The 144,179-nt window shown below is 40.2% G+C and overlaps 1 long non-coding RNA gene across 3 annotated transcripts; it reads left to right on the top strand.

Annotated features, from left to right (window-relative positions):
• The first annotated feature begins 29,815 nt into the window (after window positions 1–29,815).
• On the top strand, window positions 29,816–85,028 carry LOC140647121 (uncharacterized). 3 transcript variants are annotated; one of them, XR_012040675.1, is made up of 6 exons: window positions 29,816–29,971; window positions 30,054–30,248; window positions 35,978–36,153; window positions 58,023–58,111; window positions 83,298–83,570; window positions 84,618–85,028. It is a non-coding gene; the product is annotated as an uncharacterized lncRNA (long non-coding RNA). The 3 variants fall into 3 exon arrangements; XR_012040674.1 differs by lacking the exon at window positions 83,298–83,570; XR_012040676.1 differs by lacking the exon at window positions 83,298–83,570 and having other exon boundaries at window positions 29,816–30,167.
• Window positions 85,029–144,179: the final 59,151 nt, after the last annotated feature.

The following is a 144,179-nucleotide window of genomic DNA, read 5'->3' as shown; positions in this document are numbered from 1 at the left end:
AAGTTAAAAGTTGCAATGATTAGTGTTTGCAGATCAGACCTACACAAAATCACCTACCTAAATCACTTCTGGCTTTTTCCTTATGGATTCACTTAAGCCTCTGCACAGGGGGTGCAGAATCCAGCTGTTTGAATCTGCAATATTTTATCCTCCCTTTGCGTTCATTTTAGCTGCGCGTACATCATGCAAACTTGCAGAGCTCACTCATGGCGAGTGAAGTTCTCTCATCAGTGTCAGCAGAGCTATTCCTATGCAGTTACAGTTGTAGGATTGGACATACACAGAGGACAGAAACATGGACAGGTCTTTCCTTAGTTTCTTTAATATATAATTTCAAATCTCTCATTTGCTAAGTACATTTTCTTAGCAGTGGTGATGTGTAAAAGTAAATCAAATGCAGGGTTTTCTCTGTCTTCTAGAAAAGCCAGTGCTTGTAAAATTTCCAGGCTGTTTCTAAACCATCAGAAAAATAAAAACTGGAGAAGCCTCTAGTCTCAGTTGGAAATGCTGAATCTTTTGATGTTTGCTCACCCCATCTAGATAACCCTGAGATTATGCTGAGGGTTACTAAGGGCATAGCTTGCCTGGGCATAGTATCTTCTTGCATAGAAGAACATTTTTTCTTAAAGGTAGAACTAACTCAGGCATCCTGTATTAATGATGGCTTTAGTCTGACCTAAATAACTTCTGGCTTTTTCCTTATGGATTCACTTAAGCCTCTGCACAGGGGGTGTAGAATCCAGCTGTTTGAATCTGCAATATTTTATCCTCCATTTGCATTCGTTTTAGCCGCGTGTACATGCCTGCACAAAGCAGCTCTTGCACATCCTTACCAGGGAGCGTTGATCTGCTTAGAAGACTAGACATGCTCTTCACTCTTACTTTGCCCAGCCAATTTTATAGAGAGCACAAACCTTATGTAGTCCAAAAAAAAAAAAAAAAAGGCACTTTTTTTTTTCTTCTCCTTCCTTCCTTTCAAATAGCTACTCCCACTTTCAGTGGGATGGCCATAATTATCTATTTTGTGTTGGAAAATCCTTACTCACTTCAAGCACTTTGGGTCAAGTTTAGAGTACCCTTCTGCTCAACCTGATTTCCTTTTCTTATTTACCTCCCTAAGGAAAATTTACCATGTCTATAATGCCCTCCCAGGAGCAGTGTGTGGGTGTTCAGTATAATACAGGCACAACAGTCAGGATTCATTTAGAGGTCTAATATTAGACCTCTAAAAATTAGTCATTCTTGTCCGATTTAGGCATCTCTAGATCTTTTTACAGTTCATGGAAATAAATGTGTTTGTCTAGGGTATGATTCATCTTAGTTCAGGAGTGGTACCTAAGGTAGGTCAGATAAATCACCCTGTGGTGTGGCTTGTTTCTCCCTCTGCTCTACAGAAAGCATAAGCAGATTAACTCAAATATAGATACCTGTCTTTCATACCAACTGTCTATATCCTAAATGATAGCCCCAAATCTGTGCCAGCTACTCTGCTGGAAAATGCAGGTGTCTGCCATTTGAAATCTGTGTCAATCTACAGCAGCTGAGAGGCTCTTGCAGTGCTTTTCCTTACCAAAAGCCACCCCAGTGCTTCTGGGTGCTGGTCAATGACCACATTGTTCGTAGAAGGAAAATATAAAGACTGGTATATTAGATAAAATATATTAAGAAAAAAGCGAAGTGAAAGCTTTTATTTAGAGTGAACACTACATTTCACAGTCCAGATACTCACACTAGAGAAATCAGTAAACCAAATTACTTCCTCTTACAGTGTTTTATGGCTCAGTCAAACTACTTGTATATGCAAAGGTAGCTTTTTCATTGAATTCAGTGGGAGCGAGATAAGGCTGTAGAATTGTGCAACAAAACTGCCATCTATAAAAGCTTTTAGATAGTAAACTTTTATGTTTCTTTTTTGAAAATGTAAGTAAATCCCCCACCTACTCGTTGGTACTGTAATTGAGTCTAGCAACACTGGTGCCTGCTTCTGCATATGTTGGGAGTTGCAGTCACTCTCCTGTGACTATAGAAAGGCTACCAGCAGTCAGGCTGAAATTGTTAAGAGGATGAAAGAGATTTGTTAAAAAATAGTTTGCTAGCTGGTATTTAGGGGTGACCTGAGCAGAGAAACAAGATGTGAGTAAGGAGCTCTGTAAGCAGAGGAAATTATGAACTGATGTGGTGTCTCCAGGTTTCCTTCTGTCTAGCAAAGTATGAGTAACTAATAGTCTTTCTGATGAGAAAGCCCTAACTTAAGAGGGGTATGAAAAGGGGTCTCCCTTGTCCCTGCGTGGTGAAAATTGTAATAATTTAATACTTTTTTTAAGTATCTATTGTGGTCAAACTTTTTGTTGGTTAAGGATTCAAAAGCCACTACAGCCAATGCGCTGAAATTACATAGAACTTAACTTCTTTAGGAAGCCAAACTGAAATGCTGGGAGGTGTTGTAGAAGAAGGAAGAGACCTAGAATGTAGAGATCTTAGGGTATGGTGCTATGAGCTTTAGTGTTTAGTGAATGACTAAACTGAGCATATTGTGCACTTCTGTAGTCTTGGGGAAAAGTGTGAGACTTTGTTTTGTTGAGGTATTGTTTGATCTTAGAAGAAAGCTAGTGTGAAGACTTAGTGAGAGATCTGCATCCTCTATATCAGCATATCATCATGTGAAAGCACCGTGAGGGTGTACCTCCTGAAGGCTTGTTCTCTCTAATGTGAGATCAGGTGCTATGACGTCCTATCAGTTATCTCTAGTAAGAAAATAACTGTACATAGACTCCAAAGCAGATATAATCTGTTTCTGTAAACATCCTGTTCACTCTGTGTATTCTGTGGATTAAACCAGGGCTGTGAAGACATCTAAGCTGGAACTGAGAGTGCTGCTGAAAAGCTGCATTGTGCCTGTTAGCTTGCTTTCTCTCTTCCACCACAGATGTATGTAGAAAGCATTTACGTATTGCTTCTTGGGCCTGTGGTAGTGAATTAATAATGCATAACACAGTGCAACCACTTAGTGCTGAATTTGCTGGGATTCAGAGAGTTTTCAGTCCTGAAGAAGAGGAGAGTGGTGCAGGAGTATGAACCTGCAAGGGACTAGAGAACCAACAAGGCTACATCTGGATGTTTGGGACAGAATGGTTAGAATTCCTATGTGCCTGGGATGGGAACCTGGCAAGCATTCATCTCCTTTTTAACATGTGTAGTAATGTTGTTTGTTTGGGCCATTGATTTTTTTTTTTTTTGAGCCTGCTGTCATTATTATTACACACTGACATGTAGAGATGTATGAACAAAGACTTAAAACAAACAAACAAAAAAATCCCAAAATACACCCTGCAATAAAATACAACAATGTTTGGAAGCTATTAAAAAAACCAAAAAAGCTATTGAACATGGTTGTAAACACTAGTTGGTAGGTGACAAGTTAAACTTAATTATAGAAATTTTTCTCATAGCTGTTTATTTTGCCATCATAACTGCCTTCTAAGAAGTGAACTTCAGTAAAGAAGTGACTCCAGGTTTTGTTTGGTAATAGTAATACTTCCCAGGGTGTTGTGTGTGTGTGTTTTGGTGTTTGAGTTTCTCTTTTTTTTTTTTGATGCAAAGTGAACTACACTGGTACTGCTTCTATCAAGCTGTTAAGTTCAGTGGCCTTCAGCAGTAAAGCCCCTAGGATGCCCTCTGGAACAGGGCTGGTGAACTAAGCAGCAAACATGAGAGAGCTGCTTTTATTCAGCATGCTGAGCTGATATAGGTACTAGGTTCCTCTTGTTGCAAATCCAGGGTTCGTGTGCTAGCAGCTGAGAACCCCCCTTTCAACAAGCTCTAGCAGCTCTCGGCTCACTTGTGCTCTGGTAGTCTGCCTTACCCAGCTCAGTGGTGGGAATCCCCAAAACAGTGTGTTTTCTATGCCCTAAAAAGCTCTTACAGTGCCAATAGCAGTTCAATGCGAATGGGGATCTATTTTGTGTATTTCTCCCCCCTATACCCTGGACTCCTGTCCCTGCAGAGGTGGTGTTGGACTCTAGCTGCTAATGTTTCCCCCTGCATCCTGTACTGTGATTCTGAAAAGCTTGCTTTAAATCCTGATGCGGATCAAATAATCATGTATCCAAGCAGACTGATGAATTTTCTCCCTCTTTCTCACCTTTAAAAGAGCTCAAAGAGAACACTGAGGGTATTGCAATAACCTTGCTATTCTTCCATAAGGAATGTAAAAACAGGATAAGATCTCTTGAGAAATTTTTTGATAGGGAGACTAATGACTAATTTGTTGTTACTGTGTTTGAAGGGCCCTTGGCTGCATTTCTTTGGTCAGTTGTCAGTGGCGTCTAGAGCTAGAAACTGTCAGCGCTGGTGTCTCTGGGCCTGCAGAGCAATGCCATGCACATCGCCCTCCTCTGCATGACCAGCCAGAGGCTTCGTCTGACCTCTGCGGGCTCGGAAATGTGCTGCACTGCTCATAAAAATCTCTCCTGGGGAAAGCGATTAAAGTGACTTTGACGTAGGCTATTGCATAATGATGAGAGTTGAACAGTGTAATGTTTCTGTCTGTCTGAAGGACCGGTGCTGGGGTGGTTATCACTGCCAGTGGTAGGTGCCGATGCCTATTTTTCTGTGCAGCGTGGTGCTCTGTTGCAGTTTGTGCTGGTTTGGTGAAATGATCTATCTTTTGCTGAAGTGGGCATGGAAAAAGCAGTGAATGTCTCTTACGTCTTCTGTTTGGATACTTTCAGTGGTGACTCTCGGGCTGCTAGGTGTTTGGAGAGGCTCTTGGTTACAAACGGGCATGCTCTCCTCCAGGGAAAAGGAGCACAAAGCAGGGGGGGCAGGGACCCTCGGGAAGCCCCTGCCTCTGGGTGACTGGACTGGAGGTGCAGCCCTGTCCCAGGGTGCATCCCAGCGACGCCAGCGTCGGCAGGCTCTCCTGCCTTCCTCCTCTCCTTAGCAAGGCTTCGGGTCTCCTGGCAGTCCCGTGCCAGCGTACTGGCGTGCAGCCTTGGTATGCAGTCACATGCAGCGGCAGCTTGAGGAGACGGCCCTGCGGTTCAAAGTCCTCTGCTGCTGTGGAGCAGTCATGCCTCGGGAGGGGTGGGAGAGGCCAGCCTGTGGACTCAGCCCTTGGCAGCCTTGAGAGCCTGACCACTGTGAGGGCTGCCACAAGCTGGGGACAGGGTGGATGTTGTGTGTAATGCTTCTGCACAGCCTTGGCAGGCACAGCTGGAGACCAGCTCTGGGCAGGTCTTACTCTGGGGGTGTTTGCAAACTAGAATAAATTGTTCTCGCTTTGGGAAGTGTTCAGATGGAGACATCAGGCAGGGCCCAGCCTTTTTTTTCTTCTTCTTTTTTCTTCTTCTGATAATCACTAGGGAGTAAACCACTTCCTTTGGTGGAAATGCAGGGATGGGCCAAGCCTGAGCCTTGTCATGAACAGTGGGTCCCGTTGCAGCTCTTGGCCGCAGAACACTTCCACAGTGAGCCCCATGGGGGGGTGGGGGGCTGCTGCCTCCTCTTCTGCAAGCCCTGGACACCATAGCTCATGTGATGTTGCTTCAGAATCCTCTGGAAGAGAGGGGCAGATGGGTCTGCTGTTCCCCACTGCCCGCCCAAGACGGGGAGTGGGGGGTGTCTGGTCCAGGCAGAACACACCCAACACCTTCTCCTAGTGCTTTAACAAAACACCGTGCTATTTCTGTGGCTTGTAGTGTGTGCCTGGTCTTGTTATAGCAAGCTGCTTCAGCGTCTCCTCTTAGAAACTTTTATGTGGCTTCCCGGTATTAACAACTTCAAAATTTCTTCACTGTGATTAAGTAAAAGGGATATAATCTGGTGGAGTGATGCTTCTCACAGGGGAATGTTGTCTGGATAAAAGCTTTCCTGTAGCCAAAGTTTGCAGTCTTTCAAGAATGTTATTGCCAGTATTAGCATTTTCTTATCAGTTTTTTTAGTGATCCTTAAAAGTGTCTTGGGGTTTTTATTAAACTTTTTGGATTATGGTCTATCTATTTATTTATCAAGCTCTCTTCCAATATTAAGGCTGGATTTTTTTAAAAAGTGGAATCTCTGACTCTTGTATATCTCTGACTCTTATATTCATAAGATGACGCAAAAGATTTATAAAAAAAATTAAACTGCTAGATTCTTTGGCTATATCTTTACGGTATGAAGTGTTCAGTAAAAACGTTGCCTTGCATCCTGTAGTTGCGCTGGCATAGTTGCCTGAGCAGCTGTATTATGGCCCTTACAGTGAGCTGATCTGGCTTCAGTAAAACATCTGGGTTATCTTCCAGTTTATCAGTTCAGACTGCAGTTGGCTGGACTTGCATGCCAGCACAACTGGAGGGGGCTGTGCAGAGTTTCAAAAGCTGGGGCTGAATGGTGGCAATACCTTAAACTAGTGCTGTTGCTGCTGGAGAATTCTGGATCGTGAAATCGGAGCCTTGATGTTTGCTAAGTAATAACAACATGCACAAAACATAATTCAATAAAATGGTACTTTTTTGTTTGTTTTGAAAAGCTGAAAAAAACCATTACAGACTCCAAAGGATTCCTAGATAGCTGTCATTGGTCTCACTGGCTGCCATCCCCAAAATAAAGAGCTGAAATTGCTTTATGCAAAAGTAAAAGGTGCACCTCAGTTCTTAACAGTGTCTGCCTTAATCTACAGAGGTTTCTTATGATTGCTATTTTGAGATTTTTCTAACACACACTCACATCTGTTACATGACTGTACAGTGTACTGATGGCATTTTTTTCAGTCTCAAAGCAAGGATACTAAGTTTCTGAACATTTTGTAAGTATGCAATTGCTATACCTCTTTATGGTCCCTGTCACTCCCTGATTCATTGATCAAAATACGAGCTTGTTTCTGCAGAACAGGGAAATTTTGGAGGCTATGTTATAAGCCTGCTTTAAGCTTCCAAACAAATATCTGGGAAGCAAAAAGTGAAATTGGGAGGGTGAAAACCCTTATTATGTTTGATAATTTCTGGGGTACTAGGAAGTGTGTGAGGTCAATTACAAGACGTGATGACTGTCAAAGAGTTGGAAAAAGTTTTTTGTGATGTTTTTTGGTTTTGTGTGGGTTTTTTTGTGTGGGGGTGGCTTCCCCCCCCTCCCCCCAAACTTGCAAGGACAGAAGGATGAGAACTTCATCCTTCTCTGAAGGCTGGCAAATAAAGCCAGGAGATCTCATGGTGGCTGAGGACAAGGAACTGTCTGTTCTGAGGGTCATACTACAGTGCCTTGGCCCGCTTCACTGTTTCTTGATGTGGTGCATAAGAAAGGCAGGCCTTGATCTTAATGGTACCTATGCTTCTTCCTTTCCCTCTTGTTCCTCCCACCAATGTTGTAGGGAAAAAATATGATACCTTAGAAATGTCATGCTTGCTTAAGTAATTCCTAGGTACCCTTATCTTTAACCTTTGTTTCCTCAGTTAGTGTGGGGTTGTTAAACATATGCAATACCTGACTTGAGTATTAAGCAATATTGCATCTTAAATTCTGATGTGAAATTCTTTTGTCTTCAAATTTCATATTCAGCTTTTCAAGTGATACTGTCTGCTGACAGTTTCTCAAATCATCTTGGTCAACTCAGTTCTCGGCTAGAGAATGTTAGACATGTATGAAAACTTGTGATGATAATGAAGCAAATGTCACTTTTACTTCCAATTTCATTATGTTTTTGAATTGAATGTTTGAAGTGAAACATTATTTGGTTGGCTCAGATGGTGTTTATTTTCCTTTCAGAAAGAGGTGAGCTATAGCTTCTTTTGAGATAGATATAAATAACTCTTTAAAAGATGCAGTAATGGCAGAGTCAGTCTGTCAAATTCTTAGATTAGCAATTAGATTACCTAATAACACTGGGGAGGAGGATGCAATTGATCTCCCCTGGCACAACAACCTTGCCATTCCCTCCTTTCCCTGCCGGCCGGGCAGCCCTCAAGGCAAGGGGCTGGGAAATACCTGTGTACTGGAAGGCTACTGCATCTTGGCTTCTGGACAGGCCAAACAGTTGCCTGTAAGACGCCACTTTCTGCAAGGTGCCTTGAATGGTTTGGGTGCCCTCCCTGTGCCGTGAGGAGGTGCTCTGGCTGAGAGCAGCTGTCTGTCTTGCTGGTCATCTCTGACCCATGGGAACCGATGACTCGCTGCTGAGGCATCTCCAACTCTGGTGACTACATAAACTGGAACTTACGCAGATGAGCTCCCTCTTTCATGGTAAACCATCCTCTCGCTTCCTGTGTGCGGATTTATTAGGGTTTAAAGGGGTGTGTGTGTACTTAAGGAAGTTTCAGCCTTTTCTTCACTCCTTTCTAAATTAACACTTTGTTACGACAGCACTAGGAGCTTGGGCTGTCCCTGTCAGATGCCGTAGGTTCCCCAGCCTCCCTGGCAGTGCTGCCAGCCAGGGGAACTGCCTGCAGCCCACAGCATCCCTCTTTCCTGTGCCCAGCTAGACCCCAACTTGGGGCTCACCCCCTTGCCTCCTGTGGTGCTGCTTGCATCAGGCTGGAAACTGGACTTATATGTGGAAAATAGTAATAATGTATTCATTGTTTAATAAATACACACAATCACAACTCTTATTTAGTCCTTTATAGCCTTTTGTCCAGTCTTGCTTTTTGTATATTTATTTAGAAAAAAATAGACAGAGTGTGACGTTCTGCTGCATTTGCATGCAGCATTATGTATGTGCTGGTTTTGTCTGGGATAGAGTTAATTTTTTCCACAGTAGCTAGTATGGGACTATTTTTGGGATTTGTGCTGGAAACAGTGTTGATAACACAGGGATGTTTTCGTTACTGCTGAGCAGTGCTCACACAGAGTCAAGGCCTTTTCTGCCTCTCACCCCACCCCACCAGCGAGTAGGCTGGGGGTGCACAAGGAGTTGGGAGGGGACACGGCTGGGACAGCTGACCCCAACTGGCCAAAGGGCTATTCCATACCATATGGCATCATCCTGATCATATAAAGCTGGGGGAAGAAGGAGGAAGGGGGGGGCGTTCAGAGTGATGGTGTTTGTCTTCCCAAGTAACCGTTACGCGTGATGGAGCCCTGCTTTCCTGGAGATGCTGAACACCTGCCTGCCCATGGGAAGGAGTGAATGAATTCCTTGCTTTGCTTTGCTTGCATGCGCGGCTTTTGCTTTACCTATGAAACTGTCTTTATCTCAACCCACAAGTTTGCTCACTTTCGCTCTTCCGATTCTCTCCCCCATCCCACCGGGGGGGAGTGAGCAAGCGGCTGTGTGGGGCTTAGTTGCTGGCTGGGGTTAAACCATGACAATTATCTAAAGTGAAAACAGTCTTAGCCGAGGGATGTGACTTGCCTTTAAACCTGGCCAACTTCATTGTGATTTCTGTGTCTCTTTGGATAATGAAATGACAAAAGATCTTGAAATGACTGAAAACAAGCCTGCTGAGGCTTAAAATATAATAATAAAAACTGGTATGATTCTCTTTATTAACCTAATTGCCTGTCTTGTGATGTACAGGCAAATATCTTACAGTTCTGTTGAGCTATGTTCCGCTTAGTCTGCTATTGTATTAGGTAATTGTTTTTTCTGTCACACTTTATAAATTGGGAATTTATCCTCAATAGGATTGATTAATAGATGCCATAATCTTGTTACACATGTGAGTAGCACTTCTTAAGCACATCAATAGAAGGGTTCACCATCTTTATGTACATCACTATAAAGAATTGAACTTATGATAGTATAACACCATCTGTTAATTGTTTGGTAACTCCTTAGTATAAAGAGATGTTCATATATACTTTGTGAAGCATGACCATTTCTTCATAGCACTCAACTTCCTAAAGCAAAATTTATTAATAGTAAAACATATATAAACAGAATTTCTAGGAATGTTCCAGTTGCCAACAATTATATTCAGGTTTATCATGATTAGGTACTCTCTTGGTGCCTACTCAGACCACGCTTGGACATTAGAAAGATGCAGTACCCGCTTTAGGGTTTACAGACTACTTTGCTAGGCTTGAAATTAGTGGGAGGGCATTGAGGAAAAACAGGGATAGCTGGAAGAAAGAACAAAGGCTATGCTTGCATGGTTGTGTGGCTTACGTCACTTTAAGTAAACAGGGTGGTTCTCCTAAGCCTTCTGACTTTGTAGTTGTAAGGATACGTGCTTCTTGTACCATGCCAAACCATCCCACTGATAGAGAAGTTAACTTGTTCTCCATCTACCTGTCATCTTGCCAAAAAACGACGTGTAGATTGTGATGAGGGGATAAGATCAAATGTAAGGGATCAGTACTGCCTTTGGGAATATTTCCCTCACTCCTTCTCGTGGGAGACTTCTCTGCTTGCTGTCCCCAGCCGTTAGTCTTACAGTTGCACTATTAGTATTTCATACACCTTTTTGTAATCTTTTCTGCAGCAATCATTCTTTGGTGACGGTAGGGGGTATTAAAAAGGCAGATCCAACAAGGATGTAGCTGCATCTCTGTATTTATTGTTTTTTTTTCTCTTATGTGCTGGGCTTTGTGCTTCCATCTCTGAAACTTTGCCTGGCAAAGTATTTATGCAGGATGATACCTTGGCAATTTTTTTACACGTACGGGTGTTGTAGACTTGATCGCAACAGAATAAGTGCTTGTGCTAGTATAATTATGCTGGTGAGGTAAGTGAAGTTAAAGCATTATACCACAACAAATGCTTTTGCTCATAACGTGACATTGCAGATAAGGAAGGACCTCCCAGTTTTAGTAGTCTGTCGTGGGTATGTCTGTGATCTTAGTGGGTCTTTCTCATTCTACCTAATCTGAATCTGATCATATAAACTAATGGTGATAAACAGTTAGAAAAGATTAATTTCAAAGGAAAGATTGCCACTTCTGCTTGAAACAAAATGCTTATCTGGAATTCTCTTTCCTTCTACAGTTTGTGAAGGCATGTGGGACCAATTCTGGTGCATCTGTTAGCACGGCTATAGCCACTTGCATGTATGGAGAAGTCTTTGTCACTGCCTAAGAAGTTAGCTCTTTCCTTTCCAACATCCTTAATCTGTCATCTGCCATGGTGACTGTAAAAAGATTTGGTCCCTTGAGCTGTTACTGTCTTGATTTTACCACTCTACTGTGACCGCTTGCCTCCCTGGCTGGGTATAGTGGACTTGGGGCTTGTCTCCAAGTCTCATTTGTTAACTAACTCTATTATCACCCACTGGAATGCTCTCGGGGTGCCGCTGGCACACCCGGGAGGAAAGGGTGGCCACTTCCTCCCATACCATATACTTTATGGCACATGCCAGGGCATGGTGCAGGCAAAGTCCTTTCAGCAATATCACAGGACTGGCTCAGGCAGCTGTAATAGCCCAGGTCTTCTCTAGAAAGGCCAAGCACTGTGTGTTTCAAAGGCAAGTGGGGCCAGTAAGGAGCCTTGAAAGAAACTAGGCAATGCAGCTGGATTTTAGGAAAACTGGGGGCTTCGCACTCTTCCTTGGTCAGTGCACTTAAAATGGTTAATTTTGGTTACTGTTTCCTTCAGACAGACAGGTAAAAGTATATTGGCTCTTTGCTGCTGATTGCTTCAGAAATCAGTTTTCTTTTCTGTACATCTCCAAGTGCAATAGGCTCTGGACTGATGCCTTGGACTCCTACTTGCTCTGCCAGATGCAGATGACTACTAATGGTGTCCAGCACTGTGTGCACAGGCAGTTTTAAGCTGAGGAAATGATTCTGCAGCAGCTTAGCTGGCTAAACCTGACAGCTGGATATATGAATCAGCATTCCTTGCTTAATGAAAACCGAAGTGAGTTACTGAAATATCAGTCATGCTGCCTGATGCCACCTCAGCTGATGTGACCACTTCTTTTTGGATGTGATCCGAGAACTTTGCTTCAGCACTTGCCTGACAGTCGACCTCTTCTTATTTTCTCTTAGCTGTGATGAGGTGCAAGTATGTACTACTGTTACTACAGTAACACTGTAATTGAATATTCTGGTAAGAATGTGTTTATCTGAAAAACTATATTTATCTTCTTGTGAACAGTCTTAATTTAGCTAAGACCCTTTAAAAGTGCAAGTTTAAATTTATTGCACTGGAAGACGCTTTCTTGCAGCGAACTTGGAAATATATTATGAACAAATTGTGTGCGTGTGTAGCGGAGGTGGTGTTTGAAGAATGTTTTGTCATTGTTTTTATTTTTTTAAATGAGCTAGGTGTCTGAAATATCTGCATACAGCCAAGCAATAAAAGCTATTAAACTGATTGTCATCTTTTGCTCTGGTTCGGAAAACAAAATTAACTAAACTGAAGAAGCCAAAACTTAAGTTCTGGTCTGATTCAATGTATGCAGCCAAAAGTAAAACATGTCTCTTACTTATTTGCATGTGCTTGGATCAAGCCTTGAATCTGAAAGGGGGAGGGGGGGAAAAAGTGGGTAGAAAAGGATGGGAGACTTTTCACTGATTTCAGTGGGTGTTGACTCAGATTCTTGTTCTGTTCCCTCTTAGCAGAAAGACTCTCTCATGTAAGCAAAGGAAGACCAGATCCTATCTCCTTCCTTTCCATCAGTACAAAGTGTCTGGGGCCTGCTACAGCATGAGCAGAAATAAGCAATCCCACTGAAGCCTGTGGGCTCTCTCCTTGTTAAGTAAATGCTGCCTATCACAGATGGAGCTTTAGGCTATTAACCAAACTTGTCGAGCACTGGGAATACTAATGAGCAGCCATGGTTGACACTGATGGAGACAGTTAAACAGAAGGACTCTCAGGTTAGTGAAGGCTAAGACTAGCTTTCCTTGGAAGGGATTTCTGACTCTGAAATTCCTTGTCCTTGCTTGGCCACTGACTGAATTGCTTAATTTTTCCAAGCCAGCCTGTTTACTTTTTTTTTCCAGAGAGAGGAGGGAATATTATTTTACTGCAAATTCATAATATATTGTTGGTAACTTCTTTCTTAGAATTAGGACAGCAGTTGGACTACTCTTGCTATACAATAAATTAGAATCACTGAAGAAAGTATGTTAGAACTTTTGGAATGGGAGCAGTGCACTCCCAGTTACGTCTACTAACAGGTCTAATTTGTATGAACATTGTGCTTAGGACCCACTTATGGACCTGCACATCATTGTGCAAAGGGCTATGCAAACACAGACCAAAATGTCAATACTCAGCCTTGTAATTTAAATGAGATGAATAGGAAGGAGATGAATACAGGATGATAGAAAGTATGATGAGCCTAAGAGTATAGTGACGAGATGCTGGTGTGCTATGTGGCCTCATGTAAGACCAGCATCCTTCAGAACCAGGATGCAACCACAGCTTACTGGTAATAAAACAAAATATGCGGTCACCTCTGGCTTCTGAGGCTTCCTAGTGCTGTCATCTAAATTAGACCCATTCCAATGGGCATACAGTGTTTTGAATATTATAGTGAATATTTTCAAACTGTAAACTTAAAATGCCTTAGAAAACCATGCTGAAGCCTCTCTATTCATAGTTTTTCTCCCCTGGAGACTGGAATGGGTAAGACAGTTCCAGAGGACGTACTGGAAGAAAGTGGGGGATTATTCTCACTTCTGTTAGCTGTATGCTAATGCTGCTGACTTTGGAAAGAGGTGTTAGTAGTCTGTGAGAATTCATGCAGGTGCAATGGCTCCCCTCTCTCCGCTGGGAAATGATTTATCAGCAGCTCAAAGCAATAACTAACTAAAACAGCCACCTGCCTTATGCCACAGCAGTTGGTAATAATGTTACTGTGTGAAGATTGCTATAGGTGAAGAGAGGCCATGGTGTCTTTCTGTCCTAAGCAGGAAAGAACAGTTCTGAAAGCAGAAAGTCTCTTCCCTGCTCCTTGAAACACTTTTTTTAAGTTCAGGATTTGTTTGACCGACTGGCTTACACATAAATGGTTCTGAGACCATCTTGAGGTGATCTTATTGAAATTATAGGGTAGGAGGGCTCTTGCCTCTCCTGCTGTTATTTTTTGCTTAGGTGCGTAGGTATTTCCTGTGAAGCTGGCTCAACAGAGCAACTAGAGCCTGACTATGCAGACATCTGTAATGCAGGAAAGCTAAAAGTTCAAGCTGTTCTGCAGTTTGCATAGTTTACTCTTTTAAACTTGACAGTTTATAATCTCTTATGCCTGTTTGTGGATTCAGCTCAGAATCTCCAAGAGACTGGAATTTTCCATCTTAAAAATAAATGGAAAGTAGGGGGAACTGAGTGCCTCTGAAAATCCTGCTGCAAGTTATTTCTTACCTCCTTTAGGTGAAAGAAACATCATGTGAGGTTGTACTTGAGTGTCTTGTTCCGTGGACAAGAACAGCGTGGGTCTTGGCACTCAAGATCATTGAATCAAACTCTTACAGGACGCCTGGTCCAACTCCCTGCTCAAAGCAGAGCCAGCTCTGAAGTTGGGTACAGTTGCTCAGAGCCTTGCTCAGTCAAGTTGTGAATATCTCAAAGGACTGAGATTCTACAGCCTCCATGGGCAGCCTGGTCTAGTGTTTGGCCATTCTTATTTTGATTCCCCCTCTTCCACTCCCAAGAGAGCCAAGGGCTTTTGATGGCTGACCCTTTCAGCCTAATGGTCCACACAGTTCTCCACTTCCCTTATATGCCACCCATCCAGTCCATATGTCTGACTTGGCTAATCTGAATACTGAGGGAGACTGTTGAAAGCTTTGCTAGAGTCAAGGTAAATGATATCTGTTGCTCTTCCTTTGTTCAAAGTCACACTCTTCTCTTTGTAGAAGGAGATCAGCTCAGTTGAGCAGTATTTCCTTTTGGTAACTCCCTGTTGCCAGTTCCCCATGACCTTCTCATCCTTAGTGTGCTTAGAAATGGCTTTGAAGACTTGCTCCGCAGTCTTTTGAGGGGCCGTGATTAAGTTTGTGGTTTCCCAAGATCATCCTTCTTGAAGAGGAATGTGACATTTTTGCCTTTTTATAGTTATTGGGGCCCTCCCAAAATTGCCATGACTTTTTAAAGGTGCTTGACAGTGGCCTCTCAATGGTGCTGGCCAGCAATCTCACTGCCCTCACTTGTCACATGAGCCCATAGGACCAGACAGAGTCTGTTCTCCTGGACTCTTCCATTAGGCAGAGGAATAAAAAAGACCTGAGAGCAAACCTTACCAGTAAAGGCCTTTTCTGCTTCTGTTACCACCAAGTCCCCCAGCCCATTCAGCAAAAGAACCAATTTTTTTTTTTTTTTTTAAAAGTGCTGTTGCTGACTCTGTACCAGGAGAAGCCCTTGTTGTTGCCTTTTGCATCTTTTACTAATTTTGGCTCCAAGGGAGCTTCAGCCTCCTTAGGACCATCCCTATATACCCAGGCAATGTTCCTGTTTCCCTTCATCCTTCTACTTTCTGCATGCTTCTGTGATATCTCATCAACTTATTCAGGACTGTTGTATGATCTGTGGGGCTTTTTTTGTTTGTTTAAGTAACAAAGTAAAATACCTGCCTTGGGATTTTGCTTGGGTAAAGGCAATATTTTTAAGACCAAAAAAAAGTACCCTACTAGCATATATGAATAACCATGGTTGAGATAACTTGCAGAGCTTGAGATTGAAGTCTTGTGTGGGCTGAAAAAGTATTTGCAGATATGAAAAGGGACTGCTAAAGGTGATCTTAGTTTTAATGAGAACTTATGAATATTCACTCACTTCCTTCCCAATTTTAGTAGCTTCTTCCTAGTGCAGCCTGTTGTGTATTGAATTGTTGGGGACATATTCTACTCCCACTCTTCAGGTGTTGCCAACTCTCACAAGCAGTCTCATTCTGATTAAAGGAATTGCCTGGCTATGTTACCTGAATTCTTTTGGCCTTATTCATATTAGCCTGAAGCGGCAGGGGGCGGGGGGGGGAAGAAAAAGCATGTAAACTGTAAGTGCTCCAAGTCAAAAGCCACAGCACAGGCAGCTCATAACCGGTGTGGTACAGGACAGCATCAGGGTAGGTGTTATAGCCAAGCTTCTGATGACTAGTTATGAGTCCAGTCACTAACTGCACTGCTGGTGCTTCCCCCAGCACTCATAAGGAGGGGGTTAGCCTGTGCACTCCTTAACCCACTAACTTAATTTTGGTCTTTGTACAGCTTGCTGAAACACTTCTGGGCGCAGAATCTCCTGCGAGTAGAACATGACAGAAATGTAAAGTTTCTCTGAGCCAGAATGAACATCAAACTAAGCTGCGTGTTACTTGACAGATAGCTCTGTTGGAGTTGCATGGCTGAATGAGAGTCTGGAGCTGCAATGCGGCTCTTAATGTCTGGACGTGTTTCACTGGCATTGACTTATTTTGCTTTATTTAGCTTGGGAAAACAGACTACTCTGTGATGTCCATTTTAAAAATCATAGTTTTAGTAATAGCTTTATTTTTCAGCTGCTGCTGCTGCCTTCAAGGCTGCTAGAAATCTACAGGATGAAGCCAGAAAGAACATAATCTTTTGAACTGTGGTGCTGAAGCAGATTTGCAAACATCAAAAGTGAGGAAAATATTCTGCTTATAAAACATAAATCATTTCAATCTCTGAAATAACCTACTATGATAAAATGGCAATGAATTTTTCATGAAGTACAGCAATAGCACCAGATGGCTACTGGGCCTGTGGGAGAATCTTCCCATTTCACATTAATTCTGAAAAACAGTAAACTATAAATGGCATGCAGTAACTAACAGGTCACCTGCAATGCAGTGACCACTGTTAGTTTGGACCTAAAATAAATGCATGGAGTCTGACTTGTTCTCAACTGGCATATTTTCCTGGACTTCAGTCTGAGATCTGGCTCCATGAGTTCTTGTGTATACAGAGCTCTCCAACACATAGGTGGGTGGTGTTTGGCTTAAATCGCTTTGTGCTCACACAGTTGTCTTCTGTCCTTTTTTTATCTTGTTGCATCCTGCCATAATTAACCTGTCTTCAAAGTGAATTACTCCAATATGGAATGGATGAGACCGCTGTAAAAATTCATGTGTTTATCCATGTCGCATGAGCTAGAGTGCTTTAGGTAGTCTCTGCAGTGTGTGGCTTTGCTTGTCATTAGGAAGTCGTGTTAGTTTAGCTTTGTACTTTCCACTGTTGAAGCAACACCTTTGTTAAATGTTGGCATGTGCCCAGCTGCATTTGTCTGTTACAGTCCTGGCTGGAACTTGCCATAAATTGAAGTAATTGTATCTAGCATCCTCTCCTGCTTTTAGTCACGGGTGGTGACCTGGTTTGTCATTCCTAGTAGGGCACTAGAAGCCCTAGAGTAGGAGTACAAATTTATGTTGGTGCAATAAATAGAGAAGGAGTAATTCAAGGCTCAACCCTGTGACCTGTCAAAACCTAAGAGGAATGCTTGGTTAAAGATTCCTCAAATAGAAAATTAATTTCCCAGAACTTTTTTTTTTTTTGCAAACCTAGATCACATTTTGGCCTTAGATGCCACCAACCTTGGTTTTTGCTTATTCTTTTTTCTAACTTTTTATTTTCATAGTGGCATCTAAGCTAGTTTAACAAAGCCAAAACACAGTCTTATCTATCATTGTACTTCTGACCAGTGTAATTCTGAATGGTGGGAAATGGATTTGAATAAGGGGTGGTGGGGGTGGTGGTATGTGTGTATGTACAAACAAGGACCCTGCCTTAAGACATTGCAGATTGAGATTTAATGCACACTAATCCATCTGAGTCCATATGAGGTCAAAGATATATTTTTTTTCTTAATAGTGTGATTTTATTTTATTTCACTTATCTTATTAAGTACCCTCTACAATTTTTAACCCTAGTGGAAATGCTTCACGGATTCTGAAGCCTTTTTGTAGAGAATTTAACCACCTGCATGTACTTTGCTCTCAACAATCTGCAAACAGGAATTCTGTGCAGACATATGGGTGTATCCACTCTTTGGAGTGAAGTTCAGAGTCCTTATTTGGCTTTGAGGTGGCTGATACATCCACATGGCACAGTACAAGCCACATTAGCTTCAGTGACAAACACCATAGCTGCGTTAGCCTGATGCTACTCCTCGACTTGCCTCCCTGCAAAGCTAACCAGGCTGACCACGGTGAAGTTGGCTGACATAGCTCTCTAACTAGAGGTGCTCTAGCTAATCAGGATATATATTCCTGAATATATATTTCAAGAACTATACGCACCCATGAGTACACACATACTAAGGCAAGGTATAGCTTATGCTCCTGTGTTTAACAGGGACACCATCTTGGAAAATAGTAATTGCATGTATGTATTTTTGTTATCCCCTCTTCTATTTAGGTCTCTTCTTTGTCTTGGTGGAACCCCTCTGGGTAATGTGGTCTGGTATAAGATGGCTTGAAGGCATTGAGTCTAAATATTAGTTTATAATTTTGGGGCTAATCTAAAGCAGCATTATGTTAGTCAGGTGACGCTACTCTGCTGGAGCAGGAAATCAGCATGTGTGGGTGGAAGTGAAGGGGACAGAGGGCACCTGATCTCTGAGACTGGATCCATAGCACATGCCTAGGGTTGGGCTGGGAGGCAGGAGGCTTGCACAGCCCCACGGATTTAGCTAATCCCCTGTGGGGCATGCAGGCACTGCACCAGAGAGCAGATGCTGTCTCGCAACACCAGCAGTTGGGGGGATTATTGCACTGTATTTTATTATGGGCTGTTTGTGGCCACAGACTTTTTGTTTGTTTGCTCTCTGTGTGTGTGGAGGGGGGTGGTGGTGTTTTTCATGCCTTCTCTAGTGTATTGTACTGCAATATTATGGCAACCATTCTTTATAGGCCCTTATACATGCCGCACGCTGCAGAGCTAGTGAGGCTGAATCTCAAAGGTGAGACTATGGTGAGATGTTGCTGGAGTTGCAGCGAGAGTACTGCGTGTCCCCTTCCTTTCAGGAAGGTGACATAGTTGACATAGTTGACGTGGTGACGCGTACTGTTAGCTGAGCTGTAACTCATTGTTGCTGACTTCATGAAGTAAGTCTTACCTGAAAACAACTGACCTGCAACTCCTGGGTTTTCTTTTGTTTAAATTAAACCCCCTCAAATATGAACCTGAAACAAAGCGAACAGGAAGATTTAGGAGTGGTCTTGACAAAGCCTATTCCAAATTTAAAAAAAAAAAAGAATGGGGAGGAGAATTGAAACTGTGCCAAGCAGTTGTGGACGGGTGAATGGATGAAAACAAGAGAGCGGTTTGGAGGAGGAGAGGAAGCTGGGCGTTACGCAGAAGCAGACTTCCGAAGTAGGTAACGTTACTGTAGTGCAACTATGTGCAACGTGCCGCTCCAACCCGGCTCTGCAAGATTCTTGTATGAACACAAGGTTCAGAGTACTACCGTACAGTGGTGTGCCCCAGCAAAAACAAATAATAAAAAAAGCCCTTTTCTGTTACACTCACTATGACCCTTTCTACATATTTATGCTGAAGACTGCATATACAAGCCCTATTTCAGATGTCTTTAAGTCTGTGTTGTAACTGTCTTGAAAAGTACACTTAAGATTTTATTGTTGTATTTAACTGTATCAAAATGAGTACTGTTCTATGCCAAAGTCATTCCACCTTAAACAAAACAAACCATTATCTTCCTCTGTCTACATTCTCTGGGTGTAAACACAAGGCTGCTTTTGCTGGCCAGAGAACCTCTCTGGCTATTCATAGCATTACAAAAATCTTTCCAGATTCTCTAGGTACCTATTAACAGGCCTTTCTTTTTGATATGGGACAAAAAAGATCACAAATATCTAGAATGAGACAGATAGGGAATGGCTAGAGGCTCCTGAGAGATGCAGCATTTCTATTGTCCTTTCTGCTTTTCAACAATCACTCTCAAGTCACGCTGCTGATCTACAAGATACTGGTGAACAATCCTCTTGTCTTGTGAAAATACCCACTGAAAAGCTTCATGATTCAGAGAAGGGGAAGATAAACACCTCGAGGGCTCTCGCTGCTCCCTGATATCTTCTTTTACTGATGAATACTAATTAGCTGGACCTGAGAAGTGGTGTTCTGCTGAGCAAAACAAATGCAGGCAGAAGGAAATGCGTGTCTATGTTGCTCTCTTATTTAATGATCCTGTTTTTTAATCATCCCCTGCGAAGTCATGCCTCTGTGTCTGCTTGTGTAACAGATATCAAATACTGTAGTTTAGTGTAGGGAAAACACAGCTGAACATCATCTGCCTGGCAGCCACTGAAAATGTGTCTAAAAGTGAAATGAGACTTTCTGGAATAACATAGGAGAAGGTGGAATTATTTTGACCTTCATATTCCTGAACTCTGGCAGCTATTTAAAACATGCTGCAGGAATGAGCCCATGGTGTGGGTGGCTCAGAGCTCTTCGGAAGCAACTTTCTAATACAAATACACACGTGTATTTGGTGGCGGGTTTTTTGTGTGTGTGTATTATGTGGCTGTTCCCCCCCTTGAACCCCGTGTCCTACAGCTGCTGAGGGCAGTGAGGCAGAGCGGTTCCCAGTGCCAGCAGTGGTTCCCAGTGCCGAGGTCCCTGCTGGGGGAAGGAAGGTGTGTGGCTCCATCCACTCCTCCTGAATTATAAGACGAGCGTCAGCGTGAGGTCAAAGAAAGAGTCAAGTACATTGATGCCATACAGTGTTTTTTCTTCCAAGTGACTTTTTTTTTTCTTCCTATGACAGCATCAAGGAGGGAGAGCGTGGCTTTGGCGGAGTTTAGAAATCCAAGAGTGCGTTTCCTTTCCCACTGCTTTCCGCTGAGTCAGAGCAGCGCAGGGGTGTTCCTGACAGCTGCCTTCGTGGCTGGGCTCTTACGGCATGCCTGGACCGCACCCGCTTGCCAGATAAACAGAACACTCTGTCTGCTTATGAATTCTGTACTTTGGCCAGTTTGAGGCATTTTTTTCAAAGCCATGCTATTGTCGCTTTTCTTTGATGTGCAAAGCTGAGCGGGAGTATGAGCCGCCTGTTTCTACAGCCGAGAGCTTGGGAGATAACAATGTTATCGGAGCATGAGATGAATATCCATGTAATGTTGTTAATATTCAGATAGCGCTGACTTTCAAGAGATAATGGAAGACTTTCAGCCAGGCACTTCTGCTTGTAACACGTAGGCTGGGCTAACCCACTGAGAAAAAGGGGTGTATATGAAATTTCTGACCTTTATTTAAGCTGGTTGTTAGGAAAAAAAAAACCAAACACCCCCGCCAACCCAAACCCAGCTGTACTCCTTTATGTAATTAGGCAGGTGAAAGAAGAGGAGGTTCCACATCAAACAGACTTGTATCACTGCCTACAACTAAGCAAAGCACATGCAAGCAGCAGGAATTTAGCTAGTGCTCTTCTGAGAAGGTTCCTTCCTCATGAACAGAGAAGCTGAGGAAAATGTGATGGACTAAAAAAGCCTTGGGAGAGTAAACAGCAATGCTGTTGTTTTTATTACAGAGGGGCACAGGGTATTTGTAAGTGTGTGGGGTTTTTTGTTTGTTTGGTTGTTTCTTTTTCCACCAGTAGGATTGGGGTGGGATGTGTGGGCACAACCCCAGGCAGGAATAGGACCAGCTCACTAAATTTTTAGAATAAACTACACAGCCTTGTGTTCCTTGGGTGGACATAGCCCTTGAGAAGGACATGCTTTAAGCCAATGGGAGGTAGATGGAAAAATCAGATGACATGTTCAGAGCTTTTTCTTGGTACCAAGAATGTGAAGCTCTACAGCTGAATGTCATCTCTGATCCTGGAAACTACCCACTGCTCTGGAGGGAGTTTTCAGACAGATTTTTTTTTTTGTTTTTGTACCTAGCTAAGGTGTGCCTGATGACACTGAAGGCAGCCCTTAGTGTAGTGTCCTTTAGAGTCTATTAGCTTTACTCTTCAGTTCTGTGTACAATTTGAGAGCTAGGCAAACATTTTCTTCTAGATGGAGAATAGGTATGTTGCCTAGATTTTTCACTACACCTGTCAAGAGCAACTTACGTTGACTGCGGGGCTAACTGAAACGAAAAACTTACATGCAAGATCTATATTGGTTGATATATAAGGCTACTGGTGCCTTTGTAGTTCTCATGTCCTTTGGTTCATAGAGCAAGGGAGTGAACTCGGGACCCAAACTACGCTTTCCTGTGCAGACACTAGCTAATGCTGAGACACTTGAGTCTCTTGCAAGTCTTCTGTGATCCTGAAAAACCTGATCTAGACCTGCAGGATATTATTGTGTTAAGTGCACACAATAGTCTTGGTTAGATTTCTGAGAGGGAAAGGAGGTGTTAGGACTATGCAGTCAGTCTGTAACAGCCATTATCATTAATAATGTATTAAAAAGAAGGTTTATAGCCCTGAGGCTATCATCTCAATGATGCATAATCTCAGAAATGTCAAGGTGACTCAGGGTGACATGATGGACCATGGCATCTCTGAATTGCTCTGAAATGTGCCGTTCTGAATAGCACACATCCTAAAATGCACACGGTACTCAGACACAAAGGCTTTGTCTCCCTCTGAATCATAAACATTCTCCTTGGCAAGGATACAGAGCAGCGTAGTGCGTATTGTCTTTGCCTCCTAAAAACGTGGGCTTGTTTTTACGATCTGTAGCTAATTTGGGGTATGAAAGATTCTGTAGGTATATAATAGTCTAATTCCCCCCCTTTATTGGGATAGAAATACTTTTTGCTCATGTTCGTAGTGGGGGAAGCTAAGTATGGCTCAAACATATTGTGGATCCAGTAGGGATGTATTTGTCACGTTGCTGCAGTTTAGCTGAAAGTTCTTGCAATTAACAATGTCTGTTTGTTTGTGTGTGTTAGTTTTGTGCCGTGTCACCATACTTCTCTCTTAGATAACATAATTCTTTTTATGAGCTCAGCCTCTTTTCACACAATGGGTTAACCAGCACCGTATTCTTGTCTGTAATTGCATTAGAGGAGCTTTGAGCTCTTCCCTGGGGTCAGTACAAATCAAAGTCAAGCAACGATGCCAAAACCTTATGCACAGCTACTCTTTGACCCGTTGTTGTTTTTTTTTTTTAGTTGGATATTTTAGTGTCCAATGCAACAACAAAAATACGTTGATGATGTGAAAGGAGGTGTAGAAAGAAATTAATTTGAATTCTTCAGACTGTGTCAGAATGTCATCAGATAAAGGGCAGTTCATCTGAATGTCTTCTTCCGTTGGAGTAGGTAGTTGCAAATTCTTAGGAAATAGCATTCCTAATAGGGACCAGGTGGTGTAGCCACTCCTCCCACCCCATGACCTGATGTTTTCATTTTATTTTTATACAGTGCCTTTCAACAATAGGCTTTTATTATGTTTGGTGGACTGTGTTTTTTATAATGGGCTGGGCTTCCTGACCAGCAGAACATCTACCTCTCTTGAAAATTACCCAAGAGTTTCCCTCAGAAAGCTCTTCTCTTAGAGTACGTTATGTTTACTCAATAAACTTGCTCTGCATCTGGCATTCTGCGTGGGTTTTCCCATTTTAGCACCAGTTGGCTTTCTAAATTAAAATAGCCTTGCTGGTATGACAGTGCAGGTGTAAATTCGTTGGGTCTTGGACAAAGCTGAGATAGGCCCTTGCCACTTCCAATTTTTTGTGTTAGAGGACTGACACCTAAGTTATTCTGGGACTCTGGTGTGGTCTAGGCTGTGCACTGGCAAATTTGTCTCTGCCCATTGCAAGTTATACCACAAAGTGACTTTGGGTAGTGCCAATGCACGTCAGAGCTCTGTGGTAAACACCTGGCTTTAGTCAAGTTAGTAGCCAAGCTCTCATTAATTTCTATAGAGTCAGGCTTGTAAAACTCAGGGGGTTTTTTGTCCAATCTCTGACACAGAGGCAGATATGAACACATATCTACCTATACATTTTGATTTAAAACCATGTGACCATGTTAGCTGAGGTAGTGCCATGCCTGCGGCTACCAAGTCATGGTGAAAGGCTTTCTCTGCTAAGCTGGGCTTGGTGCTGTCCTAACATGCTCACACAGACACTTCTTTTTTCCAGCATGGCACATGAACTGAAAAAACTTTCATTTGCTTGGCAGAAGCCTGCAGTATGCAGTGCAAACAGATCCCTATCTGACATGCAAGTGAGTTATACCAAGTGTGCATTCCTCAGTCCTTCTCTGTAAAATAAGGGTAATTCTTTCTTCCTTTTGTAAGATGCTTTGGATGAAAGGTGTTTAATTGATGTAAAGTGTTACTGTTAGGAATGTACCTCGTCGCTTCCAGCTGCTTATGCTGCTGACATCCAACCCAATTCTTTTCCTCTCAGGCATTACTCCAGTGAGCAAGAACAAGTTCTGACTGGTCTTCTGCAGTGATATCCCTGAGTTCATGGCATTGCTGCCGTTTTACCACCCTAACGATCAGCCTTGATTGTACTAATGCTTTTCCTAATCCTGACAAGAAAAATAACTTTTGCTTCTGTCCGGCAACTTTAAACATGTTTGATTAACTTCCAGTAAAACTGAGACTTTGCCTTTAGGAGGTTTTCTTAGCAAGGAGCAGAGCTGTTTGTATCTGAAACATTGTCGGGTTTCTCTGTGTGGTAGCTTTGTCTCATTGAGACACTGCTCACTAAGGTTGGGGATGGCATCTTGCTCTAGAGGCCATCAGTAGTCTCTCCTTGTCTCCAGCTGTAACCAAAGAGCCTCTTCTGCCTTTTTTTTTGTTTTTTTTGAGCCAGGAAAGCTTTCAGCCAAAAAAAAAAAAATTCTTGAGGGAGGTTAGAGGCTTCAAATGCAATAAGTAAAATCGTATCAGACAGTATGTTTAGAGGGTATGTACCACAGTTCTAAGTGTCTATCAGGTTTAATTAACTGATTTTAGTCTATGGCACAGATAGCTCCAGGACTCTCTATTTCCTATGCATTCCTTTCTCATAAAGGCGTTGATGGCAGAGTCAGAGGTCTCGGGAGTGGTAAGGAGTGAGGGATGTTACCTTCTACTGAAATAAATAAAAAGTCATAAACAATCCTTTCTAGTTCTTTTTTCCTTTCTCCCCTGGCCCTGTGGCTGCATTGTGCTGTTGTGAGAGACCTGTTAGGACTGCAAAGTAGCAGTTTGCTCTTGGCAGGTCCTAGAAGAGCCTGATGAGAGGAGTCATTATCTAGTATCTGCCAGCAGCTTCGGGAAGAAAGAAATGGAATTTGGGTCTCCCTGAAGGTATCTGAATTAAGAGAAATTCAGCCTTCAGGTGCTTATTATGTATAATCATATAACCAAGGGTTAATTAGGAAAGCCCCTGTGGTATTTCAAATGTTTGAGGGATCTCTTAAAGCTGAGCAAACCAGGCTTTGGGATGGAGACTGAAGTCTTAACAAGTAGTCCTGCGGGACTTTTGCAACCCTACGTGACTCTCACTTTCACTGGCTTGGCTTGCTATTTTATAAGCTATGACGCAGATGTTAAAGCAAGAATAAGGAAGTATTAATGCCTGATAAGCACTGCAGCAATTTGCAGAGACGCCAAGTAATTCAATTGGAAGTAGATTAGCGTATTCGTGGTCCAAATGCTAGCACGTACATACTAGCACATACACAATCTTGTATAAATAGTCACGACAGTAGCTGATTTGTTACATATTTGGCATAGGGTGTATATTGTTTCCTCACCAATGCCAAACTGCAAGCTAGCTCTAACAGTATAGGATGTGTTTAAAAAAAATAAATGGCTGAGGCTACGAAAGTCAGAGAAGTAAAACCTTTAGGTACCAATAGTTCACCCTGAGGAGTCTGTACGTAACTATACTGTATCCTCTACATCTGGTACACATCAATTTTTTGAGCTATGGCTTGATAAACTTAGAAATCCTGATTGCATCCTTGAAAGCAACTGTGAAAGAATAAAATCTGTATAAAAAGAAACAGTCCATTTTGTAGGAATATACTTCAGCCAGTTGTGGAACTATTAGGGAAAGAAACTGCAAGGCTCTGTTGCAGAGAAGTTGTTTGTTTGGGGGTTTTTTTGTGTGTGGGTGGGGTTTTTTTGCTTTTGTTTGTGTGTTTTTGTTTTGTTGTTGTTTTTTTTTTTTTCTCTTCAGATGATCTTGCCAGAAAGTCCTCAGTTCATTTGCTTAATAACATAGGATAATTCAAACAGCACCAGGCACTTTGGGTATTCCTGCCTTGCCTCTAGCTGCTGTTCCAGGAAGGGACAGATCCCATAATGTCTGATTAAATATGCAGCCTTAGGCAGCTGTCTTGGATACCCCAATGAACTGAGTCCAAAGACTTCCAACAAAGCATCTGGGAATCGATTTCCTGCACTAATACAGTACTGCGGAAAATTAAAGAGTAAAAACTATATTTTCAGTTTCCTAAAACACAAGTTTCTCTAACCTCTTACTTGCTTGAGCAGCTAAAAATTCTCTTCACTAATAGTATAATGGCTCCGAAGTTGGAAAATCCTTTATTTGTGCTTTTTTTGTTCAATGCCGGATACTTTTCAGCATCTCTAAACATAAATTTCTAACTGTCTAGGATCTGATATTAAAAAATAACCCCCCCCCAAACCTAATAACTTAGTTTTGATCTCATAATTTGTTTCCTAAGTTCTAATCAGTAAGAAAACCAATTAATTTTGTTTCACTCTATTCTCATTTGAGATCTGTGCATTAACAAAAATCTACACCAAGTTGCAGCACTGGCTCCCTTCCAGAAGTATATTATGCAAGGTAGCAGCAGTAAGCCATGCTCTAGAAAGCCTGTCTGAGAGCACGTAGTTGGAAGCATGGAGTTGTGCTTTCTTCTGCGTTGCACTGCTGTACAGATCATAGCAGGACTCCAGCAGCATGGAACTGCAAATCTGGGCAGATGTTCTTTAACAACTGGTTTGATGTATAGTGTTTATGACAAGAAAACTCATTTAAACTTGTGTTCAAGGTCAGTTGAACTTAGATCATACATTTAAACCCTCACTGTACTCTGGTTAGTCTCCTTACTGACTTCATAGTATAAACTATTTCTAAAATGACTGATGTGAGCAAGGGACTTTCCCCTGACTACAAGAGAGGCTGGACAAGACATTTACCATTAATTTTTATGATTTTTTTTAAACTGCTTTAGCTTGAGAGCATTAGTGGAGAGTCAAGATTATCTTCAGAACTGCATCAATTATGACCAACTAGGAATCTTACTGTTATCTCTTAATGTTGAATAGCATAAAGATACACCCAGCTTGCCACAATAGCAAAATGTATCTGCAAGAGGTTTAGGCACAGAAAAATTAAGTATAAATCCCTGTTTTGGCTCTGTGGTCACAAATATACTGGGCTCTTGAACCTAGCCCTTCCAGCATTAATATGCAGGAGAGTTGTGCAGACATATTCAAACCTGCTGGGTGGAGGTGGGGAGGAAAGACTCTGGAGGTCGAACTTAGCAAAATCTTGCATCTTTGAAAAGTGAATTAGTAGACATTGACAGCTGCTAATCTGTAGAGTAAATGTTTCATCAAAAACAAAGTCAAGGGACAGCTATTTACACTCAGTTGTCTACAAGCAAGTTTTAATTTGAGAAGGATGATTCCTAGTCAGTGTAACTCAGCTTTCTAACAGCTGTTACGATGTTATAGCTGGGTTACTTATCCTCACAAATTTGAAACTACAGCCAATTATACTGTCATAAATTCAACATGAGCTTCTTGTTGCTTGGTGCACTATAAACAGTACAGTATACAACAGGAGTGTGATATCTTTTTTTTTTTTAAAAAAAAGATTCATTCCAAAGAATGAAATAATAAGTGGGTAAGAAAGGTAAGTCAAAACTCTGTACCTGTCAGTTATGACAATGTACTCTGCTCTAGCAATGGTCTATAGGTGTCCAGTGGTGGGAAATCTGCCCAAAATGGAGGTTACAGCATTGCAAAAGAGGTTTTCTATAGAGGATATAATAAAAACTATCTCAGTTTCATTGGAGGTAAGGATAGAGGCCAAAAAATGGTGATCTAGCTCAGTAAAGTGGACAATGGGTATTTATGAGGAAAGTGGTGTGTGCTCTCCTCCCAAAGACTGTGCCGTATGGCCCAGTGCCACAGGTTGAGGGTGATGATCAAGCAAAGCATTTCCAAATGCAGGCTGCTGCCATTAAACCTTTTTGTTTTGTTAACTGCTTGCAAGCAGGGAGAGGGCTCCAGACGTCTCCATCAGTGCACAAATACCTGGTCAGATCTCATGTCTACTGGCTTGGGGCAGCACTCGTCACTCCTGGGGAGAGCTCATGGTCCCCTGGATGCCTTCAGAAACTACTGGCTGCTGTTTAGTGCTGTTGAATAATGTTCAGGTATTTTCTTCTTTCTTCCTATTTTCTCTCTTCCTTCTCCTCAAGTTGTCTCCTCTGAAAAACCTGTGACCCTCAGCCTTTCCACCCCACATGCCATCTGTTGTTCTCTGTGTTTGATCCCTGCTCCCAAGGTGTCTCTCTGTTTTGGGTTAGGACTTGTTATTAGGATATGTCTGCTTCCTTTTCTCCTATGTATTTTCAGATGGACAGAAGCCAATGGCAGATAACTAGGGGAAAACATAAAGACTATGTTAATACTCCCTGCAGCTCTGGAGGAAAAATCATTGCTCTTAATGTAAACCTCTGCTCATCGGTTCCTTTTTCACTTTCCCCTGTTGCCCAGTTTGCTTTCCTAAGGGCACTGCCTCCCACTTGATGCAGGTGTGAAGCAGGTGTTCCTTATGACTGAAGATGGTCTATCTGGGCTAAGCATGTGTCAGCCAAAGTCCCCACCTGCTTGCAGAGTGTGTTCTTCAATGTCAAATTCAAAGGATGGCTTGAAGGTCAAACGGGGTTTTGTGGGGTTTTTTTGGTTACATGTCTGCCTCCTTGATATAGTAACTAGAAAAGTAAAATTAGGGGAAGTACAGATAGCTGAATTCTTGGTAGTTGGTATAATTTGAATGTTGACTACGTTTGTGTGTTTATATATGTGTAGGGGGAGGCAGTTTAATGAAAAATGCAAGAATGAGTCTATGAGGTGAGATATGTAGAGATTGTCCTTGAGACCCAGTTGTCTTAGTTAATATTGGATAGCTGGACCTGGTGATTTCACATTCTTTTATACTGGAAACCTTTTACTCAACAGGACTGGATTTTCCTAAAAAATGGTTAGGGGGAAGTGGGGTTTTTGGTTGTTTTTGTGTTTGTTTGGTTTTTTTGGGGGTGGGTTATTTTCCCTTAATTTTTTTTTTTTTTTTTTGTGAATGTCAATGACAGTGCTTGTAGCCTCTGAAAGGTCAATTTTGGGGATATTTCAATGAGCAAAATGAACAAACAAACCAGTTCAGTGAGTATATAAAATTGTATTCTAGCGAACTTTTTATCCTTCATTCTAAGTCTGTCTCAAACTGACTGCAACACAGAAACATAGAGATCTTCCTGTCCATTTCCAAACTCATTGGTTCCTATTTTTTGCAGGATCTCAGCATGCATTATTTCACATATGCATACATGCTACCAAGTGTATGAATACATAGTACCTTTTGGTTAATTTTCTATGGAAAGTCAAGGTCTCTGAAGACAATTTATTAATAGAGCTGAATGGAATTAGAAGCTGAAACATAGCAGTGCTACAACAAGGATAAATTTATAGCAAGGGCAGCTCCAAAATGATTTGCATAGCTTCAGTAGTTTTCCGCTACCTGGAAACCTCAAGAGGCTGAATAATATTCTTACCTACTTGCAATTTATAAGGGCTATGGGTATCTAATCCACAGCTTTCTCTTCATAGAGCTATGTTTTCTATTTTTGAGTTTGGCTTCCTGCAATATTTGTGGAGGTAAGTATGGGGTTTTTTTCTGCAATGTCTTTGGGCGTGTCTGAAAAATGTTTTCTTTTGATAAAGAATTTGGGTGTTTGTTTTTTTTTTCCAGAGCAGGCCTCACCATAGAAACTTGTTTTCAATTTAGTACTGATAGGAAGCTGTTTATTTTTTTAAAAAGTTACAAATAAGTAATACTTTTTTTTTTTTTTAAATAGCAAACCACAATCTTGATGTAGCTAACTTGCCCGAGTAGAACCATAGGGTTAGGGTGACAGTACTGAAAGTTTGGAGGTCAGCGTGCTCTCTTCGTGTGGCCCCTGCTGATAGTGCCACTCCAGCAAGGTTTTGCTGAAAGCCTTTCCCTGTGTTTCAGGCAGACAACCTACTGATGAATTGGCGGCGGTGAGAAATGCCGGTGTGAGTGAAGTGCTCTGTGGATGGCACTTTTTGGACAGCGTGGTTGTGCGAGCTTCCTGATGTGGCCCCGGTATCTCATCCCCTTTCTGTCTGCCCGGGGCTGGAGCTGCCCGACAACGTGCTACCTCTTGTAATGATCCCCGCAGAGAGAGTGAGCTTGCTCGCCTAATCCTGTCCATTTCTTACACAACGAAAGAGAGAGGGGGTGGAAAGGGATATACGGATGGAAATCCTGGCTGGAGGGCCTGAGCAGGGCTGTGCTGCAGCACTTCATTTCCACTTCTATCTATCTCACATCTCTCACACCTGGTCCTTAAAAATGCTCCTGTGGGTGGGCTGGCCCCAGACAACAGTACCCATTGCCTCCAAGAGTCCCATTGGTGTTACTGGTTTTGATCTCCTCCGGGCTGCAAGCCTCAAAGTATGGGACTCCTTCTTTGAGATAGCTCCCTGAGCAGCTTTCCAGAAAAGATCATCTATTCTCAAAGGTATTTTCTCTGACTTTATAGAAAAGGCCTTGGTCTGCTGCTGCTTCACTAGGAATGAGCTGGAAGCCTTTGATATTTGAAAGCTGAGCTGTTATGATCAGATACATAAATCACACGGGTAGCTGGTCAAAAGTGTTCAGTGTTAGGCAGATAATATTGCTGAAAAATGCTTCACTTTCTCTCGTTGTCCTTTTTAGCAGGGCTGTTCACATAGTCTGTGACTTCAGTTTTGGGTTAGGTAACTATAAGAAATCCTATACATATTAGGTTTACTGCATCAAAATTTGCTTCTTATGAATGATCTTCAATGTTTGCTTTTAATTTACTCTGAATGTCCACACTGGCAAACTTACTCTGCCAACTATTTATAAAATATGAATGCAAACAAACAAACCCCTGAGGTTTAAACAGAAAAGTTTTTGCAGACTTCATTGAATTGTGTTTACTTTCTATTTGCTTTATATTGGTTTATTCCCTTTTATTAAGGTGCTGGAGTGGTAGCTTGGAGCATTGTTTTTTTCCCCCCCTCCTTTCTGCTCTGCAGCTCAGGAACACAGGGGAGAGTATAGAGGAACTGTGACCGAAGAAATAAATTTCCTCTTCCATGTGTCCAAAGAAACTGAGTTATGGATTTCATGAAAACGTGCAGTCTGAGCTGCCCTGTGCTTTCTCCTGTTCCAAGCATTGATATGGGATCTATGGACTTTGTACCTGTTCATGCTTTCCAGATTGCTGTCATGAGATACTTGAGTAAGAATTAATGAATTAAGACCTCAGGATCTTTGTTTTATGAAAAGAAAATCAAGACAGGTGTAATGAGAAGTCAGTTGCAAACAAATAACCTTACTCCTTAGTCTCGAAGGTTGAATAATTCTGTATGTGTTAGCAAAATAAATTACAAAGCAAATGTGCTCAGGCACTGCATCCAGAGGGACTCCATTTTGCAGCTAATTTATTAATTGTTTTCATGTTAGTTGGCCTGTCAGAAGAGCTACTTATCTCCTGCCTGAGGTGTTATCATTCTTGCTAGATGCTGTTCTCTGCTAACAGAAATAATGTTTTCCAAGTCTAAGAATGCGATACTGTAAAGCCTATAGAAATGAATAGCCTAGCACTGGGCAAGCACCATTTGCCTAGCAAACAAATGCACCTTTTCATTTTTATGTCAGTGGCTTAGGTTAAGCTTTCCCCTGATGGCTCCTGACCAGAACATTTTGGCATTTAATGTGAAGGGACAGGGACAATCAAAGAGCAGGGTTCTAACGAAGGCCAGCTCTCGTGCTGGGCAGTGCAGCCCTGTGCAGGAGGCAGATGCTTGTACCACTGAGTCAAGAGCTGTTTGGGTTTTGTCCTTAAAGCTCCAGCTTCCTGAGTCAGGTGAACGTATAATTAGTGCAAGGCTTGGCTTTTGTCTTGTAATTGTACTGTTGGAAACCCGAGAGCTTTGCATTGTTTCAGTGCACCTCCCTGACTTGAATGCTGGGCAGTAAATGCTGAAATATAGTGTCAGAGGGTTGGTGGGTTTTTTCCCCACCATGTGTAGCAGCTGGGGCTTAAAGGAAAATACTGTACATTCCTCAACTTGCTGCAAAATCATCAGAGCTGGCATGCTGGGTGTAACCAGCCCCGCACAAAGTGCAGCAGGGTGTGCTGGGGGCCGGCTGCCTCGTGCACCCAGCCTCACGGCAGCACCATGGCTGAGACCAAAAGCAGACTGCAGCTTGTTGTTGTACGCCGTGTCAGAAATGCAACAGAGCTTTATTTCAGAAACAGGGTTTAAGCCTTGCCCTTGGCAGCTCTGTTCAAAAGGCACTTTCTTTTACATGATCAGGAGCAGTATTTTGGCCATACTAGCTCGTTCAGGCATCTGGATTGCTGCTAGAAGTGTCAAGCGTGAGGGGCCATGGAGCTGAGGTCTCACATAAGACCTACATGTGAAATTGAGTGTAGCTTGCATAGTGACTAGGTGAAGCTCTGCCAATTAATTCAAAATGTAGTAACTGGCAACAGTTCAGACTCAGAAGACCATCCAACTGTTATTCTGGGTTGTGGGGGTTTTTTTGTCTTTACTGTGCCAGCAATGATTACAAATAAAGGAATGTGGATTCTTTCTTTTATTTTTGCTGTGTAGCCTTGCAAGCCTCTCTGCATAAAGAGGGTCTGCCGATTTCAAGTGAAGCAGCGTTCACTGAAGTGGTAATTTATTTGCTTCCAGAGAGGTGTAGATGTAAATAAATTAATCCTGAATTGCCAGCTTGCTGTTGTATACTTTTTGGGTTTTACACACTTGTTGGCAACCCTCTGTTCGAGTTCAGGCACGCTGCTTGCAGTCATGCTTGTGTGCCAAGGAGTTCCTGGCTAATACCTGTCAACAGAAACCCTTGCTCAGTGTAGGCATCATGAGTTACCAGTTCCTAGACTGGCTCAGATGAAGGGATAGTCTTTCACCTCTCTTTTTCCCTATTAATTACAGGGCCAAGTACTGAATGATCCAGGGGCCTGTTAGGAGAGGTGGCCACTCCCTTAGGAATGGAATGCTGTTTGCCCATCACTCTGAAAGCATCCCTCACCACCTGAGGCTTACAGTTAAAAATAAACCTTATACATCCCGAGTACTGACAACAGAGATGGGCTAGAGAGGTGTGCAGAAATAAAATAATTCTTTCTCTATTTCTGCATGGAAAATTTTTAATTCCCCCCCACTCTCTCTATTACTTTGTAGCTCAATTTTTGAGGATACTTGTCAGAATTATGCATGCTTCATCCTAAAACTTGCCTTTCTTAAAGAGGGCTCTTGTTTAAAAGAGGGCATGTCCTCCTTTGCATGGAAACTGGATATTTTGAATGTATATTCAACATTCTTCATTCCCCTGCTGTAAATTTCTTGATCAATTAATTATTCATGACACTTGTTTTAGAAATCTTCCTACCAGGTCATTGATGTCTCCACTTTAAGGCTAGAACAGCTGATGCCACTTGGGTCAGAGTAGAGCTGTCCCTGTCAGAGTGGCTTCCCTGGTGCTTCCCTGGCTTCCCTGGTGCTGACTGAACTGAAAACAAATCCCAGAGTATCTTCTGCCTAGCAGGGCCATGTTTACATCAGTGAGAAGCCTATTTTGTTTGGCACAGAAGCTGTTTTACCATAGAAACCTATAAAACAAATGTTTTAGCATTATAGTAAGTTTAGGTGATTTAACTTAGCTATGAAAAATCTTCAATGTTAATACATTTCTTAAAACACCAAGATTGGAAGTTAGGAATCTTGGGGCTGGGTGTCTTTTGGATTGGTGGTTTTTGAGTGTGGGGTTTTTTTGTTTGTTTTTTTTTTTTAAAACCCTCTTTCATTGCAGAGGGGATCCTAAAAAATATTACTCTAGGACTTCTTAAATGACTAGAAACCAAGGAAAACAAGTTACATTATAGAAGTTTGCATATGTAATATAAGTAAAGTGCATATTTAATATAAAAGCATAGGCACAAGCAGATTGTTGTTATTTTTGGACTTGCACAGGTTTGGCATGCTTTGTGCCGATGGTGGGAAAGGCGTGGGGTTGGACTAAAGTTGTAGTAGGATGTGGAAGGTGAGACACCTTTTTGGAAGGGCTGACTTTTAATCTGGGCAAAGGAGGTGGACCTGAGCTGAAATTACAAAAGAAATGCACATCAGCTGTGAGTGGCAGGGCAGGAGGTCAAGGCAGCAGGAAAAGGCACAAAACCAACAAGTAACACTGGACTTGTTATTCAGCAAAGCGCTGGGAACTCCTCTCACAACAACAACAACAACGAGAAAAGGCAAAGCAAATGTTCTTGGTGATCCTGATATAAACAACAGGGAATGTGAAAGTTTTGCTGAATAACTTTAGGCATGTGTGATCAAGGATAACTTGAAAGGTCTGGTTTGGGTGAGACAAAAAATGGCTTTTGGGAATGGAGTACTGATTGGAAATGCTATGCAAGTAGTAACAGAGGTCCACAGGATACTTCTCTACATAGGCCAAAGGTTGTGTGTAACTTCAAAATGAAGTGTGTAAAAGGGAGAGAAAGGGACTGACTTTGATACCTTTTTCTGCTTCCAAATAATGACCTCAGTATAAAGCCTGTTTATCTTCACTATAGGCCTGAACACTTCCCTCCCAAATGCAGTTGGTTAGGGTAATATGAACTGTTTCTGTTTCTCCTTCCTTGCTGTTTGCAGGAGAAATAGTTTTGTTGATTTTTTAAAATTATTTTTAAATAGATTGTAGGTATGTGATTAATTTCATGAAAGAAAGCTAAAATTACTTTAATTTTGTGTGTGTGTGTGTGTGTGTGGTAGCCCCCAGTTTAGCTCTCATCTTTATTTCCTCAAAGGACAAGCTCTAGTCCTGGGGCAGCTGCAGTTTCTCTTGGGCCAACCCTACTATACAATGGAGCAAGACTGAAATTCACTGATTTTTTTTTTTTTTTTTTCCAGAGCTTCTAAATGAGATAGACCTTACTTAAGACAAACTACCTGATGCCTTCCCAAGGTTTCTCTGCAATGTTTGTGAAAAAGAATTGAAGTTTACAGTATGAGTGTACACTGAAGCTCTTTTTTTGATTAATGAGTAGGAGTGTCTGGTTGAGCATATGACTTCAAATCATAGCAGAAATTTCCATTCCCTTCTTCAGCAACAATGTTGGAAATAGTTGTAGTTTGGTGACGGCTTTAAAAGCTATCTTGATTGCAGAGATGGGCATATTGTGTTGCCTTGAAGAAAAAGGAAGAACAGAAACTTGCTTTGTTCTTCAGATAAGACAGTTTCTATTCTCTGTCCTTATACAAAGTCTGGAGCTGTGGGCTGGGAGGAATCCCAGGGACCAGTTAATCTGTGCCTGTGCGCTGATGTGAGGTCAAGTGTACTCAGCCCTGCCTAACGCGTGTTCTGCTTGCGTCTGCTCTTGAAGACCTTCAGGGATTATTTTTCTAGTCTCCCTAGCTGGTTTAACTTTGTGTTTCATCTCTTTCTCAGTGCCTTCAGAATTTCCTACAGTATTTAAGCTGAGTGTTAGTTATTGCAAATTAAGCTGAAGTTCTTGTTTTCTTGTTCCTAGCAGCCATGAAAAATAATTGCTTGCTGTCTTCTTTTAGTTTGAAAACTGATATTATGTCTGCCTCTGGCATTTTTTTTTTTCCTAATCAAGTATGGCAGTTGTTTTTTTTCGTTTCCCACCACTTCTGTTGTTGTCTTCTAAATTTCCTATATGAAACTTTGTTGCAGTAGAAATGGGGTCTAACAGATCATACAGAGTTTTGATGCAGTTTTATTAGAGCTGTAAAATTGAGATATACACTTAAAGTGTAATTATAATATACTTACAGCTTCCGTTCTGGATATCCAAATGCCATTTAATTTCACTCTCTCTTTTCCAGAGCCCTCTTGCATACTTCTCACTTGGTTTTCCTGCACCCCTCCCAAGGCTGAATTTTACCATAGTGTCCCTCTGGTTTAACATGAACAGCTGCTCAATCAAGAAGGCAGAGGGAGAGGCTGCAAAATGCTAAAGGAAAATGAAATTCCTCAGCAGCTTTTTGACTCCTGCATAAAGGTAAACAAACAAAAGTACACTAGACTTTCCTATGGGATGCAGGAGGGGCTCAGAGGTGTGAACACCAGTCAGACCATTGTGACCATATAGAAAATGTCACCTTGTGTTTCCTACAGCCATCTTGGTTCTCCTGGCTGAGATAGGGCAGGAATGTTTTACTTAACACTAGATGTCTCTTTCTAAAGAGACATCAATTCATCATCTCTTTCTAAAGAGACATCAATTCAAATGATTGATAATCTCATGTTACCTATGTAGATTATTTGATCAAGTACTGCTGTGGAAAAAAGTGTAAATGATCCAATGCGCTGTGCTCCTTATGGGCATTTGGCAGCAAACATGCTTGCTTTTTCCCCACCACAGGTATGTATTAAATTAGCCAAAAGACCAGGAAATCCCCCACCATATCTGTGGTCAAGGTTTATGATAAAAGTTTTAACATTGTTAACGATACACCTCAACAGATTCCAAGGGATGTTTGTTGTAAGTAAAGAAAATTGACTGAAATGATGTTCTTTAAGTGGCTGCCTCTTCAAAACAGCATCTCTTGCTTGTTCATCCCTGTGTCACTGTAGCTGTGAACAGCAGCTGTAGTGAGAGCAGAATAACTTAAGAATTTCAGTAGCACTCCTAAGCGTTAAACTGAAGAAAATATTTCGTTTATGCTGTGTGAGTGGAACAGCCAGTTTTTCTCCCAAGGAGAATAAGCACAAAGCTGAACTGAAATTACTCATTGTTTGTTGCATTTGCATTCAGCAGGAGAGCCTGTGCGTAAAGGGCCAGCGTTGCTGAATCACTGATTGTGGTTTGCTTTGCTACAATAGTGAGAGGTGATGGGTATGAATAATGCTGAGGTCTAAATGTGTATAATTCTTATGCTGTCTTTATTCTCATGGATATGTGGGACTTAGCCATGTCAACAGCAATTCCTCCCGCCCCCCTTCATCCCCATCAGTCATTTCTAAAGCTATTTGCATGTGAATCCCTACAGGCACCCCTTGCAACACTGGGGCTGACCTGCTAAAAGTAGGTCTCCTAGGCTTTCAATCATCTTGCCACACATAATAGCTAAATAATCCTGCCTGCCTGCAAGAAAATGACCTGCACACTGAAGGAAAGGGCAGATGAAGGTTCTTACACTGAGTAAACTGCTCAGATAGGCACGCTGGTGTGGAGCGACAGATCACAGAAAAGCTATGAAACTGCCCCCAGCTTCCTGATGTGCAGATACCCCCAGTAAAGTGCTCATGGTATTGACTGCACTCATTGTGTTAGGAAAGGGTCCATAGTGTCTACTCCCCTGGAGACTCCTCTGCATTACCCTGCTTCCTAACATGTATCTCTGCTGGCAATCACAACCGGTTAATGAAGTTAATTCTTCACATTAAGTTAGAAGGTGTCATAAGGTGTTGGATGTTAGATAACAGCACCTGACAACTACGCTAAAGTATGGCTGCAGAAACCTTGTCTGAAGGCTCAGTTGGTAGCACAGCATACCGTAGTGTGGAAGGTGCAGGTTTCAGATGGGTAACATCAGACAGTGTCATGCTAAATACTGTCAGGGATTTGGAGTTCTTATTTCTGCAGAAAGTGGAGTTTCACCCACAGTCTATCATAACTATTCTACCACAGATAGCAATGACAAAGCAGCATTGCAGCATTTATAAAGCTGTTTTTGCTTAAAGGATGGTGCTGTGAGTGTAGCTGTTGCTGGCAACTAGAATGGCTTGGCATTACATTAGGCAAAATGGCATTCACATAAGGAGTAGGGGAAAAAAACCCCCATGAAAAGCAGTTGTAGGAAATACTGTTTGGAAAAGTGTATTCAGATTCATTAACTACAACATAATACTCTCCTTGTGCTGAAACATTTACTTGTGGTTATGTAATAAATATAGGTTTACTTGGACAATACATAGTGCTATCTCAGCAGGATGATAACTCATAACATGGAGCAAAGTAGCTAAGGATGAGCTGACAGTTTTATATACTGCCCTAGCAAACTTCCTAGGCATTGCACAGAGCAACCCAGTAAATAGCATTAGAAGTTAGGAGCAGTAGTATTGTATTTTTTCACTTTCCTTTTAATTACAGGGTTAATGAGTTCTTGGAAGTTTTAGTCAGTGCAATGTGCTCCTGGTCATCATCCACTTGAGCAGTGAAAGTCAACAAAGCTTATTTTTCAAAGTGTGCACATAAATATAGCCTTGGTATTGTTTGAAATATTGTGACAGGATGCTCCAGAACATCATTGTCTGGGTGCAAATGATCATATGATGCATAGATGAAGAGAAGGGGAAAAATAACCCATTTTACTCTTTCTAGACACATTTAGTCTTTATCTTCTCATGAAGGAGCCTGTACAATTACAGAACTGTGGGAGGAAAAAGGCAAGAACCTAAACTTTGAGGTTACTAAGCCTGCTGTCACTACACCTTCTGAAATTAAGTTTTACCAGGTCCTGAATGTTGACCCTTTCCTTCGGACACCCTCTTTTCTGCTGGGACTTTCAGAGATTTTTTTCATGATACAATTTTGGCCAGACCTATTTACTGAAATAATTGGGGTAGATTTTTTCCTCTTGTTCTCCAAGTTCACCTATCCATCTTAAAATATTTTTAGAGAATTTTAACCTTATTAGGAACCAAATTGATTTTTCTTAAGAGTCTTTTTGCTGGTTGTAGAGAGCATTTTGCTTCTGTGACTTGAGTTGCTTGATAAATTGCTTATTCATGTCAGCTTGGGCTCTGGAAGTGTTCCTATAAGAGTTTAACTGATGTCTTTGGCTTCAGCAATAAAAACCTTGTAATTTTCTTGTAAATGAATATTCTCTCCTGAAACAATTACCTCAGTAGTTTTGAGTGGGTTTTTGGTGAGTTTTTTGCCATCATCACTGGGGCATGAGGCCAGCTGTTCTGCTCTTCTGAAAGTAAGAATTCTGAAAAATAAAGTAAAATAATTGGAAATTATTAAATTAGTAATGAAGTTGTTGATTTTTTTTTTTCTCTCTCCTCTTCTGCTAAAACAAATTACAACACGTTCATGTAAGTAAATGGTAACAGTTTTGGTTGTGTGTGGTGGTTTGGTTTTTTTTTTTTTTAACGCTTTAAATAATTTGGACTGCTGATTTTCTGTTTTTCCTGCTCTGAGCATGGCTTGGGAGAATAGAGATTATTGACTTAAGGATACAAACTTTTACATGCAAATATTCTCATTGACTTCAAAGAAAGTAACAACCTGTGAAAGTTATAGTTCTGTTTAAGTCTTCACAGAAGCATGGTTATTGTTTGTATTCTTTGAAACCTTGGAGGATACAAATTCCACATCCTTCCTGAGCAAACTATTCTAAAGCTGTACTGTACCTGCAGGTAGATGTCAAAGCTTATGTTTTTTGCAGTGATGTTAGTCCCTCATTTTTCTATTCACATCAGAAATAGCAAACAGATTGCAGTAACCAATGTATTTCAAGACCGTTACAATTTTTCAAGTTCTCCGTTCCCCTCCTTGTTTCCTGCTGCTCAGTCCCATGGTCTTTTTTTAAATTAAAGAATTAGGTGCCTGCCAGGTCTCATGTGCTTTATCCTACTTAGGACAGGAACACATACTGGGTGTTAGCTTGTGTCTATTAGCATCCCTTTCACTGTGGTCAGAACAGTAAACTTCATGTCTCAAATTCAGGTGTGGGGTTTGTTTGTATGTTTAGAAGCTATTTTTAGCCAACGGGGAACAGAGAAGTGTATAATTGTTAATTATTTCTAGAAGTAGCTGATAAAAATTAGAATGAACTAACAACACATTCCAACAACCAAGACTTAGTCCTTGGAGTATCCTTATTGAAATTCTTCTGAGGACTTAAATCTATGGAGAAAAATAATGGGAGAGTAGATGTATTATTTATAATTTTGTAAACAAGAAAACAGTTCCTAAATTGTAATTTTTTGTGGTAAAAGGGGAAAAAAATCAGTTCAGGAGATAAAGAGTAAGTAATGAATGGCAAAACCTGACATTCTTTAACAGCCAGCAAATAATTTTCCTTCTGGTCTTCTTTAAAGAAAATGATATTGTTCTAAAAATACTGGAAATGTACCCTACTATTGTTTGTCCTGTTAAATGAGGATATTGAGAAAGAATAAGTAAAAGAACAATTTTTCAGTTTCATGGATATTCTACTACTTAACATATAATGTCAATCTATAAGACAATGTCTAGACAGTATGAAAAGACAATTGGAAAGCATGAAGGATCTTTATGTTCTTCTGCTTTGAGAATCTTCTTTTTCTAACTTCAACAAAATAGGGTAAAAATTAATGGATTTTTGTTTACTTCCTGGTGGAAAAAAAGCATTTATAACATGAAAGATTACAGGAAAAAAAATCTACTGTTCCAGTAATATGGTGTTTGTGGCCCAAAGGAACTAATTCTGAGTGCCGAGTATTTGTGGGCTGTGATTTTTATTTTTTTTCGTTGTAGGTGGTACCTGGAGTTTTTTCTACAGAGGTTTTTTCATTCTTCAGGTTGTATGGTAGAAGTGGTGCATCCATTCTACAGTCCAAGACCAGATGTACATTTTTGCAAATATGGTATAAGTATGTAGATGCTTTTCATTACCTAAGTTGTCAAAACCTACCCAAATTGCTGAATAAAATGAATCCCAGTCAGAACTTTTCAGGCTTTGGATTTCTCTGGAAAATAACCCATTTCCTTTCACTGGAAAGACCTGATGTGTGCAAAGATCCTCCTAGGACTCTGTGCTTTCTCTCAGAAGAGATGGGTCTGACTGAGAGAGACTCAGGAGACAGTGCAATACAGGATCTGCTCTGGGAGAAAGCATGATCTTCCTTTGTGATTGAAGGAAGTGGTTCCTGTTTCTTTCATGATTTTATGTGCTGTGATAAGATTGCAGAGCTTAATAATCATAGGAGATAATAATAATCTTAAGGTTTCTTGGGTTGTGGTTGCATAGTGAAAGCTTGAGTTCTGCAGATGCAATTTGTCTCTAGTAGAGAAGGAACGGTGATCTTTAAAGAAACCAGCATGCGGTAACTTAATCTAGCATGGGACTAAAATAGCGAAGGGTTGACATGGCCGGTCTGACATTGCTGAGTAACAACAGGCAGCTCATGCTTTCACTGCTCATACCTTTTGATGATGAAATAAAGGAATTTGAAACTGTGATACGAATAAAAAACATGTAAGTGATATTTCTAAAATTAGCTCATTCACCAAATGAGAAATATGGAAAACTGATTTCCAGAGCAGTCTCTCTGAGAGTAGACAACAACTTAGGAAATGCATAGAAGCTTGCATTGCTGCTATCCATGTTGAAGTTGTCCTACAGTTAAATAAAATGCTCTGCTTTTGCCAGAACAAAAATTGAATGAATTGCAAAAATAAAAATACCAACATAGCTTTAATTTTCACATAGACGTAATCTGTTGCTATTGCTGTTTTTCTAAAGGACTTCAGTTCGTTCAGTGCGTACATATCTTATCTCCTCCATTGACAAGTTATTACTTTTTTTTTGCCTTTCAGAAGCACAATTAGATCTGACATGCAGTAAATGAAATGCAGAAAAATTATTAAATTAGGCTAAGTGATTTGAAAGAAAATGCTAATGAGGCATTATACTTAGCATTGAAAACATCTATCCAGAGCTTTTGGATGCAGATGTTAATGTATATGGAGACTTACACACCTAAAGACTCCTGTTGAAACCTGTTCTCAGTCTTATACTTGTAGAAGGCTTTATTTTTGATAAATGTATTAATTTGGTGTACTTTAAACTAGACTAAAGAGAGAGAATACTGTTAACAACCAGGCTGTGTTCTCTGAAAGTCCAATAAAAAAACTTCTAAACCTTTTAAAAATATATATATATTTTTTTTTTTTAAAGACTGTGCATGAGAACTCTTGGGATGCTTTTGTTCTTCTGGAAAATCTACCTTTGCCAGTAAATGTTATTATTTATCAAATTATATTTATTATCAAATATTAATTTGTAAGCAAATATAAATAAATGTTATTTATCAAATATTATTTATCAAATGTTATAATGTTATTTGTTAAGAATGATCTCACTGTTTCCCTCTTTCTCCAGAGAACTAGTTGGTGTTTGTCATCTTCTAGAAGAGTCTCTTAAGTTCTCTTTTATTTTTACTAAATTTTCTGTCCTTTAAAGTGACAGTAAGTTACATAAATGTTTAAAGCATTATTCTCTTTATCAATGAAATGTCATTGATGCAGACCCTCCTCAAAAACGTGTCCTAAAATAATGTGTTCTTTTTCTGTTTACCTCTGAGCACGCTTTGATACTTTCAAACTTCTCTTCACAACCGTAAAGTAATAAAGCTAGAAGTAATTCTTTTTAAATCAAAGCTGAATGAAGGCTGAAATGTTCTTGTAGATATTCTGAAAATAAATTTTCACTCCCCAACAAACTCCAGATACCACAGGATTCACAATAAAATGTTAGCAAGAAGACATTTAAGGATGAATTCAAGGTCTGATCACAAGCTGGCATACAAGCTAGAAGTTACCCTAGAGCACTCCTCCAATAAATTCCTATAATAAATATATTGGAATACAGTGAATAACCCTAACTTATTTTAAGATAACAGTTGTTCTATCTATATGGTGTGTCTGTCTCTGATAATGAGAGACAGGACTCAACGACCTAGTCCTACTCTTTTAAATTAGGGGTAGCAAGGTTTGCATTTCGTGGGGTGGTTTGTGTTTTGGTTGTTTTTTTTTTTTTTTTAATATTGCTAGCAATAGTCTTTCAGCACCCCTTGTATGGTTGCTTTGCAAATCCCTGGTGCCTTGTGTAGGTGTATAGCACAATAGCAGATTGTGGCCATGTCCTGAAGGACTGTTTCCTCTTGGTAATGCTTTGGAACTGTGGTGAAGACAGACTCTTTTGAAGAGCAACACCTGAAAGGAAATGCATAGCATATATCCTATAGGTAGCATATATTCCCTATGATGAATAGTCTAAGAAGGTGGTAAACTGTAGGTAAAAGCTTGATGCCAGAGGACCATGCTTATAGGTAGCAGTAAGGGATCAGATCTTAGAAGGAGAACAAGTAGAAGGATCTGCTATTGCTGTTGAGAACTTTAAAAAAAAACCAACAACAAAACGCGCGAGCTTTTCCTTGAATTATTAGAACTGTAGAGAAAACAGCTGCTGCTTGTCTTGAATATCAGTGTTTTGCATCTAAAGTCTGACTTCAGCTTTGCATGCCCTTTCCCAAGCATGCTGGAGGAGAAGGATGTTTGTTTTGAAATACAACAAGAATCTTGCCCCCACTTTAAAAATAGTTTTCATTCAACTTCAGCTACTGAGGTTATGTGCCATTTTTATCCACTTACTATAATGTCATCTCATCAGTCTCTTGATGCAGAAAAATCAAAGGTCAGGCTAGGTTTCTCTCTTACTTGGTGTTCAATCATCTAGTGGATATGGATTCATTATTAAATTGTTTTATGCAAGAAAAGTGGAAAGCAAACAAATACAATACAATGAAATCTATTACCCCAAAGACATAGTGTGTGTGCATTTTCCCCTCTCCCCTTGTAGTGCAATGTGAAAGTATGTTTGGAAACTGCAGTGATGGGATACAACAAAAAAAAACAACTCGGGGTAATAGAAACCGGTTTTCTTATGCTAAACTAACAAAAGCTGGGGTAAGTCTGCTAAAGCAAACATCTTGGACTGTGGCAGCAGAACTTGCAGACTGTCATTAGGTAGGTCCAGTCTTTCAAGTCCTTGCTGAATGAATTTGTACAAAGCGCTAATGAAGACAAACAATCTATTTAGGCATCGCTGGAAAGCTCCTATTCAGCTAGCAGCTGGCATGAATGTTGTCAGAAGACATAAGCAAATGACAAATAACTGAATATGTGGAAAAAATGAGATGTCAATGAGCTGATTTCTCATTAGCACTTCTTTTCTTCTTCTTTAGATATTGTAAACACATTATTCAGGGTTGGTTGTACGGGCCTCGTAAATGCCAATAAGTCACCACTGAAGCAGTGTGCAGATGGGAAGCTGCTGCCCGGGTGGGAGGACAGTCCCCCTCCATGGGAGCCAGGCACTTTGCATCCCAAGGTATTCACAGCTCTGTGCTCCTAAAGTAACTTCTGTGAGGCACAAGAAAAGCAAATCCTGTGTGAACTGGGTTGCTGTGAAGTGCTAACAGACTTTTCTTGCTCTGATTACAAAGAAAGCCATTTTTATGAAAACTAGAGGAAGGATTACTGTCAACAGTAGGGCTGACAGAATACTTTAAAGTGCATTATCAAAGTAGAATAGCCTATTTTTTTTCTCAGTCTTCGCAGATTTTGTGTGCTTTTTCTGTGGGTAATGGAAATGATTAAATAACTGTAAATTAAAAGCAATGAAAAATGTTACAGAATTGCCTGGGGAGGCCTTTGGCTGTAGACCAGGTCTCTCAGTAGTGTATAAATGGCCCTAGACTGCAGTGCTTTGGGTTCAGCTTCACATCCAGTGTGAAAAACAGGACCATTTGGTACAGCAGTTAATTTTGCATTCTAGAAACTGGAATCCAATATAAATGGGACTTTTGCAGCCAAACTATGATGCCTTCAAGTGGCTGAAAGCTGTCTGAGATTTTGTGTTTGGTTCCGGTGTCTTACCTCCCTTCCTTCCCCTGACCTCCCATCTCTGTCAGACTTGCCATGCACAATCACACTTCCTTTTCAGTTTGGTCGCTGATATAAATTCAGGTAGTACAAAATGGACAAGTTCCACACGGGCATTGTGTTGAGCTGCTTGTGTGTTTCCTAGCTTCTTCACTTAAAGCAAGAGATTGGATTGGGCTACACTTGCCCATGATATCCATATCTGATGTTTGACTCTAATGAGAGATTAAATCCTAAAGCAGAATGTGGGAGTTTCCGCTTTCTAAACTCAGGTGGTCAGTCCAGCTGAATATGACCATTTTTCAGTTTTTAGAAATGAAATGTTTGTGTTGTGTGTGGGTTGTTTGGTTGGTTTTTTGTTCCTCTTCCACCCCCCACATCACTGGACGACTGGTCTCAGAGTGTTTTTCATGTTATATTGTAGGTTGTCCAATTTAATAGGACTGAAAGGTGTGTGTGTGTGTCTGTTTATATGTATAGATAGATACTTATAAGGTCAAAATGTCACTTCTGCTCCCCTGAGGAGAGGATTACAATAGTCAACTGGTAGATCCATTTTTTCCATGTGCTTCAAATCCACCACAACCAATTCAAATTACTAGTCATCCAGGATTTATAGTGCTATTTTGTCTCCTTGCTTCCCCTTTCCGCATAATCATCAGTAGTCTTAAGTACCTACAGGCATTTGAAAGTCCCGCTTGGTGCTTATTTACTTTTTTGAAATCATGTTGAAAATATAGCCGTTAGCCTGTTTACATCTGTGAAGGATGATAATACTTTCTTACCTTTTAATGGAGGAATTTTGCACAGTTGGGGGAACCTGGGCTACCCCAGTAATACCCAGCATCAGGTTAAAACCCAATCAAATGAAAGATCTATTTACTGGGGCTCCTTTTAGTGCACTCAGCTGTGCTTGGGGGATGAGTCTCTTCCCCCATGTGATGGGAGGCACCTGCTTTTGCTGCCCAGTCATGCTGTGGAGGTGTTTATATTTCTCTAACTCTAAGGAGAAGTTCAAATTTTACAATACAGCAGAGATGATGTAACTTCAGGCTGCTGCCAAAAGGCTCCTTTTCTGTGTCTCCTTCCTCCTCTTCGTGCGGGTTTTTTGTCTGAGCATTGAGCCAGCTGTACTTCAGCTGCAGCTTGGGGCCCTCTGCTCCAAAGGGGTGCCTTTCTTCTGCTGCTTGTCATAGTTCCACCTACCTGCACAGAGGCTACCCACAGGAGAGAGGAACTCGGGCATACCTGTTTGCACTGCCTCATTGGCAGGGTCCTCTGCCAGGCTCCTCTTGCATTGGGATGGGTGCTGGTGCTGCCAGGCATGGTCATTGCAACTTCCCATCCTCCTTTGCAAGTTCATTTTTCGACACATTGTGGCCTTATGGAGACCCTGAATGGTCAGTGATAAATAAAGCAAGAATCATAAATAAAAAAACCAACACCCCAAACCCCAAAAAACATCTTCAGAGATTATGTATTTTCCTGCTAAGAAGCCCAATGTTCCTGAGAGATGCTAACTGGGGCTCTATTATCTGCTGTAGTATGTGGGGATTTGGATCTCTGCGTATTTTAGCAGTGTATGTATCCATGAATGCACATTGAATCAGCCCCTTTCTCCTCTGAGTCAAAATACATAGTGACAGTTCATGAAAATAACATCTGCCAACAAGAAGTATGCTAGGCAGTAAAAGAAGAGCTATACTTCAAGCACTGAACTGGGTCTGGTTCAGCCTTTGGTGCTTTCCAGTATGCCATTGAATCATACAGGTTTGGTTTGTTGTTTTTTTTTTTTTGCACAGTGAATGCATAACATACCTTCATAATAAGTAATGGCAGTTCAGTGTTACCTTTTTTAAGGGTTCTCAGGTTGGTTGTGTGTAATTTGTAATAAAGAAACTGCATATCCTCACAACCTTTGCTGTTAACACACCTCACTTTGTCTTCACAGCTTTTTGTTGATCATAAAAACTGTTTAATATTTTAGTACCTTGAAATCTGTACTGGCACTGTAAAAAAAAAAAAAAGAAAAAAGCTTGAAGTAATATCCTCTACTCAGATAACTTGTACCCCATTCTGCAAAGACTGAAGACCACTTTGCTTCTATTTAAGCAATCAGCTTCCCATTGATTTTAGAGTATTACACTCTGAATAGGAATTAGATGGATAGATAAATAAATATATTGGAATGAGTCTTTCAATATTAATCAAGAAAATAAACAAATGAAAGAAATAATGAGCAAAGGGATGAAGATTGAGAAGGATGCATATGGGGTTAAATTCCTGCCTAAGATCATCTATCTTTGCTTCCTGGCCCTGCCACAGATTGCCTGTGTGTCCACCTTTTTAGCAAAATAAGTGGATAATGTAGTTTTTTTGTTTTGTTCTCTATTTTAAGGTTTTTCTTTTTTCTAATTTAGATTGCAAAGTTCTTCAGCTGCAGCATCTTACTATTAGCATGTATGCCGGGTAATACACCCTGGGGTCCTAATTTTGTTAAAGACTCAAAATAGTACTGTAATAGTGTTTAATGATGATCACGATGGGAAGATACAAGTTTAGCACTATGCATCTCAGATAAATTTTGAGAATGCTGCTTCTTTCGTGGTGTGGGTGATGTTGATGGATTCTGTCATTCTGGCTGGCCATAGCCACTTCTGTCGTTTTGTTTTGAGGCACACTTTTTACATTCAGTCTTCACCAAAGGAAAAATGGTTGTGCAAATGTTCTTGGAGAATTACACTAAGGGGAAATCGTCTGAGGCTGGTCTCATCTGAAACATGCTACAGCATCTTGAATTCTGTAGACTGTGCCAATGTGTGGTTGAGACTGCTGGGAACTTCTCAGGTTAGGCTTGTAATTTGCAAGCAGTTTGGGTGATGATCCAGAAGATTCAAATATCTCTAGGGTACAAGCACTGGAATAGTATAAAATTATTGCTGTAAGTGTGAGGACAAAAAGCATATATGAAAGGAAAAAAAAGAATCTATAAAGGGGGCTGATTTTGGTGGTAGAAGAATAGATAAAGTTAGGCACATAAGCCTTTTATTGGAAATAAAACAAGCAGCAAACTTGAGGTTTCAAGGTATAAACTCATATAGGCTGTCAACAGGAATAGTGCTGTAAAGAATTAAAAAAAATAAATCTCTTCTATTGCAAGAACCCTAACTGTCTTTCTGTAGTGCATGTTATGGGATAAAAGATTTTCTTTTCCCTGTGTGGTCCCATTTGATTACAATGCTAGGAGTGCCTGGCCGCATTCCATATGTAATTAATTGCAGCTTTGGTTTCAGATTGCAGCGGGGCCAGGCTGCCTCTACCCCTTGCACTTGTTCGCATCTTTAGATAGCTTTCCACCATGCCAGCTGGTGAGTGAATGGAGCCTTTCACAGCAAGCCTAATAGGCATGAATGGTTGAGTCATTGTCCTTGTTGGCTCTCTAGTTAATCTAGTGACAAACAAGGTTGGAGCTGCTGCAGTTGACATTCTCTTTATTGCCTGTGTTTTCAGTGTAAACACTGTGTGTAAAGGGATTTCATCTTTTTGCCAGCTCCTTTCTGTTTCTTGCTGGTTTTGGAAGGAAAGTATTCTTTATGAAGAGGTACCAGTAAAAGGTGCTATGTGTTATGTTCATTTGTTTACTTTTAGTTTCCAGCAAAGCAGACAATTGAATACCTCAGGTTGTGTGTTCAGGTTCCAAGTTTTACAGTTTTTTTTAATTCCTTCTGAGGTTCAATTCTCTCTACTCGCATAAATGATTTCCGCATTGCATGTGAAGTTAAGTTACAGCAAGCTATTGCTTCAGTTCTTGCCTGCTTATAAGGATGTGTTTCGGAACTGTTATTTATTTATTTATTTATGCAGTACACAAGCTTAAATAAAACTAAAAAAAAAAGGAGGTCTATTTTTCTTACAGGGAAATGTTATAGATGTGAAAAAAAATATTTATTTTTAATACCCTTTTTGATAGATGCAAAAAGTAGCAGGAAACGTATTCTAACCAGGAAATTCTATAACAATAGAAAATGTTCTTTCTATGAGTAATTTTCAATTCCATAGGCATAACACAATTTTTTTCTAAAATACTTCTGCTATTCCTCTTATTAAATACTAAAAGGTAAACTAACTTTAGATAGCATGTAGTAATAAAAAGTCATCAGAAATGCAAATAAATTCAATGTAGTGTTTGAAAACCATGCATGTTTTCATAAATGCTTTTGCTTGATCATGATACCTAAAAAGTTTGGGTTTTCTTTTTTAAGCCTTTTCTGAGCTCAAGAAGGAGAGAGGAACATGTCCCAACTTTTCATTTCCCTATTTTCTAGTTCTTTCAAAATCAAAGAAGGAAGAGTGAGTCAAAAGGGCAGAAGCAACATCCAGCAAAACTGCTCATTGACAATCTTGTCATTTATTCAGTCTTGTCATTAATGTCATTAATGTCATTTATGTATGTCATTCTTCTATAATGAATTGTGTGTAGTACAAAAAAATACAACTCAGTGACCACTTCCCAGTCTTCCTACAGCAGAAAACTGTTTTACAATGAGAAATGTGGGCATTGTAGTAATCTCCGTCCACGTAACGCTGGCGTAACATAGGCATGCTGTGCTGAGCCCTTGGCTCTGATGGAGAGCTTTAATGTCCCTGAGCTAATCAGTACCACTACCAGCATTGCTGGGAGTAATTTCATGCTTTGCCCTCGTTTAGCCTGGAGGAGCTGCGGAGGGAGGGGAGTACCCTGGGTAGCAGCATGGTCATGTCTGGTCTGCCAGAGAGGCAGGATGCCTTCCTGAGCCCCTCGGGTAGAAGACCCATGCTATTTGTATGTCTGTCCTTTATTCTGGGCTGTCCTGCCCATTTGGCAGTGGTGAGGTTTTGCAGAGGAAGATACCCTCTTTAACACTGAAAAATGTTCTTTCATACAGCAAAGAAAACGAGACTATCATCTTCCATAACAGCTCTTGTACACCTTCTGCTTCCTTGTTTTCCCAATAAAACATCTTTCAGGAATCTCCCTGGGCCTCTGCCCATGTCCACAGTTATAAATGAGCAATGTGCATGTTTCACAGTGCTTAACAGCCCCAATCTAAACTTGCATAATGAGGTGCTGGAAGTTGTAGCGGTTAGCTAGGGCAGGGGCTGTCGTAACTAATGCAGAGGAACTGGGAGCAAAACTCTCATTAATGCTAAAGGAGAAGTTTGCCTAATTCCCTGCTAACTGCACTGAAAATCTTCCCCAAGAGACACAGTTAAATAGTCATAATTTAATTTGATTTGTGTTAGCCCTCTTTGCCTAATTAAAAATATATACAAAGAAGCAGAAGACAGAGAAAAGAACTGTTAAGCTCTTCAGTATTTGAGGCACACTGTGATATTTCACCAGTGCAGTAAGAGCAGGAAGAAAACAGCCCATCCTTTTGTAATTCTGCCATGTCTTGGGACACTTATCTGGCTACACTAGTGATTGACGGACAGTCAATGTTGACTTTCCTGTCTATTAATCTGAAAAATATGCTACCTGTCTGCAAGGGTAGTAAGAGAAGAAATCTAACTACAGCACATGTATGAGCCTTCCTTTAATTAGACTAAAAGCATTTTTTAAAAAATCTTACTTCTATATTTTGTTTATGGTTGCCTTTTAAATTGACATATTTTCTTACCACGATAACCCACAATGAAAACTTCTCTGTCTCTCTCTCCTTTTTTCCCCTTCTGGTATACAATTTTGTTCTGTAGTCTTACTTATCTGAATAATCCCATGGACTTGGTTTATTAAACTGTGCAAACACAGCTACATTTGACCAATTCTTGATGGCCTTTAGACCTTTCCAGTTTTTTTGCATTGCTCTCTCGGAATTGAGAACAAGTTAAAATATTGTGTCTGATAATGCTTTATGTGTTTGGCTTTTTTCAAGGATTTGTTTGAAGTTTGGTGTTCCAGAGTAAAAAAAAAGCAGGGGAAAGAAAATATTACTTCCTTGCTTCCTTCTGTGTGTGGGAGCTTCCTCAAGAGCCGCACTTGTGATGTAGTGCTTCAATCTTGTTGTGCAATGTTGACATTATGCTATCTATTCCAGGAGCCTCAGTGGCTGAAGGTCACAGGTTAAATGTTATTTCATTTTGTATTGGGAAAGTACAATTTGGAAGCTGACTAAAAGCAAAATCTGAAATCCAAAGTTGAATGATACTTATAAAGATTGCACAAAGGATAAAAATCTCATTGTACAAAAGAAGCAAAAAAAATTTTTTTTTTAATTCTGCCTTTTCTGCAATAGTTACTTGAGTAGGCGTTGCGTTCTGCACAAGAGTTTCCTGCAGAGGGTTCGCTGCAGATTTGATAGCATTAAGGAATACCTTGGAAGGATTAGGGTAAGACTCTTAGCAGATTAAGTCTCTAGAGAACATTCCTGATAACATGTGACTGGCTCTGGCTTTTGACCTTCCTTTTATAGTGTTGACATCAGAATAATTATCACAGGGCACTATAGAAAATCAAATGTTTAAATGATTGCCTCTAATTAAGAGGGTTTTTTTAATGTGCAAATGAAATGTTACATATGTAGAAGTCCCTATTGGTGGTGGTTCTTCATGGTAATGACATAAAAATAGTGCTTTTCAAGCCTGCTGAACTGTATCTTGATCCAAAGAATTGTTTTAACTGCATTGAAAGATTATTAATCAAAAAAGAATGACATGAAAACAAAAATGAACAGATTTCTGGATCTGACTGCTCTCAGTCCTCTTCTGATTTCCCTATCTTGCCCATTACCCTTTGATTCACACAAACGGGGGTCTAAAACATCGTTGCCTTGCCTTCCTGCTGCAAGATGTCCTTTTTCTTTCACTGTCAGTACCAATGTATCTCCACTAGTGCTAGCATAGTCCACTCTGAGCACTTTGGGTCATCTCCACTAAGATGATGGTAAAAAGGTTTACATGAGGTTTGGGGCTAAAGTCTAGCAGGCACCTGACATTCTCCCACTTCTTTCACTCCTCGAGCTGTTCCTGAGGTAGCAGCAGCTGGGATCATTTTAGGAGAAAGAAAATGCTGCTCACACCACAACTGCCCTTATAAATAGACCTTCAGAAGTGAATACAGAGCAATTCTACATTTAGTATTCCCACTGCTGTTTTAAAAAGAACTAGTAAGTTTTTGCTGGACTTTGATCTTTTTCTCTTTTCCCACTGAAAACCATCACAGTTGTTCTGCCTAGAGAGAAGATTTTTGTTAAATCCCCTTGCAAATGGTCCCTGATCTCTGTTTATTTTTCTGAATCTTTCTTCCTTCCCAGCCCTGGCTGTATCAGTTTGAGGGAGGAGCAAAATCACTATGGCAGCAGGCTGCTTCCCAGACGTGTCAAAGAAACCTGCCAAGTTTCGTAGGTTTATTGTGTGTGGTGCTCAGATTCTCCTTTGTGTTTGTCACGTAATCAGTTGAAAATAGCAGTATTTGCACTAGGATTTTACACTCCCCTATTCTGTCCCTGGCAAGGCCACTGTGTGTTTCCTCGTCCATGTCGGTCTCATGCTTGTTCCTGAGAGGATGGAAAGGAAACGGTGGGGTAAAAGCCTTCTTAATTTGCTTCTGAAGACAAAGGTTTCTTCATGCCTATTGTACTGGAGCACGGGTACAAATCGAAACAGCAGCCCCCTGAGAGTGTTCACATGTGGTCTCCTGGGACTGTGTCACATTTGTTTTCTCGTTGGAAGGTCAGAAGGGCTCAGTAAAGTCAGTAACAGCAGATCACTCTCATCTACGCTGCAGGACTGAGCCATTTTTTTAATCGCGTCAAGGGGCAGTATCCCCAGCAGGGCAGCTATCACTGTTCAGCCAGCCAGTCCTACTAGGGGCATGGAAACTCTCAGTGATAGATGCTTCTCTTGTAGGATGTGTTATAGCCATTGGGAAAATGCTTCCACAGCTTCGGCATGTGCTTACTTTAATCTGCCAAACTAATTTCCTAGCTCTGGTTTGGACTCATTCTTTCAAATAGCATCTGGGGTGCCATAACTGGTTGTGGGTTATGTACTCTTCCATGCCGAGTGCTGTGAGAGTGTGGTCATGGTGTTGAAACATCTCCCCCTCTGCACTGCACATCTATAAGGAGCACCCTGGGATCTGATCTTTGTGGCATCCCCACAGGTATTCCATTCTGCAGTGCAGACAACTCCTGAGCCTCCAGCTGTGTCAGCTGCTTCCTGTGGTAATGACATCAAGTCAAAAGGATGAGCTAGCACCTTTTCTCATAAGTGTGTTGTGCTTCATTTTTGGGACCTCCACTGGAGAATATAGGTGGTGCTCCGTGCTCATACACTGGTTTTTGATGTATGCCTGTGGTTTGATTACTTAATGTAAGTTACAGACTACTCTATTGATTCCCTATCAACTGGCCAAGTTTAATTTCACTTGTGTTTGGGGCCAAAGGTGCCTCAGTTAAACACTTAGAATTGTTCTTCAGAGGCACATGTTTCTTTCTACTGACCATAGGGGAAACATAAATTCCTAGCTTAAGTTCTTTGAGTCACCCTGTTGGTTTGTGTACCTTTGCAGTGCTGAAATGAGTCCTCTGAATCCAGCCCATGCTCTTTGAAGTGCCTGATTTAGAGCCTTTTGTTGGGTTGCTCTTTTGTTACTTGCTGGTTTTCTCCCTTTTGCATCAACAGCAACAAAGAAACCCTTATTTCAGTGCAATTCCATCAGTCATGTATAGAAATAGAGCAAATACCTAGGAAATCAGAATGGATCCCAGAAGGGCCTTGTGGTAATTTCTGTTCCAGCTTCAAAAGGTACTATTTACATAATGCAACATCTTCACTGGAATGAATAAACCATGATTTAATGCAAGACCTTTTGTCTTTTATATCTTACATTTAAATAATAGATGCATAAAAATTAAAATAAAAATACCTGAAAGAGTGATCTTTGGTTAATGAAGCTGTGAAATTGAAGCTTGTTCTGATGCACAGCATCAAAAGGAGTTTTCACTCTTATTTTAGCAAGCAGTAAGAGGCAGGTTCATATTAGCTGATCTAATCCAGTCCAACGTGGTATGATCTTAATCTCAGCTGCTCCCCATGCTCAATTTCAAATTATTTATTACTGGGGTCCCCCTGGTCTCCTGTCCTGCTTCCCTATGGCTGTTTAAGATTGTAGACAGCTCAGATAGAGTCACTCTCTTCTAAGACAAGCATGGACATGAAAGGTAAGTGTCTGTTCATCCTTTTCTTGGCTTAGACCCATACTCCTGCCTTGTAAGGACCTCTCTAACATCTCTAGCTCTTATAAGAAAAAAGTACTTTATTGCCATCAAAAAGTGCTTTCCATACTGTTTTGGGTTTTTTTACCACAATTGGATAATTCCATGGAAGCGTGGAGGGTCTCCCTCTGCTCTAACCAAAGACTTTAACCACACTGCAGACGCTTCTCTATATAGAATTTCTACAGCCTGCAAACTCATGTAGGCTTCTCTGCTTATATAGGTTTCCCATCCAGTTATTCTTGCTTTTATTCATGGCTGTGGGGTTGTTGGTTTTTTCTCTCTGAAGCTTCTGGGACAACTTCTTGCATTAGCTTCCACCCCTGGCTCCCCCATCCTCAGTTCCCTCTTAAGCCTTCCTCAGTGGCAGAGTGGTTTCTTTATAAGCTATGAGCAGCCCAGAAAGGCACCCTTGCAGCTTTCACTCACTACAACCGTCGCACATATCTCCATGAACAGCTATCTTAAAGGAAACCAATTTCCAAAACTTTAAACGTTAGCGAAGCTCACCCAGCACATGCTTGATATACCATCTGTTACAAACAGGAATGAGGCTGCAGTGAAGAAGGAACACACTGAGAATGAGAATGAAACCTATTTCTTACTCTGTGCCACTCTGTGCTCGGCATATCCTGCCATATCATCATTTTTCTAACTACTTCAGGTTTCCTTTGCAGATTTGACTTTCAGCCTTTTCCTGACACATGCAAACAGACTTCACAGCTGCTTCTATACTACACCTCAGGCACTGGTCATCTATACTACCCTTCTAACTGGAAGTATGGTGCTGGCAAGTCCCAGCTGCTCTTAGAACAGATGACGTTAAGACTCTTGTAGGAAGAAGCATAAGTCTCTTCTACCTTTCCAAGGCTTAGCTCATTGTACCCTGGCCTTCAGGTTTATCTTTCTAATTCTGAACTGGTCCCCTAGTTATTTCCTTTTGGTCCTATTTTTTTAATTAGATGATGGAGGACAGCCAAGGCTCACCACTAATTCTCTTTACCATGCCTTATATGCCCCAATTACAATAAATCTTAGGCTACGTTGTTCTTTGGCATCCAAGCATATTGTGTTGATGCTATGAAGAAGGCCAAAAAACCTGTAATGAGTCTAAGCCTGTTCCTTGCAGGAAATTTCTTCTTTGGCCCTTGCAGTTGCTGTCAAGCAGGTAGCTGTAGCCTCACCCCCTATTTTCAGTCTCTCTCTCTCTCCCCCCCCCCCCCCTTTTAAAGTTGGACATGGTGTAGAACAGTGGATACCACAAGATTCTCTAGGACTACTGATTTTTTTATTCACCTACCCCGTAAGTGTCGAGATGAGGATTTTCAACGGGCTCCTCTGTGTTACAGACTATATTTTCTGTCCTCTAAGGTACTTGCTACAGAGTAAGCACTTCACAAGAAATGCCCTTTCAATCAAGGACTTTTCCACCTCCCTGTGCCCCCTGCTCTCTAAGCATGAGGAATGGTGACTAAAAGAATGGAGTTCTGTAAAATGGAAAGTGTGAAACCATGTGCAACTGCGTTGCGTGTTTTTGACTATTGTGAGGACCAATGCTTAAAACCACAAAAAGACTTGCTGCCCAGTGCATGGCCTCACTGAATCTGATAGTACAGGCCCCCTTCACACAGAGAGCGTCCTCTCTATGTTAGCAGTAACTCAAGAACCTCTGTTAACGGCTTTCAGAGAGGCTAGACAAACTTTTTAAAGTTGTAAATCTGGAATCAAATTTTTGGTTTGAGGGTGTGTATTTTTGGGTTTTGTTGTTGTTTTTTTTCTTTTTTTATTGTTTTGGGTTTGTGTGTGTTGTGTTTTGTTTTGTTTTGGTTTTTGGTTTGTTTTTTTTTGTTCAGGACAGCTACTTAGGATGTATGCTGGAAACCAAGAGGCTACTGGAGCATGATAGCAGTGTTTATGACTGCGTCAGACCCTGACAATAGCCAGCTTTCAGACTGATTCAACTGTCAGGAATACCATGTATATGAATTGAATATAAGTATTTGTGAATAGAACACAACTATTGTATATGAATTGAATATAAGTATTTGTGAATAGAACACAACTATTTGCTGTTTCTATATTTATATAAAAAGAGATTTATAATCATTCTTGATAGTGAATCTGCCTTTCTTTGGATTCAGAATTATACTTTGATGTAGTTTGAGGGGCCTGCAGGCATGCTGTCACAAAAATATTACCCTAGTTATACCCTAGTCAGTGAATAAGTGAGATGTAAATGAGATCAGAATTCAGGTCGTGGTATATACTGCACTTTACTGTGTACATAAGGGAAATTATTCTGCTTTCCTATCAGGTACTAGTACATCATGAAGAGTTTTGCCAGGGAAATCTGTATGTCTGGCACTTTTAAGAGATCAGAGCTACATTAGAAACTCTTCAGTTACTAAAATGCTGTTGAACCTTATTGATGCAGATACAGGGAGAAAAGATTTTGGTAGCACAACCGAATGCTCTTCTGAAGGTTAGAAATGTGCAGCACTGCAGTTCAACACACCTGCAGAATCCCTGGAGTCTTTAACCCTTCAGAGGTTTCTGTAAGAAATAAATTACAGAGCAGCTCCCAGTAAGGGAGAACTGGAAGAATCTTGTTTCCTTTGTTTAGAATAGTGTCACAGCAGACTGTAAAAGGGAAGAATAGTTCATACTTCCTCTTCTGAATTTACAGCTCTCTTGTTTCTTTCTAGTATGTAATATAATCTGAAGGATTAATTTGTTTTTAAGTGGTTTATTATTTTTGAAAGTCTCTTTTGAAAGTGGATTGTCTATCCTCGAAGGGATTACTGCAGAACTGGAGAATAAGTCCCAGAGGATGAGAATTCAGCAAGGAAAAAGGATATTCAATCTAAAATATTAGATTGAATTAATTGCTCATTTACACGGCAGGCAAAAGGCTCGGAGAATGTGTGAGGTGCTGGGTCAGCAAAGGGAAAAAAGAATGATGGGAAGGAGAAGAGAAGGAGAACTTCATCAATTTGACTCTTTTCTGTATGATTGCTGCTCCCAAGCGGATTAGAGGAGTCCTGCTAGAGGAGGGTAGGGAGGAGGGAATTGCCAACTAGAGAGATCCCCAATCTTGTTTGTAGACAAGATTGATAACAAAGCCATTCTGAATTGTGATAAATGCCAAAGTGGTTTTTGTCCAGCCTGCTCATCTCCTTAGCTGCTCTTCATATACTCAAATAATTCACTTCAATAGGTAGAATAAAGCTTATTTCATAATTTCCTTGAACCATCAAACTGCTACTGGGAAGGACTGGTGAAAAGAAATTGCATTTGCACCTCTCAGGGATCACACGTGGCAGCCGAACAGTACTGTCACTGTTTCAATATTAAAAGACTACCAAGGTCTTGTCCCTGGCTTTGGAGGTTCAGATGTGATGTGGCTGGTGCTGTGATAATAAAGAATAATGAAAAACATGAAGAAGGTGACACATTTCCAAACAGCACTTGAAACTGGTGTAGGGAGCAATTATTGCTTGTTGTGTTAATATTTGATTTTGATAAAAATGACAGCCATATCTAGACAGATGTGTTGAGTGAGTCACAGAATGGCAGGTTCTGATATAACACTTCTGACAGTGAGTGCTTCCCAAATGCCTAAGGCGAATGTGAACGGTGTTTCTACTTTTACAAGAAGTTAAGCAGCACACCAATATCCATTCCCTCCTAGAGCTGGAAAATCCTTTCTATTGTTAGGAAAAACCCCAACTATTTTTAAGCAAATTAGTTCCATGGGACGAAGGATCTAGGTTAAGGTTTATGTCACTTGATGGATTTTCTGACATCTAAAGTGGTTTGAGTTTTGAGGGAATCTTTTTCTGTCTTTGAGATGTTTGTCTTTCTCCTATAAGGATTTCTGGGTTGTATTCTTGCAGTCCCCTTCAGTTAGGGGCTAATCAGTTTTTCCTTTCTTTTCCTTTGTTTCTCTAGGAACTAAACACCTTTCTCCCCTTCTGGCACATTTGGTTGAAACTGGCCAACATGTCCTGGGAAGTGAACACACATGGAAAACCAGACAGGTTGGAAATACATAAACCTTCCAGGCTAGTGACACGAACAGGAACATTTGGTTTACATTTCATTTTGCCAGGCTTGCAAAAAACACTGTCAAGATTGGCTGGTAGCTTTAGTACTCACTGAGGCAGCTGAGCCTCTGTGTCTGAACCAATTACTATGGTTTTAGTGGGATTGGGCAAAAAGGCAGTTCAATTCAAACTACTTTATTGGCATGACTAGCGTTGCAAGCTTTGCCAAAAGGCAGGGTGCCACTGGGAATTTGAGAGATTCAACATGTCAAAATTATTTTGGTCTTAAACAAATGCCACTTGATACTTTATTCTGCAATGATTAGAACTGGAGAAGGTTTTGATGTCTGTTCCTAATCTTAGAAGTTTGGATCAATGGTCTTGGTGTGGCAGAGTAACACTGTGTCAGCTATGCAGCTGAGGAATAAGGGGAAGCTCGGACTTTTCATCTAAAAGTGGACAAGGGCTGAACAATAAGACTCTTTCCAGTGTCTAGAGAGAGCCTAGAAAATAGAATTTGGCTTTAGGACACAAGGCAGAAATCCCCCAACAGGGTCTTTACTAAAACTGAAAGAGAGACGAAATCCTTGCAAACGGTCTGTTAATTTGCAGGTAATTGCTGTAATAGAAAAGTGCTCAGTTAGCCGAGATCTTTGGTCACTATTTAGAATGACAATGCAAAGAGTCAAATCCCATTTTCTTTCAATCCAATATTAAAACAACATCAAACAATGCCCCAGAAAATGTATGTAAATTATAAACAGGCTGGTTTGTACTTCTCAGTCTAGTGTTGTGTACTGGAAAATGTTAAGCTGATAAAGAGTAAAGGGCTGCACTATTTTAAGCTCTCTTATCCAGTTAGCTGACGAAAACTGTTTTATAGCTAGAACAGAGCATCTGGGCTGGTACACATAGCATTCATCAGTGACTCTAAATCTGTGAAAAAGAGCAGGGAAACAACAAGCTTGGAATAGATGCTGTCAAGCCCACGACATCTGAAAAATTTGTAGTTAGAAAACCCCACTGATGCTCAGAAATCACAAGTATCTGCCAGTCCTTCAAGATTTTTCTCTGTGAGCATGTGCTGTTTTTCTGAAGTTCCTATGTGCCTTCTAAAAAAAAAAAGTGGAAGATGGAACATACTGTACTGAGCAGCGAAGTAACGAAGCCAGCATTGAAAGGAGAAAAACAATTCAGACTGGGACACTTCTGCTATCTCCCAACTTATCAGAGTTTGCATATAGAAAGGATGTTAAATTCGGTTGTTTTCTTTGTTCCTCTTGCAGTTTTAATGTCAATTCCAGGTGACTGATTAGTGTCCTGTTGCTCCCATCTACAACCTCCGAAGAGGTCATGGAGTTCATAAAGGATTGTCTGTCCCGGGGCAGGTTATCTACTAACAGATGTAGCTCTTAATCTTTTCCGTGGCTTTTAACCTGAGCTATGTCTTCCAGTCACTGTAAGAGGCTCAGTAGTGCAGTAACGTGTGCCTCTGTTTCCAGATTCTTAATTAAGAAAGTAAAAATCCAGAAATTTACCACTTCAATATCCTTTCCTGCAAAGAGCCCCTATGTAGCACTTAAATTGCTGCTTTTGGTCTTAACAGAGGATTTTTGACTACATAGATGTTTACTGGAATGAACTGAGGAATCCTGAAACCAGATCTGCATTTGCAGAGTAGGGAGCTGAGTTAAAACAGACCTAATATTAACTAAAAATACTTTTTGTTTTTTAACCCCACAACTACAACAAAATAAAATCCTTTTTCCTTTTCAACATCAAAATGTATTATGAAATGCTCAGTTATATTCATTAGAAAAGTGAAGAAAAATGCAAAGAAAGCCATACTAATCTCTATTTTGGGGTGGCTGTGTAACTTTTGGATCCTTACTTGTATGGGTTTTATTTTCAAATTCCAAGTACTTTTACAACTGAACTTGAATAGAATACAGCACTCTTGAGGCAGTAAAGTATAGATTTTCAGAGAAAGGCTATCCAGTGGAGGATGTTGAAATAAAAAGGTGCTGTAAGTGATAATGCTGTGGGCTGATAGCACTGAGAAATTTCTGCTTTTGGTCTTGAAAGCAACAGGACTTAAGTGGAGAGGTGAAACATGGTGTTGGATAGAAAGTGTGAAAGCCACCTTTGGGGGCTCTTTTAAATTTATCTCCTTTGTAGATGCTTCACTGCAGACATTTGTTCAGGCCTCTGCTTTCTGGACACTTCAGTGTATGAAACTTTTGGTAAAACCCTTGCTTTAAGGAAATACCAGTGCTCCACTCCTCAGGCCTCTTCCCACTCCTTTGCTGCAGAGGTGGGATGGGGAGAGGCTGCAGAGCTTTGGTTTTGAATAACTCCGAGCTCATGGGCAGCCTTAGTGGCCTCGACCAGGCGGTATCTAGGAACTGGAACTAGTGCATCTCCAGAACCTGCTGTAGCTTGTGGCTGGGGCTGACCCAGCTTCTCAGAGCAGCCTGGGGTCTGCGAGGTGGATCTAACCCTGTCTCCAGGGAGCACAGCTGAGGACTGCGGCTTTGGGGACTGGCCACCACCTTCTCTGTCTGAGCCTGGGCAGAGCTGGTCTCCGAGTGGTTCCTCGTGTGCGTGTGAATATCGACATGCTAGATTGCCTCCCACTCACCTGCCTGGCATGTGCCGTGTAGGTCGGACAGCAAACTGTCCGAGTAGGTCGGACGGCAAACTGGGAGAGGGTGACTGTTTCATTCCAAATATATGCCATGTAGCACTGTAAGTTCGCAGCAGTTTCCAGGGGTACTTTTCATTAGTAAGACCACCACCAACAGTGAGATCAGGCTGTGGAAGGTTGCCTTCCTCTCTGCAGGGAAGGGTAGAGAAAGTCCATCACTCTGGATGCTCAGCCTGCCAGGGATGGTATAATGGTGGTAGTAAATGTTTTCTTGGACATGGCAGTGGTGGTTCTGCCTCAGCTTAATGAGCTGCTGGAGCCCCCTGGGACAGGTCCTGGCTGTATCTGGGGGTACTTCCAAGTTTGCTGCTTTCTGCTGGGACAATTCAGCTCTGACACTTTTCCTGGTGTGGCCTGGCACCAAGTAATCCATCCAGGCTCTGCTTCTCCTCCTTTTCCAATGTGGAGGCACTCCCACCCGTACCAGCTGTGGCAGGGGGTGCACCTGGGCCTGCATCTTGCAAGTGAGAGTACCGGAGCGGTCTCGGAGATGAATGCTTCCCTGAGCAGCGCACAGCCCGTGCGGGACGGTGGCTCTGAGCCATCAGGCTGTTAGTGAGCCTGGCTTGGCTTTCCAGCTCGGTGCGGGAGGGGGAAGGTATTGCAACAACATTTCTCTGAAGCCTGAGAGCTCAGCCCTAGCACAGGGATTTCCCCTCTCCTGTTGTCTGTATGTGTGCTCTGGGTCTGGAGACATAATTAATCCTTTTTGGGCAATTTTCTTCTCATCGAAGTGCTGTGATAAGGAGTTACAGGCAGTGCCCTTCATACAAATGTGGCTGGCGCAGCAACGCACCACTAAGCAACGTGTTTTAGCCGGGTGTAGCTGGCAGGTGTCCATCAGCGCTGTCAGCACCGCACCACCGGGGTGGGAGGGACGAGGTAGTCACGGCAGTGCGGGTAAATGGAGACGGGCAGAAGGAGCAGGCTGTCCTGGGATCAAAATCAAGGGGCTATGCAAAATTGAGAGAGGCTCCTTGTCTGCATGTTTACCCTAGGGGGTTTGCTTACGAAGTTGGTGTACTGTGAGCGATTAAATTTTCCCCACCTTATCATAGCAGTCGCTGCCAACCTCATTAGACAAGTGTCTCCTGTCTTTGGTCTGCTGTGGGGTGGGAGGACCGACTCCCACTGTGTCCGATCTGGTTAGTTACTAATCCTGGCTGCTTGCCTGATCCTTGCTCATTACACAAATAACATGGGCTTGGAGACCTTTTGTCAAAACTGCTTTTTATTCTTTCTGAATGCAGGACTAAGTGTTGCAAGTGAAGCAACTGCAGGTGCATGGGAGAGATTGAGGATGGAGTTTTATTAGGGGAAAGGGAAACTATTTATGGAGTTAAGTTACATATAAACCAGTTTGCTCTTACAGCTGAAACAGAGGTGGGTGACCCCATCCCCATTCTCTGAGGGACCTGTTTCTGCCAACCAGGGAGTTTGCTGTTCATGTATAATCCCATTCAGATGTCATACTTGCTCTGTCACAGACCTGTAAAAGGCTGTTCTTTGCTCAGCTTCTACAGATTCACAGACTTGTTCAACGTTGGACATGGGAAGAATTTCTACTTTCTGTATCTCTCCAGGAGAGAGCTTTTCCTAAAGAACGATCCTCAACCGCAGATTGTTGTCTGAGGCAGGATGGAAAGCCTGGAGGGGGAATTGGAAGCATGGTTGAATTTGGGAACCGTGGGTTGAATGTAAATTGCAAGCTGGGCAGGGGAGGCTTGGAGGATCTCTCTTCCGTTAAGGTTTCAGGCTGAGGCCATTGTATGGGCCTTATCATGAATATCAGATGCAAAACATGCTACTTTTGTTTTTTCTTGTGTTTGTGCATGTTGAATAGAAGTAAGACAGAGAAAGCAATGATAAGACTGAACTAATAGTTACTTGGTCAAGGGACATACTTAGGTTTTTGTTGTTGTTGTTGTTGTTGCTTTCTGGTCTACCGCAACATGCATTGCAGCACTGCTGTCCAGAATAACACACTGCAGGAAGAAATTAACTTGGCTATATGGAAATTGGGATGTGATTTCTATTGTGTTTGTAGGAAGGGGAATGAAGCTGCTTGTGACACAGCTATTAAATTTGCTTTTTGCTACTTGTGCCCTTTTGTTATGGATTAATTGCACCTGGCATCAACACAGCTTGGTAAGGTTTATGGAAAGCTGAAATTTTATAATTGGAAGTATCCAAACCTATTTTATTAAAGCAAGTCTTGCCAGCCAAACTCCATGTGAACATGGCTTTGTCTAGTTTTTCTCTTAAATAGTAGAGACCTTGGAGTCAATGTAATTCATTGTGCTCTATGTAAATGAGGTTGTACTAAATGACTAACACATGTTATCCGCGTAGATCTGAGATTAGGTGTCTGGGGAAAAATGATAGTATCTGACTGCTAACAGCTACCCACCAAGGAAGTCGCTGGCCTTCATTTCTATAAAGATATGAGCACAAATATATTACACTACTAAAAAGCCAGAGGAAGGAATTCTTCTCCCTGCCCTTTTTTTGGGGGCACTCAGGTCTTTATCCTTCCAGCCAAGAGCAATTTTTGCAACAATCTGTCTTCTTGAGGGATTAAGTTAGTGTCAAAGACAGGGGAGGCAGAACTGTTAATTGCAGGCAAATCAGTTGGGGTAAAAATGCAATTAGAAGAGACATTGCCTGGGATTTGCCAATTCCCACACAGTTTATACCAAGATTTTCTATACTTTGATTCATGTGTTCAAACCTGCCAAGCTACCCACTTGGTAAAGCCTGTAACAAAAAGGGAATTTATCAGCAATTTATGGTGAAGATATGGAAAACCTCTTGGGCATCTCATGTCAAATTGCACATTTTTCACCTATTAGTGCACTTGTTTGAGGCTGTGTAGACCTACCTATGCATGGATTATTTTTAAAGGTACACACCTTCAAGCAGTTGACAAGAACTGCTGTATGAAAAAGACTATATAAAAACAAACTTTCAGCTAAGAATACTTCAGGGTTGAAACATAGATGACTGAACTGGATTAATCACTTGTTCACCTAAAAGAAAATATGATGCCTGAAAGGGTAGGGTCCGTTATTAGAATAGATGTTTTGTAAGTAGTATTCCCGTAGGAAGAACTTGATTCAGAAAGGTTACTGTGTAACTCCATTCAAATCAGGTTTCGTGCAGTTACAGAGTTTCCACTCAGATCTGGAAGTGTGCTTCTTATCACCACAGCCATCCTTTAGAAATCACCTAATGCAAAATTAAAAAAAAAAAAATTAAAACTCATAGAGAACTCAGAAATAAAATGTATATGAAGAAAGATCTCTTAGAATACACAAAAATTAACCCATATAGCTGAAGTAGTGAAGTTCCCATGTCTCTTAGACCCTTCTCCTCCCTTTGCAGTATTCACAAATGTATTAACTTTTTTTTTTTTTTTTTTTTACCTTGATGTGGAGGCTGAATACAGGATATCTGTTATGGAGAAACTGATGAAAGAAAATTTGCCTGTAAAAAGACTCCTTTCCAAGCTGTTGGCACTCTGGCTCTCTCAAATTCAAATACCTTAGAAATCAAGCTGTGATGTACAAAGTTTTGATGTAGAGTTCAGTATCTATGCGACTAGAGCTCTAGATCTGGTCTGAAGAGATATTAAAGTGTTAACAAGCTGTTCATACCTTACTAATGCTTCCTCTGATAGAAAAGGTAAATGCCATGACATTTGCAATCCATCTACCACCTCCAGGCATACTGTTTAGGATTGTAAAAAACCCCCAACAAACCTGGGGAGGGGGGAGTAGTTGAGAGTTAGTCTCTGACTGAAGATGAAAAATGTAATTTGGCTAGAACTTAATTAACATCATGTTATGTGGAACAGATTCACCAAACAGGAGTGTCAGTTCTGATCTCCATTCCCTGCCTGATTCTTGGTAAAGCCTGAACAGGACATTAACATGATATGTTTATCTCCTTTTGTAGGAAATGGCAGAATATAATGAAGAGATTTGTGAATAATCTGTAATACTAAATTAAAACAAACAAAAAACAACCTTTGGGAATGAAAATTCCTTCTAAACAGTACCTGCCCTGAATTCTGCAAGAGGGGTTGTTTTTTCTAGTGTGTGGGGTTTTTGTTTTTGTTTTTTGGTTTTTTTTGTTTTTTTGTTTCTTTGCTTTTAAATATTGTTGCAGGTGACATAGTATCTCTAACCTGGGTTTGTGGTATTTGAACTCCATCTAGTTCACCGTGCCTTTTCTCGCACTTCCACAACCTATACTGTAGTCAGAAGAGTGGCTGCAGCTTGTTCAGGTACACCTGAGCTAGTCTGGAAGTAGCCAAGTTAGCTTAAGAAATAGAGATGTGGCAACATAAAACATCTTTAGCTTCCAGAAAGTTTTTGATCTAGGTTTCCACCTGAATGCTGCAGTAGTCGAAGCATTGCTGGTGCTTGTTGGTGTGATTTCATGCCTGGCTAACACTGATGGAAGTCAGTACTCCTGTGTATCAGAGGTCCATTCTCCCACCAAGAAAACTTTGTTAAGCCAGTCCTATCCTTTTTCTTGAGCCAGTAGTAGTGATTGTACAGATGACTGCTGGGTTGAATCTGCTTGCTGATACAGATGAAGGCTAGTTATGAGTTTGGATTGGCAGCAGGGAGGGTGCCTTGCCTCTTCTTACAGCAGTGTGGTCTTAAAGCATCAGTGCAACAGTGCCCTGAGCCGGTTTCAGCCTACACAGGGTGTAGTTACAACTTGGGTTTCTGTGTGTGCAAACTCAAAATGTTAGGGGTGGTATGGCATGGCATGGCAAGAATAAAATTCCAACTCAGGTAGTATTAATGATGCTGGATTCTGGACTGTGCTGTTCCCACAATCAACTTGACTTGGGTTAAAAAGAAGCAATAAGTTTCTTTGCTGCTATAGTAACTGAGTTTTAGATGTGTCTTCTCTTGAATGTGATCCAGAGCATTACTTATCATATGCCTAGGATTGATATATAGGAGACAAAGGGTGCTGCAGATGATTTTGAAGAATCTGCTATGGCAGTTCAAGAAGTGACTACCTGCAGGTGTCTGTTCTGCCCTTCTATAGGAGTTTCTAGTCTCCATGTTAGAGCTGGCAAAGGCAATATGTAACCACACTAAAGCTACCTTGGATCATAACCTCGCATTGTAGCTTAGACTCATAATGGCTCTGACACATGTTTGGAGGAAGATTTAGCTGCTGCTGGTAAACAGGGTCTGCCCTATCTCCATACAAAAGTTGGCAGAGAGCTGAACAGGACTCTTAGTTGCTTCTGAACTGTCCCACTTTACACTGATAACATCTGGCAGCTGAGGTGTGGATACACATCCTCTGCAGCTGCGCCTGTTAGAAGGCAACAGCTGTAGTAGAGGGAAGTGTTGGGCAATGGGAGATATTGCTGTTAGCTGGCCCAGCTAAATCTGCCTAAGAAAAGGAGTTGGAGCCATGCTGTGTCAGACCATACAGCATTGTGGCTACGGTGCAGGCGCACATTCCTGTCTGCCAGTGTTGCTTTGGGAAGGCAAAATTTTGGCAGAGATGTAGAATAAATAGGGTGTGCAAGAAGGAAGGCAAGAGGCAAATTATTTAACTGTGACAGCAAGGTTCAGCAAGGGTTTGTTTGTGGCATCTCTAGATGTCTCAGAAGGCCGCAAGTAGCTCGTGTGTGGAGCAGGCAGTTGTCTAAAGTCACCAGTGTTGAACTACTTAAAACTCATCAACATGTAATGCTGAGGAAGAGGAAATTCTGAATGCAGCCAGTCACATGTCCACTCAGGCTAAGAGGTTTCAAGGTGACAATCTGGGATCCCTACATTCTAAATTCTGCTGGAGTTCTTCAATTTGGAGTTGTTTTTCTCTTTCAAGGCCTCAGGGAAACAGTACCTGCTTGAGTAATCCACTGGGCTGCTCATGAATAACATGATTAGACTCTTAGAGTCACACCAGAGCAGCATGGGTTGGTGCTATCTGGCAAAATACAGGTGGAAAACTTGATACTTCTCTAGTCTCATTTTCACAGTACTTAAAGCTCTACTAACATTTTGAATTGGTTCACACTGTTTATGTTGGGATATGTGGTGTATAGACTTTTAATTAACCAGCAACAGAAAAATCTTTAGTTTGCATGTATTAGACTGAAAGGGTTTCTGTGGTCAAGATTAAGAAAACTAGTGGTAGTGTTTCTGTACCTCTCTTTTAATAGTATGGTTCTTTTGATTAGTATTTAATTTTGCATCAAAACCTGACTAAATTGATTTCATGATAAAAAAGGAGCAATCAAAATTTTATACTTAGAAAACCCCACTGAACTGAAGGTCTGGGAAATGGCTTAGGCTGAATTCTTAACCTGTGGTCTTATATCTGCCAGTGAAAATAAGGCCCAAGAGCAGGTTTTGCAGTAAAAAGAAAGTATTCGATCTAGTTTGTTTTAGAAGTAACTATAAAGACCACGCTGCTTTTCTGAAGGGAGACCATTTTGACAGAAAATAACATCTACTTTTCCCAACATTCATAAATATTTAAGTTTTCTAGCATGAAATATTAACAATGGGAGGAAAAAAGATACTATCTCAGTTTTGGTTTTCTTTGCCGTAAATAAGAAGCGAAAAAGAGAGTTTAATTCAAGTAATTCTATTTAAAAAATTGCAACTGTGTATTCATGCCTAATAAGTATTTTGTGTATCCTTATGTATCATATGTAGGGGTAAGAACTGTAAGCTGAGCAGGTTTCATTCTACCTTGTTGGAAACATTTATGATCAAGGATTGCTGAACGTTTACGATCAAGGATTGCAAGGGTCAGCGTATGACTGATTGCTGGATCTAGGAGTCCTTAGAGATATGTTATGTAGTGTTTCACATTGTAACTTCTTTCCATTAAGCTTCCTTATACAAGAGTTGGATGATGATGACTATGTCATGTGGCTCAGAAGTGCCCAGGAGCTGAAGGGGGCTGCAGTCCCCTTGCCCTTCCTTCTCTGGCAATCCAAGAGAGGAATGCACTTCTGGCTAATCTTGACCTGAAAATTAGGAAATGAGTTTTTCAGGGATGGCTCAGTCATTTTATTCAATGACTGTGAAAACCATATAAAATGCATATACTGTTCTAGGAATAAAAGTTGGCCAGGAGCCTCCCTTCTTCTGGATGAGTGTCTGATGACAACTTAGAGAATTAGTCTACTCTTCTTGCTCCTGTGGACCTTGCATTTATTTTTTTTTTCTAAATGAGAGGATAGCTTCACCAGGTCTGTTAGAAAATGGTCTTTGTTAGAAAACCACTCTCCTGAGAAACAGGTACATAGCTGTTAGCTCCTCTGATTATCTTTCAGTTGGCATGCAATTCCCTGACTTAATGTGTTAAATACAAGAACCTCAAAGTTCCCTAAATCACCTACAACTTTTTTTCTTTTTTTTGAGGGAAACCTGAATCTGTCAAAAAGAGATAAATGTTCTCTGAGATTACCTACCAGGCCAGGTGCTTTGGGAGTTTATGTGGAGGAGTTGTAGACCCCTGTGCAGGCTGGGTGGGAGCCTGGTACTTGGCAGCTCAGCCCAGAGTGGTCCGGCACCTGGTGAGGTCAGGCAGTGACCGGGTTGGGTTATGGTCTGGTTTACAGCTTCGGATTTTAGGTGCTTCTTTTCTACCTAGACACTTTATTTGATTTAGCCCAATAGCTCTAAAGGCCTTTTTAGAAGGATTTTTCAGATTAAGGTGACAGCTATGTATCTAGCTTAATTTAAACAAATATAGTTATAAATTTGGTATGCTACAAGTCATTCTCACACTTTTCAGTTCAAAATTCAGACTGGTGATTTTTAAATCTTTACCCTTATTCTGTTAATATGTTTTACCTGACCCTTCTAAACCACTGAAATTCCAGTTTTCCTAGTTCCCTTGATTAATACAAGTAGAATTGTACTTTTTCCAAATTTCCTCTAGAAATGCTGCACTTCCACAGGCAGACTAACTTTAAAGGCTCTCCAAGATAAGTGGGGTTTTTTTGTTATAATATTCTTGTTATTAAACTACATTTATTTTCTGCCTCAGGTAGTTCGATACTGCTATTCCCTAACTGCTAGAGGCTACAGCTAGCTGGAGGGAAATCAGGTACAGTTTAAAATCACTTCATGAATTATTTTGTCACATCAGTGACAAGAATAACCTGATAAGTAGTGGCAGTTTGTTTGTCAAATGAAATCCAGAATGAGGCTTTCTAGATAAACACAATGAACACTTAAAGACTGAACAGTTGACTATAAAGATCCTCTATTTTTACAATATACAGGTCTAATAGTAATCCCCAAGCTTCAAGACTCTGTGTGCTGAGTAGCATCTTTTTAATTAAGGAAATCCAGGTTCACCTTTTTCCAGGCTCCTCACCTGGCATCTGTCAGATGTTTGGTTATCAAGTGCTAGTTGCCTTCCCGCACTGTTAAGATGTTGAAGAAAGCAATAACCAACCTCTAACGGTGGAAGAACTATTAAGCCCTATCTTTAAAACTTTAAATAATGCAGACAGTTGTTTTCCTCATTACAAGGAGGAAGAAGCAAGGATTGTGTTATAAGAAAGTACTTCAGTCTGAGTTGTTATAAAGTGCTTAAGGACAGATCCCTCCTGATGTGATCAGTGCTAAGGAATTTGTTTGTGGTACTTTCAGGATCAACTGTAGCTCTATTTTGCTGGAACAGGGTGGAGTTATTTTAATGAAACTGGGAGCAAACTGTAGTGGTGTAATACCCAGAGACTACGTGCTGTGCCTCAGAAACGCTCTCAGGCTCTACCAGTGCTAGTGAAAAAATTTCCCAGTGTAATCCCACTGGAAAACATTGAAGTTGACTACCTCCCACCCCCCGCAGAAGATCAGAATCCATTTGGGAAAGAAACCCTGGCTGGCATTTCATTGCCATGGGAGCTCCATGGGAAGCACTGTCATATTAGTAAGATTACTTTAGAAAGAACAAGAAAGGCCAGTTGTCCCTAAGATATTTTACCCATGTTATACAAGTATAAAAATGATGACTCAAAGATTTGAACAGAAATCTGATAATTTTGTTCTGAAAAATAGATCCACCAAGGCACTTCCGTTTTGTGAGATCATCTGAAAACTTTTATGAAATGCTTTTGTGATAAACCAGAAGCAAATTTGAAATTTGTTGCAAACCAGGAGCATTCTCATGTTGGTCGTAACAGTAACATATTACAACAGTTTTGGACAGGCCTAAGTCATTGAGAAAGGTATATGGCAGTAGAAATGTACATCCTCAGTGCAGGCTGCAATTTCATGTAACAGCTTAGATGACAAAAATAGTTTAAACAAGTTCTTGGCCGATTCTGTCAGTTTCCTAACCCCAAAATATATTTTTCTATCAGCTGCGCCAATGCAATTGGTAGTGGATCAATAAACATCACCTGATGTATAGTATAGCATGGCCTCACAGGTGGTTCTGCCACAGGGTGGAGGAGGGGAACACAGTGGTATAGAGTGGGGAGGAGCAGAGGGGGCAGCTCTGTGCTCCAGCTGGGCCGCTGACCCTGGCGTTGCATGTAAAACTGCTGCTGTAGACCAGCAAAATTTGAATCTCAGCCAAGGTAAATCATACAGCGAAGCTGAAAATGGCAGTGCTATGTAGACTTAGGTTGTTGAGGGTTTGGCTTGTTGATTCCTCTCCTCTCATTTGACTCCTCTTGGCTGTTTATTTCCTACAAAAACAGTGCACGCTGGGCTTATATGGGTAGCTGGTACCTCTGTTCTATGCAAGTTACTGCTTCATAGGGCAAATTTAAGATGGGAAAAAAAAAAAGTAATCTGCTGTTGTGTCTTCTAGCCTTCCACGTTGCACTCAAGCTGCTCCTCAGTTTTGTGCCCCCTGGACAATTTGGGAATTGAGAATGTTTATTTCAAAAGGCTTTTCAGGTGCAACAGAATGATTTTAACTAAATGTGACTGTCGGAGTGAAAGGAGCCTAGTTTTGCTCTGCTTGAAAACAAGCAAAACCATGATGCTTTGACAAATGTTTCTCTTGGCTATGGAAGCAGGGAGATGGGAAAAATACTTGGCTAGTCTAGGTTACACCTGCATTATAGCTGATGATGTATACGTGGATCTTGTACATACTCATATATCAAAGTGGCACTAGAAACATTGAAGCATAACTAATTTTAACTGAAAGAGGTAGCCTTATTTCCAGTGTAATTTCTACTCTAGCAGATTACCTTCCCACCTGTCATGCAAACAGGGCGCTATACAGAAAGCTTTTGTTGGATGAGCATGGGTGTCTCTCTAAATATTTTAGAAGCATACTTCCTGGAAATGTCTTGTAAGTGAGCATCTATTTAATATTTGCTAGGGCGACTATGTTGCAGGTATATGCACCACAGTTGCTGATGGTGTATGCATAAGCAAAAAGACTGCACTCCTTTCTGATAGAATGGGGAGATGATATGCATGTTCAGCCAGTTCAGTGGCCGTCACTAAAAGGTTGTCCTTGCTGCTTCCCCGTTTTTCTGCCTGTCCCCTGAGCCCAGCCTCAAGGACTTGTTGTCTTGCTCTGCTTTGCCTTTGCTCTGGGGCTCACCAGACTGGTTGGCTTAAATTCACTACCCCAACAAAAAGCTATTCATGTTTGGTGGGTTTTTTTTCCCCCCATGATTTTTTTCACTGGACTAGAGAGTTGAAACAGATTGTTTCAGCTGGGTGTATTTGTTCCAGTGCAGGTGCAAGGGAGACCATGGGAACATGCAGCTGGAAGTGAGGGAAAGGAGAAGTGGAGGGAGGACATCCATCTTTCTGCAGCCTTGAGAAGTTAGACCTGTTCAGTCCAGTATTGTGTAACTGCCGTATGATGCCCTAGGACAAAAATAACTGACTAATGCTTAGTTTCAGCTTTAGACAGAAAAAATGAGGAGATCATAGAAGGATCGCCTATTATCTCTTGCTTTATGGGTTTAATTTCTTTCCTGCCTATAATTCAGCCGCTGTCTTATAAATAGCATCTGGTAGTTGCTGCAGAAAGCATTAGCAAATATATTTCATGTAAATTTAATTTGTTCCATGAGTAATCATAGTGATCAGATTAGTTCTTGGTAGAATTTGTTATTTAATAAAGCTTTGTCAATAAAGCTGGTTATGAAAATTCTGGTCAATATATCTCAGCATGCAAGTATTTGCACAAACCTATACATGCAAAAAGTTCTTGGACTAAAATTGTTCAGGTCACATTCCCAAAAGCTTTTTGAACTTGAAAGTAATCCCATTGGGAAATAGAACAAAACTGCTTCTCTCTTGTGGTCATTCAGTAGCTAATATTAAAAAATAATATTAATGATGAATATTTAGTGAATAATCTACTAGCTGAAACATGTTTGTCATTATTAAAAGACTGATTTAAGGAGAAAGATAGAAACAGCAGAAGGCTTCTAAATAAGTCTGAACTCTACAAAGATTCCTGGCTTGGATGACTCAGTGTTGCTTCAAGTGTTTGAAGGGAGCTAAGCCAGTTTATATCAGCTGAATGTCTTCTCTTTTCACTGGGGACTAATATTTGACCAGCTGTAGCTCTAATAATTGTATAACTCATTAACATTTTCCAAAATTATGTATTCAAATGGTGTTTGACCAGTTTGGTAAACAGCAAATTAATGTGAGCAATTCAAATTGTGGTCACAGAATTCATGTACATTGGGAAAAAGAAAGCACTTTCCACGAGTTTGGATTTTAAGCTTTTTTCAGCAGTATTAGGTAGCCTGCTTTTTGCTTACCTGTACAGACTGGCTTGGCCTTCAAGTTAAACTGTTTGAATGCAGTCTTTGGGGTTTCCCAGTGTTTTAACACAATCCTTTCCCTCCTCACTGTGTAAAGGCTTGCCTGAGATTGCTTACAGTCTCTTTAGCTGTCCCTTGTTCCCATTGCAACAGTAGGTTAAAGCTTTGGCCAGATCAGGGTTATGAAAGAATTTAGATTGACATGGAGCTTTGTTAGCTGACGTGTTTGAGGTAAGACGCTATTAGGTAGTGGAGGGTGGGGAGGGAGTTTCCTTGATCAGCGTGGTTTCATCTGAAGCCTACAGAGAAGTAATAAATACTGGTTAGTCCTATCTTAATCTCTAATAGTTTCTGTTTTTCATCATCTGCCTCATAACATGACATGAATATTTTAGTAGGGGTCTCTGAGGCTCGGTCTCTGGTGGGTATTTACCTATAACAGTGGAAGGTGTTATTTCTTCTCCTGGGGAAGTTTAACAGAAGGGGAAGGAGAGCGTATGCATGGCTTCTGCAGCGCCACAGGTCACAGCCTGGCTGGTAGCTGTGGGCTGCCAATGAAGACAGCATTGCAGCAAGTGACAAGTTGTGAACAGAGATCCAAGCATGTGTCCTTTTTTACCTACTCCTCCCAGCAAGCGATACGCTCTGGAGAAAGTCTGAGGCCACTCTCTGTCATGTTCATCTTCCCCTCTAGTTACTGCCTCAGATTACGATTATCAACTTAAGGACTAACAGAATAGACTTCAAGCAGCATTCAATAACTCTGGGGGTCCCAAATTCAACACAAAATAAAAATGAATCATAATTTGAGATATAGTCTCACCAAGTAGTGCTATATCGGACAACCCTCAGGCAAGAACCTGCTATTTCTTCTTCTTGGCACATGGTTTTTTTAACCGGCAGCATTCTTGCAGGTTCTGTGGTGGAGAGGATGTAAAACATAGTTCATGTGTGATTAAAGGTTTATTGGTTTTGAGTTTTACTGTTAACTTTTTTTTTCCAGTTAATCATCTGCCTTTCTGTGGAGAAGAAAGAGCAAAAAAGTTTCAATATTAGGTTAATTCCAGCACTGAATTATTTTTATTGTCTGAATGTGTAGTGTTAAGTTTTGTGGGCAATTGAGAAGATCAGTACATAGCTTACCCAGGCCTTTGTTTGCTACAAGAATATATTGCAAGCAGAGTACTTTTTTTTTTTTAACAACGTTTTTATGTAAAATACAAGTACCTGCTCTTATAGCCTTTGTGCAAAATAAAAAAGGCTGTGAACTCAGGTTTGAGGGCAGAAAGCTTTTGGTGAGATGTGAAGTAAGTTTAATGCTGTTGATGGAGATACTTGAAGGTACTTGGTCCTTTGAGACAGTGCTGAGATGGGAAGGCATCTTAAATTGGCTCTTCCTCATGGTCTGATTCCTCCAGTTCCTCATTAGCAGCACAACCTTATTTGCACTCCTGGCTGGTTTCTCATACCATGCTTGTGTGCTCACTGTGTGTGTACCTCTGGCTATCAGTACTCCAGTGGTGCTGGAGGCACGCTAATCTCTCCCTACCAATAATAACAACTCTGCTTATAAGATTGCCTTCTAGTTGAAATAGTAGCCCTTGGGTTTCTGCTGGAGAAATCTTACGATGTACTTCATTGGATTCTGTTAATTAGTGTGGCTTTAAAAAAAAAAAAAAAAAGCCAAAACTGTTCAGCAATAAAAATGAATGATGCACAGCTGTGAGGGCTAGGACTGATAAGGGTATGATTGGTATATTTGCTCTGCATTTTCACTGGTACAAACAGCTTTGAGCTGGAAAGACAGAGTTCAGGAGCCGCTGGCTGTGTGTAAGACGAGACCTTCTGAGGTTAAGGGAATGTATTAAACCCTCTGGTAAGGTAGTTGTGTGCATGAAGACAGGCGCATTTAGAAAAAACTTGGAAAAACCCAACCAACCTTGTCCTCCTCCCCCCTGGAGCATATCCACTGATAAGAACCTCACTCTTCTCAAAAATGAGGGTTAATAGCCAGCCTGAGGGATGGGTGATATTCTAAATTTTCTGTTTTTCGGGAAACAAAAGCATGTCATATACTTGCTGCTTTCTGTGCTTGGTCTCTGTGAGTACTGAAGTTCTCAGGTCCAACCCCTTTTTCAGGAAAGGTACATTTTAAACATGTGCTCTTGATTAGTGGAGTCACTAGTTATGCCTTTTATGTTGTGTGAGGACTTGATAAAGTAGAAAGGTTCATTGGAAATCTTTTCCAGAGATTCAGTACAAATCTTTTAAAATGATTCAAGAAATGTATCTGTCTCCACTAAGGCTGGGCATGGGAGGAAGTGTATTTAAACTTTGCACTCAGATGACAGATTTTCCAGAAACATAAACTTCCTAAATTTCTCTTTTCCCGTTATCTCATTCTACTACTTTCCTTTAACAGATCTTGCCTAATCTCTGATGAGTTGCTACAGCTTGTGGATGTAACCAGAGAAAAGAACTACCTGAATTATTGTCGTGTGTTTTTTAGTGAAATGAGTGACATCTGTGTGATATAAATGAATTGCCATTCATATTGAGCATTCTTTGCTACTCTGTTTCAGGATAATTGTCTAAATGAGTAAAAAGTCGACCCCGTCTAATGAAACACTTGCTACCACATTCAGGCTGGTTACCTGGGGAACAAGTGCAGTGCTTCCCCTTTCCTTTCTTCTTCTGCCTACTTCCCTCTGAGTTTTAGGGGAAGACTTGATAAAGATCAAGAACTACAAGACCTGTGGGTTAAAGGTGGTTTTGAGGAGCTTAGGGCTGGATTGCCCAGACCAATGGTGCTGCTGGTCCGGAAGCATTACAGTGAGTTTGGCTCCTGCTGTGCTATGGAGCATGATTCAGACCAGAGTAGCGTGGAGAGCTGATGCAGTCTGCTCAGCTAACATGGGAGACCAAGCTAAACATGCCTGCCAAAATGTCCCTTCCTTAGATAAATTAATCCATCTCCATTTAATCATTTTATGAGACAAAACCAAATGCCTTAGCGGTGGTTGTTTTTTATGACACTTTTTTTTTCTACAGATGGACTCAGGTTGCAGGAGCCCTGCTCCTGTATAAAGTTGCGTGTTTTGAACTTTCATTGACATTAGGAGTGATTTAAGGTGCCTGTAGGCACTTGGTAGGATAAACTCTCCAATTCCTATCAGTGGTCTTCTTGGAGGTGGTAATATATTTTCATCCTGTGGTGTTTGCCCAGGCTTAAATTAGTACCTCCCATATAGGGAGGAGGGAAGAGAAAAAAAAAATAAAAGGAGCTATTGCAAATATTTTAAATCACAAAAAAATAGCTTTTCTAAAAGTTATGTTTGCAAGAGAAAGTAATAACATCACTCTGAAAATTCCTGAGTATCTCAAAAATATTTCCACTCTTTCCATCTTTATAAAGATGTTTTTGACAGTAGAAAAAATGTAACCAAACCTAAGAGTGAGTTTCCAAATGTGGCTCATTGCATGGCTGCCTGAATGCTAGTGCTGGCAGGAGTGAAGGGGTAAGCAAAGGTATGAACAGCCAAGAGAGCAACGGTGGGACCACTGTTTTTGACATCAACCCACAAAACCCCACAACCCACTCATTTAAAAAAGTTATGAAACTGAAGATATAGGTTTAGGATAGCGCTAAGGAGCCATGACCACAGGCTACTGCTGAAAGAGGCAGTCCTGCTTCTCTGCTCATTCCTGCTATGCCGTGTGCTCAGCTGCTTCCCTTGTTCCAGCACTAACACTTAACTGACCCCACAGTGGACCTGTTCAGGCATCTCACTCAGTAAAGACATATAACACCTGCAAGAAAATGAATGGTCTTTTGCTTTGATTTCCTGAACCAGTGTGTTATGGGTGCAGGGCAAAGCAGGGAGTACAAACACAGCATGGGACACATGGATTAATTATGGACAGTGGAAAACTGTGAGAGATTTAGCAGTAGAGTAAAATGCAGACAGAGGGACTATCTCTGTGGATTTGAGTCAAAGCAAGAAATTGAATTTGGGTGTTCCACTTGCTGTTAATGAATGCAGCTGTCTAACTATTGGCTAATTTGAAGAACGAGTTTATATGCATGGGTGGCAACTAGGAAAAAACCCACAATTTGGTTTTAACTGAGCTACGCTTTTTGACAGAGATTGAATGTCTTATATAAAATGCCATAGTTAAGTGGTTATGGTGTTTTATTATTCATATGCCTCCTTCTTGATACATAGCTTCTTTTTATGGACTTGCATTTATGCACGCCACACGTGTAGGACTTGGAAGATACTCTCACACATTATTTCAGTACACACTCTAGTCTCAAGTTGATTTATATTTCTACGAGTTTCCTAGCTATCCCTTTAGCTACTACAGTTAAAATGGAAAAGTTGTTAGACTTGAGGATCAAATTCTGGAGTTCATGGTGGATCTGAACAATTCGTCTATCTTTTATTGCTACTAAATATTGAAACATGAGGGAGTTTTTTGTATTAGTGTTGTGCTAGAGTTCCTTTGTACAGACTTCTTGCTTTGGCTTGTTTTGTACAGCAGAGGTTTTTGCTGGACATTTGGTCTTCAGCATGTAGTGTAAGGTTTTCTCTTTAGAGGTTATTAGCACCTCTTTACACTCTGCGTATATTAACTGTACAAGCAGATGGACAATTTTGTCTGTTTTAATTGTCTTTAATTTAGCCTAAGTTTGGTTGCTGGCCAAGTACTCATCACCTGTGGATCAGACTTGGCAGCCCTTTTGTTTCTCGGCCAGCTATTTTCTTCACAGGATTATTTCCTTTTGAAAGGCCACACCAAAGTACAGCTGAAAAGCAAATAAAACACACTACTGGTTTTCAAATAAAAAAGAACTGCTGAACATGTAATTTCTCTTGTTTTGGTCCTTTTAGGATCATTATTCATTGCTTTTATTGGCATAGCTGCCAAAGACTAGGACATAAACAATTAGCTGGAAATCATCTTCCCCCCTTCCCCCCCTTTTTTCCCTTCCCTGAATGCAGGAAGTTTAGCACAGTACATCCCGTTCTCTTAGGATGGACCTCTGCTTTGCTTATTGTTCTTCATTTTCTTAAATAATAATAATTAGTATGTCATAGGCTAGTAACAGTTGTATGAGACAAAAACATTGATGTAATACGAAAAATAAGCTTGTACTATTGACTGTAAAGCACCCTGAATTGGGTCCAACTCCACTGTTTCTTACAGCAGTCTAATTTTGTTGGAGTGACGTCTCCTATCTCTTGTTTACAATCACTGAAGCTGAGTGAGAGGTCTCTTTCCAGTACCATTGCCCCGAGGGTGTTTTGCTCTCCCTGTCCACTGTAGGGCAGTTGCCAGTATATCTGGAAGAGATGGTTAGGAAATAGGGACAACCTAATGGAGCGTTCACTCATCTAAATCACAGCTATGCTGGCTGATGTGACTGCTTTGTGTCATCAGAAGATTACTTGATGCTAGGCTGAATCTCAAAGGTCCTGTCACACTTGTGTTAGATCACTCAGTCTGGGTGATATAGTGTAAATTGATTGACACGAAGAAGGGGATCTGGGCTTAACACTGAAAAGGTGATTAGTTATTGATATCTATTTGAACAGTGGGGTAAGCATGATACCTCCATGATATGCAGCAAGACAGGGACAGAGAGCTAACTCCAAGAAGCCTTGACTTGTCTAAAGAAAATTACTGTTTTAGGTGTCTATCATTACTAATTTTATTACCTGAAACAGGCCTTATGTAGGAACAGTTTAAACAAGTAAATGATATTCTACTTTTTTTCTTTAATATTCCTAGCTTAACTTAGAATATTAAAAATATAAAAAGTCCCTCTGAATGTGACTCATACCTACCAGAGTGGTGGTATTAAACTTATAAAATGATTTTTTACCTGTTTGTCTTGGGAAATCTTTTGTCTACTTAAGACACAACTCTGGAAAGCAAGATGTCACATATAGCTTTTCTAGCCAACAGTTCCTACAGATGGTACTAAACAAATGTTCCATCCAGGAACACATTTTATAAGGCAGCTTTTATACTGGTCAGTATGCTGCACCTCAGTGACAGGTTTGTGTATTTCACTCCTTTTTCAAGTGGACCTGGAAAAATTCATTATGCTCCTCATCTCACTAAACCTAACCCATTCTACCTGTCACTGGTCTTTTACTTTGCCCCACTAGTTCAGGTCTCACTACCCCTCTTTTATTACACTCTTGTGACCCACTGTACCTCCCTGGAGTCTACCTTTCCCTGGCCTGGCAGAAGCACTGCTATTGCCTGTCCAGCTTGGGGGTGGCTTGGTCCTCCTTGCTTTGCCTGGCTCTGACAACAGGCTAATAAAGCTTTTTAACCATCTCTGAACCAGGCTACCCAGCACTCTGTTTTCCCAGAATCACAGCAGAGGTGGCTAGAAGGGACCTCTTGAAGCCCAACTTTTCCCTCAAAGAGGGATTATTGCCACCGCTAGTTCTGATTTTGAAAACCGCCAAGGCTGGACACTTCACAGTCCCTCTGGGTACCCTGGGTAACCTGCCCTGGTGCTGCATGGTCCTTTTATGGTTTTTTTGTTGTGTGTTTTTGGGTTTTTTTGGGTGGTTTTTTTTGTGTGTTTTTAAAGTTTTTCCTAGTGTCCCAATGCGCAGCTTGTTGCTCTTGTCCACGTTTAGCTTGCTTACCACTACCCAGAAGAGTTTGACTTTGTTGTCATCTGTAATGCCCTTCAAGCAGTAGTAGAAGCTCAATATGGAGCCATTGGCAATGGCTCTTCATGGAGCATGCAAAGGTGTAGCTATTTTTTTGTTTATTTTATTTATTTAGCTCATTTATTTGATTTATGTATTTCAGCTGAGACATATTCATGCCTCTACTCCAAGGTGTCTTGTCTATGTAGTACAAACAATGCTTAAACATTTTCAGTTTCTCTATCTTGCTTGTAGCCCAACAATGACCTTGGACCATTCAAGACCTGTCTTTGCTATAGAAAACAAAGATTTCTGGCTGTGGGAATGTTAGTCAGGAATATTTAAGGACAAAATCTCTGACAAATATGGTTTCTTCCTATGAAAGAACTTGGGGCAGGTAAAACTATTTGGTCAAAACCGTTGTTTTCGTGGGTGTCGTTTCTTGCTCAGGAAAGAAGCCTTGAAAAGGCAGGATTAGCCACCATTAGCAGTCTGAGCCAGGCTGCAGGTTTCCAATATTAGCTGTATTCACACTGAGATACTTGGAGTTATACAATAATATTACTGACAAAGCAGTTCTGCTATACTCCTGGTCTCAAGGTTTATAAACCCTTCCCTTCACTAACTTGTGCATTCACTCTTACCAACAAAGGGCCACTTTTTGAAAGGGTGTGCCTTGCTTTGCTATAGTTCCTCTGCCAGTGGCACCAATGAGTTAGATCATCTGGGAGAGAAGCAAGGTACTTGCAGTGCTGTCATGAACCCCTTCCATTACAGAAGCACCAATATACGGTAACTGTCATAAAAGCGCATTGTAACTTAAAAAGCTTCTCTGATTAGTCAATCTTTTCTCCGTTTATCCCGGAAGATGGAATTAGCCACAATGGAAGAGAAAGCCTGAAATGGGTCAGTTATTTACAGTGCATTCAGCCTTCTTTTGTGTCTGAAAAGATTTCTGTTTAGTTTTTATATGATTAAAATAAAAGTCAGAGGAAGCTGCTGGGGAGAGAGCCCAGGATTTTAGGTAACTGCTTTTAGCAACATGAAAATATTATTGAAGCGAGACTACCAGATATTTAAGTCTTGCTGGAACAAACCCAATTTTAAACTACGCTTCTAAGCTTTTTAATAGTCTACTCTTTCCCCAGATTCCTGTTTTCACACGTCCTTATTGACATAAGGGTATAGCTGGGGTCAGTAGCAATTTGGGAAAAAAAGCAGAACAAATTTCCTGATCGCCATGTGATAGTACATCTGTTGTTTCAATTTAAGCCAGCATCTGAACCTACTGCATTTGTAGGCATTTGGCCAGATTCTGATCTAACTGGCACCAGTTTTAGACTTGTGCAACTGCTCTGTAAATCAGGGTAACTCCAGTGTAGTCAGCTGTGTAAGAGGAGAATAAGGCCTATTTTTACCAGATCAGCCTTTTTGTATAGTGTTTGTAGAGTCTCGGCAATTCATCTTAGTCTTATAGTTGCTTCTTATCTGTTGCAATTAATCTGCTTGAACTCTTTCTCTGTGGTGTCCCAGTTTACTCAAATGTTGGGTGTAGAAGACAGGACGCTGTCACTTGTGATCTGTATCTTGAGGCACCATTATAATCTGTTACATTTTGAAGGTTGTCTTTATGGGGTTCAAGCAAAATTTTAATGTAAGGAGGCCTTAGTGCAAGCGATTAAAAGTTGTAGATAAAATGTTCATATGCGATAAGTGCTCTAATATATGGCATAATAATGAGTCTAATTCAAACAAGTAGTTGTATAATCCCCACAAGTCTGCCAATTGCCTGTGATCCAGGATGTCTGTTCTGACTAGGACTGAATGTGTTTGGGCTGGGCGGGGAAGGCAAAAAAGCAGTGTTGAGTTATCTGATTGTAGGGAACTATGTGTTGTAACATTGTTCACCTGGGTATAACCCCAACAGGAAACTGAGACTGAGAATCAGACTTTCTATATTGAAACTCAAGTAAATCTAGTTGGGGAGGTGAAATATGGCAGAAATAAACTAGATTTTCAACGTGGCAGAAATAAACTAGATTCTGTCTGAATAACCAATGCAGGATAATTTACCTAATTGCAAACAATTTGGTTCGATAGGTTTGATTAATGCAATAAATAAGAACGTATAACTCATTTGGAAATGAAATAGTTGAGAATAAACAGAGTTATAATGCCAAAAAATATCCCAAAGGGGTTAGTGCTCCGGGGTATTATATTTCCCTGGGAGAATTTGGACCAATAACCCTTTTAGAACTATTGACCAGGTCAGCGACATTGCTTGTGCTGATCGATATAGTATGAACTTTATTACTGGCAGTCCTTAAGTGGCACAACTGTCTGAATCTTAAATGTCAAATGATAAAAAATGGCAAAATCTGATAATAGGAATATTTCTAAAGGCACAAAACTGCACATGAAAGAAACTGTCATGTCAGAAAATGGTAAAACAGAGTGGTCCACTGTCATCTTTCAATGTGACATCCTTTCAGTTTAATCTTGATTTAGGCAATTTTTTTTCTCCTCAGTGTATGTTTATACTTAGTCTGCAGCTAGAATAGACCCATGTAAATCTCTGAGAGTTTTGCTAGGACTCTGTGCAGATGCAGCTTGTTGTCGTGTGTTGCAGTGAGTGGCAGAGATCGCAGGAACTGTTTTCACTGATCACCCTGTTATCTCCTCACTGTGTATTTTGCACTCACTTATTTTATCATTCCTAAAAGTAATTTTATAAGTTCTTAGGATAAGTAACATAGCTAATTAGACTTTCAATGAATTCAGAGGTTTTTCTTCTAGGTTATTCTGTGTGCTATTATTGCTGTAACACTTCCTGTATTTTGCATAGTCTTCTATACAGAGATGACCATAGCCTTACTTGTAGTTTTTTAGGGAATAGGAAAGCCACATGATAATCTTCATTATCATTGATACTACGTATTAAAAAATCTTGAGATAGTTGCCAAAAGGTGAAGCTGTCTTGTTTCTTTCATTTTCTTTTTTTTTTTTTTTTTTGTTCTTACTCTTAGTTTCAGAGCTCTTATTTGCTTTCTAGTTTCTGAGCCTTTAATAGTTCAAATCCTTAGTCTTTTCTTTGCAGTCAAATAACTAAGTGTGTATCTCTTGAAACCAAAAGCTAAGCTTTCCATATAATCTCATCTGTTCAGGAGCTGGTACCTAATGAAAAAATGCAATCTAAAGTCTCAATATTTGACATTCACATTTGTCTGTAGTCAATTTCACTTTTTAAAAAATTCTTGAGGTATGTATTGATTTTCATTTAAACATGAACACATTAATATTACTAGCAGGAAAATTATGTTTAATTTTGAATGTAATTTTGAATTTAATTTTGACAATTAAATAATGCTTTGAGTGCTGTATTCAGAAATTGAACTGTTCTCTGTCCATTTAAAGCCTTTTTTTTCCTTGCCTTTCATCTTTCAACTTTTCCATCTGGATTACACTAATAGTTAGCTCCAAACAGTATACCAAATGACTATACCAGATAAAATTTAAAAAGTGGTCCTAAGGGTGTCATGATTTTAAAAATACATACGTCTTGGAGACTTTAATCTTGCTCAAGGTAAGAGCTGAGTGTCTGTGTGGTAACCTGCAGGCAGAATGTAGATGTGTGCAGAAAACATCTTAATGCCATGGAAGAAATCCCTTCTGTAGGAGAGGAGGAGCAGGTATATATTTTGTGATCACAAAGGGAGTAGCTTGGGTCATTTCCTGAAACAGAGATCAGCAGTCAGTGTTGATAGCTGTGGGCCTTTTCACTAAATAGTCCAAAGCTAATGCTATAAGGAATCAGAGCTGGATCAGTAGCAAATGTTCAACTGGATGTGCTTTCCCCATATGCAGGGTCCTGGGTCCGTTGCACACAGATCAGTTTTGAATCCAGGGCATTTCAGCAGGTTTTCTGAGTGTCTTTAGAGTGCAGCAAACTTGTGCAGTCTTTGGACACCTACAATGGGAGGATGGAAATATTTGGATGGATTCTGAGAGGTGAGTTTACTGTCTTGGCAGAGCAAGATCAAAGGAATGAGAACTAGTATGCTCTCGTCCTTCTGGTGACTCTGAGGACAACAACAAGAAGACTGTACATCCAGGGTTTGGTACAGACCTCAAGAGCAAGGAAGAGGAAATCAGCAGGGAGCATGACAAATGTGGTTCCTTTTCATGCAATCAGCAAAGCTAATATTTTTCACATGATTGCCACCATCACCTTGAGTCTGGGATATCTGCCATCAGAAAACATAATCTGTACTCCAGTAATCTTCATTTTTGGACATGTGCAAGGTACCCTGGCAAGTTTCCTGTAGAGTAATTCTGAAGAAAAACAAAGGAATTTGAGTTAGACAAATTGAACTTGGAAAAGCTCACAGCTTTTCCAGGGAAAAAAAAAGAAAGCAAAAAAGGCTAGACAGAAACGCTGAAAACAGATATTTTAGGAGCAGTCAGGTTGGAAGCCTCAGTCTTGGATAACTATAGGGAAATAACCTTTGCAGTACTGACATAAATATGAGAAATGTGTTTAGGTTGAGCCCTATCATTACCTTTAAAAGTAGTGAAGAAGGTAGGAAGGCTTAGATTTTAATGTGGCTGTCTACACTGTGCTTCATCCCACCTCTCCTTGCTTGAGGATGCAGCTGTACAAGCTGAGTTGTTTTGTTGGCTCCATGTTGAACTAACACCATCGTATCAAGACTGGATGAGGCTGTCTCAGCTCCAGGATGAAAAAGAGGTTTTTCCCTGCAGAACTGCTGCCTTTGGGGACCTAGGGAAAGTCAAATGACTTGGTCAGCGGACAACTGGAGTCGCGTGAACAAGGGTCTTGTAAGTTTGGACTGATCTATCCAAACTTCATCTTGTCTCAAGAACATTAAGGAATCATTACACACTAACTTATTCATAGATGAAGCATCAAAAGAAAAGTATTTCAGATGTTTGGAGCACCCAGCAAGCAGTACCAGCATACTGAAGTACTGATATATGTAGCCATGTTCTAGAAGGACCAAACTGTCAAGAGCCATTCAGTGCTTTCAGCTGTTTTCATAGCATTAGTAGATGAGATAGATAGTACTCTAGAGGGAAGGCTAGAGCAGGTGTTTGCCTCAATTTAAGAACCCCATGAGAGCTAACAGGTGGATTGGTGAAGGTATTAGAAATAAAGTTGTGGGAACTTGAGCCTTTGCTTAGCTGGATGAAATGCTGTAAGATGAGTGTTCTGAGCTGTTGCGTGAGTAGTTCAGCTAAAAACACAAATTGAGAGAAGAGTCATTTCTGTGTTAGGTAAAACTCAGCATAATGCAATTGCTGCCTTCATGATCCCTATTTCTTAAATAGAACCAAGTGGATGGAACCGTAGATGCTGTCACCAGCAGACTGAGCAGGCTGCAAGACTTGAAAAGAAGCTAAATGGACATTGCAGAATTATTTGGAGCCTACAGTGGTGAAGAACAGGGGTAAGGCCGTGACTGGGTTGGAGCTGGAAATTGTGAAAAGGAAATTGCAAGAAGTTGAATGAAGATTGCGAAGAAGTGCTATACAGGTACTACAATAACAGACAGCATGAACCTGGCAGCTGGCTTAAAGCTGTAGGAACAGAATATCAGTTTATTTTCCACAACTTTGGAAGCAGAATTTTTTTCCTACGTTTTATAAATAAATAATATTGTATCAAAGTTCTCTTTATAATTTGTTTTCCTCAGCTGAAATAATTATAGAACCCTGATTTTGTCTTCCTGTGTTCAGAGAAAGTTAATTTGTAGTAGCAGAAAAACTATAAATAAAGACATCACTCAAATAGAAAAAAAAATTACTTTTTGTTTTTCTTTCATGAAATTAACAAAAAATTTACTTCTGTGGGGCTAGCTGGAAATGTTTTGGTGCTATTATTTTCCAGCTCTGTGGTGTGTGACTGAGACATAAAACGCCATTAAAACTACTAAAAAAAGAAGAAAGCAAAAACCTGCTACTCGTGATTGGAAATGTATTTGTCTCAAGGTATGAAGTTGATAGTTGAAGACTGTGTGATAATGAATTTGGTAAAAGTCAGTGGAGAAGAACAAGCAATTTTTGCTCCTCTAGTTCTTAAGTACATTTAGTTTGCTAACTTAAAATTAATTTTTCATTAATATTCTTGATCAAATCACTTCTATGTGAACAGCAGTCAGAATGGTTTAAGTTTGCTAAGTTGAGAAGGTTAACAGTACCTCAGTCTATAGCATATGACTACTAATTTGTTATTTTACCATTGTGGGTAAAGCAATTGTGAGGTTCAGTGTTTTCTTTTTATAAAGGTACTCTATAGTCATGATACAACTCAATGGAGAAGGGTCTTTTGTCAGTGGGTCGATAACTCCTCATGGTGCTGTTAATGTCTGAGTTGATCTGGATTCCACAAAGATCCAGCCCAAAGCCTTCTGAAGCGAGCAGAAGTCTTGTTAGTGGCAAAGGCCCGTTTCTCAGACTGAATAGTTCAGGTTGTAGCAAGGAGATGACAAAAAAGAAGACAGATAAATAATCCTCCTGTAGGGCTGTAGCTGAGTCATCCTGCAAGCAAATACTTCAGCCCTGTGCCCAGGAACACCTCCACAGGTGTTGCACAGATGATGACAGTGCTAGCTCTAGTGAAGGAAAATGAAAGTTGAACCTTAAAAAAAAAAAAAAAAAAAAAAGTTTTCTCCTTAGCTCTTTCTTCAGGCAATGCTAACACTGCTGGGCAGCTCAGCTCTTTTAAAGAATACCTTGCCTTTCACAGACTGACTTCTCTTCTGTGGTAGAAGAGCTAATCTTATGTTTGGGGTCTGTGCTGTCTGCACATCTGGGAGCAGACAGCAAATGTGTTATATCTCTATGACTTTTGATGCTGCATTTGCTCTTCTTTAGAGTCAACTCTTTCCTGTGAGAATACAGGTATTGTGTAATAATACTGAAATATTCAAAATGTTTAGCAACATTCAAGACTGTTCTCTTTAGAGATCTGTAATTCACTCTTGTTCTTCTCCAGTCTGGATGGGTCCTTGTTGCTGTGCAGCTTTGTAGACTCACTTAGTCTGGGATGAAAAACTGATACACAAATCCTCAGTGGTCATGGCACATCATCCACACGGTAGGAAGATCAACCTTATAGTAGAATGAGGGTGACCGAGTCTTGCTGAAATAAGTATCACTATCCTGAAAGTCACATTCAAAAGGAGATCACAATCACATTATTAAAAAAAAAGTGTTGAATGAACAAATGAAGAACATTGTTAAATGTTTAGCTTGGTGTACAAAGATTTAGTCTCAGGGAGGAATGCGTTTCAAAAGACTTGAAGGTTGGGTTCAATTAAAAAAACACAGTGTGTTTATCTAAAAATGTTCACAGTCCCTCAGTATGCAAAATTTGGTTAAAAATATTTGGAAAGGGTCTGTCTTTGTACTATTACAATTTCTATTCTGATTCAGAAAGAACACTGGAAATAACAAAAAATATTCTTTCAAATATTTCAGTCCTTCAAAAAGTTTCAAAGGAATGACAAATATTTTGTCTTGCTTAAACTAATTTTCTGTTACTCAAATTGCTTTCATGAAAAACTAGACTGGAAGTTAAAGTTTCCATTATTCAGAAAATGTCAGCTTTGGTCCAAATCAGAACTGGATTCTGAAGTTTCAGATTTCCACTAGAATGAAGAAGCACTGACTTATAACAATTAAAAAACATCCTTTTGAGAAGGTAAAAAGTTTTATCTTTACCATTTTCATAGATCAAAACCCAACCTTAAACTAGTTAGGTGTTGTATACAGAAGTCACAGTAAAAATGAATTGTAAACAAAACCCAAAATATTTTTATGGACTTCTAAGTTGATGGATTCTTTTTTTTACTAAGCTGTTAGTTTTAAGATTAACCATGTGCTTGTTTTCTTAACTTAATTGGGTCCAACCAATCCCATTCCCTCTATCATTTGTTCTGAAACAGGTATTGTCTTAGACTCCTTTTGTAGCATCTCATTCAAATGGCAATAGGCTTCTTTTCCATAATCTGAGTAATTCCATCCTCTGAACTCCTCCTATTGATTATTCACAACCTATTTGCCTTCATTAGTGATGAAAAAAAAAAAGGAATAAAACTGAGTCTCCCTTATTTTCATTGGTGCTCCAGTTTTGACCAACCTTAGTTTTCAAATATATTTTGACTCTATTATCCTTCAGAGAGCAAATGGATATTTTACATGGAACTTTGATTTGTCACTTTTTTTCTTCTGCGTGTCCTAATTCTTGCTCGAGACTGCATGTTTTGTTATTGTTAGGACCCCTTGTGCATTTGCTTAAGTACATAATGAAACCCACTTCTATTAGACAATTTATGCCACTGGATTTGCCCAGTCCCAATAATAAATTACTAATCATGATATATGTTTCATATAGGGTTAAGACTTACTGATGTGTCTGATTTCTGGGTGGAGCATGTTGCCTTGCTTGTGTTCAGGCTTTTAAACTGTTTTTTCATACTTGTGTTTTTAGAAGACAGAGAGAAAACAACTCATATCCGGTTATGTGTAGCTGGGGAGAAGTGGAATTCTTTTAGGATTTTTCCATGCTTTTTGAAGTCACTAATTCAGGCTGTGAATGAAAGTGTATGAAGTACAAAGTTCAAAGAAGAGAAAGAGGTGCTATATGGGCGGTATAGTTACTCACACTCATACTTTACAGAGAACAAATGAAAAAATAGTCTTTTCTGAGCACTTGCTCAAAGGTAGAACTCACAGCTCAGAGAAATACGAGGTGCTGTTTTCCCTTTCAGTATTGTGAGTTTGAAATATAACTAAATCTTTAAAATACTAGAATAAAATACAGTGGGAAGAAAGGTTCTCAGGCTATCTCTACTTAGTAAATGTAAACAGCATTTATCTGTATTTGGAAATTCTTGGAAAATGTGCTTTTTTAACAGAATAAAACCTTTTCTGATACTATCAGTTACTTAAAATACATCTTAGTTAGGAAAACACAGAAAACATTAATGAGTGGTGTAAAATTATACAGGGGGTTATCCAGGAGTTATCCAGGGATACTCCCTGGATACCCAGAATTATCCAGGGGTTCCCTCTGAGAGAGGTAATGCTGCATTTGGATGTAAGTTATACAATCAGGTTTTAATTGTGGCCTTGTCCCATTTCCTGATACTTGGATTAAATGAATCTGGAAGTGTTTTGAATACTTAAGTTCCCCTGCATTTGTGGTCAAAACCTTAGGAATTGCTGAGTTTTATATGTTTTCTATTTACAAATCATAAATACACAAGGCTTATGTGAAACTCTGTCCAGGTACAGGTAATGGCTGTTTCAACAAACCTAGCTGAGCTGTAAGGGAGGAGTGAAACCTCCAAGAAATCATTATACTGATTTTAGTAGTTGTGAACACTTTCATCCTGATTATGCATCACTTGAAACAATACCATAAAACTTATGCACCTTCACTTTCTCCATGAAAAATGTAACAGACAATATTTTACTTAGACCTTTTAGCTAATGTTTTTCAGAGATTTCCCATTACATGACGTTCTTTCCATTCCTCTCCCTGTTTCTCAGCTCTGTTGGTCCCACAAGTTTGCCTCCTTAAAGGTTTCCAGATCCTTCTTTGATCTGCTTTAACTCTGCAAAAGAGCAGCAAAATACCCAGTCGTTTGGTGGGGACTTTTTTGTTTTGTTTTGTTTCTTTGTTTGTTTTTGTTGTTTTGTGTGGTTTTGGTTTTGTTTGGGCTTTTTTTGGTGTTGGTTTTTTTTTTTTTTTTTTTTTTGTCTGTGGGGTTTTCTACCTTTTTAAACAAGGCAGCAAACAACCTGGTTCTCAAAGATTGCCTGATGAGCTGATACAAAGTAAGTGGTGGAGGAGAGAAAGGTGGGAAGAGGCAGGAGGAACTGTACCTTTCAGTGGTGGTGGTGAGCTGTTACACCACACAGTGTGACCCCAGACTTCTGCATTTGAGCTTCCTTTACATTAGGGGCATATTTACGGCAGTGAAAGCATCAGTGCATGCTATGTAGGGCCACCAGGACTCTGGCTATGCATACAGGCAGTGCATAGTGAAGTCCATGGTCTAGTACTGGCACTAGTGGAACTAAATTCTCTCTCTTGTTGCTGCATTCACACTTGGGACTGCACTGAAGACATAACCTTTGTTTAGTGGTATCCAAAGACTTCTTAAGCCATGGTGTGTGTAGCTGCTAATCCAAGATAAACATATAAGAATGCATTTGTTACAGTATGTAGCTCCATGCAATAGTAGATATAGAGAGGTTGATAACAAAGCTGGGATTTGGCTGAAGGGTTTTGATAATATTAAAACCTTTGAGAGAAATGTGAACAATAAGATGTCTTTAGATCATAGTATGATTGAATTACACCATTAGTGATCAATCGTTCTTGCAGCCTAGTCAAACCTATATGCTTTAGTAACTGGAAAAGCAAGGAGAGTGCCTGCATCCTGGAAAGTGCTTTCAGAGCCTTTGTTTAAGGGAAAAAAACCCAACAAATCCAACAACAAAAAGAAAATATATAAATACAAATATTTCAGAGTATGCAAATGACATGTTAATGCTAATGGGGATGTTTTGCTTCCTTATCTCTTAAAATACTTTACTTTCTATATCTGATGATTAAAGGGAATGTTTTATTTTTCTGGGAATTTTCCCATATGTCATAATGTCATCTTGGAGAAACCAACCATAACTCTAATAGATTTATTTTCACTAATGCCTTAATAATTATTTTTACAGAAAAACTGCAGATCTTTCTCGGCTTCTGCTCCAAAGAACAAATGTTAGGTGTAAGGTTCACTCTCAGATCAGGCTGGATTCTTTTCCCTGCATTCATTTTACCACTAATGTAGTGTGCAAGCACATTGGCTAACCCTTGACTTCATAATTTTAATGAAAACAGTGTAGAAACAAAGCAAATATATCATTATTAATTGTTGTTTGTGAAGTACTTTGGGATGCTATATTTGGATGAAAGCCAAGCATACAGACAAACTTGTCTATTGACAGGAGGAGATTAAATATCTTTATCCTTTTCTGCTTTCTATTAGTGAAATAATTTGAAGGGAATCTCAAAAGAATATGATATATTATTGTTTGGATAAGCAACCAAATGTTTGGCTTGCTATCTGCAGCTTAGATGAACTAACCAAAGTTTTGTATTGAAAATTGGCTACAAATCTCACAGGAGCTGGCAACCCATTGAGGTTTCTGGTATTCTATGTTGGCAGGAAGATGAAAATAAAAGAAAAGGCTTATCCAAAAATGTCTGCCTTCCAAAAAAATTTCTGTTTAGTTCTGCAAACTGTTCTTGGTTTTGAACATGCAAAATTCTGCCAATCATAGTCCTGCCAGACAAGACCATTGCTGGACTATGAGTTGTCACGCTGATCTTAATAGGTAGACTCCCCAGTAAAAGCATTATACATTGCAAGGGGGCTGATAAAATAACATCTATTTTCTAAAGGTAACTTGCCAGCTATTTCAGACCATGGCATATCCTGCAATACTGATAGGTTATTGAAACCACAGTGTTGAGTGAAAGTGCGGAGAAGCATAACTATGCTGGCCATGGGATATGGCATTTACACCACATTGGGTTTTGCCAACAAAGGAGAGGTCTGGTAGAGCCATTTATAAGTTAAATAAAAGTTATTTTGTAACATTAGCATCTCCTTTTCTTGCTCAGAAGTAGTCGAAATATTTATTTTAATTAGTTATAGGCTTCAAACAGCTTTTCCTTTCTTTATAGGTGAGAAACTCTTGAAAATAATTTTGAAATATCTGTGACACCGCTAAGGTTTTCTTGTGAAAAAGTGCCAGAGAATTTATTTGAATAATTTCAGAACTGAAAACAAAAGAAGCAGATGAGAGGGCATTTTTATTTATTTACTTTAAAAAATAAATCTGAAAGTGGTAAAACACCAATGTAAGAAATCACTTGAGATGGGACTTTCTTTTCTAAGGCCACAGCTTATGTCTCAGAGACGCACATCTAAAGCACCTGATGTCCTCTCAGAAGTGCCAGCATCCCTCAGCTCTGATTGCTGTGAAGATCTTCAGGCACCTTAGAGGGCTTCCAAAATGCTGCTTTGTTTACTCTCACTGCAACAAGATGACAGACGGTGAATCAGGCCCGTCTTCTGTTTATGCCTTAGTACTCATGAAATTGTGTATATTTAACAGTTTTCATTACCTGCGCCTACATATTACACCAAGACACCATTCGGCAGGCATAATCTAGGGAACCATTGTACCACTGCCCTAATTTATAAAGGTCAAGACCTGGTGCTGTCTGTCCACAGAACAAGTAATTGCCACACAAATCGGGACAGATTGAGTGAGCTGAACTTTAGATGGCACCATTACTCATCAAACTAATTAAGCATAATTGCTTTTTTTTTTTTCTTTGAGCATGGAACACCATGGCCATTATTCCTATACTAACCTTTAAAGAGTCTTTACTCTTTATAGAAATATGAAAGTTGTTTTTTAAAATAATTCTTTATCACGCTGCTGATGAAGGACAGATACAAATATAATTGTGTGCCTTTCTCAGTTGGAAATGAAGATTATTATGGCCAAATGTAGGGGAAAAAAAATCATGACTGTTCATTTTGTACCTCATGAAAGGCACTTCTTAACTTGATGGTTACTTAGTGAGGCTGCTTGACCTAATAAAAATAATCAGGTAGTTAATGTACCAGCACTGCCTCAGTTACAGGATGTGAAGCTATTACTGTCAATACTGCTTGAAACAGTACAGCTTCACCTGGAGTACAGTGTCTGGGGCAAAATGGCTCCATCTGCACAGACCTTTAGTATGTGTACCTTTAAAAGGATCTTTGAATTGCTCCAGCAGCTGATGGCAATTCTGTATTCCTAGATGTTCCATCTGCTTCTAACCAATACTGGAGACTCAAGCCTGGAAACTGGATTTCTTTAGGATTAAGAGTTTACCTAGGTAATGTGAAGCAACTTTTGAACAAAATCCCTAGTCCCAAGGTCTGCATCCCACAGTCCTTTTTGACACTAGAGGCCAGGAGGCAAGACATGCATAGTTTATGCGTATCCCTGGTGTCAGTTGTTTGCATAGACATTCACATTGACAGCAAATTACTTGATATATAGCATACAGGATTTCTTTAAGGATCCTTAAAAGAAGAATTCTTAGGAACAGTGTTGCAGCTAAAGTGTGGAGAAAATGCTAGAGCACAATGAGTTTTCTACGAGGATGTTACTTCATTCAGAAATGGTTTCTTCTCCCCAGATTCCCAAGTTCAAAATATGTTCAATGAAGCAAAAGGAAGCTTAGACACTGATTTTATTACAGAATTTTCCCCAAGAAGGTAGCACAGCATTCACAAGCCCTTCCTCACGTCTCACATATCCAGACATTCTTATAGCAATGTAACATGGTGTCAACTGCCTTGGACTGTAACTGGAAATACTGCTTAAAATTTATATGAGATCAGGCTTGTCTGAATTTGGCCTGGGATTCAGTAAGTGCCCAGACAGCTGGGCATTGGTGCATAATGGAAGTGAGAGGGGAAAAATAAGGGAAACAAAGTGTGTTGATAGCTTATAATTTTTCATTTGTTTTGTTCTTTTGAAACGTCAAATTAACAGCCTGGAGGTCATGTGATCTTTTAATTTCCTAGAGATCTTTCTCCAGCACAGAAGAAAATATGTTGGCAAAGTAGTGAGGGGAAATGTACATTATTAATTTTCTGTGCTCTGTGGGTAAGTGAGAGATTGAAATTACCAAGTCTTCCCCCTAAGAGGTTTTAATTTATTTAAAATTTAGATCTGATTTAAAAAAAACAAAACAAACAACTTTAAAAAGAACATATTTAGTCAGCTCTACTTGATATAGCTTTTATTACATATAATTATGTAATTGAAACAGGTTGCCCAGAGAGGTAGTAGATGTCCCATCCCTGGAAACATTCAAGGTCAGGTTGGACAGGGCTCTGAGCAACCTGATCTAATTGAAGATGTCCCTGCTCACTGCGGGGGGGTTGGAACAGATGACCTTTAAAGGTCCCTTCCAACCCAAACTGCTCCATGATTCTAATTATAAAAAGGTACATCTTTAGCAATTGGACAAGGTTTGTAGTGTTTTCTGGGTGTAATCTTGCATTTCAACTGCTCAGTGCACTGAGATTCTCCTATGTGTATGCTTACAGCATGTGGGTGACAGAGCCACATTTTACTGAAACTTGTCGCTTTCCATACCTTTGTAAATTGTTGCTTTAGAATATATGAACATGGCTAGATGCAGACAGGAATGGCCTGTCCCAAGCCTGGAAGCCCTCTGCCTATGTTAGTGCACAAATGTTACACCCTGAAGTGTTAAGCCCTGACTCTTGGAGGTTATCAGCCTGTCGCAGGGGTTGCTGGTTTGATTACAGAGCTGTGCTAACAGCTTCTGTACCAGGTTGGCTGGTGTCTGGCCAGCATGGAGCATCAGAAGAACGTGCCTATATCTGCTTGTGATGGTCCTTGTGAATATACTCTTAGATCTTCTTAGGCTTTGCGTTTTCTGGAAGACACGGTGATTTCTAGCTCTGATATACAAGATTATTTCAAACAAACATATGTAAATACATATATTTATAAAACTTAACCAATATGTGTGTGTGACAGAGATAGGATATAATAAATTGCAAGATTAGAATATTATTTGTTGAATTGCAAACATGATATATGAAAACCTTACTATTTTAAAAAAGAGCAGCTGCAGTGTTTTTTTTGTTAACAGATGCACCCTATGCTAGTAGGAGTGTTTCCGTCAGAATAATGTGTCAAGAGGAGGGAAGAAACACACTATCTGTACTAGCAGTTTTTTCTTAATTCTGTTTACTATGACTTAATTGAATAAGGGCAGAAAAGCAACTCAGAGCGCTGTGTACATGAAGGTAGTTTGCTCCCCAGAAGAAATTTTAGGGATACATCTCTAGGTTTTTGCATGTGTATCATGTCTCTGGGTTCAAATTTAATAGAAGTTAAACTGACTTTGATCGTGAGGATTTGATCAGCATGTTAGTGCTGCTACATAAGCATATAGGGATTTTTGACTTTGGATAATAGTCAGCACTGTTCTTTACATTAAGTCCCCCAGTGCTGATTCCTTGTTTAAAATGCTTCTAAAGGTATTTAGGGGCTGTACAGTTGTCAGTATTTCTATTACAGGCTATTTTCAGGAGAAAAATCCTACCATTTACATATGTGGATCTGTACAGCAAACCAGATGGTTGTGAGGAACTGATGTCCGCACAATGCATATTTTTAATGGTTTTCTTTTGGGTAGCTCTAGCCTGGTCCCGTAGGCTGAACATCCAGCAGAGGATGGAGCATATTAGGTGTCCTCCTGGAAAGCATCTTCCAGCTTATTTTCTCAGAAAGAAATCCAATTCATGAGATGGTTTTGCAATGTAAAGAAAATGCAAGAAACAGGCATGATTGGGAGATCTGCTTCAAAAGTGCACTCCTGACTTGAGTAACAAATGTGGATGCATCTGCACCCCTGCTTAACTCCGTCCCCCTGTTTCAAACAGGATCTGTGTGATAATGGCTCTTTCAGGTTTTTATATTTTTATTTTCTTTATTCCAAATGCATTCAGAGGAGCTGAGCAGGAAGTGGTTTCTGATACTACAAAGTACTTTGTGATTGCAGTTTTCCTGTTTCACCACCCAGGATAAGGTTGGCAGCTTTTAAATATCTTCATGAAAAACTAGGTTAAGGGAGAGAGACTCTCTGAAAACTGCTAGCAGCGTATTTTCTTCTGAGAAAGGTTGGTCTCCTGAGAGAACTTTCAGTTCCAGTGAGTGAATTCGGCAATTTCGACAAAAATGCTTTGTCAGCTTAACTTTCTATCGCAGGTTAATGATGTTGATAAATGAACTTTGTGAACCAAACTTCTGGAGTTTTTGTTACAATTCTGAGTCTTACTTTACAAATAAAATCTAAAGGAACACAAACCAACTGGCATTAGGAGAACATTATCTCAGTAAATACAGATGTAAAGATGCAAGCTGGTTGCCTACAGTACTCTCTGTACAGTACACCTAGCATCATCTGGTGTTATAGTAAGACTTGCAGAGCTGAAAATGGAAAGGAAAGAAGATGCACGTGAAATACTAATGTAATTCCCACTTGCTTGCAGTAAAACATGTTACTGAAATCTATTAGCCATTGAAATAGTGTTAGTACTGACCTAACTTGTCAGCCATTGATTAAATATTTAATATATAATCATGATTAAATATTTAATATGTAACCATTAATATATAACCATGTAATATTGCCATCACTGATGAGTATGAAGACTTTAATTAATAAATGGATAACTCTAAACAATAATAAATTTGTTTGTAAATTTTCTTCCAAAGAATATACCATGAAAGAGAACTAGAAGATAACATCTATAGTATCTGGATGATCTCTGAAAAGGGTTCTGCCATTTTTGCTTGTCTTTGTATAGATCTTTTCTTAGTACATGCAGAGTGCTTTACTTTTGATATGTGGAATGACTGGTAATTCTTTAGTTCATTATATATGAGAATCAATAAATGCAGAGCTGAACATATGCAATAAGGAAGTTAAATAAATATTGTTAGCTCTTGTTGGTTATTTGTTTTTTGCTGTTTTGTTGGCACTTTTTCCCCCACTAAATTGCTGGTGTTAATGATACCCAACATTGAACACAATTTGTCTAGTAGTTTGATTATTAAGGGCCTTTTCTATAAATAAAAGTGTTAATTCACAGGACTAGCTACTCCCTTATAGAGGAAAAGTGTGGAAGATTTTATGGTTGGAATTTTATTATTTCTCATTCTGGGCTTTGTTGCTCTTGTCTGTGCTTACCATGGAGCTTACCAGAGACATCTGCTATTAAAGATTACTTCAAAGGAAGTGGGAGTACAAGGGGAGTGCTCCACATGTATTTGAACTCTCAAACTGTTAAAACTCGAAGTGTGTGTTTTCTGGACTGATGGTCCTCCACATAATTGACCTAACAATAAACAAAAGAAAACATTTTCTCTGTTCCTTTGAGATGCTAATGAGTACTCTTGACCCTTCATTTCAGCAGGCACTTGTACTGTACAGGTAGTGAAGAGATGATGCTCATATTCTTTTCTATTACAAGGCCGTGTATTTTTAAAAATATATGCAATCTTTAAATAGCATTGCCTAGAGCCTTAATCAACAAGTAATTAAACCTTGGCTTTGAAGTGCTTTGGCATGCCATATTTAAGTATATGGGCTTCTGTATCTGTTCTGTCTCCTGAGGTCTCCCGTATGGCACAATGAATTGGTGGTCCCTGCTTCTCATAAAGTGCAGACACTGATCAAGATTGCCGCGTGCCTAGAATAAGAGGCATGTATGCACATGCTGTCAACCGGGATTATTCTGTTGGATACCTTTTTGATTCAAGAGTTGTTTAGCCTTTTCAGAGTAGATGTCCAGGTAATGATCTGAAAGAATATTCTAAAACATAGCCCCTTTGAGTTAGAAAATGGCAACTTCTTGTTTCCCGGTAGATATGACAACGGCTGTGGATTTATGGAGCAGGAATTTCAATCCAAAAGTTTCAAAACAGCTACAGTCTGCCAAGATGTTAAGCATGTGTGTGTGTGTGCACGTTTTTCTCACAAGTTTCTTCTCTGCATTGCACTGCAGATAATGCATTGGTACAGGATGGAACTGAAGGCTTCTGGTTATATATTTTATTTTAAGACAGTTTTGTGGTATTGGCTTGGAATGAACTGATAAGACACGTTAGAAATTGCAACGTTTTAGGTGGTTTGGAATAAGAATTCAGCTAAACTAAACAGAAAAGATCCAGTTCTTTGAAGGACTTGCATGGTTTCTTTTTCTAATGAGATTTGTGTACTCAGACATGTCCACTGATGTGTTTGAAGCCTCAGGGTTTTCTTTGACCAAGCCCTTTGTTAGCAGCACAAACTGAAATCAATCTCAATACAGCAGGGAAAGTTGACAAGAGTGCTATTAAGTAGGGTATTGACTCAGTGAACATCTTTGGGGCATATCAGAATGATCACAGGAACCTTTGGTTACTTGCTCATGGTCATTTTTAGGCAAACCTTGTTTAGGAGAAAATATTCTGTCGTCTTCTTCCCTTGGTTTGCATTGGTTCATCAGTGTATCTCCCATCCTTGCTGTCTTCATTAGCACGGGTGCTGTGAAGTGATTACTGTAAGTGAGGAGATTAAAATCTTGCTTGTTAGGTTTCAAGTGCATCTTGAGAAATGCATCTTGCACTTCAGAACTCTTTTTAATTAAAGCCTCTGAAAACTGTATTTACTCTAATTCAACACTTAGCAGCTGTAGTGAGAAGTAGGCCCCTTCACAGGAGAACGGCTGAACTACCTGAGAGAGGACAGAGCTTTGAAAAGATTATATTTGCCCTAAGTGGGTAAGGGCTAATTTGCTACTGATGGAGCTTTCTAAAGCAGTACAGGCCACTTTAACTGCATTAGTTTTAATGGTCTTAATATGACTAAATCTCCTGTATTGCTGTGGCAATAATCAAACAACGGTTGTGACTTCCAATGTCCTTGTCATGGCACATTCAGTGGAGAAGACATTCAGTTCAGACATACAACGTACTGTGGATCAGCTCTTGTATAAAGATGATTAATTCCTGAAAGGCATAACAAATGACTCAAAAATGCCCTGGAAGGTCATGTTAGACCCTGCTTGAAGTTGCTGCATTTAAGCTACCAGCACGTGAATGGTACCACCTACGCCCTTTACACGAATAGATAAAATAGCTGTCATCTGCAGCCGAGGGAGATTTTCTCTCTGTTCTAAGCTGAGATAAATTGTATTAGTACAGAAGACAGTTTTTAGAAATCCTATATGCTTGTATCAAGGCTGCAAATTAGCTGTTAATTGGCACTATATTTACATCCTTGCTATAGAGAAGTCCTGGAGCATATCTAAAAGAAGGCAGTAACCTCCACGCTCGACTTCAGTATTAGCTTATCTTAAGAGTGGGGGTCACATTACGGCAAGTAAGTGCAGTGGAAACAAGTGTCACACATCAGTACTCCTCCTCTTCTCTGTGTGTGGTGCAAAGAGTTTTAGAGGCATAATAACATGATTTCTGCTGTTTCAGGAAATGGTGCTCTCTGTAAACTGTTTTTCAATGTATTGTGGAGAAATGTGTCTGTTGCCTCCTTGTGCAAATGGCACGAGCCAAATAACCTGACAGGTAAATCAGTTCCAGTGTGGCATATGTTGGACTGTTGCCTGGTAGTTTTAGGATAGCATGCAAACTATGTGTAAAATTGGAGTAGAGAGACAGCTGGTGCAGTTTTTCATGGCTGAGGGAAATCTTCATTGTTGACCAGCATGTATTGCATCTGTCATGTTATTTTTTGATTCTAAAGAATAAAAAGATGCTGCAATGTGTCTCTGGCCACTCTACTGTTATAATAAACCAAAGAACTTTGTGGCATTTCAGTGTAGTAAACACACAAATTAGCCTATTTACAAAAATTAATTTCCACTCTTTTCTTGCTGTAGTGATCCATGCTTTACTCTCTTCATAATCCATACCAAATTCCCTTATAAATCTGTATTTTTTGTTAATTGCTATAGTCTTAGGGGAAAAAAATGAAGTTTCTGCTTGCTTTCTTAAAATATTACTCACAAATTAAAACAAACAAACAAAGCAGTTCTCTGAATTATCACCTAACCTCATCTAGGGAAAGGAAGAATTTCCTCATATAAAATGTATACCACCAGAATTGGCTGTCAGTGACAAAAGTGAAACTACGATATATCTTTTCTATATGACAGTAAGAGCAGCTCCTTTTGGCAGTTGCTACCTCACAACCACACAGTTTCATACACTTGCTGACACATCATTAAAAATCTATCATTGTTAGTAATCTGTCATTGTAGAAATCAATGGATAAGCTTTGCTGATCCTGTGTTTATCCTGCAGAGCAAGAGCATGTAACAAAACAACAACCAAAAGAAAAAGCTGCATTGTGCAGCATAATTGTTAATTCCAAAGCAGACTGCTGGAGCAAAAATTGCAAGTTAGAAATGAAGCTCGTAGAGTGTAAAGTCTGAATTCTGAAATGTTCTTGTTTTAAACTGTCAGGACTGCATCATATAGGAAGTTATTTTTATCTGTTTGAATAAGGTGTTTGCTCTTGAAGCTCTCATTTAAACCAAAGATACTCTAAGTACTAGCTGTGGTCCGTGATTTGTTGGGCTAAAGATTATTCTGAACACACCATTTAAAAACTATGGTTCGGGATGTTATTCTGCAAATTTCTTTTGTTCCGTGGAAGAATAATCTTTACCTTTACATAAATTACTGGCTTCGTCATAATTTATTGCACCTTCTGACATATAGCCACTGAAAATATGTTTTCCACCCTAAATCTACCAAGTAGGAAGGCAAAATAACAGACAACTTCAATATACAAATTTATATGGGTAAGCTACTAAAGATATAAGAAGAAGAAATGGAATAATACAGTGGAAATTAGCAGCAGTTATGCAGCTATCAAAAACTTATAGAAAGGACCTGCTTTATACAGCAGGCAATGCCAAGAATACAAATAATCTTCCTGAAGAAAGGTCCCAGGGCTTTCCCAGAGAAAAGAAGTTGACTAGTGGCTGTCTTTTCCTTACTTTACTTAATCTGTGATGGTTGTTTATTACTATATGCTAGAAATCAGAAACCTGTTAGTATCTGATTTAACAGCATTTATTCTAGGCTTTTCACTTGCTCCACTCTAAGAAATACTGTCTCATTCAATACCAAAGCAAAAAACAAGGGACAAGGATAGAGCAGCAAGTCATAGGTAACATAATAAAGCCCACTGTTTTTGTGAAGGGATGAAGTGCGTCTCCTGTGAAGCTCTGACACTGCAGAGCTCCCAGGAAGAAAAATGGGAAATCTGCTGGGCTTAAGTTTCATTTGTGGCAGAGCTGTGGGATCTAAAGTATTTGGAAACCTTCTGCTGGCCTTTAGACAGACTTATTATATAGAATCATAGAACGATTTAGTTTGGAAAAGACCCTTAAGATCATCGAGTCCAACCGTTAACCTAACACTACCAAGTCCACCACTAAACCATGTCCCCTATGTGATGGTAAGTAGTAACTGAGCTGATCTTTTGAGCTCAGTCCTTTTGCATTTTTAATATCAATGTAGACTCCAGGACAAAAAACGTGTCTCATTTTGCTTTCCAAAGCCTTCCATATTGAGGGCCAGATATTAGTCAGCTTCTGCAAGAATCTTGCTCATAGTTCCTCACTGTGAGTACCACCCAGAAACCCATTAGCCTAGTGTAGGGCATAGGGCTGGCCACTCCTTTTTGGTCAGGCACCAAATGGGAACAAATTGGACAATTCCTGCCTAAGCCTCTGGAAACAGGCAAGCTCAGATTTTCAAATATCAGAAAAATGCGCAAAGATCTTGCTACAGAGGGGTGGTGCAGGAATCTCAAATCTATGGGGAAACTAAAAGAGGTGGTAGGTTCATTAAGTGCAATACTTTCTGCATCTATGTACTGCTGTCCTTAGTGCTTCCCTGTCGAGGGTCAGCACAGCCAGCTCACACCTCCACAGCAGTGGTGCAGTTATGTCCTATATTGACTATGCCCAACTTTTAGATGTGCTGTACCTGGGGCTTCTACTTTAGCTGTAGGTATAAGGCCTTAAGAAACCTTCAGACCAGGCACCAAGTGTCTCAGTGCAGATTTGGCTGCCTGAATTTGAAAATGCTGATTAATCCTGTATTGCAACCATATAATAACATAGTTTGATTTCCACTTTGATATTTAAAGGTGAAGAAAAGCTGCCACAAAAGGTAAGTGAAATATTCCTAATGTCTTCTAGTTTATGGATTGACCTTAAAAATATAACAAACCAAAGTAGCATTTTTAAAATCAGAAAATAAATGGCAATCACTTAAAAAGAGACATGAAGCAAGAAAGAAAACAAATATTTAGCCCTGTAATCAAAGACATTGACTGACTGTGTACATTAGCTGGATGTTACACTATCTATATTTCAATTTACTCATACATCTGCTTTTTTCTCAAAAGTATAAGAAATAAAAAGCTGCTTATTCCTCAGTAAAACTGCTTTGTCTCCTTAAGAGATAATGTGAGATAGGTGATCTGTCCCAATTCTCCAAATTGAAGTTAGTGAAGGAAATAAATAGGAGAGAAGTATAGAGCTAGGGGAAGGAAGAAAATACAGTAAACAACTAAAGAACATGCAATGTGAAAATAAAAATTGGCAAGGATAGTGAAAAGAGTAAAGAAGGGACAAAGAAGTGAGAATATTCATGAAAGTTGAAAAGGGCAATTTAAAACAATTGGAGACATAAAAATGTCTAGACAAGTGAGAAAAACAGTGAGGAAGTAAAAGAAAAGTAAAAGCAGTATGCCCCAAAGGTGAGATTTTCAAAGGGAAGATGTGTAATTAACTAGAGTTAATAAAAGTTGGACTACTAGCTGTTTTCCAAGTCTCTTAACATCTCCCTCATCTTTGTCATGGTGGTGATTTCATCATAAGAGAAGGAGCTTGTTAGAAATTCTCTGGTTAAAGTTGTGCTGGTTTTGACATGTTAATTTGTCAAACACAAGTATTTCATTGAAAGGGATAAAATCTGACAAAATATTGTTTGGCATTTGGGGTAGGAAAGAGAGAAAGAGAGTGGAAAGCCCATAGCCGAAAGGTGAGAGTACAGCCCGCTAGCATGTCACGTCCTGTCCTGCAGACTGGGAATTTAAAATTGTCTGCCACAAACTGAGCGTGTCTCCTAACTGCTGGGCTGCTGGTTTTCCTGGGAATGGCCTTTTTGCTTGGTTTTGTTTTGTGCTATTTCGCCTTTTGCACAAAACATTTGGAAAGGTTAGATCCAAACTGAGTTCCCAAATCTGCGGGGTTTTTTTTTATGTTTGGGTTTTCTTGTGCACGCATGAATGAGAACTCCTATTGTTTCATCAGTTGTACATAGAGCATCATCAGGTTATGTTTTTTGGTATGTATTCTTTGCCACAATTTAACTCTAGGGGTGCTTTGTTCATGTGCTCTATTCGAAAACCATGGGGTACTTCAGACACTGGGGTTGGTGGTTAGCACCTTAGCATTGGAAGCAGTGTTTGGAAAACACTCTGTGTTTCTTCTCCTTTAAAGATAACCTTCTGCTTTCAAGCTACACTGTACTTATATGTAATTCATTACATTAGTCCTGCTCTAGTTGTTGCCTCCCCTTAGATACTGAACTCTCTCTGTTTCTCATTATCACTCCCTTTTCCAGTCCAAAGTGTCTTTTTTTTTTCCTACGACTCATTTCTCTTTCTGTAGTCAACACCCTTTCTCTAGGCCTTTATTTTTAATTTAACAAACACCCTAGATTAATTCTCTGCCTTCCACAGGTGCCTGAAGGACAGAAGACTGGGGAAATGAATGCTCCTCATTATCCCTTTTGTGCCTTTGCCAACCACTGTCTTTGGTCACAAACTTTTTGTCTCAGCCCTCTTTTTGTTGTATGAAAGAGCAATTTATGTGTATATGCATATGTATATGTGTGTGTAGGTCTATGTAGGTGGATACGCACACATATATTTGTGAATTTACATATCTGTCCTGGTGATTCTCAGTTTAATAGTCTGCTCAGTTAATAGTCTGCAGTATTTGTTTTTCTGGAGAGTGAAGTGAATGCTTTGAACTTGTTTTGCTTTCACTGGAGTTACTAGAAGGGACACATACAAACTCGGCTGGCCTTCAAAACATTACCAACACTTTTCTAATTACTGTCATTGTCTCACCACCTGTGGGGTGCTTCCTTCTAGCAGAGTGGGTGTGTCGTGGTTAGCTTTTGTTTTAATGCTATTAATAGAGAAAGCACAGAAAGAGATGAGCATGTGCAAACTCCTCCTGAGTATGGTACACATACCTGGGAGTGCATGAAGTTTCCCAGTGTCAGACCCATTGTTCCCCAGGCAGAAACATTTGTTTATAATTGGAATAATAAGCATATTTTGGCAGTCCTCCATCTGAGGAACATGTGTAAGAAACAAGTGTCAAGCCAAATGTAAGTGTTACTTGAAGCCTCAAATTAGACATGAATATGCAGTTATAAAAGGCTGGTTTGAAACATCCTTTGTCCCAATAAAGTCTTTCAGTCTCAGTAGCTAAAAGACCTGACAGTCAGGGTTTTGCAGACTCTGACTTTATTGCATTATTTTTCTGTACATTTCAAGAGTGTCTTGCATTCAAAAGCTGGAATCACAAGGTACTACTTTGACATTGTGTTGATGAAAATTTGCTTTTTTGGGGTGAAACCCATAACTTTGTTCTCTTGAATAATAAATAAAATGCTGGGTGTTTAGCTTGTTCTAACTCAAGACAGAGCTGCTTCATTTTCAAAGCTTCTGGTGGCTGTGAGTGGGAGGCTGTCAGGTGGAGAAGCCCTACAAACCTTTGTCCTTTCGAACTAGGTTGCAGAAATCTTGCATCAAATCGTAATGCTTTTGCATTGCGTTGTTGAGTAACTAGGTGACAATGTTGCATGGTGAAGTGGAGCTACTGAGCAGCAGAGTAATATCCAGCTTCCAGGGAAATGGTCAGGAACTGAATTTCCAGTTTTAAGGAGGTGGATTGCTTCTTACTATCATGCAGGAGGACCCCGGGTTTACTCTACTCTAATCACTTGTATACTTCTAATTTCTTTTATTACTTATGGCCTTAAATTCTTCCAACTCATGTTTCTCCTGGCTTTAGTACCCCACAGAATGAATCAGTTTCTTAAGGACTGATCCTGCTTGAATTGAGGTAGGGACAGGAAGAGAAAGTTGAGAAAGACAAAAGGCTGATATATACAAAAGGAAAAGGCATGTGTATCAGAGTTCATGAACCATTTAAAATCTTACAACGCATAAACAGAGCCAGTTGCAATATAGTTTATAAAGACTCTCACTGAAACTTATAGGTTATGGAGGTTACACAAGGGCAGGCAACATTTCAGAAGCAGGTAAGGCATCTGACCCAACACGCCTGCTTACTGAAATGGAACGGCCTTAGGCTCTCCTGAGATCATTGCAGAGTAAACTCCCCAGATTTTGTTTAAAGGGTTTTGCTTCACCTGCGTACAGGTTTGTCCTTTAAGAAAAAGAAATATTTTCTCAGTCTTCAAACTTCTGATTTTCTGCAAGCGCCAAAGCTCCTCACATTATTTAAAACCTTTTAAGAACTGGGAAAATCACTTGCCAGACTTGGGAAAAAAATCCATTCTGCATTTGGCCTTTACTAGTTGGCGTGCTTATTAGCATTCTTGTTCTCACACCATGTTTTCTGAGTGATAGCACTTACCCCCACCTCAGCTGATAAAATTTAGCTGCATGCTTTTCCTTTATGCTTTTCGACAGCTGCTGTAGAGGCTTTGCAATTGGAGGCATTTGAAATTGCCTGCCAGCATTTCGCATTGCTGGGTTTTAAATCAGTCTAGTACTAGAATATTTGCACTTTGCGCCCCTTTGGTGGCTCTGAGATCTCAGAGCACTGTGTACAAATTTGAATTTAGCATCATGATCCCATGTTGTTGAGGGGTAAACAAGTGACCCATCTGGCCAAGCTGATACAGCATGTCACCTGCAGAATTCCTGATCTAACTTAAACTGATTGAAACAGATAAAAATGCTCTTCTCATTCACTTTTAATCTTTTCAGTCTTTTAATTTCTTTTTGGATAACTGGTGAACCCATCAGACCGGTTTCTTTGAATGAAGTCACCACTTTTTTTTCTGCATGAGTGAAACACTGAATTCTTTCAACACGGAGAGGAGAGAGAGAGGAAGGTGGCTTCATCTGAGGAGGACAGTTCGGGAGTGGGCTGCTCCCCTCCTCCCCAGTGGACAGAGAGCAGGAGAGTGTGCTCTTGGCAGCTGGTGGAGAGGCACAGATGACAGAGGTTGCAAACCTGGGTAGAGCAGAGCCCATGCCGTGGCTGTAACACATCTCATTGATTGCACGCTTTTAAAACTCAAACGCCAAACTTGATAGTGCAAGGTGAAGGACGTGTCATTCCATATAAATCTCTCGGAGACTACGTGGAAGTGGGAATGCCAGGGTGGAGGATCTGCTTCTCCTTTGCGTTTTTGGCTAATACCTGAACCAACTAATAGATTTTGCAAGCGTGTCAGAAATAGACACTCAGGGTGAGATTTTACATGCCAGCCTCCCTGATCTAACACAAATCTGTCATTCTTCTTGCTACTTAGTCTTCTGCCAGGTTAGTGAGCTAAACTATGTCCAAGCTACTGAAAACAGTGAGGCTGCATCACCAGGGGCAGGGGCAAGAAAGGAGAGTGAGATCACCCTGTTTGGTTGGCAGCAAGCCATTCAAACTGTGAAATGCCACTCCCATTCCTGAGCTGTGGAAAGGAGCAATAAGCAGTGTTCAAAGATGTATGCATTTATTTTAGTGATGTAGCTTGTCTTAAGGAAATCCTGTGCACACTGAGGGTCTCCCCACCCATAACCTTTAGCCATGTGTTGCCACCTGCATAGCATCCCTGAAGTTGTGTCAGTTCAACTGTTTATGAGGATGTGAAGTGAATGGACCAAGGAATCAACCAGGCTGGAAAATAATCCAGTAAAGAGTGTTATGCTTAACCTTGATTGGTTCTGGGTCAAAAATTAGGTTTACTACAGTTACCTTCATTATTCCTGCACAATAATATTTTAATTTTCTGGTCATCTCCTGCCTTTCCTTCCTTTCACAAAACTGTAAGGATCCAATTATTTTTCCTTTGCTTAAATCAGTGAGAATTTTGTTAGGTTTGTTCCCCAGGAAATAACAGATTTAAATTCATTCAGCTCCCTCTTCCAGAGGTGTTCATCCAGGGCTGTATGGTTCCTACTGTGGGAGCAGACTGAGGTGACACCTGCCCTTCAGTAACTGCGTAGGAGAAATTTTCTGTGCAGTATTTCTATGTACCTCTTTAGATTCACTCCTTTCCTGGGAAGGCTCATTATTTCCCCACCATCTGATGGTCCCAATCTGAAATGAGTGTGTTATGTAGTTTGGGTGATAGGCCTAGAAATGTGTGTCTGATGTGAATAATCTAGTTGCTTTTTAATATGAATAATAATGCTATAGGAAAATGGTATGGGTAACAGCAAGGACTGGGAATGTGGAGGTGCTTAAATGAAAAATAATGCAGGATATCTATATCTGCATAGGAGGTAATATGCTTCTTACTGTATTTTCTGGACTTATTCCAGTTAGAATGAGGCCACTTGTATTTTTTAAGCACTGTTTGATGGGTATATTTCAAAGGACAACTGTGGGTTTCAGAGAAGTTTTACCTTTTGTGTCAAAACATGGCGATGTTTGACACATTGCTGTAACCTTGTACTAAAATTTTCTTTGATTTCGCATCCATGTTTTTCATATTATCATGTTTCACACTAACACAGATTCTACAGCCTGTGAAAGGAGGGACTGTCCTAGTAGATGTGTTCACAGAAGTGGCAGTCTTTCTAGATGGGCTTCTTATTTTTCCCCCAGCATAAATGCAATCCTATTCTTTTTATGCTCGTTATACTATTCTAGAAGATGATCCCATCTTCTTAAATCTTCCATTTAAGAAGATTGGTTTTACACTAACCCAAAAATGGCATTGTAGCAAGTTTGCTAAATGTGCTGATTTAACTCTCAGGTTAAAGTCACTTTTGGATATCAAGGCTGTTCCACATAGCAAACTGTTAATATGTGGCATACACTGCCATGAGCAGTACTAGAGCTAAATATTTTTAAACGTCATAACCAAATAGTTTTTGACTCTTTATAACAGACCAAACCTTAGATCTTTATTCTATGAAAATATGTGTTCATACTCTTGTTGATGTAGGGATACCCATATGCCATAATTATTCTTACACTCTGCTCATTCTGTACTGTGATTTTTTGCTCAAGTAGAGTCAGGAATTTTGTACACTGGCTGGAATTTCTGAATACCTGACTGGGCTACAGACAGGCAGAAATCCAAATACACCCACTGAATGTGCACAAGTAAGTTTCATCATATTCTTTTAATGAATTTGTGCTTCTGCTTTGCGTCAGATCTGCTCTGTGTACATAAGTTTATATATGCCGCAGACAGCTCAGACTTGCAATGCTATACAGAGTATGTATCCATGTTTAATTCTGTGAAATCCTAGAGGAAAGGTATGATGGTTCTATATTGACCTGATCTGCTTACGTAGATGGAGGGAAACGGAAATTTAGCTTACAAGATAAAGATGTGTTGAACACTGAATCCAGTCTTCCAAAGGCTGAAGAGTTATCTGAAATGCTGAGGTCTTGTTTTTTTGCTATTACTCTTATTTGAAACAGATCTCTTTTCTTCCAGGATGTTGTATATTGCAGTGACTGATCCAACTCAGTTACTTTGAAATGAGTACGTAATTATCCACACCCCTACGAAGAGTGGGATGAGTCTTTGACAGCTGCCTTTTTTTTTTTTTTTTTAAAACCACGCAACAATACCTAATTATTTCTCAAGCAATCTACCTGTAGTCTAAATTTAGGAATTGTTTCTCAAGCTAGCTGTTCTTGGTAAAATTGAGAAATAGAGCTGTATTTAGTGGTTTGGTGAACAAGAGTGAAGGTTTCCTAAATGTTAAATTTTGCACTGTTTGAAAACCAAATTTAATGCCCAAACAGTCCAGCCTTGCTCAGAAATAAGAATGATAACACATCTGTAGAGCGGAATGGCAAAAAAACCCCCAAACCCAAGGCTGAAAGTAATTTATCATGGAAGGACAATCAGAGTTAATTTCTGGAAATTTGTGTCTCCAAGTAGTACTTAGGTTGGGTAGAAAAAGTATTTTGAATTATTATTATGAAAACTATAATCAGTCATTGAAGGTGATTATCCTTTAAAGAAACCACAGTCTTTACCATTTAAATGATAGAGGGCAATTCTGAAATGAGTTTTTATGCCAACATGGCTTTCTGTGGTTTACTTTTCCTGGCAAGAATAGAATATGAACATATGTGGCATATAGTACATACACAATCGAGTTAAAGCGTATTTGCAAAAGACAAAGGCTTCTTCCAATATTTATTATGTTAAACGGATATGCAAGCAGTGATTGCTTTATTCTCCAGAGGCTCTGTAGAGTGTACAGCTATAATACAAAATCCTACAGCAAGAGTTTTCCAACTTGGTTTGCGAGTGTACCACCGCCACAGAAGCACTAATCAGCCATTGAGCCAGATTTGCACAAGGGAGGAGCACCAGTTGCTCAGGAATCATTGTACACCAGTTTCAACTCCTTGCGCCAGTTTTGTGACTAAGAGAAGGGCATGAAACTGTGTTCAGGTTCTCAAACCACAAGTGTGCTGCTTGTAGCAGAAACTGGAATAGCCCGAGACTCCTGCAGAGGTAGTCTTGTATAGCAAGCTTGCAAATAGCCATACTTCGGCCAAGAGGAGGGGTTTTTTTTTTGGTGTGTGTGGGTTTTTTGTTTGTTTTGGACTTTTTGTTTGGTTTGGGGGTTTTTTTTGCTTTTTTTCTTTTTTTTTAAATCCTGCAATCTCTGAACTAGGGGCATAGGATTAGTGGGGCAGACTTCACACCACAGACACGTTTCTGCAGAAAGGGAAAATCACTATCTGTGGAAGTCTAGGAAGAGTCTTACCCCTCTGCAGCTGTATGTAAGGATGAGAATGGGGCAGGGTACCTAAACCTCTGCCTTACAAAAGTGCTATTCTAAAGCACTGTTGTGAGGTGTGTTTGGTTTATGTGTGTTTATTTTTAATTAGACCAGTTCTACAGGAGTCTAAACACCTACACAGGCTGTCCTGATGTCTGGTATTTTCAAGCTTGGATTTGCTTACAATGCAGTGAAATTAAAAGGAAAAACAAAAGTATTTGCAGGCCTATTTTCAAAGGACTTGTATTTAAGAATAAAATATCTGTCCTCATTACCTTAGCAATGTTAACAGGAAATTCAGTAAAGAAAAACAGACTGTTGAGTTCTTCTCTTCTTCTAAAGCTGTTTCCTAGTCTTATTTCCCTTTCAACCACAAAATTTTGCAAAATGAAGCATATTGCATTATTGCATAGTTTTAAATGACTGTTCAGCATCTTGTACATCACAATGATTTTCTTTTGCTTATTGAGGATAACACTACAGCAAGGAAAAGCTCTGTCCCTGCAAGGCGTTTTTAGTCCTACAGTGTTAATGAAGAGATGTTGAAATAATTGGAATCTGTACAGCTGAAGTACCTGATATATTGAGTTCACCACTCTTGCTCTGCTACTTACCACTACAATAAATATTAGAGATGTGGACTGTACAGCCAAGGCCATGAAAGATCTACAAATATATTGTAAAGAATTTGGGATGGTAATTGCTGATAATCTGCAGGTAAACAAAGAATCATCAGGAGTGGGTGTGTAATGGGGTCATGATCCAATTCTTTACGTACTCATAGTATATCCTATAATAAGAGCATAAAATACTGTGAGACACTCTAATCCCCTCTTAGGCCATATGGAGTCATGCTGCTTTGTGTTGAGAGTGTGGATCTAGTGCCAAACATGGATGGCCCGCTCTACCACATTCCTCTAAAGCAGCAGTTAGTAGATGTGTGTTCTCCTAGGTTGGTCTGCGGTTTGGTTTTGGTGTTTTGGTTTGTTTTTTTTTTTTTTTTTTTTTTAATTTTATGTAGCCAATCTGGAGTTACTGATTGAAATTGTGAAGCATGTCAAAGAATAAGACAATTGACTTTTATTTTCTTTTAAAGTAATACCACTAAATGAAAGCTATCAGCTAGATCAATAGTGCATTTCAAAGGCAAGTTCAAAGTCACCCTGCATAGGTTTCATCTCTAAATTGTAGATGACTACACAGGAGGTGTCTGCAGTTGAGCTGGCCATCTGATCTCTCTTAGCATCCACGTAATAAGTCTATAAGCCCATGTTCACATACAGGCTCAGAGCAAGCACTGGTGCACAACGGGACACAGATTTGAACTCAGACTTACCACAGCCTGAGCACCTCCGTATATCCTGCATGTCCTCCTAAGGAGAACGGATGGCCCCGTCCTTGCCTGGCAGCATTGCCATCTGCTCGTAAGAGGGCAGAAGGCGTTGGCTGGTGTTGCCTTCGTACAGCAAGGAGATTGTGCACTGACCTACAGGCTGCCTGTACCTTAACTTCGTGTCCGACAGAGCCACTGTAGGCAGAGTGCTGGGCACTGACTTGGTTCCTGGCCTGGCCACTAATGATATAGTATAAAGGTTAACTTTGAGCCTAGGTTGCAAAATTCCCCTTCCTGGGTCTTGACTGTCTGTACATGAAATCTGCCAATGAAAGTCAGCAGAACATAAATTATGCTAGCTGATCACAGCACTGAAAGGCCACTAACTTCATCATCCTTTTGTTCCAGCAGCAACGTCTTTTCTGGCAGTTGTGAAAGACCTATTGTTCATTATTAGACCTTCACTCTGCTGAACAGAATCCTTCTGTTCTAGTACCAGATATTCTGCCAGCTGTCCATCACCAAATGGCCATGATATACTGAAGTTCTGGTTTATCTTCTTTCCCATTTCCATTCGTAACATAACTAAATTGCTCTCTGTGAAGGGTAAAATACTGAAAAAGAAACCTTCCTTAGCTGCTGCTGTTGAGATACCATGGAATGGGGTTCCATAACTCACCTACTTAATTTAGTTTGGAAAAAATGAGGTATTTTCTTTTTTCATTGAATATTCACTCTTTCTATAACAGGTTTCTAGAAGTTTATAATGCTGTATTGGCAAAACATTAAACAGAATAAATACAATTATAGTATTTTTTTTAAATTGCTATCTGAAATTCATAAGCTTGTGAAGTGAGCACTTTCCCTCCCCCCACTCTTTCTTAGTCTCTGCAGTGCAAGAATTCAAGCTCCTTCCTCTCCTTTCTTCCTTTGAAAGACATTTATGTTACTATGGTGAGGAAAGCGTGTAGCATTTAGAGCTGCAGACTAAATATAGCTATTTTCATAATCCATTTTAAATATTACACCAATAATTCACTGGAGTAATTCATATTACAGCAACCACGATCTGTTTGCCCTAAACATACGCATATACACATGCTTAACAAACATCCTAGGAGATCAAGAAGGGAAACCAGCCCTGGCTTTAAACCAGCACCCACTTCTCCTGAATCCAGAACTGGCCAAGTATAAAATAGCATCCTTTCCCTTTCCAGAAGTGCTTTTCTGGTAAAAGTAAGGGAGAGGAGAGAAGTTTCTAGGCTTTTACAAATTATTCATTCTAGTCACTTTTTTTTTCTTTCTTTTCATAGGGGGTATATACATGTAGCCAGCATGACTTACCTGATAAGCATTGTAATTTAAAACAAAAAGATAAAAGCTGAAAATAGTGATATAAAATCTGGAAAAAATAGTGAATTTAAAGAATAATTGGGACTTTATAGGAACAAAGCGCTGAATTGTATATTATCACAGTCTAACAACAATAATTTACTGAAGGTCAGTCACTCATTATCCTGGTTTTGGCTGGGATGGAGTTCATTTTCTTCCTAGTAGCAGGTATAGTGCTGTGTTTTGGATTTAGTATGAGAATAATGTTGATAACACACTGATGTTTTAGTTGTTGCTAAGCAGTGCTTACACTGGTCAAGGACTTTCCAGCTTCCCATGCTCTGCCAGGGGCACAAGAAGCTGGGAGGGGGCACAGCCAGGACAGCTGACCCCAACTGGCCAAAGGGCTATTCCATACCATATGGCGTCATGCTCGGTATATAAACTGGGGGGAGTTGGCCAAGGGGCAGGGATTGCTGCTCAGGGACTGGCTGGGTGTCAGTCAGTGGGTGGTGAGCAGTTGCATCACTTGTTTTTTCCTGGGTTTTGTTCCCCCCCCTCTCTCTCTCTCATTGTTTTCCTTTTCATTACAATTTATTATTATTATATTTTATTTCAATTATGAAACTGTTCTTATCTCAACCCATGAGTTTTCTTACTTTTGCTCTTCCGATTCTCTCTCCCATCCCACCGGGGGGTGAGGGTGAGTGAGTGGCTGCATGGTGCTTAGTTGCTGGCTGGGGTTAAACCATGATAGTCCTTTTTGGTGCCCAATGTGGGGCATGAGGGGTTTGAGATAACAACAGATTAACCAGAGCGTATTAAGGAATTTATATCCGCTAACAATTGCGGGTCACAATATTGATTTACCTGTTCTCAATATTAGTTTATGTGATCTGCACTGTCCTCTTTTTTTTTTTGCTGTACGCGGTGTTGGTTTTTGCAGTTTGCTGTGCTCTGCAGTGATTAGTGGTGTTTTGCCTGGAAGATTTGTTATTAAAACAGTGACCTTGAGCTTAATCTGGTATTTGAGTTTTGTACTGAAGCCATTACTGTACTTCGGGTACCACCTCATGGAGACAATTAGCAATTATACTTCTTCCTCTGAGAGTTTTTTTATGGAGGAAATACAGAATGGCACCTTCGCTACCTTGTTCTATGATGTTTCTTCCTTCATTATCATAACTTTTCAGTATCTTGAATGTCCTTGGGTAGTTAAGATACTTCTATTGGTATTTCTTGGGAATATTGTTTCAGTTTTGTCTAAGGTTAATAGCAATTGAAGAATATTATCCAGAGATCTGCCCCAAGGCCAGATAGTTATGAGTGGCAGTGTGTGTGGGATAGTATGGGCAAGTACCTAGGACAGTGGGCACCTCCAGTGTTTTGGAACTTCACCCCTGAACAAGTGCAGAATCCTGAAAAACTAGTAAAGTATTTAGAAAAAGTGTGTTGTCACCCTGGCAGCTCCAGAGAGATACAAACCACTGCAACGTACTGGGGCCTGGCCCATGCCTACCAAGCCCTGTTCAACGCTATTCAAAACCCTCAAGGGGAACAGAAGGTCTCTGGATCTGATGACAAAATGACAGGCACTGCGGCTACTCCAACCCCAGTGACAGGCACTGGAATCGACTGCCCCAGGGGTGGAAACACAGCCCTACCATTTGCCATGGACTGATCCAGACTGCACTGGAACAGGGTGAGGCTCTGGAACACCTGCAATACGTCGATTACATCATCGTGTGGGGCAATACAGCAGAAGAAGTTTCTGAGAAAGGGAAGAAAATAGTCCAAATCCTTCTGAAGGCCAGTTTTGCCATAAAACAAGGTAAGGTCAAGGGACCTGCCCAGGAGATCCAGTTTTTAGGAATAAAATGGCAATATGGACATAATCAGATCCCAATGGATGTGATCAACAAAATAACAGCCATGTCTCCATCAACTAGCAAAAAGGAAACACAAGCTTTCTTAGGCATTGAGGGGATTTGGAGAATGCATATTCCAAATTACAGTCTGATCATAAGCCCTCTCTATCAAGTGACCTGGAAGAAGAACGATTTCAAAGGGGGCCCTGAGCAACAACAAGCCTTTGCATGGGGGATAGTTCATGCAGTAGCCCTTGGGCCAGTCCAGGCAGGACAAGAAGTAAAGAACGTGCTCTACAGCGCAGCCGGGGAGAATAACCCTGCCTGGAGCCTCCGGCAGAAAGCACCAGCAGAGACTTAAGGTAGACCCTTAGGGTTTTGGAGTCGGGGATACAGAGGATTCAAGGCCCGCTATACTCCAACTGAAAAAGAGATATTGGCAGCATATGAAGGGGTTCAAGCTCTTCGGAAGTCGTTGGTACTGAAGCACAGCTCCTCTTGGCACCCTGACTGCCAGTGCTGGGTTGGATGTTTCAAAGGGAGGGTTCCCTCTACACATCATGCAACTGATGCTACGTGGAGTAAGTGGGTCACACTGATCACACAACGGGCTCAGATGATAGGAAACCCCAGTTGCCCAGGAATCTTGGAAGTGATCATGGACTGGCCAGAAGGCAAAGATTTCGGAATGTCGCCAGAGGAGGAGGTGACATGTGCTGAGGAGGCCCCACTGTATAATAAACTGCCAGAAAATGGGAAGCAATATGCATGGTTCACTGATGGGTCCTGTCATACTGTGGGAAAGCATCGGAGGTAGAAGGCTGCTGTATGAAGTCTTATACGACAAGTCATAGAAACTGCTGAAGAAGAAGGTGAATCGAGTCAGTTTGCAGAGGTCAAAGCCATCCAGCTGGCTTTAAACATTGCTGAACGAGAAAAGTGGCCAGTGCTCTATCTCTATACTGACTCATGGATGGTGGCAAATGCCCTGTGGGGGTGGTTGCAGCAATGGAAGCAGAACAACTGGCAGCGCAGAGGCAAACCCATCTGGGCTGCTGCATTGTGGCAAGATGTTGCTGCCTGGGTAGAGAACGTGGTTGTAAAAGTATGTCACGTAGATGCTCACGTACCCAAGAATTGGGCCACTGAGGAACATCAAAACAACCAGCAGGTGGATCAGGCTGCTAAGATTGAAGTGGCTCAGGTGGATCTGGACTGGCAACATAAGGGTGAATTAATTATAGCTTGGTGGGCCCATGACACCTCAGGCCATCAAGGAAGAGACGCAACATATAGATGGGCTGATGATTGACGGATGGACTTGACCATGGACACTATTGCACAGGTTATCCATGAATGTGAAACATGCACTGCAATCAAACAAGTCAAGTGGTTAAAGCCTTTGGTATGGAGGGTGATGGATGAAATATAAATATAGGGAGGCCTGGCAGATTGATTATATCACACTCCCACAAACCTCCCAAGGCAAGCGCCATGTGCTTACAATGGTGGAAGCAACCACTGGATGGCTGGAAACATATCCTGTGCCCCATGCCACTGCCCAGAACACTATCCGGGGCCTTGAAAAGCAAGTCCTATGGCAACATGGCAGCCCAGAAAGAATTGAGTCAGACAGCGGGACTCATTTCTGAAAGAACCTCATAGACACCTTGGCCAAAGAGCACAGCACTGAGTGGGTATGTCACATCCCCTATCATGCACCAGCCTCTGGGAAAATCGAATAATACAATGGACTGTTAAAGACTGCACTGAGAGCAATGGGTGCTGGGACGTTCAAACATTGGGATACACATTTAGCAAAGGCCACCTCGTTAGTCAACTCTAGGGGATCTGCCAATCGAGCTGGCCCTGCCCAATCAAAACTTTTACACACTGTAGAAGGGGACAAAGTCCCTGTAGTGCATATAAAAAAATATGCTGTGGAAGACAGTCTGGGTTATCCCTGCCTCAGGCGAAGGCAAACCCATCCATGGGATTGCTTTTGCTCAAGGACCTGGGTGCACTTGCATAATGCGGAAGGATGGGAAAGTCCCATGTGTACCTCAAGGGGATTTGATTTTGGGTGAGAGTAGCCAATGATTTGAACTGTATGATATTAATTGCTACGTAATACTGTACATCATCACTTTTATGGTTGCCATATGCTATATCAATGGTATTACAGTAAGAATCACCCAGATTAATGAAGAATGAACTTTGATGAAACAGAGCAAAATGCAGTGGTGATGGAACCAGAACTGGCTTCAGCATGCAACAATGCAACACCACACACCATCTCTCCTGCCCTGAAGGACTGTTATGACAGTTGGAACCCAAAGTAATGAACTAAATTAACTCGGACATTTTAGAGGGATGGCCCGTAGACCAAGGGAATGTTATCTGTGTGTATATATTAAAAGACAGGGAAAGTGGTGGTGATTAATTGAAATGTACTGGAAAGTATGGGACCTGGACATGAATGATGTAGATGGTATAGAATAAGGGGTGGATACTGTCCTGGTTTCAGCTGGGATAGAGTTAATTTTCTTCCTAGTAGCTGGTAGAGTGCTGTGTTTTGGATTTAGCATGAGAATAATGTGAGAACACACCGATGTTTTAGTTGTTGCTAAGTGGTGTTTATACTACATCAAGGACTTTTCAGCTTCCCGTACTCTGCCAGTGAGGAGGTGCACAAGAAGCTGGGAGGGAGCACAGCCAGGACAGCTGACCCAAACTGGCCACAGGGATATTCTGTACCATATGATGTCATGCTCAGTATATAAACTGGGGAGAGTTGGCCAGGGGGCAGGGACCACTGCTCGGGGACTGGCTGGGTGCTGGTCAGTGGGTGGTGAGCAGTTGCATCACTTGTTTTTTCCTGGGTTTTGTTCCTCTCTCTCTCGTTGTTTTCCTTTTCATTACAATTATTATTATTATTATTATTATTATTATTATTATTATTATTATTATATTTTACTTCAATTATTAAACTGTTCTTATCTCAACCCACGAGTTTTCTTTCTTTTGCTCTTCAGATTCTCTCCCCCTTCTCTCCCCCATCCCACCAGGGGGGTGAGGGTGAGCGGGTGGCTGTGTGGTGCTTAGTTGCCAGCTGGGGTTAAACCATGACACTCGTGCAGCTCCAAAATAAAACTGGAAACAGGATTTACACTTTTCTGACTTGTTTGCTTGGGTTATATTAGAAGAAACAGCTGGTTAATTGTGCTGGAATTGTTTTCTGGTATGTATTTATAAACACTGGCCATAGTATACATAGATTATTTGGATGGACGATCCCTTAAGTTACAACCATATTCATAATTAAACTAACAAATAACCTTCTCAGTTAATGGCCTCTAAAGATCTCAATGTATTAAACAGAGTCTCTGAATAATTCACCTTTTCCTTTTTCCTAGTATGTATAATCAGTGTACTGTGAGCTCAGAAATGTTCTTTCCAAGAGAATGGTCAAGAGTAGGCTCAGGGGGGTCAGATGATATATTTGCACTCTTGGTCAAGTACATTGAGAGCATCTGAAGGATCGGTGACTTAGATGGTGTATAATATCACTTAGGAAAGGCTGGAGGAATAATTCATGACTGTGTTAATGCTTTTTGTGCAAAGGTTTCCTGAGAAATTATCCTGTCAAAAGTCTGCAGTAGCCTGCTGGTGAATTAGACCTTCAGTTTCTGGACAGCTCTGGTGCAAAAGACGCAGCTGTGTGTTGTGGTGGTGAGGCGTGGGCACCCCCACCTCAGAGAGACACCGAGGGCTACCAAGCTGTGCTGAGGAAAGTGTGTCTGAGCTGGGAACCCTGACTGGTGGGACGAGGCTGCACCTCTGGACACAAGCTTAGGCAGGGGCTGGCAGTTGGGCTGTGCACCCACACAAGCTGGGGGGGAAAGTCCCACTGATGGCTCTGCCTCACTGGATTATGTTTTTTATGTGGAAGATGTATCTTTTTGGAAAATTTTGCAGCTCCATTTATTGCAGCAGTCACTCAAGCCAGGCACCTAAAAATGGAGTGTGCATGATTAGCGACTATATTTGAAGAATTGCCTTAATGATCTCTTTCTCATCACACATGAGATGAGTGGGACAGAACCTGAGCCTAGAGAGGGTCATTCAGTCACCCCAGCTGTGAGACTGTCCCTTGTCTGCTTTCCTTCCTCAGGCACAACACACCTTTTGCCTTCAGTGTCAAATGATTTACAAGTCCCGTGCACACCTTAGCCTCCTGGGCTCCCTGGTCTTTGTTCATCCCCTAGCAAAAGGAACTTGAATGAAACTGCACCATTTATGCAGTGTGACCTTACACTTAAGTTGATTTAATGGGAAGTGACACTGGTAAGGGCCAGCTGATCATCCTCTCCTGCAACAGGTGACCTACCATCCATGGATCCACAGATCTTGCAGATTGTTGTCTTCAGGGTGAGCCAGCTCACTGCATAATCAAAGAGAAGATACACTTTTTTTTTTTTTTTCTTTTTTTTTAGCAGGGTTAGTTTTCTTCTTAAATATTTATTTATACATTCAAGGTCCCTTAATTTAATGGAAAGGAAGTGGCTGGAGAACATGTCCTGACAGAGACAGAAAAGTAGAGTGGCACTTTCAACAGTGCGTGCTTTATGTCAGCTTAGCCCTTGTGTTGGACATTGCGCCTTGGCTGTGACCAGAGTGCTCTGCAACCTTCTCCTGTGCTCTGTGATGTGGGTCTGTTTGCTAAACACTGACAAAATAAATCGGTATGATAAAGATGGATTTCAGGAACTTCCTCATTAATCAGGAAAACTTGTGGAAAAGCTATGATGAGCTAAAATTGTGGTGCTATAAAGGCAAGATTGTTTCCATTCAGCATACTCCAATGCTCTCTTTTTTGAGCAATCTTGTTTGCAGAATTCCAGCCTAGCTGGAGTTTTGGTGGACTGTTAGGCATTGTTCATTTAATTTGATGCTTTTTTCTGAGTGATATCTGAAATACGAAATTTCTACTCACACTTCAGAAGTGCTCACCAGCAAGTTAATCTTTCTAGTTTGCCTGTATTTAAACCCTGGAAAGGTTGATGAAGCTTGTGTTAGTGAAAGCCACTCAGACTAACAAAGCCAAGAAACAAGTAGAGATTGTATTCTTGGACAGTAGGCACGGCAGTGCTGTTCAGTGAGATAACCAAAGGGAAAAAGAAATAAGAATGACCTGCTTTTTAAAACATAGAGTTTTCCTGTTGTTCTTGTCAACATGATTTGAAGTGTACCTGTGATTTTGGCAGTGTAAAAGGAAGAAATAGCTAAAGGTTGCTAAAAAAAAATACCTAAATTGGATAAAGCTTTTATCAAAGAAAAATAGTAGTCTGCCTGGCTTTAGAGACTGCATCAAAACTCTAATTCTACTAATACTTTTATAACTGTCTTGTGACCATGACTTTCAGTGAGCTAAGAAAAAAAACTGTAGCTGTTTTGCAAGCTCTGTGAGCTTCTCATTACTAATTATTGACTGTTTGTAAATGTTGTATTGCAGTGTTCCCATTTCATTTATGTCCTAGCTCATTGCTCTTAAATGTTTCATGACTGTATTGTATTTACTGATAATACAAATATACCTATAAGTGAAAGTTTAATTTTGATTTTTGCTATCACAAATATGTAAACCTGGCATCAAACCCAGGATATTCTAATTCATTATTCTGTGGCTGTGCTGCATGCAAAACTGAGTTGATAAGTGTTGATAAGCCCCTAGTGCAAGTGGTTTTATGCTTTCATTTGGCCAAACCCACCAGGGATAATGATTAAATCAAGATTAACAAAAGAAGTAAGAATAGGCTAGCAATGCATGTCAAAACAGCACTTTATTTGTATAAAGATGTTTCTCCATATCATATACTGGCAGTATTTTTATGTTTGTAGGCATGCATCTAAGACTAAGTAATTACAATAGAATGGTAAAGTTCCAGGCTTTGATCCTAATTTAACAGAACTCAATGGAAGCCTTGCAAAGGGATGTAACCCTTTAAGCCCATTAACATTTGAGTAATTAGAAACTGCTAAGTTGGATCTCTCATAAACAAAAACTTATATTTCCCAAACTTAGTGATCTGACAGCATATAAGAGAAGTTTGCCTTGACCAGCTAAATGTGAATTATAAGCATTACCCTGTATTTATTTGCAGAGGAAAAAAATCTGTTAGGGTTAGGTGTAGGGTTAGGTTTAGGTTGCTGTTTCAGGAGCAACTGAGCTGATCCAGTGTAGCATTTCTATTGTGAAGGGGATATGCTGCTCCACCTCTTCTCTTGCCTTTTCCTGCAGGTTGACCCCCGTGCCCCACTCCTTCGTGGCTCTGGCACTCACACTGTGCTTTGTGAAGCTGTTCAACTCAATAGTTCCATAGAAAACTATCCGGTTGTTTTTGCTGGGTTATTTTCCTGCAAGGTTAGCAAATTGATTTAATTCACAAAAAGGGATCTCAGAAATAGCAGAACGGATGCGAAGGAAGCAGGGGGAGCGTGCAGACATGAGCGGGGAGAACTTTGTGGGGAGAAGTTTCCCGTTCAGTGGCTGCAAACTGTGAAATTGCCCAACCTGGCTAGTGAAAACTCACCCCTTAGCTGGCACTTGCCAGCTAAGACTTTGCTCAACTACTGTTCCCTGATCAACGCAAATCCTTTAGAGCTACAAGTTTTGGGGTGGTTATTACTGAAATGTAGTTTGGGTAATGGGAGGTGATGACTGAAAGGCAGCTCAGGAACATGCTTTTTACTGAAAAGATTTTAATGCAGTTCTCAAAGAGCTGGAGCTGCCTTTCTGGGCAGTTGCTGGCTGATGGTTTAAACACAGCTGCTGTCTACAGTCCTGCGAGCTGTAAACTTTGCAGCTGTGTTTTCTGTTGAGTATCAGTTCTTGCTTAAAGAGCTTTCAGCTCTCGAAATCAGCTTTCATACCCATGGAATTTTTAGAATTTTTTTTTCTTTTTAATATTAACTAAAGGAAATCTGTGCTCTTATGAAGTCTTTTGTGGAGGGAGAACAAAAGTAAAAGAGAGCCAGATCCTCTCTAGTGTTGTCAAAAATAGAATCACCCTATGGTTAGAGAACTCCTGTAGCGTGCTTGGATCCCAGAACCCAGTATTTTCTACTATTTTTATTTTTCGTTAAGTCCTTGCCTGCATCAGGCAGAAGGACTTAATCTTATTTCTGAATATATCACATAGAAGCCGTAAACAACTAGAATATTGTTTAATTCAATGATAGAGGATGTCTGATGTTGTGCTTTTGGGCAAATAGTTCTCTAGTGGGTCTAGTAAGCCTACCTAGTGCCTAGAGATCTAACATAAACAGGTATGCACCTCCACTAAAAAACATCCTTAAGATGTTATTTTTATTCCTATTTTCCCCATTTTTGTTCAGAAAATTCCCAAACATGTTTGGCATTGTTTTCCTTACTTTTACATTAACATGAAATAAGATCTAAGGAGGAACATTCTGAAGCTATGTTTGATGTTTCATTGTAAAGAGACAAGGTATTTCTGGGAAACAGATATTGTTTTCACATACATCTGAGTAAATAGATTTAAAATGTAATTTAGAGTACATAAAACCCCACACCATTACTGATTTTTTTGCAGCTGTGAAATGGCTTTCCTGTTTTCAGGGTAACACATATTACTGCATTATTCCTAGATAATTTATATATTTGCTTATCAGCATGTTTGAAGGGTTACATTGGGATGATCTTATGATTAACATAAAGTCTGAAAGTGTAAGGACTGTCCTCCAGCTCTGCTATAGTTTTCCTTTATCACTGGTTAATCTGTGCATAAGACTAACTTGACTTTTTTTTTTTTTCCCCTCATGTGGAAATTTTCAGCTGGAAAACTCCAGCCACAGTCTGGTTTTCATGGCATTTTAATGCAAACCTTCAAGTTCATGACAAACTTATAAACTTGAAGTATTTCAGACAAAATGTCATGAATATCAGACTCTTTTTGAAAAAACTTTTTTCACTGAAAAGCTTTACTGAAAAGCAGTTAAGATGAGACATCTTCCGTCAAGCCCCTTCTTTGTGCTTTAAATTTCTAACTTGTAAGTCAGGGTGGAACTGTCTCAAAGGTTTCTCTGTGTGACAGGCAGCTGCTTGAGTTGTATGACCTGAGGCCAGAGGCAGGAGATATAGTTCCCCTTTTCAGACAGGAGAAATTCAGTAAAAAACTAGTTAATATGAAGCTTTCCAGGATTGAGAAGCATTCTCTTGCAGAGAGGATGTGTCACCAGAGCCTGCAAATAGTCACGTGGAAGTCCATAAGGCGGTTGAGAAGGAACAGAAGAGGAAGTGACAATGTGTGCGGTCATCAAGCTGCACAATTTTGGCAGCTTGAGGAACGAACTGGTTTCACGGTGCAGAACTTCTGGACTGCAACCTCAAATAAAAATGTAGATGGTGTTTCTCAAAATCCAGGTGAGGGTCCTGGAAGGAACTAAAAGAACTCAGTGAGGTATTTCGCCCTAAGTGTGTGAAGTGCGGCCTAGCCCTTTAGTGAAGAGACAGAGCCTGTCATAATTAGGTGGAAAGACTTGGATCACAGAAAAAAGTTTTGGCTCGAGCTTTTTTTTTTTTTTGTACTGAAACTGTTTTACCTGGCAAAATGATTATGTTTGGTATGGGGAAGAGCTAAGGAATTTCAAATATCCAGCTACCCGTGAGCTGTCCCAGTAAGATGCTTGGAAACCTTCCCCACAAAGCATGTTTTGAGGTGTAACACAGTCCACCATGTTTTGAAGTGTTTGAAGCTCTGGAGGGAGATAAGAAGTAAGAACACTTAGATATTGTCATTCCTTCATCTTACTGTTTATTGTTATAATCAGAATTAGTCTTGTTAAAAAACCTTGTTTAGCTTCAAAGCACAGATATGTCTCCTCCTCACTACAAACACTTTGGCTGTGGGAACAAAAAGGCTGTGAGAACTTGCTGCCAGGAGCAAGACAAGTTGCCTTAAGACTCAATTCATAATTATGATTTTCCCCCGTTGTGACATTTAAGCATATCTACCTAGAAGACAAAATGTTTTATAGGTTAAGTGGGTCCAGAGGAGGGCCACAAAAATGATCAGAGGGCTGGAACACCTCTCCTGTGAAGAAAGGCTGAGGGAGTTGGGGCTGTTCAGCCTGGAGAAGAGAAGGCTCTGGGGAGAACTTATTGCAGCCTTTCAATACTTAAAGGGGGCTTATAAGAAAGATGGGAACAAACTTGTTAGTAGGGCCTGTAGGGGTGATGGTTTGAAACTAAAAGGGGGCAGATTTAGACTAGATAAAAGAAAGAAATTTTTTTACGATGAGGGTGGTGAAAGACTGGAACAGGTTGCCCAGAGAGGTGGTAGATACCCCATCCCTGGAAGCATTCAAGGTCAGATTGGATGGGGCTCTGAGCAACCTGGTCTAGTTGAAGATATCCCTGCTCATTGCAGAGGGAGTTGGACTAGATGACCTTTAAAGGTCCTTTCCAACCCCAACTATTCTATGATTCTGTCTTAATATACACTTATAAAATGTCAAAACAGTTTGGAATAGAGGCTGGGATTCTCCTTGTTCCTCTGTCCCAGGAATCCCTTCTTGTCCCTGTAACAGGAGAAGAAAGGGGACTGTGCCGAAGTGGCCTGGAGAGATAAGAAGTATAAAATGGGTTACCCATGCTGACACATGAGGTGTTCTTAATTTATTTAGTGTCCTTAATACATGCTCTTTGTGTGCTGACTTGTGCGTCCTTTTCATACACATTTAAAGATTAATAGCTTCTACTGGAGAGGGAAGTGAATATGCAAAGACAGATATTCTCATTAATTATCTGCATTTCTGTTTCTGACTCAGTAGCCTCACAGAAAAGCTTTGCATTTAATGTTTAATTTATATCGCTACATATTTTCTTTGGAAACAATAGCAGAGAATAGCATTTGTTTTTTATAGAAGCTCTAATTTTACAGTCATCTCAGGAATGCATCTAATGACTGGAAAGACAAAGACTTGGTCTTTAACCTCTCTGCAGTGTCTCCAATTTAGAAATTCTTATCTGTAGGAGGGCAGAGGAGCTGGAAAAATGTGCAGAGTTGATACCACATTCAGCTCTTGTTTTGGTAGCGATGTTACTAGCATAGTTCTAGGTGTCATGTATATGCCAGACCTATGCAATATTGAAACATCGAATCATATCCATAGCTGATAGCCCCACTGACCAATATTTATGTGGAACATAAGGAAATCACATGAGCAATATGTATGAGGTGCAGATATGAAATTGAAATCTCAAACAGATATTTGAGTTTAAGGACACAAATGAACAGTGCAGTGAGGCAGCCTGGCCAGTAAAAGTGAGAGGAATTATTGGGTGAATAGTGTCTCATCAGTGGTTCTGTCTTGAAAATTGTAAACTCCCCACATCCAATATGATGGCATATATTATAAGTCAGACAGCATTGCTAATCTGAGTATTAACTAAGGATGTGAAAGTCAGGTCAAAGTCTGACCAGATATTAAATAAAAACTTGACAAAAGAAAAAGAAAAGGTGATTTTTTTTTTTTTTCCTCTCCTGACCTTTACTGATGGTTTTTCATACACTGGTTAAGACATGCCATGGCTACTGAAGGACTGTAAATGTGGAAATACAGTGTGTACAAACATGCAACTGAGAGAATGAAGGGAGAGTACCCTAATAAACTTCTCCATGCATGGCTGATGAACTAGGTAGTTGTAGAGCACAGCATCATTCTTATCAAATGATCTCACAGTCCTCATTTCAGTATTATCACCACTGCTTTTTTAGGAGTCTGCTCATACAATATGGAGCTTTGCCCCCAAAGCAGAAAAACAGGGGAGAAGAGTCAAACACCAGAGATTATTCTCTGTCCTCATTTAATCCTTGAACAGAGATGCTACAACTGTTGCTGCTGTGTCAGCTCCTGTCGTCAGAAGTTTGTGCATCTTTCTCATTGTGGACAACAGAAGTGACACAAACAGCCAAGGGGAAGTCACGACTTCCATCTTTTGCATGTTAAAATCCAGGTGGAAAGAACCGTTGGATCAAATACTGCTTTCCCAGGAGCCTGGTGTGTTTATAAGGCAAAGCACCTTCAGGTCTGGCAGGTGGCCATGCTGCCTTGGTGGCACATGGATGGCAGAGCTGCCTGGTGGATGAAGGTATCATTCACGTTGCCCCATTACCTTGTTATAACATGCCACTGTGGCTCTATGCTTATGGCTGAAATTGCTGTGCCACTGATTCCTCCCTCACTTTTGGGGAAACATTGTGCCTTCCAGGAAAAATGGTAGGAAATAATCTCTCCACTTCTATCAGAAAGAAGATCTTTGCAGGCCCTTTGCCCCTTGGCCTCTCCTGCCCATGGACCTGTCAGAACATGAGACCTGTGCATTGGCTGGTCGGGAGTATGGCTCGCTGCCTGTGAAGCAAATAGTACATGCACAGCATCTCTGAAACTCAAGCAGGTGTGAGTTTGTTCGGGAACCCAAGTTATGTTTTGGATAATGGCCTCTGGCTACTGGCTTGTGTAGGCAAGTTTGTGTATGCACCAGGAGGAGAAAGGAAAAAAGAGCAGTATGAGAGACAGGGAGAGAAGGAGGAATGATGGCGCAAAGTGGCACAGGCTGATCTAGCCATGCAGGCAGATGTGCTTCCAGGGGGGTGATGCTGGGCTGGGCTGTGCTTGCCTGGGAGTTTCCATCTTTCCTTCCACCTTGGAAAAAGCAATGAGAGGGAAAGGTTTTGGGCCAAGAACAGCCCAAAATAAGCTTTTGGAGATCGCTGGTCATAAGACCCTACTGCCTGATTCTTCCTTTGCCTGTGGAAACAGGTTTTCACATGTTCTCTTTTGAGCAGATCCACTTATTTACAAAGACATTATTCCATCAGTTTACCCTGCAGGCAGGCCAACACTGGAAAGATTAATAGATTAGGTCAAAAGGGAAAGTGATACTTCTTGGTGAAGTTTGTCTTGGAGTCTTTTCTGCTAGAAAAACACATACAATGAATTGGTTATGCCAGCTGGGGACAAGCAGTTTTCTTTTTCTTCAAGTGGTCTCTTAAAAAATAGTAGCACATGTTTCAAAAACACTGCATCTCTGAGGGTAATAGATCTTCTATGAGAAGGGTTCTCAGAGTGAACGTCAGCATTACAGGAAAACTTTCCAACACTCCTTTTATATGAAAAGTGATTAGATGTCCTTTATTCCTTTAAGTATATGTGTTTGTTGTATTTTACTTGTATCCTTATATACGCGACTCTTCTCTGGATGGTGGTCCAGGCTTTTAAAATAGGTCTGTCAAGTACTCTGAATGGCTGTTCAAAAAGAGCGCTGTAGCATGTGCTGTGTTAGTAATGGTGATGTCTGAATGGAGTCTATAAATAACTAAATGCTGTGATGTTTCAGTAATGACTATTTTGTTTCTATTCACATGGCATCTGGATTTTGGATAATATTATTCAGCCCTTACTCATTCTGGTAATGCAGAATCTTATTCGCACATGGGGAAGGATGCAAAAATAAAAAGGCAACATTTTCGTTCCTACTCTGACATAGGCAGAGAAAAATACTGAATGCAAAATTAAATCGTAAAACTTTGTTGTGGGTTTTGTGCGTTAACTTTAGTTTAGCAATTTGGAACAATCTGGGCCTTACTGAAAAACATTCCTTTGAAGTAACTGGCAACAGCTTTTTATTTCTCTTGAACTTGTAATTTGGGGAATGGGGGCTATTTACTGAAAAATACAACCAGGTGAATAAGCAATAATATATTTTTAATGGGCTAACCTTTTGTTTTTGCTTTATATACAATTCTCAAAATGCTTCAGCTCATTGACTGCTTTGTACTTCTTTGTACTAGAACACAGATGTACAGACATACTTGTATGGCTATGTATTAATGTCTTTACGCATGTGCGCTTGTGTTAAAACATTGAACCCCAGAAACACCCGATTTTAACTTTGCGTAATAGTGACTACAGATTGTAGTACAGAACCTTCGAAGTTGTAGATGAGTTGAGAGCTAATGTTAGCGGACCTGCAAAAAGTGTGGCATTGATTTTTGCTCATGAAATGCAGAAAAATGTTCAAAATAAGGAACAGGAATGTGCCTAGCTTTGCACTGCATTAAAATATTTATTGTGAAATAGTTAGTGCAGATATAAATGTTTAACACCAAGTGTGCGCTTATGGGGTTTTCCACGTTTCTGTTAAATTTTAGATACAAGTTACTAGATGGTGGCAAATGAAAAGGAAGCAAAACATCATATTCTTTGTAGCTTTGACCTAATGTTTGAATTTTGCCATAATGTGGAGAAGCATTCCCCTTTCTGGTCCACAGAACTGAATGTTGTCCAAATTAACTATTATGCATGTGAAATTTCTGCATTGACGAGATGTTTCTCAGATGGACTAAGTGCAGTATATGCATATGAAAGCCACTCTGCAAAGTGGAAAGCAGGATTTTCTGCTCACCTTTTGATCTCTCAGAAATAAGGAAGTGACAGAGATGCATTTAGCTATAGTAAGTCTTCAGAGAAGATTAAAAAAATTTAACCACCTTTAGTAAGCATCTCATTTGCAAATTGTCCCTGCAGATTTTATCTGGTGCCGTGAATTCATAATTAATAGTTCTTATAAAAAAATTATCTTTGTTGTGCTGTATCAGAGCCTTTAAAGTATGCTGCAGAGTGTGTGCTGATAAGCAGGTGCTTTTTAAAGATTGTGGAAGTCTGAAGGAAGGGTGAAGTTTTGGAGACTGTAAAAATCTGTGCGCTCCATGTTGGAGTTTTCCTCATCTGTACTGCTGATTTATGTTGTGTTACTAAACTTTATTTGTCAAACATAAGCACATTATGTCCCTCTAAAAAATGTGCTTTTTAATATGAAGTAGATCAGAAATTAATTCTTAGAAAAGTGCCATTGCATGCATGTATTTGCAGCCTGAAACTCTGTGGAAGGAAGGGACCTCCGACCATTGGGTGTTACATGATCACTCAGTACTTTGAGTGTAGCTACTGGGTGACTGGTGTCGCCCAATACTTTCAAACATACAGATTTTGGGCATTCATCAGAAGACCAGATGAATGCCTTTTAGTGAATACCAGTGCTGTGCTGTGGTTTATTGAGTACAATGGACCCAGTATGGATATGCACTATTATAATTTATAACTATGAACTGAACTGCTGGATGTTGGGGCTTTTTTTGTTAGTGTTTGTTTTTTTTTTTTAACCTGATGACATGTCATCCAAGTCAAGCAGCAAACTGTTTCTTTAGAGATCTACAAAAGGATCTGAAAGGACCTGCTGAAAAGCCTTCATACCGTGCATTGTTGCTGAGTTACATTTGTTTACATTGAGTTTGATGAAGTAAAAAGCATTTAGTTAGACATTTCATTGATCTGGAGGAAAATGAAACACTTCAGTATAAAGCAATGCCAGTATCTGCACTGCCTTGGTGGGGTTGCCATGACACCTGCACATGTACTTCTCTGTCTTTAAATGGATTATTTCAGAAATCTCTTGGGACGACTGTTTTAGTTCGAAAATCAAAGCCATGCTAAAGCTGAAGCTACAATCTGGAACATGAGAAGCTCCCAAGTCACCCTAGTTATGATCAATACTTTTGGCAGGCTGTGTTTGTAGTGTAATCAATTGTTTTTTAATCTAGAACTTGGTGTTGCATTGGCTTTCAAGCTGCACCATTAAACTTTATTTTTTGAAAGGAAAATATTTTGATATACTAAGCTTACAAAACTGATTTATTTTCATCCTCTTAGCTCAAACTGAGTTTTCTAGCATGTAGTGGTACAGTGCAGCAAATTTATTGCCCGGGGCAGTTTTAGACTATCCATAACTTTGTCACTGGGAAAGAGACAGCTGGATTTTCCCTGTGTATTAGCAGGACTGTGCAAGTTTTGACAGTACTGCCTCTCTCTCACTCACTTTCTCTCATACCTTCAGGCAAGTAGATTCTCCTCATGGATTAGAAGGTTTTAATGTGAAATCAAAGTCATTGTGAAATGCATTTCTTGTAGAAAGTAGTGGATAGGAGAAACACCTATGCACAGCACCTATAAAGCTAAGGATGGGATAGATGCTTCTAATACCTGTTGATTTCTATGAATCTATAGTTGCCAGTCCATCTCCACTTACTCTTGAAGGCTTGTTCTTGGACTTAATCACACTTTTTCTTAAAAGCACAGTCAGATTAGAGAGCTTAAAAATTTTTCACAATCTATCTCAACTAATTGAACAGGAGTGTAGTTAAAGAGAAAAAAAAAAAACAAAACAGAGTTGTTTACCATGTACTTAAAACACAGTTGAACTTTAGGCAACAAAGTATTGCAGAAGTAGGCCACATCCCAGAACCAAGCCAACATCTTGAACATAGTCTGATACTCATCTCTCTCTTGGGAACAGATTATCTGTATTGTTCTGGAGACCAACTCACCTGAATTTTCTGGCTTACTGGCTCAGCTGCATGCAATGAACTATTGTGATGGATGGGCAGGGCTGGGGAGCCAAGCTTTTTGCCATGTGCCTCCATGGGACAGGAAGGTTTGGGTGGTGATCTTCTGTGATGATGTTTTTAAGCTTTTGAGTGCCTGCTTTGGAATTGTCCTTTAAAACTCAAGCAGGTTAATGTTTGAGGTGCTTCAGTAGGACTGCCCCAGAAACCTCCATTCCCTGTCTCTTTTTCAAACTGGTGGCATACCAACAACGAGCAGGGCTGGTCCAGGAATTAGGTCCTGAAGTTACTTAACTCTACAGGAGTGGGAGCAGACTGAATGAAGGTTCAAATGAAGTGGTGACTAGCTTGACCAAATGTACAGAAAACACAGCTGAAATACTGGGAAAGGATGTGGTCTATCACCTAACTACCCCCATACAAAATGAGTGACAGAGGTAATCTGTGGGAGGGTGGAGGTAAATACACATGTGAGTGATTACCTGGAGTCTTGAATGAACCCTCTACTTCAATGTCAGCTTGCACATGGCAGCACAGAGGCTTCCCAAAGTGGAACAGACATTACACACAATGCTGTAAAGCTGAAAGAGGGTCAGACTTCTGAAAGTAGCTCAGCTCATGCTGTGTCTTTTGCATATAGAAGAGCCTTCTGCTAATTCTGGCATCTCATTAGAAAACATTGCCCTAGTTTTCTGTAACCTGCAGCTCAAAATGCTCTCGAACTGACAAGCCTTTTGCAAGGAATCAGAGAGCAAACAATGATAGTAGTCAGAGATCCTATGTTTTGGAAACAAAACTGGAGCTCTACAGTGGTATCCACGGAAGTTTGCATGCCTGCAAACAAGCTTGGGAAGTGGAATTGCTGTCACTGATTCTGCAGGAGAAAGAAAAAAATGAGAAAGAGAAATATGGTGTATGATTCCAGAGGGAGTCCCTTGAAAGCATGTGATTCCAAAACTCCAGACTTTTGTTGGATTTCGGTTTTTTGTAGCTACCTGTTTTCCTCTGTTTTTTCTCATTTTTCTTTCCAGTCCCATCCAATCCAATCTCCATGGATTAATATCCATGATGACCAATGTACATTGCCATATGCTACTATTTGTTGTAAACTTAAAAAAAATTATGTGGTTGTCTTTTACAAAGTTTTATCTAAACAAGCCAGTATTCCCATTTCCATTTATTTATTTCTTTTTTCCACATATAGAAGATGGAAGGATATCTTTGAAATGCTTTAACAGATTCATCCCTACATAGTGCTGACTTGGTCATCAAGATCAGTTAGCACTGTCCACAAAGAGAAAGAAGCAGCTTTTACCTTGTAGAGTGGGAGACAGAGATCCACTGTTTTAGACAGAGAGCTAGAGGCAAGTGAGAAGATAAAATGGAAGATCCTGGAGGATCCGTAGGGGATTCTAACATGGCCACTAAGAGCTCTCAAGAATGAGGAGGCCAGGAAACTCATGTTGGCGTTTTTCTCTTGGGTGTTTATATTTATGGTGCCAGCTAAAGGATGGGGCAATTCCCAGTACTTTTATCAAACACAAACATCTTTTTGCTACTGCTGTTACAGGTCTATGAGAGTAGATGATCTGAGAGTGCAGCAGGAACTCAGTACTTAAGAAACAATGAGTAAAAGCTATTTGAGAGATTGGGAAGTGGTGTCATGGAATTGCATTGCTCCTGAAATTTCCTGCAGCAACTGCAGAGTCCCCTTTCTTAAAAAGATAAGGAAGTATGGTAGTGATGCTAAAATGAGTACTGGAGTCTGCTCAGCTGAATGACACCTTTTGAGCCCAGAGCCCTACATCAGGAGAACCCAATGAATTAGCTTGATGAGCATCGTGCTGGCCAAAATATACGTGGGTGTTGTGACTACAGGATTTAGTTTTGGTGTAAGGTGAATGTTTTGGCAAACGAGTAGAGCAAATGAACAAAAACAATTGGCAGATTATATTATGATCCCAGTCCTGAAATTCCAGGGTCATGTATAGACCCCCAAGAGCTTTGTGGATTTTAAGTATGATTCATTCCAAACAAAACAACCCCCCCAAAACCACATCCAATTTTAGACAGCCAGACATAAGTTTCTTCTCTGGTCAGTGGAGAGTGACAGCGTTCTTTAGCATTGGAAAGGGGTTGTTAGGTTTCATATCATATCATAGAATGGTTTGGGTTGGAAGGGACCTTAAAGACCATCTAGTTCCAACCCCCCTGCCATGGGCAGGGACACCTTCCACTACACCAGGTTGCTCAAGCCCTGCATCCAACCTGGCCTTGAACACTTCCAGGGATGGGGCATCCACAACTTCTCTGGGCAACCTGTTTCAGTGCCTCACCACCTTCACAGTAAAGAATTTGTTCCTTATACTTAATCTAAATCTACCCTCTTTCAATTTAAAGCCATTACCCCTTGTCCTATCACTATGTGCCCTTGTAAAAACTCCCTCTCTGGCTTTCTTGTAGGCTCCCTTCAGGTACTGGAAGGCTGCTATAAGGTCTCCCCGAAGCCTTCTCTTCTCCAGGCTGAACAACCCCAACTGTCTCAGCCTGTCTTCATAGGAGAGGTGCTCCAGCCCTCTGATCATCTTCGTGGCCCTCCTCTAGACTCGCTCCCACAGGTCCATGTCTTTCTTATGTTGGGGGCCCTAGAGCTGAAGGCAGTACTCCAGGTGGGGTCTCACCAGAGTGGAGTAGAGGAGCAGAATCACCTCCCTCAACCTGCGGGTCACGCTTCTTTTGAGGCAGCCCAGGATATGGTTGGCTTTCTGGGCTGCAAGCATGCATTCCCAGGTCATATTGAGCTTCTCATAAACCAACACCCCCAAGTCTTTCTTGGCAGGGCTGCTCTCAATCCATTCTCTGCCCAGGCTGTATTTGTGCTTGGGATTGCCCTGACCCATGTGCAAGACCTTGCACTTGGCCTTGTTGAAATTCATGATGTTCGCAAGGGGCCTACCTCTCAAGCCTGTCAAGGTCCCTCTGGATGGCATTCCTTCTCTCCAGCGTGTCGTCCGCACCACACAGCTTGGTGTCATTGGTAAACTTGCTGAGGGTGCACTCAATCCCATTGTCCATGTCGCTGACAAAGATGTTAAACAGTGCTGGTCCCAATACCGAGCCCTGAGGAATGCCACTCATCACTGGTCTCCACTTGGACATTGAGCCGTTGACTGCAACTCTTTGAGTGCGACCATCCAGCCAACTCCTTATCCACTGAGTGGTCCATCCGTCAAACACATGTCTCTCCAATTTAGAGACAAGGATGTTGTGTGAGACAGTGTCAAATGCTTTCCACAAGTCCAGGTAGATGACATCAGTTGCTCTTCCTTTATCCACCAATGCTGTAATCCCATCGTAGAAGGCCACCAAATTTGTCAGGCACAATTTGCCCTTAGTGAAGCCATGTTGGCTGTCACCAATCACCTCCTTATTTTCCATGTGCCTTAGCATAGTTTCCAGGAGGATCTGCCCCATGACCTTGCTGGGCACAGAGGTGAGACTGACTGGCCTGTAGTTCCCCAGATCTTCTTTTTTCCCTTTTTAAAAATGGGGGTTATGTTTCCCCTTTTCCAATCAGTGGGAACTTCAATGGACTGCCACGACTTCTCAAATATGATGGATAGTGGCTTAGCAACTTCATCTGCCAGTTCCCTCAGGATCCTCATTCTACAGTGGTCTTAAATAGGGATGTTGAAATCACTTCCGGAAAATTATATTGTCTTCCACTGACAATAGAGGGAGATGATGTGATTAGTGTAGATTAGATGACAAACTTTTACACAATAATCATTAGGCAAGAGGAGTACAGCCCTTTGATTCAGCAGTTCTCTTTTTACATTTCTCCAGTGGTGCTGCTGACACTGTTGACCAGAAGTAGTCAAAAGAATCGCTCAAAAGAATTTACTCAAATGTATTCAGGAAAGATGGCATCCTGGTCTTCTATAAACTTCATGTTCTCCACAAGATAGCAGTGGTGCTACTTCTCTGAAGTATTCCATGGAAAGAATTCTGGGTTTTGGGATATTTCTTTTAATAGACTGTATTAGAACTGTGTCTGTTTTTCTGACATATATCGGTCATAGGAAAGACTAAAATGAAAGTAGCAGACTTGAGCAGAATAAAATCAGAAGACTTTTGTAGTTTTCTGACAGAAATGCATTTTGGCATTGGAAAATGGGAAAAATAAGAAGTTTGGATTTACTTCACTCAGCAGTCAAGCTTCAAAGGCTCACAAGGCAGAGAAAAATCTGCATGACTGGCTGTCTGGCATAGGGGAAAGATATTAAAGGTTGATATAATAGAAGTGATTTGTATAGCATCTTAGTATGGCTGCATGGCAAAAAGTTTATAAACGGCTGAGACCTCTTCCTAGACTTCTGTAGTCATCTTCATATATTGTGCAATATTTATTCTATCAGGCACTATGTATTAATTTTTCTCTCTCGCAATTCAGTGTACACATTTGGAAACACTTCAAAGTACCCCCAATTACAGTAATTCTTCAAGACAACGAGTCTAGTTTGATTAAAGATTCATGTTTTTTCTTCTGGAGGAGAAAGTTAAAAAGCAGCTCTCCTGCTATATTACTGATGTTTAACATTGAGCCTTCTACTGGCCAGTGTCTAAAGATCACATATACTCTGTTTGGTCATATTTAATATTCTATCCTAGGTCCTTTGCACACTGTATATTTGTAGTTCATGAATATATGTGGTGGGTTGACCCTGGCTGGCAGCTAAGCCCCTACCCTGCAGTGGAATAGGGGAGAGAATGAGAAAAGCAAAAGCAAGAAAAGCTCATAGGTCAAGATAAAGGCAGTTTAATAAATGAAGGGGGAAACAAAAAACCCACCAAGTGTTGCAAAGGCAATCACCACCTCCCACCAGCTGAGTGATGCCCAGCCAGTCCCTGTGCAATGGCTACTTTGGAAAACTCCCCCCCCAGTTTTATGGCTGAGCGTGACATTACATGGTATGTAGCATCCCTTTGGTCAGTTGGGGTCAGCTGTTCTGCTGTCCACCCTCTCAGCCTCTTGCCCACCTCCAGCCTACTCGTTGGGGGCACAGTGAAAAAAAAGAGAAGGTCTTGACACTGTGTAAGCACTGTTCAGCCATAGCTAAAACATTGGTGTGTTGTCAACACCGTTTTGGTCACAAATCTAAAACACGGCACCGTATAGGCTGCAGTGAAGAAAATTATCTCTTTCCCAACCAGTCCCAGTACAATATACCATCTGAGCTAATGCTGCAATCATTTTAGCAGCAGTCTGTTAGCAGTTAGCAGTAATCATTTTTAGTAGTTAGGAAAAGATGTGGTTACTTAACCCAACTTCACAATATCCTATAAAGCATTATCAGCAAAGTTAAGGAAGTTTAGAATCACCTTGATATTCATCCTTGTCGCTCATCAATTATCCAAAAGAAGTCTATTAGAAAGTCAACTTCTCCAATAGCTCCCAAGTCTGGTACTTTATTTTCGATCACATATCCCCAAACTCTAAAATGTATAAGGGGAAATAATCCTGAAAAAACATATTTTTCATGTCAGTAAAGTCTTGATTTGTTAGGTTTCATTGGTTTGTGAAGAATAGCTGAACATTCAGCATTGATTAAATCTGCTGGTTCACAAATAAATTTTATACAAACTTCCTTGCTATTTGTCAGGAATCAGAAAAGGGACATTTATCTGCAGTACCTGAAGTGACTTAAAAATGCGACAGACGATAAGTACATAAGCACTTTACAAGAGGCTGTAGCTGCTCCATTTATTTATTTTTTGCTCTTTGACAGGAGCTACTAAAACAAATCACCAATGTCCAAGTGGTAATTACAGTTAGACTTCTTTGTTCTCGGTTAAAAGTGATTTGTCATTAAGCAGAATCAAAGGCTGCCATTTAGTTCAAGTACAGACAAAATGTGCTTGTATAATAAGCTGTACTCCCTCATATTTTAGGTTGTCTTTAATCATGTTGTGAAATCTAGATTTATAAAGGCACACACATAATAGAGAATTGGAGTATTAGCATCCTTTGTTCTTAAATTTCAATTATATACTATTGTTTCCTTTTGATTCACTAGAAGTAATTAAGTCTATCATACTGGTGGTCAATCCCCAGACCCAGCTTGTGCTGCTACTTACTTCAGAAATACATTTTACAACTGATTTCAGAGTAGCTATAAAGAAACAAAAATCATCACTCAATTATTACAATAGAAAAATCTTGGCATAGGAGCACGAAGGACTGAGTCATGTTTACACAGGTGTACACCTTGATAATTTTATTTGCTTTGGTTGAATGAGCCTAGGTTTTCATTGGTGGAGCAAAAAGAAAAGGTTAATTCAATGGGACAAATTCACAATGATTAAATTTGTTCTAGATGTGTTCCAAGGAAACTGAGGAACACCGTTGAGAAGTGCAGTTTGCAAGCTTAAAGTAAATTACTAACTCATATTACTTCAGAATCTTAACAATCCATAGCCCATCTGTATAAACATGCATATACCCAACTAAAATACATTGAATCTCATAATCTTTGCAGAACTTTGTGCTTTGAACTCAAAACTTTCACACTTTCTCTGCTTCACTACTATTTGAAAATAATAGTTGAAACTTATGTTTCAGATTCTCATATGTCATAAACTGGTGTAGGTTGTTTGACTTCAGAGGAACTGAGAATTTACGTAGGCACTTATTTAGTTTTTGTACCTATTCTTGCAACAGTTTAATACAATTATTGCTTTCTATAGTTCTGGACCCTAAGAAAACCATGGACAGAATATTTTGTTTTCCCAGACACCTCATAAATGTTGAATCTATTGTGAATTCCCCGAGAACGATTAACAAAAGTTAATATTTGGGAAAAACACAAAAAACCATACATTTTTAAGAGTCATCACATGAGTAGTAGTACTGAGATGTACCAAATATACAGCTTACAGTTGGAAAGGTGTTATTTCAAAGCAATTTATCCAATGAATGAACATATGTTGTTTGAAATGTAAAGTTCATAGGCAATAGCCTCAGCCTCAGTACTGTGTGACTGGCAGACACCCAGACTGTGCTTCTTCCCTCACTAGCTCATGTATGTGACTACCTCAGGAGCATTTTTTTGAAAAAATGCCTGACAATTCCTGAATTGCACAAAACTTTCAAAGAGATGGTTAGGCAGCAAATAAACATAAAGCAAGCAAACAAAAATCCCTCAAAAGCGTGGCAGCCCGTAAATGTTCCCTAGGCAACGAAGCCAGTGTGCTACTGCTGACTGGTAATGTGGTAGGTGTTTGCAAAATGTATAAACTTCTCTGTTTTCACCATCTGATCAGCGTATGAGTAAAGGGAACCAGTATTAAAATATCTCTAACCGAATCTAATTTGAACTCTTGTGAAAATGTTATTATAACAATGTGAAAATTTAGGAATTATTCTGGTTACGCAGTATCTTCTCTGTTCTTTTGACATTTTTTGGAACTAAGCTACGGTAATATAATCTTTTTCTGAAGCTTTAAAGTAACGCTGTTGTACTGTGATTTCATTCTGTGTATGATCATGGATGAGTCATTGAATTTTTCTTCATATTTAGACTTGGACTTCATAGTGTTTTGCAATATGCCTTTCGTTAATCTTATGGGGTAAACCTGATTTAAATATGGCACATAATGCTATAATGTCACAGTATTATATTATGCTATTCTTTTCCTACTAAAATTCTGGGGAAATAAACAAATGACTAACAAAATTCAGATATATATTTGACATAAAAATCAGGTAAACTCTAACCTTTATGATATTCATGTGGGTATTTTTTGTTGGTTTGGGTTTTTTTAAGAACCATGTTAAAATTAATTCTTTCAGGTTTTCCAAGTCTGTAAGCAAAGAGGGAAGAGATACTGTTCCAGTGTCTTTCCGTTTATGGTTTTTGTAGCCTGTTTCAGAAGAATCTAACTAAGGATGGATTATTAAATATATTTTTGAACTTAAAGGTGAAAGCAGGTCCCTAGTAGACTAGAACCTTGAGTTTTATCTCAGCTGTCTTAGTGGATTATTTTATGCGGGTTTTGTGGGGCTTTTTAAAAATCTGTCACCCCACCTCCACCAAACTATTGCTGTCCCTCTTTCTTTCCTCTGTCCTTTACATGTCTGGACAATAAGCAAGGGTTTTGGGGCAGGGGCCCATGTAGAATTTCATTTAATGGTACCACTTAGCTGGGAAGTGTCTGCTGCATCATGCCACAATTTAAACAAGATAGTCATATGAAGAAGGCTAATTTCTAGTTAGAATACAGTCTACAAATATTGTAGCAAATACAAAGACTTTTACTTAATCAGTTTGTAGATTGGCATGTCACGTAGTCTGTGAACCATCACATATTTAAAGCACAAGCAGATCTTCCTGGAGCCTCTACTCTTCTAGGGATAGTGTTGGTAGCAGCAGCAGGAGCTTTTGGGGCAAGAAAATCCATTAGAAGCACATCATACCTAACAGTCTCCCCTGGTTTGCTCAGGCCTGTGAGAGAATATCTGAGGACTGACCTTATTCTTTTCAAAAAAAGAAAAAGGGGAAAAACAGGCTCCTGCTATAACATCCCAGATAGCTTTAGCTGTGACTGCTCCTTAAAAAGATGGTTCTGCTCTCCCCTCTTCCCAGTTGCTTATTTCCTACTTCCTTATGCCAGTACAGCAATCTTCATGGCTCTGCAGTGAACCAGATTGGGAAACTGGTCTTGAAATGGTTACTACTCAAACATATTTTCCCAGAAGTGCTGGTTCAGTTCCCTGGTACAGCTCAGCGTGGGTCAGGAGCGGGAGGGAGGGAGGGCGGGTGGCAGCGCGTGTTCGGGCATGGAGGGAGGGCAGGACCCGTCCTCGCAGCTGGGGCAGCACTCACCCTGCCTTGAACTGCTCCGCAGACTGGGGTGCCGGAAAAGCCCTTGGGATTTGTTTGGGTTTGTTCAAAGGAGATTAGACTGAGGTGTTGAAGAGTGCTTGAAAAGCTGTAATGCTCAGTCAAACCCTGTTATACCAGAAAGTCTTTGCAAAGCTTGGCTTGCTGTCTCACATTTAGTCATAAACAGCTCTAGTAAAGTAAATGAGAACTGTGTTAGGTGCTTGCAGGATTTTGCCCTGTGTGAGAGAAGTATCTCTCAATATGTTTGGGTTTTTTGTCTGTTGTCCTTTTACTTTAGGACCTTTCATCTCCAGGAGGTGAAGCTTTGTGTTTCTGTTTGGGCTTCCCTTTCCCACTACTGGGCTCATCTTCCCTCCCTTCAAGCTTTGAAAAATATTAATTGCGGATTGACTGCCTGGCTGAAGTTCAGCCATGAGCAATAGGGAGAGACTGACCGTCATTTTCCCTGACATCCATTTTTCAAAGCTGCAATCAATGGTTGCCATACCCCCAGCTGCAGTTCCACGGGCTTGGGAGCTGCACCAACATGTACAAGCTGAAGAGCTGTCTGTAAGGATTGGTGCAAAGATATTTGACTATTGAAAAAAATCTTTTACAATGGTTTCGTTTTTAAGATTTTTTTTGGAAATTAGTCACCTCTTTACTAGCTTGTTTTTGGAAAGAAGGTTTGGTGAGGAGTGCTTAATCTTACAGTGTTTTGAAATGTGTTAATGTCATTAACAGTTACATTTTCTATGAAAAAATTCATTAAAAAAAGATTAAAATGATATTTTTCCAAACGCTACCCATAAACAAAATGTTCTCCAGAGTTGAAGAAGGTCTTAACTTTAACTAGTCTAGGTTTTTTTCTTAGGACATTTCAAGCAGCCTTTCCGGGAAGTTCAACATGCTTTTCTGGAGAAATAAGCATTCGCTACTACCATCAACACATCGTTATTCACATTACTTGCATATTTAGGATTCTGGTTTTTGATTACTACAGGGTAATGATTGTATTCGCAAATCAAAGCCATGTATAAATTTGTAAAAGCCACACCTATGCATGGGGACCAGAATATACTGTTCAAGAAAAAAAGGAATAAACCATTCTTAAGGACTTTCAGCATCCTTAGATACTTCAACAGGATTTTTTTCATCAGTATTTTTTAAAATTGGTCCCAATTCAACTTCTGTTTTTCTTGTTAATGAATAATAATAAGCTCAGGACTTTTAGTAGTTTCTGAAAAACCAAACAACCATTTCTCCCTCTCAGAGTTGTGAGCATGGGATTTTTTTACTGCTAGAGGGTTTTCTTCCTGTGGTAGATTATGGTGGTAGTGTTTCTCCGAGGGTTCACTAGGATGCTGTTTTACTGTGCACACAGACTTGTGTTTTCTTACCATAAGAAAGTAGTGTTGTCATTGTTATTTTAATTTAAGCCAAGTAGTTGTAACCATAGTTAGAAATAATGTCAAAGTTACTCCATGTAGATTGCTTTATACCCTTTGTGTAATGGACTGATTTAATTTCAATACGTCTTTAATGAAAGAATTTAATTATGGATACAAAACAATTTATTCAGCTTCCAATGCAATTAAATTCTTTGAGGTAGGGGAAATGGCAAATTCAACAGTTCTTTTAAGCATCTATGCACAGTTTCCAATATGTTCACAGGATATAAGGATGCTGTGCATGCATTGTGCTTAGACTTTCAGTAATTGAAATAGTAAATGCAATGTTAGTACTCCTGTTTCTCATTAATTCTATGTACTATTATAAACAGCATAAATATGTGTCCCTGAGCTCGTAATGGATGCATTCTGTGAGGAAATTGCAATGTTAAATGTATGAAATCCATTGTTTTATTATGACATCAGCTATGCTCCTGTTGAAGCAATTGCACCATTTCCTAATGACCTAAAAGGGAGTGAAATAAAGCCTGTATTGTTCTGCTGATTTTCTCTTACTTAGTCTTTCATACGCTCTCACAGCCACAAGGTAGGAAACTGGTCCAAAGAGAAAAGCTGTGCCTCAGCAGTGAGAGCTGTACCTTGAAAGGGCTGTCATCTGCAACAGCGTAAATAAAGCCCAACTGCCTTGTGAGAGTAATGCGGGACTCGGAAGCACAGCTGTGAAATAAGCATGACTGGAATTCAGCAAACTTCTTACTAAAGGCTGCCACAGCTGCTAGTTGGTTCCTAAAGCTAAAACACAAAAAGAAGCAACACGCCTTGGATCTAAATATACAAACAGCATAACTTGGTTTTGTATCTGCCTTGTAGAAAACACAGAGTGTCTATAAACTTCTTACCCTCACCAGTGCAAAGTGGAATAGTGGCAATTTTAATATTATGGCAGTGTTTCTAGTCTTTACGCAAGTCTAATAGGTTCTGAGCGCAGAGTACTTGTCTGATTTCCCATGTAAATTGTTGCCTCATTTTGCCTGTTTGTGCAAGCGCAGGACAGTACAACGTGAGTAATGAGCTGTTCAGGCAGGACAGGTTCTGCATCAAGCTCTGATCATTGCAATTCTATGTGGCCTTTGCAAAAATACAGGGGAAGATGTTGTGCCTGCATAGAACTGAATCCTCCTTGCATGGTGAATGCTTCGAGGACCTGTGTGTTTAAAGAAACTTTGGCTGTGTTTACCTGTATTGGCCAAAGCTTTCAGTTAATGAATAACAGTCCAAAAGAGGCCATGCTCTCAACAGACCTTAGGTGCCAAGAATAACCACTTATATAATTATATATACACAATTTTTCAAAATTACAGTGCATACCAAACATTGGCCCTAATTCAGCTTTTGATGTTCTTGCTAATACAGTAGCAATCCCAGGAGTGTTATTTTTTTTTTTCTTTTAAAGACATCACGTCTCCTTTCAAATTGAAGAGCAGTGAGCTTTCCAAGTTGCATCTACACTGCTGGCATGATTTACTCACTAAATTTATTAACTGGACAGCACAGGAAAATCTTGCTGTTTGCTACTGCAGAAAACCAAGAAGTACCCCCTACAGAAACGTTACCTCGAAGGATGGTCTGCAGGTTAGAGTTCAATCCTCTACATATAAACCAGGTTTGTGATTCTTGCTTTATGCTGTCACAAAGTGTAAAATCGCTCAGAAGGGATTTCTAGATATTGTTGTTGCTTCTCATATGTGAAGTATTTTTCTCTGCTCTCTCTTGGCTTATTTTCTTTTTTACTGGATTGATCTTCTACCACTGAAATCAATAGTACAGATGACAATGTAGAATGTAATTCCTTGTGCTGATCAGAAGGACCTGCCAGTCCAGGTATTCTTGTCCCAAAGGATATGCTGCAATACTGTTCTTAATATCTCCTTGCATGAGACCTGAAAATGTAGTCTTTTGTTATGGCATGTGTATGTGTGCATTTGTAAGTGCCTAGCCCTATCTTTAAAGAAAGGAGGGAACAAATCAGCATGTTTATAATGCAGCCTCCTTTGAATGTGTCATTCAAGGAGGCTGTCATGGAATGGATGTAGGTTTTGTTAGGCATTAAGTTGTCATCTGCACTTACCAAAACCGTCTATTTAGCTCCAAAATAAACTTAGCTCTTGGTTAAGACTGTCCTTGCAGAGCATGCTTTCTGGTACGTAGGTTCTGCCTCTGTCCTAATTGATCTGTGGGGTAGGGTTAGAGACCTACTTATTAGGTCATCCTAGCAAATGCTGATGTGTTACTACCCAAGACTTCATAATAGATCGTTAAAGACTACTGTCTACGCCTCATTCAAGTAACTGATCATAGAGATTGGTGCTGCAGAACCGTAAGGGCAGGGAGCAGAAACCTGATGTCCCATTTCCAGGCTGCCCTTGTGAAAAGTGGCATCTATCCTCAGGTGCCTCTCTGCTGATGTTAAGTCACTCATTTTTTAAGTCACAAAGTCACTTACACCTCTCCAAAAAGGGGGTCCTGCGTATTGAAAGCCGTGAATTTAGAAACAAATTGATTATCAATTACAGACTGCTTTGGAAAATGTGTTTTAAAGTAATGCTACTGATGGCCACAGTTAACTATAAGTACAAAGGAATGAAGGCTATTTGGAGGCTTCTTTTAAAATTTGATGCTTGCTGCCTTTATCTTGCTTATAATGTTCATAACAGCTATTAGGTGATCGCAGGCATTCAATCAGGTGTGCTTTTAACTTGCTTATACGCCAAACAGACCTGCCTTTTAGGTAACAGGATTAACAGTTGAAGTACAGGTGCTAACTAGGACTTGCTTGGTTTGACTAGTTATTCCATTTTTTTCTTTCTTTCTAAAGAATGGAGAAGCAAGAATGACTCACAAAACTCAATGTCTTTTTACAGGATACGGCAGGAACAAACATCACAAAATAGGTGAAATGCCAAGGTAGAAACATTCTCTCCCACTGGCTAGTACAGGGGAAGAGTTTTAGTTTGGTCTCACTGTACTACTGCTGTCAGAGAGACCCGTAATCGCTGTACTCTTGCCTTGAGCAATTTCTGTGTTTTCTTGTATAAGGACTGCAGTTTTTCCTAGCCCTCACAAGGAGAATGAAGAGACAAGACATGCAGACATTATTGGCAACTACCCTATTCATTGGGTTTTTGCCCAGGAACCAGGTATCAGTGCCTGTAATACTCTCTCCCTGTGTGTCTTTAGTGCTTTGTCTTTGAAGCCTCTAATCAACACATTTTTCCTGACATGACATCACCTGAGATCAGCCTTATACCAGACTCTCTGCACCAGCCATTGATATCATGGCAAATGAAAACGATGCCCAGCAAGACTGTTTTTGTCTCTAGAGAAGAAGCAGCTGCTACTTCATGACCAGGTGGAATTTGTAGACAAATCATTATTTATATGGATTAAAATATTTCAGAGAAAAGCAGATCTCAAAACAGAGAATGCTGCTTAACAAATCAGATAACTAATTACCTTCCAGTTAAGCCAGACTCTAAGTCTAACTTCCTATGGATTCTATAAGAGGACTTCTTCTGGCTCAGCCTATATCTCTCTTAGATTTGATAACAGGTTATTCTCCAATGAAGGATCTCAACCTGTCCACTACTCATTAAGTCCCAAAATTTCTAGATCTGGCGATTTAGGTAAACCATTATAGTGTTTTGTTTGTTAATTTGTTGGGTCTTTTGAGGGTGCAGAGGAGAGGAAACAGCTTAGGCAGTTGAAATTATTATTTTTTTTTCCACAGAAACATTTTTAATGCAGAAAGTACTGACTTTATACATGCAACAGCTTCAGTGCTAATATACTTAGTAAAGTTCTTTGTAGAAGGCAGGTAATTTGGCCAGCTTGTCTTTGATTTCCTTATGTAGATGACAAAGCTATAAGTATTTCCCTTCCATTGTACTCCTTACATCTAGGAACCCTGTCCACTCTCAGAATTCAGGTTCAGTCTTGGCTAAAGTATAGGCAATTCCTGATCTGCGTATATCGTAGACCCTTGAGAATCATTTATTTGGTTGTCTTTTAAGGGTTTGGGTTTTTTTAAGGAAAAAAGTGGAAATTCACTAGTAACTCAAGCTAAAATGTTTCTGTTTGAAAAAGATATTATTTCTTTTAAATCTTTCAGTCACTGAAGATAAAAAAATATGTATATAAAAAAAAAGACTTGGGGATTTTTGACCCATGCTAATCAGGACTGTGGCACTGATCTCCTTGGCAGATGCAGAAACATGCAAGGACATGGCCGAACTGGTAGGAGGAGATTTAGGGGATTTTGTCTGTGAGAGCCTCACAACAGCAGCTGCTGCTGAAACATGTGGCATGTGGTTTGGAGTCTGCTGGCTGGGGGAGTATTCCTTCCAGGGCAAAAAGTGGATGTTACACAACTCCCTGCAGTTTGAGAAAGCCTGGCTACTTCTTAAATTAGCTAGCCATTGCCTGCATGTTAGTTTATAATTTGGATTGCTTGTATGGCTGCAGAATAGCTCAGATGACAAAGATGACAAGTCTTACATATTTAGCATATTACTTTGTAGTAAATAACTGTACCAAAGCCATCTGCTGTCACAGTGAGCTAGGAAATAAGAGAAAAATGAAGTGAGTGGTTGGGTATCATACATGTTTTACAGCCAGTGATTGTATACAGTTCAAGAAGGAAAGAACTACTGCTGGTCAATATATTTAGGCTAATTGCTACTTGTCTGTGTTCAGAGTAGACAAGATCTGAAATTGCAAGGAACTATTATTATAATTTTATATTGTGGTAGCACTGCAAAACTCATTCACATACTTAG

The sequence above is a fragment of the Ciconia boyciana genome, chromosome 2, assembly GCF_034638445.1.
Source record: "Ciconia boyciana chromosome 2, ASM3463844v1, whole genome shotgun sequence".
In the NCBI taxonomy this organism is placed as follows: Eukaryota; Metazoa; Chordata; class Aves; order Ciconiiformes; family Ciconiidae; genus Ciconia; species Ciconia boyciana.
The sequence above is the reverse complement of the archived record's forward strand: the minus strand, read 5'-3'. Positions and strand labels throughout refer to the sequence as shown.